The 144179-nt window shown below is 46.0% G+C and overlaps 4 protein-coding genes across 6 annotated transcripts in view; all 4 read right to left on the reverse strand.

Moving 5' to 3' along the window:
- Window positions 1–27580: 27580 nt before the first annotated feature.
- LOC119388311 (zinc finger protein 771) lies at window positions 27581–48644 on the reverse strand. Its single transcript, XM_037656013.2, has 2 exons — window positions 48273–48644; window positions 27581–27995 (listed from the first exon to the last, which is right to left on the reverse strand). The coding sequence occupies exons 1-2, from the start codon at window positions 48598–48600 to the stop codon at window positions 27685–27687; spliced, it is 639 nt and encodes a 212-aa protein (XP_037511941.1). The 5' UTR covers window positions 48601–48644; the 3' UTR covers window positions 27581–27684.
- A 9260-nt stretch (window positions 48645–57904) lies between these two features.
- LOC125757499 (uncharacterized) lies at window positions 57905–61938 on the reverse strand. The gene is made up of 3 exons (XM_049413092.1): window positions 61858–61938; window positions 59500–60516; window positions 57905–58146 (listed from the first exon to the last, which is right to left on the reverse strand). Exons 1-3 carry the CDS (start codon window positions 61936–61938, stop codon window positions 57937–57939), a joined length of 1308 nt encoding a protein of 435 aa, XP_049269049.1. The 3' UTR covers window positions 57905–57936.
- A 1-nt stretch (window position 61939) lies between these two features.
- Window positions 61940–72710, reverse strand: LOC119379309 (uncharacterized). Its single transcript, XM_049411932.1, has 3 exons — window positions 72551–72710; window positions 63480–63785; window positions 61940–62074 (listed from the first exon to the last, which is right to left on the reverse strand). Exons 1-3 carry the CDS (start codon window positions 72557–72559, stop codon window positions 61973–61975), a joined length of 417 nt encoding a protein of 138 aa, XP_049267889.1. The 5' UTR covers window positions 72560–72710; the 3' UTR covers window positions 61940–61972.
- A 33069-nt stretch (window positions 72711–105779) lies between these two features.
- Window positions 105780–144179, reverse strand: part of LOC119379310 (rhotekin-2) — a 184249-nt gene continuing 145849 nt past the window's right edge. For all 3 annotated transcript variants that reach the window (XM_037648584.2, XM_037648586.2, XM_037648585.2), the window contains exons 2-11: window positions 132745–132935; window positions 130929–130978; window positions 126384–126558; window positions 124294–124447; window positions 122616–122641; window positions 120794–120998; window positions 117251–117376; window positions 114189–114351; window positions 111231–111347; window positions 105780–106353 (exon numbers count right to left, since the gene is read on the reverse strand). In XM_037648584.2, coding sequence (XP_037504512.1) covers window positions 106187–106353; window positions 111231–111347; window positions 114189–114351; window positions 117251–117376; window positions 120794–120998; window positions 122616–122641; window positions 124294–124447; window positions 126384–126558; window positions 130929–130978; window positions 132745–132935 — 1374 coding nt within the window. In that variant the 3' untranslated portion in view covers window positions 105780–106186. The remainder of the gene's footprint in view (window positions 106354–111230; window positions 111348–114188; window positions 114352–117250; window positions 117377–120793; window positions 120999–122615; window positions 122642–124293; window positions 124448–126383; window positions 126559–130928; window positions 130979–132744; window positions 132936–144179) is intronic.

Raw genomic sequence — 144179 nt, forward strand, 5'->3', positions numbered from 1 at the left:
GTGAACAAATGCTGCCAGATCGAAGAAAAGAATCGCCCAGCTTGTGCTTTACAGGCCTTAGAGATGTGCAACCGCGACTTTTTTCCGAACATCCACAGCCTACTTTCTATCCTGGCGACTTTACCCGTGTCGACGTCGACCCCGGAACGGACTTTTTCCACACTGAGAAGGCTGAAGAGCTACCTTCGAAATCATATGAACAACGACAGATTGACCGGACTAGCACTGCTCAGCATCCATCGAGAACTTCAAGTGACCCCAGAACAAGTCCTCACAGAATTTTGCAAGTTGCCGAGAAGGAAAAACTTCCTCGTTTAAACTTCCCTCTATGTTTCAAGAGTCGATTAAAAGCTAAACCCAGCTAGCCCAAGCTTCAACCCTTCTATTCTTTCGCAATTACGAGGAAACTATCCAGCAAGCAGAATGTGCGAACGGTAACAAGAAGATCGGAATGTCGGGCGACTTGTTTGTTTGCTTGCATACATACTGTCACGGACTGCCATTTTTGCGACCCGGCGTAACGGCAAATTAACGGGCGCCGCACTCCCCCGCTGACCGGTGGAACCGTTCGCTCATGAAAAGACTGGTCTTTAGTGCAGGGAAGTACTGAATGGGGTGTTCTTCTTCAAACGTTAGTCGCCGATGTTTGATCCTTTGTACCTACGGCGGCGTCGGCAGGGTCGTCAAAGGCCGCGATGCACCCCGAACCAGCTGTAGACTGCAAGACGCACCGGCTGAAACCAAGGAAACTGACCATTCCCACGGGCAAAACTGCTTGTGGACAAGCCGTATGAGAGAACCCCAACAGGTTGTCACTCTCGCTCAGTTGAGGACCCTCTCCTAATTAAAAAGGGACGCGGTCAATATATTTTTAGGGTGGAGTTTCTAACAATGAAACGTGCATGATTGGACCCATGTAGAGGTCTCTTTTCCCCCAGGACGAGAATGAGGGGACACGGAGGTCGATTTAAGCGCAGGATTTCGCCTTGCTAAGCAGTCTAGTTGCTGACCAACATGGTGTAGAAGGAGATCAAGAAGTATCCCTTAAGTGGTTGTGGCTCCGTATCGGCTGGCCACCTAAACTTAGCCATTCGTCTAGTTGTGACGCGAAATTAACGTCTGTAACGTAGGCATCGGTACTTGAATCTCGAGTAAGTTCAACCTGCCCGAGATCGGCTTCAAGCACTAGCCTACCGGAAACACCAGCGCTGCAACACCGCCGACATCGCAGTTGTGCCAGAACTCTCTCTGACTTCTTGCATCCGATCGTCGTGGACTCAACGCTGCCGGTCATCACAGGTATCCCTTCACCTGTTTATACCTTCGGACTTTCTCATCTGTAGTTTTATTGTTGGTTAGTTTTGTGTAGTTTGTAATACTTCTCTCTTGTAAGCTGATTTATTGATTTTATATGTATTTTGTTAGTTGGTATTAAGTGTTGTACTAGATTCCTCGTGCTGCAATATCACTAGAGTTTTGTTTTTCCCCACACACGTCTCTGATCTCTTCACTGTCTCTGCTTACGTACGGAACGACCTAACCTGCTGCCATTCCCGTCGCCGACTTCGCGCTGGCGACGCTAGAGTGGCAGCTTGTAACACATACATACCGTTTTTGTACCGTGGTTACATTGTGTTACTTCATCAGGAGCCGTTGGTCGCGGTGTCCCCGGCTTTGGTGGTGCTATTGTCCAAACTTATTTCTTGCTTTAACCAGAATTTGAGGTTGACATACCAATTTCTTTATTTGGGTACAAATAATTGAAAAGTACCATCGAATTATTACAAGTAAGCGATGTACTTGATTTATCCACAAAAATAAGCCAGTATAAATCTTAAAAAATGGCAGCCGTTCTACACGCAAACCCCCCCCGAAAAAAATTCCTGGGTACGGCCCTGACAAGCGTAACCTCAACCGCGAGCCTGGTAATTAGATTGGGAGCTAGAGGTGCATATAAGTGATCTAAACCCGAGTTGTCATAACATTGGCTCTGAAACGTCATGTGCCATCACACTGGCGTATATAGCCATGAGGAGGGAGGGGGGGGGGTGCTTGCTAAGCCTCCCAGTTAAATTTGGGTCGATGGAGGTGATCCCGATGGTTCGGATGATCGTGGCGACACGTTGAAGGACTGGACAGGCCCGGTTGTCAGATCCTGGCAAACTTGAGTTTATTTACACACTTGATGACAAAACAAAGGCCGGGGCGGCCACTGAACAGCACTCGCGACAACAACTGGGCTGGGCCCGCACCGAGCGTTCAAGCCCTTAAGAGAATATCTCTAAGTCCTTCGTCCCTGGATCAGAGTCGGCGCCAAGCACGACCTCTGTCCCCTCCGCAATCTCTCCGTCGAGCACCAAGCTCTCCCCTCTCCTCTCCTATTTCTTCCTTTAAATCCACCCTGTCTCGTCTGAGACCGCCTTACGGGACCAACCCTTTTCGGTACTCCACCAATGAAGCAGAGAACTTTGTTTCTCTCAGAGACGTGTCTCCGCCTCCGCGTTCCCACGCTTTGCTGCCCTCACTATGCGGCAAGCCAACTAAAAACGCCATCAATCACATACAAAGTCAACGTACACTGAAATGAACCACACCAACGTGCCCAGTTTACTATGCCGTCTCGGACCTTGTCTGCGACAAGATGCCGCCGCCTGTTGCAATTACTGCAAAACCACGTCGGTGCTCCTTCAGTGAGGACCGTCGCGACGGCGACACATTGTTCACGTTGTCAGTCTCCGTGAGATCGCTTCCGCCGTACGGGTGACTCCGCCGCGAAAGGAGCGGTCGACAAAAGGTCGCGGGGTTCGGCTACAAAGGCGCGGGTAGAGGCGAACGGCCTAATGGCCCTTCCGAGCGCCCCTTTTCCGTCACGCGCCATCCGCGATTAGTCACCGTTGATCCGTACTGGGGAAATCGTCCCCCGAACATAACTCTCCCCCTCCTCCATCCTGAAATGTTTCAATTTTGCACTTGTAATACACAGGCACACACACAAAAACGAACATACATAAATTACGGTTGAACCCTCCCCACCCTAAAAAATATTCTCGCTGCGCCTACGCCCCTGTCTAAAGAGCACTGCTTTTTTGGCTCAGTTGCGATTTGTTACATGCCGTATTTTGGTCTCTCTCTCTATGTGCTTGCTCGTGCGCGTACTCGTGTGTATTGTATGTGCATCTGCCTGCGTGTGAGTGTGTGCGTATGTGAGTGCGCCTGCGTGCGTAATTGTGTGTTAACTTGCGACAAAATGTGTCCTGTAATTTGTAATCATATGTGACACAGTCGCCTGCAATTGAACAGAGTAATTTTTATTGGGTCATGAAGATGTTTTTTTTGCTGGCGATAGCATAATTGCTATCTCAAGATAACAAACTTGCTGCTTGAAATGACATTACTAGTGTGAATAAAGTGTTTCAGCCCATGACTTCCACGTGAGAGCGGGTTTACAGCATACGCAGTAACGAGCATCTGGATTGTCTAGTTCAAACTAATTGCCCACGAGGATAACACATCCCACATTATTTCGGCGGAATAGGTGAGCATTTCGGTTTCAATGGACACGATTATGTCGATACTGGTGTGTGGAGATATTTTTCGAGGCAAGTGTTGTTCTTTTTCTTTCAGCACCCGTGCACCGGCTGTTCCCCGGTAGCTTGGAGTTTGCTGAAGAAAACAGGCAAATCGACCTTCACTGCTAACGTGTCTTCGCCGTCGAGCGAAGTTGTTTCGAGATGAAGGCCTGTTTTCTCGCTGCATAAACATATTACCCACTGCTGCGGCAAAACAGAGAGATATATGTAGTAGTACGCGTGTATTATTTTATTGCGCTCTTTTAAGAGCACGCAGCCAATAATAGCCGACATTAGCCAGGCTGTGTGTCATGCAAATAAACGGGTTACAGAAAGATCACAGGACGAAATATAGCAGCTTTTTATAGCTGCTATATTTATACGTCAGTTCGAGAAATCGCGTCCTTTGATGATAATTTGTATGTGCAAAAGAAATGCATATGCATTGGGTCCGATGTCATGCCAGTCGTTTGCGAAATTTTCATGCCACTTTTGACCGTGCGTTAAAGCTTAAGCTGACTCATTCTTTCATATTGAGAATTTTTAGGTGTGTAGTCAATTTCGTTTCTCATACTAAAACTTTCACGGGCAAAGATTTTGCAGAAGAGGCTCCTGAGATTTCGTCAGTCTTTTCCATCTGCTCAAGACAGCTTAAAATTCACTTACGAGCTTTAAAGCTAGTAGAGATTTAAAGCTAGTTTTTGTTCCGCGGACTATGCTTTCTGAGCCTTCAAACCCCGGTCGAATAAAGCACTACTGCCTTTCCATTCATCCCATTCAAAGCTAATAAAACGGGACTTAGCTTCATCATGTTTCAGATCAGTGCTGTTACAATCATGTCAAGACAAGCAGCTTTCCAGTTTTCAACTATAAGTGGACGAGTCTGAAAAACGCGGGTTTTCGGAGCTCGCTCTTGCTTTCAGTTGCAGAATCGCTGCTTGTTAAGCTACAGAAAAATGACAAATACTTCTGAATGTCTAACGAACAAGTAAGTAGGAGGATAATTGGGGTGCTTCCTTACATTCATAAGGTTTCTCATAATCTTAAAAATGTTTCTGGCAAACATGGGGTTGATGTTGTCTTTTCAGGACATTGTAAACTTTTTCAGTTGTGCAGAATGGCGTCATAATAAACCACAAGGACGGCTCCCTGCGAAATGAAGCACGCAAATTTGTATGCGCCTTTCACAACGCGAGTCATTAACAAGATTTCCCTTAGCTGCAGCAGATCGTACAAACCGGGAGGTGCATGAACATTCGCTTGCGTAAGCATGCGCGTTTTCTGGGGGCTGCTGGAAGGTTTAACTTGACAATTGACTGCCGTAGCTGTAGAGGCTGCTCTCCTAGGTTATCTCAGACTGAGATTATTGGCAGGAAAAATTATCAGCTAGAGAGAGAGAGAGATTGTAGAGAGGCCGTGGCTATGCGTTCAATAAAGGATTGCGACTGCGTCAGTTCGCCGTCAGTTTCAGTTAGTTTCAGTTACCAAGAATGGAATTATGTTTCTTTCGACGTCATGCCAAATTTCCGGCTCCTGTGTGGTCTTCAGGCGTTTTGCACCTGTTGTTCATGTCTCCTTCATCGTCTTATTTTGTTGTTCGTTTACGATCCACACGTGTTCCTGATCTGCATAAGCTCGGCGTTGTTACAATAAAATATCAGTTGTAAGTACCACTTCGTGCTGTCTCTTCCTGTGTCCCGTGTGTTCTTGCGGTTACCTTTGCTAATAATATATAGGTTATGCTTCACAGAATCTATGCGTATAAAAAAACTAAGGTTGTAGTCTCTCTTTCTTTTTGATCACAGCTTTACGTGCCCCTTTAATCAGGTACGTAGGCAAGGAAGGGGGGGGGGGAGGAGCAGAGTGGCCCGGGCCCCCCACCCCCGAAATTCGTCCAGCCTTCTATATTCCCGGGCAACTGTTTTTCTTTTCGACACGTAAACACTCTTTCGAACAACTAGGCCTCCCCCCCCCCCCCCCCGAAAAAAAATCCTGGCTACGGGCCTGCCTTTTACGCTCTCTACTTTACATCAGTATAGATATTTCTCTTTTTAACAGCGGAGCTGTTTAAACCGACCGTTAGTTCGTGCATAGTGAACAGAAAATTATCATCATCATGAACTAGCACGCGCTCTCTTCGTCCTCTTCTTCCTCTTCGCCCGCTTCATCATCTTCTGCTTTGCTCCCAGAACACGTGCGCCGATTTTTCCGACGTGAGATGCAGCAACTCTGGTGGGCGAGAGAACGAGTACACGGAAAGAGAGAGAGAGAGAGAGCAAGAAAGATATAGAAAGAAAGAGAAAGAAATAAATAGAGAGAAAGAAAGGAGACAGAAAAAGATAGAAGGACATAGAGAAGGAAACAGACACGAAAAATAGATAGAAAAAAGAGGGCAATAGAGAAAAAGAAAGAAAGAGAAAAAAACAGAGAGAGAGAGAAAGACAAGAATAGAAATACACAGAGTCCGAAAACACATTGAAAAAGTGGACAGAGCGAGAAAAATACAAAGCAACAGATAAAGAAAGAAAGACAAAAAAATTACGCCATCTCCCGCTAAAGGGGACCATGAGGCGATGCGAAAAGTTGCGCCTTTTCCTTTCCTCAACCTCTCCTCCTCCTCCTCTCGGAGCACTTGCACGATCGCGTTCCGTTGGCGTTCGTTGGGCATGCTACTGACCTCGTGTCGTGGAACGCGAAGAGGGACGCTACGCGCGTCGCGTCTTCCATCTAGCCTGGCCGTTAATTCTCACAGGGCGAGCGGGGAACGCGGTCGACAGGCGGGCGAGAGGGGGGGGGGCAGCGTAGGAAAGGAGAGAGAAGGGGAGGGGACGCGCATGCGCTCGAGCTCATCGCGGCGTTGTGCAGGAGAGAATTTCGGCATGTCTAGCCCGCGTTTCAGAGGAAGAGTGGAAAGGGGGATGGGAGAGGGAAAGTGGAGAGGGAAAGTGGAAAGGGAAAGTGGAAAGGGAAAGTGGAGAGGGCAATGGGAGAGGGTGAGTGGAGAGGGGAAAGGGGAGAGGGGTGGAGGGGAAGGCGAATGGTGAGGGGAAGTGGAGAGGAGGTATGTGGAGAGGGTATGCGCATGCGCAGTGAGGGTGGTCACGCCGCACACCACCACCACCACCACCGCCGGATTGAGCTCGACCTTAAGATACTTCGCATCTAAAAAATAAAGAGAAACGAGGCAGGCCACCTAGCTCCGCACTTCCTTAAGGCTTGGCAGGCTTTTTCAGACTTCTAAGGCTCTTGAAGCTGACGCAAGCCTGCTTGCGTCAGCTTCAAGATGCTTCAAGATGCCAAAACAAAACATGCTTCGCTTTTGTAGTTTATATTTAATAGAACTTTTTGTTGGGCTAGTTGGTACATGCTTACTGAAAAACCAAAAAGACGTGTACCATCAAGGAAAAAGTTCTGTCCTGTCCTTACTTTTTCCTTGATGGTATGCGTCTTTTTGGTTTTTTCAGTATGTAGTTTATATGTTACGCTTAATGGCGCCTAATGGCGCTTAATGGTGAAAAATTCCGCGTAAAAAGAGAAAGTGCCTAACCGAATCAATTCATGCCGCTTGGTTCGCAGGTTCGACTCCCTAAGCGGACTCACCTTCGGCGGCGACCACGGCGGCCTGCACAAGCGCGGATACGGTCACGGCGAGTTCGACGAGATCGACCACGCCGGGTGGCCGGGCTTCTACAAGCGAAACTTCGACGAGATCGACAGGACCGGCTTCGAGGGCTTCTACAAGCGCTCAGCCCGGGAAGAATGAGCGCCACGGTAACACGAGCGCTGTTCCACCTGCCTCACCACAGGTCTCCCCTCAGTCGCTGTCACCTGTCAATCACTTTAGGTGCGTACAAAGAACGTTTGGTAAGAGTGAATCTATATATATATATGTGCTCCCAGTATATGGACGAAAGAAAAACCCACAGGGTCCCTTACGCATTCGCCTAGGACGACTCGAAGGCGAAAGCCATTATTATTTTTGTTCTGAGGCGAAGTATTGATGCTTTCCCGCCCCCATACGAAAGCTTTCTGCGCCTAACGTGGTTTTGCACTGTCTTCACGATCGGCGGCATTGCAAGTTTTTTGCACGCCACCTGGTTTTGCACTGCCTCCGTGATCGGCTCATCTTTCACCAGGCGACGATGTCATGTGATGACGTCACAGATTTTGGTGATCTGTGACGTCATACGGTGACGTCATCATATGATTTTTTTTTCGTCACTCTTGTTGACACCGACGGTCAATTTCCGCGTTTGACGAGGCATCTAAGGCTTCCGCCGTAATAAAACTGTCAGGGTAAAACTCACATTCACCTGAGACTCGAAGGCGAAAGCCGTCCGGTGTGGCTACTTTACCGCGAACTACCTCGAACGCCGTTTTGTTTATTTTATTAGTCACGTGAACGCCGCAAAGACCAAGTTAACGCGGAGCCCAGCGAGAATCGAATGCTACGCGCCTGACGTAAGCGTGACGCAAGCGCAGTGAAGCGTACGCAGATGCTGCCGGCCCCAACCAGCGCCGTCATGAAATAGGAGGAAGCGGTGCACGCTACACGCGGGTGCAGACAGTGACGTCACTCTTTCCCTTGCCCTTAACCGAGACTAAGGGTACAGTACACTACTGTAGTCTTCATGTGGGAGTCGACTGTTGTACGAGTGTCTACATCCCAAGCCCCATCTTCTTGGCTCTATTTGCAATGAAGCTATATGCATGCCACGGTCTAAAATAACCCTTAACTAATCCTAAGTATTACGCGTGGTGAGAATACTCCTTACTATCCCAACAACTGGGTACTACGCACCCGCCAAACGTCACTTTTCTATATTCACTTGCGGCGGACCTGAAGACAGTTCATTCAGAGTGTAAGTGGCGTTATTAATTAGGTTTTAATTATCTATCGACGGGGTTAACTGAACCTTTTATTCACTCATCTTAGTCATAATTAACCTATATATCCTATACAACCATTAAGTAGATCCATTACTACGTTTTTATAAGCTTTTTCTTTTCTTTAATTATCAGACTTTCATTACACGCTTTATGGTATAAATTTGGGTCATGAGAGGTCGACCTCTCCGCTATACCCTTAAGTCGCTAGGAACTAGCGCAATAATAACTCAATGCATCCTCTGTTAAAATTCACCCATAGTCCCCTGCTGAGCCCGAGTCACTTATTCTAATATTGGCGGAGCACCGAAATTGAACCGGAATGAACAAACCCCCAAGATTTACACGCCCTTAAAAAAAGAGGTAAGGATTATTCCGGGGGCCTCCATTATAGTGTTTCTCATAGCCACTGTGCTGTAGAAACATTGTATAACTGTCGATGAATCCACCAAGACAAGGGCATGGGTGCAGTGTCATATTTTTCATTGATACTGACTTTTCTTTTTTCTTTTTGCTAACTGTGTTGACTGAGGGACTTTTTACGACGCGTACGCTCTAGGTAAGTGACAAAAATCTGACGCTTGAAGCCCGTCACTTTAGCCTACAAAATCAGGGAACGAAAACTTTCGCATGTTTCTGTGGTAAGCGATTGATTCTACAGCTTCGATGATGTTGCTTATAGGGATATATCTAGATTGCGTGTAACCACAGTTACTCATTATTTGGAAATGGATTTCGTGACTACTAGCCCGTGCACGAATTCAAGTTAATTTCGTAGCTGCTGCTGGAACGCCGATAAGGCTACCAATAAACCCGTAAGCAATACGACGTTCAAGGTCAATAATAAAAACAGATCAGACGCGAGCCTGTTGTACCTTTTCTGAAGGTTGGGCAACTACACAAGGTTAACCCTTGCCGCCATGAAGAACGGAAGTAAAAAGAAGTGAGGAGGAGACAGGAAAGGCTAAAAGTGGGAGAGAAAGACGAAGACGTGGGAGAGAGAGATATAGGAAGAGGCGACTGCCGATTTCCCCTGGGTGGGTCAGCCCAGGGGTGCCGTCTACGTGAAGCCGGGGCCAAAGGGGTGTGTTGCCTCAGCCGGGGGGCTTTAAAGGTCCAATCACCCGGCGTCGGCTCAACCCCCAGGATCTTCTTTTTCCCGGACACGGCAATGCCACGCACGGCTAGGCGTGGGAGGGCTGAAAATCCCCGTTAGCTCGGGTCCGTGGTGTCGCTACACACCAAACGCCTGCTTGCGCAGACGCCCCTGCGGGGTAATGGGCAATGGGAGACAGAAGAAGAAGGGCCTGATCGAGGTAATTCGCCACATTGTTTTGAGAGAGATTTCTTTGATCAGGCACTAGTATCACCAAGCCTAAAACCGGGCACGTAGGGAAGGGTGTTTCAGCTCTACTAACGTCGTCGGAAAACTGCGTCGGAATGCAGCTTACCGTAAGGTGCTTATTTTCTACATGCCTCGTTTTAGTTCCCTACGGTATGTAGGGCAGGGTGTTTCAGCTCCACTAACGTCGTCGGCTATTTGTTGGGCTAACTGTTGCCTTCATTTTCAGTGGACCGGTGGCGAGTAAAGCACCATGACTTTGCAGATATATTTAAAGAAATGGGGTTTCAAATAAATGACTTTACCGTAGAGATCCACGTTTGTGTTTCTGGTTTTAAATAAGAAACTTGAGCGCCTAAGTAAATTTCGTCGGAGATTCTGACACCGCTGCTAAGCCAAACATATTGTTTTAGGCAGTAACGACGAACCTTTAACTCATAATATGCATAGTGTGGACCGGTGGACCGGACCGATGACACACCGACAAACCTCTCCCCTAAGGTACCTTGCCCCTAAAACAAAAGAAAGCAGCGAGACGCAACGAATCACAAGGCAATTACAGTCAAACTGTCAAAACTACGGTGCAAAGTGCAGAACGTGCTCACATGTTACGGAACCTTTTTACCAAAAGTCACTGATACCGCACAATAGCGTAGTCAGCTTTTGGTACGGGACACTGAAACGAGGCGTAAAGTATAAGCTGATAAGCACGGTTCCTGAAAGAAATTAATCTTATCTTTCCTGGCAGAAGGCAGCTCTGTGACAGCCGTCTTGCTTTCGGTCCTCTTCCGTGCGCATGCATGATAGTAGAAAGCGTAGGTCGAGTTCGACAATGCATCCGTACATTCTGCTTGCTGTGCATTGCTGTTAACCTTTCCAGTTGAAATGAATAACAGCCATTCACCTCGGCAACCGACATTGCTCACCGAGGCGTGAAAGACGAGAAATCTATCTATCTATCTATCTATCTATCTATCTATCTATCTATCTATCTATCTATCTATCTATCTATCTATCTATCTATCTATCTATCTATCTATCTATCTATCTATCTATCTATCTATCTATCCCAAAATAGGCATGGCATGGCATGAGTGCATGAGTGCTATAGGCGCGCGCAGGGTCCCGTTCATGGTGGGCGAAGGTTCATATATATATATTTCGTTTGTGTTATCAACTCTTAGCTCTCACCCTGTCTTTGGACCACAACCGGCGTTCGTTGGCGCACCAAAAGGACCTACTCTAAATTGTCCACGCTTTCGTTGTGCTCTTCGGGAGGCCGATACGCCATCCCTTGGAATCTGCCCGGCGATTGCATCCCCATTAACGGGACAAGTGACAGTGAGGTGTTTCAAATCTTCTTGAAATGGCGATGTCAAAAATCATCGCTGCAGAGGGGCGACGAACGCACTGCTGTGGTTTTTAACGACTACAGACCTGCACAGACGGCGGTAGCGGAAGTTGTTGTTCGCTGCGTTGCACGTGACCAGGTGTTGTGATATGCGTGGTGATTATTTGCATGGCCAACTGTGATCGTGTTTCTCTCAACTCACCGTCCCTATGCTATAGTGTAAGGTAGTGAACTGGATTTCTACATTCTGATCGACCTCCCTGCCTTTCTTTCTCCTTTCCTTCGTCGCTCTCCCACTCCTCTCTCTGTATGGGCCCACGAGTGTCACACCGTTAATATTGGATCTGTTCATGAATGCAAAGGCACACGCTGACAGTCCGCTTGTGAACTACGTACGTCACGATCACGAGGACAACTTATCCCGATTGCTAAACAGAAGGGAACCAAGCAAGCAATCTCCTGACGCCGCCAAACATCATCGTCTGCTATTACGCGCCACCATTTCGGAGAATGACGCAGCTTTCTGTCCTTTATTTATGCATGCGGCATGTCAAGCTGTGCTGACGTGCCGTATATGAAAAAAAAAACATCCACGCATATCCACGAAGTGGATGATGAAGAGTGGGGCGAAGCTCGGATTTAATGACATTTTTTAGCCGCGAAAGAGCACATACACAGAGCAAAGAAACACACAACGACTGTGTATGTGTTGCCCCGCCACGGTGGTCTAGTGGTTATGGCGCTCGGCTGCTGACCCGAAGGTCGCGGGATCGAATCCCGGCCGCGGCGGCTGCATTTTCGGTGGAGGCGAAAATGTTTGAGGCCCGTGTACTTAGATTTAGGTGCACGTTAAAGAACCCCAGGTGGTCGAAATTTCCGGAGCCCTCCACTACGGCGTCTCTCATAATCATATGGTGGTTTCGGGACGTTAAACCCCAGATATTATTATTATTAACGACTGTGTATGTGCTCTTTCGCGGCTAAAAAATGTCATTAAGCAAGTACCAACTAGGCCAACAAACAGTCTTGTAAGAAGCTCGGATTGTTCGGTAAACGTGAATCTCCCGTGACATTGCCCACTCTTCATCATGTAAATGAGTGACAACACGTGTGTATAGTATATACATTTTCACGATGACTGAGGAGCGCGAGAAAATGGCACACAACGAAAAGAAGTACACGGAATGACGCGCTACTAGCAATTGGAATATTTTTATTAAGGAAAGACACATCAGCTCTTTAATAGGAAGGCCGTTCACGCATCTGGCGATGCATCATCAGGGTAGCTGCAAGCCTGCATTTGAGCAGACAACTGTAATCTACAGGCACAGGGGCTCCGCGGAGAGGGAGATTATAGAAGCCCTCTTTATTCACAGGGAGTGGCCGGATTGCATCAGTCACCCCTCTATCAGTCTGCAGGAAGGGGAGATGGCATATCTACAGCGTTACTTCACGTAGGCATGCTGAGCATATGGTTTTATTTTTTGGTCGACTCGTTGGGTAAGATTTGATTTCACTGCGGTATGAATATGTCTTTCCTGAATAAAAATATTCCAGTTGCTAGTAGCGCATCGTCCCGTGTACTTTTTTTTGGTTGTGTGCCGTTTTCTCTCGCCTCTCAGTCATCATGAACAAATACCAACTCGCCCAACTTTTTACTTTACTGTATATACATTTTATTGGTCATAATTCGTATGTCGTGTTGAGTTCTGGATTCCGTTTTCCTTTCATTATCACCGCTTTATGATCCATGAAATGTAGAGCCAATGGTTCTTTGATCTGATCTAACCTGAAGTTGGCATACAAGGTCTATGCACGTCCCCCTAATGGTTGTTGGCTGTTTACAGTCATACGAAATGCATCGTAGAGCGTATCGAGACGTGAATACTGCACAAGCCAGTCGTTGTCGGTGATGTCAGCGTTAAAGTCACCGACTAGCACGACTTGTACTTGTACTTTGATTCATAATCGCTTATAGCTAGATCGATGTACTTTTCTATGTTGCCTCGGGAGACATTTAAAACTACTGTCATGACGGTTCCGTTGAATAGTTTTATTGCAGCGTGTTCTCCGTTGTGAGAGGACGTGCACGCACGGTCTCTCGTGTATCTTTTTTTTTTATAGATGTTTTATTTTTTTTATTCAGTTTCGATTTTTGTTCGGTTTTCGGTGCACCCTCTCGTGTATTTTTTTTTCCACAGATGTGTTTTTTTTTTCGATGTTTAATGCGCCCTTTCATGTAGTTATTTTTTTCACAATTTTTTTTTCAGTTTTGGTTTCGGTTTCGTGTACCGTGACGGACGTGGACGGCGGACTAGGCCAGGTCTTAAGGAGCTTCGCCCCTAAAACGCAACCAAGCGTCTCTTAAACCTGCACATAAATACACGTTAAAGTGGACGAGAGGACGACCGCCGTCGTAGCTCTATTGATATAGAGCACGGGGCGCGTTATCCGAAGGTTGCAGGTTCGGTCCCTGCCGGTGACAAGTTGTCTTTTCGTCCACTTTACTTTCTTCACATCTATATCATAATTACTACAATACACTTAAAACAGTACAATTAACGTCCCTTATACCTTCCTGGGCTTTATTATCTGTTCGTTTTCATTAAGGTTGTAAGAAACAAAGAAACGAGCCCTCAAAATTCCCTTGTTTCATACACCTGCATAAGTACTTTTTTTAGCAGGGGTCATGGTCTCAGGTATTACACCCAAATTTACGGAGGTACCGTCGATACGTGATTAGCCAGCAGTGAGATGATCGTGCCGTTACTATGCCGGTCACTCTCATGCATGACAAGCGCTCGAACGTCGGCCAAAGACGAAATGCTCCCATGAAAAGTAAATCTGTAAATATAGGGGCTGAATTGACGGAGCTTCGCGTTCATACGACCTTTTGGTCGTTGACAGGTGGCCAAGAAATGATGACTGGCCAACACAAACAATTTTAGCCTAAGAACTTCTTTGAGAACACGGGCCCAGCATGGTAGGTTCTCGATTATACACGCGTTATCATCGACATTCGCAGGAATCGGGGGAAAAAAAAAGTTGAGTGGTGAATTGGGGGAGAGAAAATTCTGCCAGCTGATATTCGAGCCCTTAGTAGTCCAATAGAAGACGACCAATCGCATTGTTTACTTTATGCAGACCAGCAGGGGCGTAGCCAGGGGGGGGGGGGGGTTGGGGGGTTCAAACCCCCCCCCGAAAATTTTCAGTTTTGCTTGCGTATATATACCCGCGCACATACAAACGCACTCACGAACACACATAAAGTGTGGTTGAACCCCCCCCCCCCGAAAAAAATTTCTGGCTACGCCCCTGCAGACCAGGACTGCTGCCGTCTTTATGCTTACGTTATAAATTCAGCGTGCCAGTGAGCTGTTTACGAGAGGTTTAACTGCGCCCACGTAGCGAAGAACCCGACAGTGCAGGGGTCTAATGTATACATTTTGCGTTCTGCCTCGGGCATATACTGCTGGTGCAAGCAATTGAAAATAATTAGCTGAAGCGGCCGTGACAGTAATTGTTTGAAGGATGCTCAAATTACGAGCATTGTGTGCTATTGTCGAATCGATTGATTGTATATATGATCTTGTGACAAATCAAATTTTCCGTGTGGGAGTTCCAATGCTTTATTACCACTGTAAGCGATATAGGATCTCACGTAACTACACAGCAAAATATAACTATAAACTTATTATGTTCTATTTACAGATATCACACAATGTGAGTAGAATGAACGAAGAAACGGCAATTTTAAGGGCTCGTCTTTCTTTGCTAGACACAACATTATTAGAACTAACAGACAAGAAAGCCAAGGAAAATGTAGCCCTATACTTTCCTTGGCATTCGATCATTCATAGCGCCTTTCCTCGTTCATTCATAGAGAGGGTCTCGTTCTGGCAGACTGAATGTCTTAAGGTAGTATACGAGGGGTTATTGATCAGCTGCCAGCTCGTAATAAAGATCATATGCTTCGTGACGCCAGCATGCAGAAAAACAGTGTTTCACACTCGCCGTCATGGCTACTAGTGGCGCTGACTAACACTCCCAAGTTTAAAATGCACATATATACCCCATAAAATGGACGGGAGGGGGGGGGGGGGGATGACCGCCGCTGTATCTCAGTTGGTATAGCATCGGACGCGTTATTCTAAGGTCGCAGGTTCGGTCCCTGCCGGTGGACCGAACCTGCGACCTTAGAATCTTTTCGTCCACTTTACTTTCTTCATATTTACATCATAATTACTACAAAATAACATCCCCTATACTTTCCTTGGCTTTCTTGTTTGTTAGTTCTAATTAATGTGAGTAGAATGTGGCATAAGAAGAGCTGCTCAATGTCCGTTGCGAGTGTTTGCAGCAGAAATCCGCAATGCACGTGGTGGACACTGAACCGATTGAACGCTGCGCATCCCTATCAAAGCAATGCATACAACGTCTCGTATTTCGTACAGAACAACAGATACGCCGTGTGCACTCAAGTGAACGGGCGCCTGCACGGAGGTTCGCCAGTTCCCTTATTTAAGACCACCGGCCACCTGACACAGGTGGGATTCATGCCATGCGGGCAGTGGAAATGACTAACGCAAAGTGACATGACGGGCGCTAAACTTTAACCACATTTTATTGACGAAAAGCGCTCGTTTAAACAGGAGCAACAGCAGCACAAAGAAATCCTGCTATCACACGACACGAAATGTTACAGCAAAAAAAAAAAAAAAGTGGAATATTCAACTAGCCTAAGTTTTCAAAGTCAGTGCTATTAGAAAAAAAAACGGAAACTATGGTTTATGCACGAGCTTGAGAAATTCTGGTTTTGGGTTATACTTTCAGCTTTTCAGGGAATAGGCTTCTCTTTCAAGGAGACTGAAGTACCGAATGTCTAGGAGCCCGACTATTAATATGTGGGCCTATATAGAAATGTCCGGGTGTGATGCACTTGTGATGTCTTAATTTGAATGTGGGACGTGTTGTTTATTGCTATAGATGTCCATGGGATCTTTCATGTTACCTCCACTACCCATGGGCATAAATTGGCGTACCTGTGCCTCTAAACTTTATTTTAACCACATGAGCTGTGTGTGGACTATTGAAGCCTGCCTATTAGCAGTGTAATATATTACGTTGTATTTTCTTTCTCGCGTCAGGAACTGTCGCCGGCCCCGTACTCTGGCGCCAACGCCCTCTTCCAAACGCACGTCACTATACAGAAGCAAGAAAGTGTCGCCCCGCTGAGCCATAGGAGCTATAGAAGACACTACGTCTTTTTTCGGTGCTCGTCTGTGGTAACGTAGGGGCCCATGATCAGTGTACTCTACATGGGCTACGGCGCCGAGCTTGAAGATGAAAAAAAAATGTAGTAAAGCTGAGTTGATCGGTGCCCACCTTCGTCGTGTGAAGGACACCTGCTGCTGCACCATGGACGCCCGTATGTCGGCCTTACCAGGCAGCAGCAGTGGTTTTTCACGACCCCGGCGAACGGGTGCATCACTCACGCGGAAATACAGAACCCCTCAGACGTAATTTGGACTGCGCTCTCATCTTCCCCGGCGGTAGACTGAAAGGGGAAACTCTGCATTCGATGGACGCAGCTTCGGAGCGGTGGCCCTGACGGGGGACTTCTTCCCGTCTCCGTGCGCTGTTTATTTCCGCTCAGAAAGAGAGAGCAGCGGCCTTCCTTGAAAAGAAGTGTAGAAGAGATTCGTCCGGCTCCCGGCCACCTCTATAACTAAAACTGTACATATTTAATTGTATTAATGAGGCCGGAAAAAGCCGTTTCGGTAGTACCGTCTTCCTCTCTCTTTCTTGCTGTGTTAAGTATTTGCTAAGCAAGCAACGCGATTAGCCCTTGCTGCAGTCACGTCAGGGATGCGAACAGGTAGGTTCTATGATCTAAAACGAACAAACAACAAAAAACAGTGCACATATGAAAGACAATATAACCTGCTTTCTTTTCACCCATGGCAGCTAAGACAACTTGTAGTAAAAAAAAAAGCGAACTTCAGCAATTTGCCTAGTAGCACCAAATGTTGACAAAACGTTGCTGCAACATCGAGGAAGTTGCTTCAACGTTGTGCCAACATTGCGTGCTACTAAGGAAGTAATACATTTATTTAGGTTGTTTATGTGGCGGCAGTGTATATGCTTTGTCATGTTATCTAAAGAGAAAGGTTGTTCCACAAAATATCACGCGCACTGCATTGTCGTTTTTCTTATATGCAAACTTTGGACATCACTCCAACACAGAGCACATATACTCCGGGAGCGCAAGTGTCCCAAACTCCCATCGCCGGGTGGCTGACTCAAGCCTCAAAGACGGAAAATGAAAGATTCCGTGGTAGAGGTGTGCGAATAGTAAATTTTAGAACCGAATCGAATAGGAATCAAAAAGTGATAAAATCGAATGGAATACGAATACGATTCAAATACTATACGAATAGTTTTCGGACAGTAGGGACACCATTTTCAGTTCAGCCCTACAATTCCACAACATTTCAAATGCGAAGCATTTCTTAGCGAACCTTTGGCACTTTGAGTCTATCTATCTATCTATCTATCTATCTATCTATCTATCTATCTATCTATCTATCTATCTATCTATCTATCTATCTATCTATCTATCTATCTATCTATCTATCTATCTATCTATCTATCTATCTATCTATCTATCTATCTATCTGTCTGTCTGTCTGTCTGTCTGTCTGTCTGTCTGTCTGTCTGTCTGTCTAGCCGCCTACGTCTGGGTGCTCTCATGATCGCTTCCTGCACTTGGTGTAGACCAAAACTATCTATCTATCTATCTATCTATCTATCTATCTATCTATCTATCTATCTATCTATCTATCTATCTATCTATCTATCTATCTATCTATCTATCTATCTATCTATCTATCTATCTATCTATCTATCTATCTATCTATCTATCTAGCCGCCTACGTCTGGGTGCTCTCATGATCGCTTCCTGCACTTGGTGTAGACCAAAAATTGGCGTGGAAGGGTAAGCGGATTTGACGAATATGAATGTCTGGTCATGACATGAAAAAATTCGGCAGATCCCACGCACTGTGGGAATCGATGTAATGCGAAGCAGCCAGCAAAGAGCTGCATATGGCATCGCCTTGTTTGTCTTTGAGCCAAATGAAATCATTCATGCCATGGCATCTAGTCCACCATATATCGCATGTTTGCCATGCACGCATGCATGTACAATCTAGTATACACCATGCCAATGAAACGCATATTCTGGGTATATCACGCAAGCGAAACGGCCACGAATGCGCCATGACCATGACATGTAAATCATGTCGCACATGTCATGCATGTCATGATTTTCATGTTACCATGTCTCATTTACGTTCGTCATACAGTCGCTGCGCGCAAAACCAATTTTGGTGTACATCAAGCTAGCGAAGCGGCCGCGAATGCATCATGAGCGTGGCATGTAAATCATGACATACATGACATGCATGTCATTGTTTTCATCTTACCAACTGTTATTCATGTTCTTCATACAGTCACTTAGCGCAATTCCAATTTTGGTGTATATCAATCTACTGAAACGGCCGCTAGCGCACCATGAGCGTGGCATGTAAATCAAGTTGTACATGACTTGCACGTCATGATTTTCATGTTACCTCCTCTCACTTACGTTCGTCATACGGTCGTGTCGCGCATTACCAATTTTGGTGCATATCATGCAAGCGAAACGGCCGCAAATGCACCATGAGCGTGGCATGTAAATCATGACATACATGTCATGGATGTCATGGTTTTCATGCTACGACCTGTTATTCATGTTCTTCATACAGTCACATAGCACAATACCAATTTTGGTGTATATCAATCTAGCGAAACGACCGCGAGTGCGCCATGAGCGTGGCATGTAAATCATGTCATACATGACATGCATGTCATGATTTTCATGTTACCACGAGTCAGTTATGTTCTTCATACAGAAATGTCTCGTCAAACCAGTTTTCGTATATATCCCTTCATTTAAACGGCCGCGAGCGCCCAGAGACCATGTCATGTAAATCATGCTGCAAATGACATGCGCGTCATGATTTGCATGTTAGGACCAGTCATTATGTTCGGCATGAATTCTTGTCACGTCGTACCAATTTTGGTGTATATGAAATTAACGGAACGGCCACAAGAGCCTAAGGTCGTGGAATGTAAATCACGCTGTTCATGACATGCGTGTCATGATTTTCATGATATGACCTGTCATTTATGTTCGTAATAAGGCCATGTTATGACACACCAATTTTGGTATACATCCGATTAACGAAACGGCCAGGAGAGCACAAAGTCGTAGGCGGCTAGATAGATAGATAGATAGATAGATAGATAGATAGATAGATAGATAGATAGATAGATAGATAGATAGATAGATAGATAGATAGATAGATAGATAGATAGATAGATAGATAGATAGATAGATACGCTCAAAGTAGCAGAAGTTCGCTAAGAAATGCTTCGAATTTAAAACGTGAAAATCCTGTCGCGTACGTCGTCAAACTCTTTTCTCCAGACACGTGTGGCATATACCCGTTTACCACGGGCCACGGTGTACGAGTATGCGCCACAGGTGACTGACCGTTTATATCTGCCCAGGTACGGCGAGAACAGACATTGATAATAGTGAGTAATAGCTAAGCGGCTCAGCGGACCAGCGGGCCCAGCGGAAGAGCGGAGAGATCAGCGGAGCGCGAGAAGAAAGGAAGAGTAATAGCAGAGTCATTCAATGCTTCTTATGGTCACGAAACTGCCGCGTCAGTTTCATATGGAGCCAGCGGCCGCCGCCAGAAGCGCAGCTGTGCTTGAGAGGCGATGCAAACGCTGCTATCGCTGAGGTTGTGTGTGGGAAGCCTCGGTGTTTAAGCTTTCTAAACTTCCGCAACGGTCGCTTTGCTGTCACGATTTTACTTCTAGCACTCAGCATGCATAAATACATTTCTGAACGCGTTTTCTGTTTTAAAATGAGCACCCGGGAGGAAAAAAACCAGCTCAATTAAAACATGCAGCTCGCGGTGGTATCAGCAGAAAAAATACAAAAATTCGGGGATTAACGACAGAATACCAAGATATATAATTACGAACACCGTAGCAGGGGACTTCTGTATGACTTTTGGCACCTTCAGGCACAGCTGTTTCACCATGCTCGTAAGTCGCTCGCTGTACGCCGCCGGCCTCAAGTTGATTCGTCTCGCCTTCACGCTAGATGTTTGACAACAGTTGTGGCATGTAGAGAAAGACAGTTTGACCTGTACTTTATTCCAGAAGACATTATTTTCTGTGAAGCATATTCTACGCAACGTTTCTTTCACCTGCACCGGCAACGCACTCACACCGGCCGCCGGCCGGCTTGGTGCCGACGACGTAGCGAAGCCTACTTCGTATCGCTTCGTAGTTGTGGCAGGTAACTCTGCGGGAATACAACCGCTGACGAACAGCTTACTTTTGTTAAAGCTGGCAGTGTTCTTCGTAGTTCTTCCTCATTCGGCACATTGAAGCGAGTTATCCGTGGCGTCCGGGCTCGAAGGCTTGCACTTGTTTGGGTCCGGAAGCTCGATAGGGAAGAAACGTGGGTGAGCGCGCTCGCTGCGTGCGCCGGCGAGAGTTGCACTTGACTCTCATAACAGCTTCTATTCGTTGTAATAGTGCTTCGCTTTCACTCTGGCGTACAACCGATATGACTTGTTTTCGTCTAGCCGACAGGGCCGAGCAGTGCAGCACTTAGCAGGTGATCGGCGCGCAGTTACACTCCCCGTTGGTCCCTTTCTTGCCAGGCGTTTCCGCACGACACGCACTACGGTGCGGTCTAAACAGGGCGTCGGCGACGCTCGTAGCTCTTCTCAGGGTGACTCACGTGGTCGTTTGCATGGTGGTCGCACTGTAGATGAGCGAGATCGAGGTTTGCGATTTGTGAGATACGAAGGAAGTCCTCAAAAATCCTTGGAACGGTGTCAGCCTTCAGCGTTGGTTTGTCGCGTTTCTGCGACACGGAGTCGCCGTTGATGTTAAAATCATACGCAGTGATAATCTCCGAGGCGTTGAAATGGTTCGCACACACACGTGTATACTTCGACTCAAAGTTAATTATCACCGCTTTCTTGCAGCGGTATGGCCCGCTTCCATTTCCCGCGCTGCTGCTTGTCTAACGGCAAACAAAACAACGACACCGTTTTGCTTCCCTTGTACCCGGAACGGCACCCCGGCACGCAACATCTGTTAGGCATCCTAGTCCTGCGACAGCGTTTCCTCAAACTTGAACATATGATATCCAGCAGCTTGTCTCGCACTGCGCGAGTATTTCAATACGCGGACGGCGCAGACGATCGCCTCTGTGGCGCAGCGGCGGCGCGTTGCGGCATTTTCGAGCAGCGTATGAAGCTCGCCCATAGCGTGACGGTGCAGTTTCGTGACCATAAAGAGAATTGAATGACTCTGGTAATAGCTAAGCGGCCTAGCGTCGCCCCGCTCGTTGAACGTAGAACGCACCTTGCGTTCCGCTGTGGAGTCAGTTGAGCGTAGCGTGAAGGTGCGTCCACTTGGTTTCGCCGTCGTTTTGCAGCCAAGCTGACCGCGTCTCGACAAGACGCGCTTGCGAAAAACGCGAAATGTATGCAGTTCTCTGCACGTCTGTGAACACGCGATCAAATGTAATCTGTACGGAAAAGATGTCAAAGTAGCACATATACTTTCTCAAGTTTCTTGTGTCTTCTTGTCTCCAATTTCGAAATAAAAGATCAACACGAGCTTTCGATGATTTGAATCCACTTTAGGTCATCTCCAAATGCCCTCGTCTTCAGAGGTCTTCTTATGTTGAAAATCAGCGCCGGGACTTTTTCGCCTGGAGCAGAGCGAGCGCTATGTTGGCGGGTATCGCCGACAACATGCCGCTGCCGCTTGTGTTGGGGGTAGGCCTCTTGTCTCGCGAAAACGCTGGTCCGCTGGTCCGCTGGCCACGCTCCGCTGAGCAGAGGATACCAGCGGCTGAGCGGTCCGCTCCGTAAAAACGCTGATGGCCCCAGCGTGCCGCGCATGCGCAGTTGGCATCTCCGCTCGTCCGCTGGGCCCGCTGGCCCGCTGAGGCGCTTAGCTATTACTCTCTAATGTAAATGGGAGAGCGTTAAGAAAAACAGACATCGGCAGCATTGACCCGACGAACGGAAAGTATAAAAATTACGACTCCAGCAGGAATCGAACCCAAGCATTCTGGGTGGTAATCAGGTACTCTACTACAGAGCCACGCCAGGTCTATAAAATGGTTTCGAAAAACAGCCTATGCAGGCGTAATGCGGTGCAACGTCAATTGTGGTTGTGGTGCTGGCTATCTAATTTTGCAAGAAAGCAATAAACACTGTGTTAGCAACAACTTGTAGGTTTGGGCGAGTCGGTTCATGATGCGAAAACTAGAAGCAGCGCGAAAAAAACGACGACAAAAATAGGAACACACACAACAGGACTAGCGCTGTACTGCCAACTGAATGTTTATTGAAAAATCACCACTTATAGCTATGCCACTAAAAACGCCTTGTCACACAAAAAACGCCACAACAAAATTCAACGATTGCGGACATGCGTATTGCTAAACTAACAGGTGTTTATCGAGAAAAGATCTCTCATGAGTAGTTAAACTAAGTGACGCCGCGCTGACACACTTATCTCCAGCTTTATTGATAAAATAAGCTTGCACGATTTCTCTTTCTTTTTTGGATTTTCCAAACGTCAAAAAACTAGTTTGCCCGAACTTGGGTGTGCATGCGCATTTTTTACAGTGCGAGGCTAGATGGCTGCCATAGCCATTTTTGACATTGTTCTTATGTTGCCTGGCCCTATCATTAAAGCATTGCCCAGTTTGTCCAATGTACACTCTCCCACAACTTAATGGTATCTCATAAACAACATCAGAGGTGCACTTGGTGAACTTCGTTTCATGGTTAGTAGTGCATATCAATTGTTTTCGACCTTTCATAGCATTACACAGCGAACCTGAAGAAAGTGGCCAACAGGCACCAAGTCAACCTCGTATTTTCTGCTCCTCGTAAACTTTCAACGCTGTGTAATGCTATGAAAGGTCGAAAACAATTGATATGCGCTACTAACCATGAAACGAAGTTCACCAAGTGCACCTCTGATGTTGTTTATGAGATACCATTAAGTTGTGGGAGAGTGTACATTGGACAAACTGGGCAATGCTTTAATGATAGGGCCAGGCAACATAAGAACAATGTCAAAAATGGCTATGGCAGCCATCTAGCCTCGCACTGTAAAAAATGCGCATGCACACCCAAGTTCGGGCAAACTAGTTTTTTGACGTTTGGAAAATCTAAAAAAGAAAGAAATCGTGGAAGCTTATTTTATCAATAAAGCTGGAGATAAGTGTGTCAGCGCGGCGTCACTTAGTTTAACTACTCATGAGAGATCTTTTCTCGATAAACACCTGTTAGTTTAGCAATACGCATGTCCGCAATCGTTGAATGTTTTTGTGGCGTTTTTTTGTGTGACAAGGCGTTTTTAGTGGCATAGCTATAAGTGGTGATTTTTCAATAAACATTCAGTTGGCAGTACAGCGCTAGTCCTGTTGTGTGTGTTCCTATTTTTGTCGTCGTTTTTTTCGCGCTGCTTCTAGTTTTCGCAATAAACACTGCATATGTACTCCTACGATACAGGCGTCATATCAGATTAACGTCTGTGGTTCCAGTGCTGGCTCCGCTTTTATAGCAGTCTAATAAACATTACATTTGTATTCCTATGATTCAGCAAGCTATATTGAAGCATTGCTCGACCTCGGAGGAATACATTAACGAAAGTTAAGTATGATATTCACATGATTGCACCATAAAGTGCACCTAAGTTTCGATAATACTGACGTGTGTACTCTAACGTGAGGGCTGACGTTACGTCGCACCATAAGTTATCCTTTAAACGCCAGTGTTGTCGACGTGCCTGGTAAGCCCACGATGTGCACACAGCTACTACACTTACAATAACACGTCGATCCACCTCGTAACGCTTGGCTCAAAGCCATAAAATACAGCATAGAAGTACTTGCTGACTGCTTCGCATGAAACCGATTCCAACAACGCGTGGGATCTGCCGAACTTTTATTTGAAACAAACCTTCACAAACTTTAACAAAGGAACATCACGATTACCTTTAACCGAAAAAGAAATACCACATATATGTAACCTGAGGCAAGCTCGTGTACAGCAGCGCCTCACGCCTTCGAGACACTATGTAACTGTGAGTTACAATAACATTCAAGATTCAATCAAAAACGCCTTCAAGCAGTGATCTATATAGTCCCATTAAAGCTTGGGCTGCATGCGTCATGGTAATTCAATGACTAAAATAGCAAAAATGGCCCATCGCTATCCGGACGTGAGGTTCCTTGGGGTCTTCCCGCCAGTGCTAATTATTCGAAAAATAAACGAAAAATACTCGGTATTTCGAATATGCTTTATTGGACTAAATTACCGAGCAGAATAGAAAGCTATCTGATTCGTTAGTCGAAGTTCTCGAATTTTCGCGTACCCTTATTCCTTGCTGATTTCATTGAATAGGCACTGGTGAACGCACCAAGAGAAACTCTGTACTGATGGTTTCCTATTAATCCCCCAAAATCTAAGTAATTTTTAAAATTTGATTGGCTTATGTCTGAGGGAAGTCACGTGATTCGCAGAATCGTGTTCTGAAACTGGAAGACGAAAACTTAACATCGAAGTAGATGATGACAGTAATATAGTTGTAACTCATTGCTTCAATTGTTTGGTAACAAGCACACGAGTACAAATAAATATTCAAGAGAAGCTTACCTGGGGGCACATAATTTGAGATCGACATTTTGCAGGACAAGTGACTTCAAGTTGGAATTGTATGCATATTTCCATTATTCTATGTGATAAGATAAGTGACTATATAAAAAAAGAAACAGAAAGATTGTATAACAAATATACAACAAATAGCTGGTACAACAAATAGTCGATACAACAAATAGCTGGGGACATTTGAATAACCAAAAGCAGACAGTGAAGCTGAATACGCACTTCAGTTGCCAGTGTCGTTCTCTACAGATGCAGTCACCTGCACCGAAATTAGTTTGATGCGTTCCGGGCACAGTTGTACAATTTGATTAAGTACCTGAGAACACTTTAAAAAACCAGACCCATGTTGGATCGGACCCGTTTAGCTTTGTGCCTTAGCTTTGATGTTGCTGTGCACAAGAATCATGTATCTATTGCAGCCCATCCAGCTTGACGCACACGAATAAAGCTGCGTCATGTTCTTGCAGGGGGTTCTTGCTGCTTTATAAAAAGCCCTTCCGTAATGCATTCGGTATGTGAATTTTATCTTTTTCCGTAATCACCTAGTTACGGTGGGTACTGAATGAAATGACAGCCACGGTGATTCAATAACACGCAGTCTAAGGCGGTCTGTAGGTCATCGCGTAGGGCGTAAAGGAACCGAATCAATCGCAGTTTCCGCGGACAATCTGTACGGAACCTGCCCCCTGCTTGTGTTGTCGCATAGCTATGGTGGTCCCCTCGAGACACCGCATATAGCACGACTGCACTGAATTACCGCGGTGAAATGTTTCCGCGTCATGACAATGTTCGAGGGGGATAAAGCTTTAAACATAACTATGCCCATAAATATTGCACGAACGAACATGAGGTGATATGCGTGCGCATTTGGAATGAGGAGTCCTCCCTTTGCGTGGAGATCACAGTCATCAACAGGTAGAACATGCTCGGCCAAAGGCTGTCGAGATTTCGATGGTGTCCCTTTGTGAAAAACAGAGACGTATACCCCTCATGCGAAGACGAACAGGAACCGGAATTAGCAGCGCGCACAAGAAAGAAAGGCACAAAAAGAAAGAATGCACAAGACAGATAGGACTCGATTACATAAGCGATATGCTGCTTCAGTATACGCCTCATCGAATAGTGTAGTATACGCCTCATAGCACGGAATAGGAACGAAAGGGCATATCCAATGGCGCGACGACTCCCCCCCCCCCCCTTCCCACCTACATACCGATGGCATACACGCACACACACGCGTATCTCTTTTGGGAGAAATTCATCGTTTGGTTCAGCATGCATGTATAACGACACGCAGTTCGACGAGTGTTGCAAATGTTGCACATAAGGTGCATTTCTGGAGGGAGTACCGTAGTGCAACTAAATTCCTTTCAACATAAATAACAACGTGTTTCGGTGACTTTGGCGAATCTTAAACGAACTGCAAAACGACAGTTTTGGAGGGGAATATGCTCCGGCAAGCTTTGCGTGAGATGAAATGAACTTTGAGATTACTATAGCCAGAAATCCTTAAGAGGGGGGCACATTTTTCAGCAAAACCTTGTCTCACTGAAAATAATATCGCCACATTGCACGTTTACACGGATTGCTTACGCTTGCATGTAGCCGCGAGAAAAAGCTTAAATACCAGTGGTATCGCGAAAACATTATTTTTTTTTTTCGCACACTCGGCACTTCAGCTCAGATCAAGTGGCACAGCTTACAAGCACGTGTTCGACCAATGAAGTGAATGGAAGCATTTCGAAATTGCGACATTTCGGCCATTGTCTCCGGAAGCACAAGGCTCGAAACACCTTTACAAATTCTTGTATGGGTGTTCTAAATTCATGATCGGATACGCTCACGACTGCGTGCTCAGTTGAGGTTAATCCGCACCCACTCTCTCCACAGCCAAGAAAACGCCGATCAGTTAGTGCACGGTGAACAATTTTCCGAAGTGAATTGGGCCGGCGCAAAATGTTCAGTGTAGTGGATTATATGATGTTCATATGAAGTAAAACGAGCGGGTATCAAAACAAGAACAGCTGCCCCCGTGATGCATCCTTTGGCACTGTTCCAGCTCCTAGAGTCTGGGCGTTCATTCTGCCCGAGTCACCAGCTGTCTTCCAGGCAGACTGCCCGACCTTCATCGCTGGCGCCACAGTCCTCCACAGCGGCCCTTCCTAGACTTACTTCAATTTGTTAGTGCCTTCAGGCACACTGAAACAATAAAGATAAGCAAACAAAAATATATAGCTAAGTGGTAGACAAGATTCCATGTTTGCCTCTTTTCCTCCCTTTCAAATATTAAGTGCTCGTTTTACTTCACAAGAATATGCCCATCAACTGGCCAGTAGTTCTCTTTGTAAGGTCAGGCTGGTGAACTGGTGATTAGGGCAACCATGGCGTATTTCAGCTGCCTCTAGGTAACTGCCACTACGTGCAGCAAGGAGGACGTGCTTACTAAAACCAGAGAGACAAACGGCGAAATTATATAGGACTGCGCAGTATACATGTAAAACCTACCACTTCCTGTCGGTGTGTACGCCAAAGATTATTTTTCATCAGTTCAAAATAGTTTTAAAAAATAAAGAAAAATGGACAAGACAAACGTGTCAGAACAGAGAGACGTTAATGACATATCACATCGGAGGATGACGGAAAGGTTGAGCATCCCCTCGCATTTCGGTCTGCGCACCAAAGGTCACAGAGAGTGCATTCAGATCAGGGGTTTTCGGGTGGTTGCCAGCGGTTGCAGCGGCGAATGGCGTGCGCCGTCCACTGATGGCGGGTGAGTGCGTCGGTGCGCGTGTAGCGATGGCCGCATCCGGGCTGACTGCACACGTGCACGCGCTTGTGTGTCTCGTCCAGGTGCGTCTTCCGATGCTTGCTGAGGTGGTCCTTGCGGGCAAACCGCTTGGCGCACAAATCGCACGTGTGCGGCTTGTCGCCGCTGTGGATGCGTCGGTGACGCGTCAGCTCCTCGTTGCGCGCAAACGCTCGCTCGCACGCCTCGCACTTGTACGGCCGGTCGCCTGCGCACAGGAGAGAGAAGGGCTGTGTGACCCGATTTTCACGCACCAAGAAACGCCAACACTTGGATCGCAACACTTCGTTTCTTTTTTTATTGTTTTACACGTGCTCTCGGTGGCGGCACAGCTGCAAAGCCCGTGTATTGAGCGTCCGATCCTCGTTCAAGAACTGAAGCTCGCCATAATAATCTGACCGTCATACTATCTCTGAGAAGCAACCCGCCACGGTGGTCTAGTGGTTATGGAGCTCGACTGCTGACCCGTAGGTCGCGGGATCGAATCCCGGCCGCATTTTCGGTGGAGGCGAAAATGTTTGAGGCCCGTGTAGTTAGATTTAGGTGCACGTTAAAGAACCTCAGGTGGTTGAAATTTCCAGAGTCCTCCACTATACGGCGTCCTCCATAACTGCAGCCAAGTCTTCCTTGAGCAACTGGGCTGCTGCTTTTGCAAAGTTTAGCTACCTTATTTGAGGCCGTGAACACAACGCCAACGTTTGCTCGAGCACCCACCTTTTTATGTTGTGGGATATCCTGTGCAGATACGGCATAGCGGCAAACTTTTTTCGGTCACCAAAATTAGCTGTCCTTCCGACCTGGCGATTGAAGGCGGTTTTTTGAACAGCCATTCTGCGAGCGATACCACAAGGTGATCGGGATATCCTGCTTGCGTCAGGCGAGTTCTCTGCCAATTAAGGCTCGTCCCCAAGAGATGGGAGCAGAGACGAGGCAGATAACGCATTATATAAGATAACAGCATTATACAAGCAAGTTAACAAATGTTTTGGGTAGTAATAACAAAGAATAAAGAATATCAAGTGAGCCTTCTAGGTAACAAGAGTACAAACGGTTCCGATGGTACATTACAGGTCGAAGGTATCAATAACGAGATGCACGTCCGATTACCAAGCTCATCGGGAGACTTAATTTTTGTTTAGCTGTCCACGTGGGAACATCGTCGTGGCAAAATGACAAAACAACGAAGCGAAGCCAGGTGACGTGAATAACATCCAAGTGATATCACTGTGCGAGGTATACTGAGACATGTTCACTGCCTCATGTTATAGGCGCGCGCATCGCTTATATACCGGGTGTTTCACGTAACTAGAACCAAAGATTTTTTAAAAAGTGGTTAACCGCAACTGAATGAAACCAACGACATATGGTATGCTGTCATATATATGGCACTTTTTATGACAATTTTTATATTGCGCTTAATTAGTCAATTAACTAAGATCAATTACGCGGATTTTTTAATATTCAGTTTCGGGGCAAATACATTTCCTTACGTTACAGAGGGCATTACAAAACGACCGATCCAATTTTTTTGGTAACGTACATGCTGCGTGGTGATCTTTACAGCAGAGCTGTTATGGTCGAGGTTTGGCGTGTGTCGTAGATAGAAAATTATCATCATCACGAACCGGCACGCGCTCTTTTCGTCCTCTTCTTCATCGCCTTCCTCTTCTGCTTCGCTCCCAGACCAAGTGCGCCGATTTGTCCGGCGTGGGATTCGATAAAACTGATGGGCGAGAGAACGAGTACAGAGAGAGAGAGAGAGATAGAGAAAGAGAAATTCTTGGTGAGGCGAGAGTCGAACCCGCGTGCCCACGATCCTAAGGCGAGCGTCTCAGCCACTCAGCTATCCAGGCACGCTAGCAGAGCCTAGCATAGCCTTGTATAGCATAGCAGTATAGCAAGGAGGTGAGAAAGGGAAGTGAGAGTGAGGAGGAGGGAAAGGTGAAGGGGAGACCGAGCAGGGAGAGAGATATAAAGAGATAGAAAGAGAAAGAGGGAAATGTGTGGGATCTAGTGTGTGGGAATCGTGAGCGCCCTCCCCTCCGGCGCCTCGTTCCCCAGCTAGAGCGTGTGCAGGCCCCGCGCGGCTCGAGCATCGGGAACCGCCGTTAAACGGCAACATGGCGACCGTGGCTACGACGCTAGGCCTTTTTGTCTGGTGCAAGCGCGACGGCTGCATTTTCGATGGAGGCGAAAATGTTTGAGGACCGTGACTTAGATTTAGGTGCACGTTAAAGAACCCTAGGTGGTCGAAATTTCCGGAGCCTTCCACTACGGAGTCTCTCATAATCATGTCGTGGTTTTGGGACGTTAAACCCCATATATTATTATTATTATTATTATTATTATTATTATTATTATTATTATTATTATTATTATTATTATTATTATTATTATTATTATTATTATGGGTGGGTGCAAGTCATCACGAAGGGTTCACGCGCTGCTTTGGCAAGCGGCTTCTCGTCCGTGCGCTCGACTGCTCCCTTTTGCGTGATACTTTTAGCGCCGCCGGCAAGCTTGCTCGCGATCGGTCTTGCGGAGTTACCCCGCACAGCCCGCAATCCAGTGATTGTCGTACTGTGTTGCATCTTGGGTTAACCCGTGTTTGTTGACAGCCTGCCTCGAGTGCCTTTTCTGCGCCATGTCAAAGAGCTGACGAACCCGACCGTAACGTCTTTGTGCGCTACCGCGGTGGAGAACGTCGTGTCCCTTCCCGGTCGCGCTCGCAGGGTAAACTTCTCGCAAACCTATCTCCACAAATGAAAGGGAAGAAATAGAAAAAAGATAAGAGGCGAGAGAACGACTATAGAGAGGGAAGAGAAAGACAAAAAAAGAAAGAGAGAAAGAAAGGGAAGAAAAGATAGGACAAAGACAGAGACATAGAGAAAAAAGATAGAAACACATAGACACAAAAAAGATAGACAAGAGAGCAAGAATAGCCATGTATAGTCACGGCCGCTCTATGAAAACGCACCGCACGGGGTGCGGCCTGCTACGTCGCCCGAAACCGGCGTGAATAGCCTCGTTCTCTGCGCCGCCGCAGCGGCGCTGCTGCTGCGGGAAAAGTCCACGCGGATGAGAACGTTCCTTTGGCTGTGTCCGCATGCTTCGTGCAGCGCTTCGCGTTTAGATTTTATAGTCCCGAGAGTTGTGCAAATCTCACCGCTGCCCGCAATGCCACTAATGGGCTCACATGAGGCCCAATGACGTACATTTGCAAGCGAACTCATCTAGGGCCATACGACCACCGTTGAAAAAAAAATAGCGAGTTATTTATCGAGCGGCCGCCTTGATTGAGTGGGCTTATTTGCCGTGGAAAAGAAAATTCGTAAAATTAAAGATCTTATGAATGCTTGCGTAATGTTGGATAAATATTTTCTGGTTGATTTCACCCGTTGATTTCACCCGTTGATTTCACTCGTTGATTTCACCCGTTGATTTCACCCGTTGATTTCACTCGTTGATTTCACCCATTGATTGACCAACATAGTTTTGCTGTGTGACCCGGCACGGCAAATTGAAAAGGTTTCTCGTCATCACGTGCTCGTAGCCTTTACTTGAACATGCCTTCCAAAGCACACACTCTCATAATAATATTTCGTCATATTTAGGCTTCTTGCTGCCGAAATTGCAGACTTGGTTGATGATGAAAAAAGCTTTTTTGCCCCCTTCGTCGGCTGATTTGAGCAACTCCACAAAGTCCTGGATTTCTTTACTCTCATCGTAATCTTGAAGTTGCTGCCTCATTATGTCATGCACTTCCTGTAGTTTCTGAAGCGCGCCTTGTGGACGTTCAGTTTTCATTTTGAGCCGGTGCTCTGTCATTTTCGCATCATTCAACACGTTCACAATGTTCAGCGTTGTTTCACATGCTTTGTCGACAAGCAAAACATTTCCAGGATGCATTTCTGCTGTTCTTGTCGAGTTCTTGTCGCTCATCGCTCTCAGAAGAAAATGAGGCAAGTTCACTTACTCTTGTATGCTCCAATTCCTCACGGTCAGGCGTTGCTCCTTCCACTGCATCAAAAACACGGCCACAGGTGCTTCGACGTCGTTTCCGCCCCTGTGTTTCTCCATTTTCTTTTCGCATATACTCTGGGTAGTTCGGGAAGACAGTGGGAACAGCTGTTGGAAGCAACATCTTCAGGTTCGTTGACTTCTTATAGTCCTTGTCTGTGAAGTGTATACATAGTGAACACACCAAAGACCTGTCACTTGGCTTCCAAAGGCTTCCTTTTCCTTTTGATCCCTGGCAAGAAATGTTATTTAGCCATGATTTACGGCGCTCTGCGTCGCACGGGAACTCGTGGTATCGGATTAAAGGGCCCTTTCTTGCATTCGTATTACACAGCGGCACGCCGCAACAGTTGCGCGGCATAGCGCTACGTGTAACACGACGTGTGTGCACAAAAAAAAAAAAGAAGCGTGCAGGCGAGAAGCGACGTCTCTCCAACCCGTACAGAGAATGTCGTCCGCCACTGATTAGTGCCGGCTTCCCGGGGGAGAGCAATCCCTAGCAATCCCAGCAATCCCGTACTATTAGCGCCCCCACCAAAAAAGCGGCAGCAACTTACAACTTTTTTTTCACAGCTGCGCCCATACAAGTCCCCGCGACGTGACAGGCCGCACTCCGTGCGTGCGTTCCATGAAGCGGCCGTGGTATAGTATAGTATAGTATAGTATAGTATAGTATAGTATAGTATAGTATAGTATAGTATAGTATAGTATAGTATAGTATAGTATAGTATAGTATAGTAAGGGTTGGGCAAGGGAGAGGTGAGACGGTAAAAGCCAAACCAAGCCAGGATCAGCTAGGTGCCCACCAGCTCTGCTGTGACCCAGCCTTGCACGACTTAGCGCAAGCTGCACTATTTTTTTTTCGCCATTTAAAGAAAGCGCGCGAAATGTGAAAGAAAACCACGCGACTACTCATGCGCTATCAAGGTCCCTGCACTGTAAACGAAAATATACCCAGCTGGGAGATCTTGGGGAATGATGCTCCCGCTACACTCCGGTGGCCTCACTCAAACTCGAACACATCGGAAGTGCCAGAGTATATACATTCATTCGGTGCTGTTTTACTTCTGTGCGCGACGGACGGAGGAAAACGGCGCTCATTTCCTGATTATACTCCGGTGGATGCTCCTCAAGTACTCCGGCGCATCGCTCAGCGGCTTTCATTGGCTGCTGGAGCAGTGACGTAGGCAGTGATCGCCGGGCGGCCGGTCCCCAGAAACCATTGTTAAAGATCTTCCCTTTCGTTCGAACCATCGCGGGGTCTCTGACCGACACTTGCCTTCGCAAGGTAGAGGTTGGGTGATTGGGACCCCTGCTTATATGTTCTGGGAACGGGATGATGACCAGGCTTGTACCCCTCTTTGCTGGACCGGACGGTGCAGCTAACAAAAAGGAAAGGAAGTGGCCTGCGCGGGGTGAGTCGGCGGCCGAGGAGTGAAGAGAGACGTCAAGCAACGATAGATGAAGGATCCTTGTCTAGCTCTTTAACAGTTGTAAATATGTAAATAAACTTTTTGTATCATTTGCAAACCTAGTGTCGTCGAGCTATCGAAATCGAACCCTTTTATAACAACCAACATTGCACAGGCCAAGCCACCCGAATCGAAGTGCAGTGAGGATTGGGCGAAGCCTTCGGCCGCGCTTGGAAAAAGCAAATCGTTCCGTGCACCTTGTGGACATTACAAGCGACTAAAAGCGTCAACGAAGGTTGTCATCGACAGCAGAAAGTTGCGGAAACCTTCATCGTGTGATGGTGCCGTGCGGCAAAGGACACACTGCGATCTCGCGAATGCGAACATGCAAGCGGACGGTCGGCGCAAAACTGGTGAGTGAGCTATTTTTTAATTATCTGCGTCATTTTTGTCGAAAAGTGCTAAAATTGGTTGATAACCAAACAGGTTACCAAGACCAGGCTAGCATTACAGGATGGCAGTAAAAAATCCAGCGGAAATTTCGAAAACACGTTGCTTGGACCCAGGCCCGTAGCCAGGGGGGGGGTGCCCCCCCCCCTTCCGAAATTTTTATGATACATGGTGTTTTACCGAAAATAAATAATGAAAATAGGCGTTTTTCGTCATCTGGCTTGCTCATGTTCCTTTTCTTAAAAACCCGGCTCTCGTCACTTTCCTATGAAGAATGCTATGTCACGCTGATAACGCGCGCGCATTTCGTGAACGGGAAGTGCCGGGACCGCGGTGATAACGCGAGGAAAGTACGCGAGGTGGATGACGATCATTGTTGTGTGGCAGAAATACTCTCCAAACACTCCGTTTTTTCTTAGAGTGTAGCGCCAGATTTCCCTCTAGGTATTATAGTAAGAAACTCTATGTATTTCACGGGCTTTCTTTAAACGCCGGAAAAAAATCACCACACAGCATGTACGTATACTATCGGCGTCAAATGAAACCCGAACAGCGGCAAGCATTCGCAATGGCGTAGTGCGCGCCCTCCAGTAATCACCATTGACAGGCGCGAGCACCATGTTTGACAGCACTGCGCATATGCGCTCCTGTCCATGGTGATTACAGGACGGCGAATGCTTGCCGCTGTTGGGGTTTCATTTGACGCCGATAGTGCGTTGCCACAAATAATTGAATCGGTCGCTTTGTGATGGCCTCTACAGCGTAACGAAACGCAGTTGGAACTAAAGTGAATATTAAAATTATTAACGCGATAGCGTTAAAGAGCTCGTATCGCAGAAATTGCGCTGTCGGCGTCGGGGCCGTTGGTTGTGAGCGAAAAATCATCATCATGTCCGTGACCGAAAAATCGAAAAAGCTGCAAATAAAATAAATAATAAAAATGTTGGGTCCGAATGAGAATCGAACCCAGGCCGTCTGCGTGGCAAGCAGGTGTTCTACCACACAGCCACACCTCTGCTTGGAGCTGCACTGAAAGTAACTTTCATGCTTCCCGAAAATACGCGTCCTGTATACAGGTGTCACAGTACGAGATGTAATATCGCAGTAATGTTGCGTGGTACAAGCGTACATTGCCATCGGGCGTCACACCATGCCAATATCATAACGACTTGGTGGTTTAAAGACAGCCACCCATTACAAAAGGCGCACACATTAGTGCGCGTATTCCCTTAAGACCACGTAGTGGGTGCATCGCAGCTTCGAAAAAGTTTCTCGCGCATAATTGCTCCTGGTTTAAAGCATGCTACCCATTACATAAGGCACACGCCTTAGTGGGCGCATTCTGTTAAACCCTCGTAGTGTTCGAACTGCGCAGTAGGAACAGAATATCGCTATCGCGTTCAGCTCTTAAAGGCGAAGCTTAAGCGTCCCCCAATTTTTGCATAATTGATCTTAGTTAATTAACTACTTAAGCGCAATACAAAAAATAACCTAAAGAGCGCCACATGACGGCAAACCATATGTCGTTGATTATATATGTATACATTCAGTTGCAGTCATCACCATCATCAGCCTGTCTACGCCCACTGCAGGGCAAAGGCCTCTCCCATGTTCCGCCAATCAACCCGGTCCTGTGCTTTCTGTTGCCACGTTATACCTACAAACTCCTTAATCTCATCTACCCACCTAATTTTCTGTCTTCCCCTCACGCGTTTGCCCTCTCTTGGAATCCAGTCAGTTACCCTTAATGACCACCGGTTATCCTGCCGACGTGCTACGTGCCCGGCCCATATCCATTTCTTCTTAATTTCAACTATGATATCCTTAACCCCCGTTTGTTCCCTGACCCACTCTGCTCTCTTCCTGTCTCTTAAGGTTACACCTATCATTTTCCTTTCCATCGCTCGCTGCGTCGTCCTCAATTTAAGTTGAACCCTCTTTGTAAGTCTCCAGGTTTCTGCTCCGTAGGTAAGTACCGGTAAGATGCAGCTGTTATATACCTTCCTCTTGAGAGATAGTGGTAGACTACCATTCATGATTTGATAATGCTTGCCGAATGAGCCCCATCCCATCCTTATTCTTCTAGTTATTTCACTCTCATGGTTCGGCTCCGCGGTTACTACCTGTCCTAAGTAGACGTACTCCTTTACAACTTCCAGTGTCTCGCCACCTATCGCCAAGCGCTGTTCTCTGCCAAGATTGTTCCACATTACTTTAGTTTTATGCATATTAATTTTCAGACCTACTCTTCTACTTTCCGTATCCAGTTCAGTAATCATGAGCTGTAATTCGTCTCCCGCGTTACTCATCAATGCAATGTCATCAGCGAATCGCAGGTTACTGAGATACTCTCCATTAACTCTTATCCCTAATTCTTCCCAATCTAGGGCCCTGAAAACCTGAACTTGGCTACATATAACGCTAGAACTTTATCTAGTGAGGCGAGTCTAGCTGTACTATTCGAGGAATTAGAGGGTGTTAAATGGGATGTAATAGGGCTCAGTGAGGTTAGGAGGCCACAGGAGGCTTATACAGTGCTGAAGAACGGACACGTCCTATGCTATCGTGGATTAGCTGACAGAAGAGAACTAGGAGTGGGGTTCCTTATTCATAAAAATATAGCTGGCAATATAGAGGAATACTATAGCATTAATGAGAGGGTGTTATGTATCGTGATTAAGTTTAATAAGAGGTACAGGATGAAGGTGATACAGGCCTACGCGCCTACATCAAGCCATGATGATCAACTGGTTGAACGCTTCTACGAAGACGTAGAATCAGCAATGAGTAAGGTAAAGGCACAGTATACTGTACTGATGGGCGACTTTAATGCAAAAGTATAGGCAAGAAGCAGGCTGGAGATCATGCAGTTGGGGAATATGGCATCGGCTCTAGAAATGCCAGAGGGGAGTTACTAGTAGAGTTCGCAGAACGCAATAATTTACGGATCTTGAATACCTTCTACAGAAAACGGACTACTCGTAAGTGGACGTGGAGGAGTCCTAATGGCGAAACTAAAAATGCAATAGACTTCATAATGTGCGACCACCCGGGCATTATACAGGATGTGGAAGTAGTTAACAAGATCCGATGCAGTGACCATAGAATGGTAAGATCTAGAATTCAACTAGACGTGAGGAAGGAACGGCAGAAACTGATACGCAAGAAGCCGATTAATGAACTAGCTCTGCGAGGGAAAGTTCAGGAATTCGGAATTTCACTTCAGAATAGGTACGCGGCTTTAACCGAGGAAACCGACCTTAGCGTTGACGCAATGAATGATAATCTGACTAGTATCATTAAGGAGTGTGCAGTGGAAGTCGGGGGTACAGTCGTTAGACAGGACACTGGTAAGCTATCCCAAGAGACGAAAAACCTCATTAAGAAACGTCAAGCTATGAAAGCCTCAAATGCAACAGACAAAATAGAGCTGGCGGAGCTTTCCAAGTTGATCAATAGGCGTAAAGTAGCCGACATAAGAAAGTATAATATGGAGAGAATTGAGCATGCTCTAAAGAACGGAAGAAGCCTCAAAGCTACGAAGACAAAACTGTGCATAGGCAAAAATCAGATGTATGCATTAAGGGACAAGGAAGGCAAGGTCACAACCAATATGGATAGAATAGTTGAGGTAGCGGAAGAGTTCTGCAGAGATCTGTACAGCAGCCGAGACAGTCAGGGTGATAACATAAGAAGCAGTAATATCCCAGAGGAATATGACATCAGTTGCAGTGAACCACTTTTATTTTTTAAATGCGAAGCATTTCTTAGCGAACCTTTGGCACTTTACGCGTTTCTATCTACGTATCTATCTATCTAGCCGCCTACGTCTGGGTGCTCTCATGATCGCCTCCTTAACTTAATGTAGACCAAAATTGGCATGGTAGGGTAAGAAGATTTGACGAATATGACTGTCGGGCCATGACATGAATAACGTGAAAATCCTGTCGCGTACGTCGTCAAACCATTTCCTCCAGGCATGTGTGGCACATACCCGTTTACCACGGGTCTCGGTGTACGGGTATACGCCACAGGTGATTGACAGTTTACATCTGCCCAGGAACGGACGGGGAGAACAGACATTGGTAATGTAAATGCGATAGCTTTAAGAAAAACTGACATCGGAAGCGTTGACACGACGAATGGAAAGAATAAAAATTGGAACCCAGAAGGAATCGAACCCAAGCATTCTGCGTGGCAATCGGGTATTCTACCACAGAGCCACGCCAGGTCTATAAAGTGGTTTGGAAAAGCAGCCTATGCAGGCGTAATGTCGGTGCAATGTCACTTGTGTTTGTGGTGCTGGCTATCTAATTTCACGAGAAAGCAATAAACACTACAAATGTACCCCTACGATACAGGCGTCATACTAGATTAACGTCTGTGGTTCCAGTGCTGGCTCCGTTTTTATAACAGTCTAATAAATATTACCAGGCACGTAGGCAAAGGAAGAGGGGGGGCGCCCCCCCCCCCCCCCCCCGCAATTCGTCCAACCTTCTATATTCCCGGGCAACTTTTTCTTCTTTTTGCCATGGAAAGACTTTCTTTCGAACAATTAGGCCTTGCCCCCCCCCCCCCCGAAAAAAAAATCCTGGCTACGTGCCTGAACATTACATTTGTACTCCTATGATTCAGCAAGCTATATTGAAGCATTGCTAGACCCCGGAGTAAATTAACGAAAGTTGCGTACGATATTCACCTGACTACACCATAAAGTGCACTTAGTTTCGATAATACTGACGTATGTGCTCTAACGTGAGGGCTAACATTACGTCGCACCATAAGTTACCCTTTAAACGCCAGTTTTGTCGACGGGCCCTGTGAGCCCACGATGTGCACAGAGCCACTACACTTAACAAAAACACGTCGATCCACCTCGTAACGCTTGGCTCAAAGCCATAAAATACAGCATAGAAGTACTCGCTGATTGCTTCGCATGAAACCGATTCCCAGAACGCGTGGGATCTGCCTAATTTTTTAATAATTAGTTCTAGTTACGTGAAAACACCCGGTATAGCTGTTATGCGCGAGTGGGCTATATTAACGTTGCTCGCGAATTTGGGAGTGTCAAATAGCTCTCCTGTGGTTTCTCATATAATGTGAGACCCCCCCCCTTTTTTTTTTTAACTTGAAACAGGTGCTATTGAGCGTAAAGACATGTTCCTCTGCAATATGCGTCGCACTCGACAAGCGCTTCCAAACCAGCTATGGTTGACACGAAGGACGCAGTGAAAGCGTTGTAATCGCTATACGGTAAAGATAGGCGAAGAGGACTCGCATGAAAATAAGAAAGACCGAAGGAGAGGTTTCACATCACCGCTGTGGGCTCCCGCTTTGTTGCCGTTGATAAGGAAGCAAAGGTGCACAATATTATCGCTCGCTGCCACGATGAGTGTTCGGGAGTTTCCGCGTATGCAACCGCATATACACCTTCTCTCCCAACTTTTCTGTTTTTTTTTTTCCTTCTTGCATGAACGACCTCGAAGCTCGGGGAAAGCGCGCCGCCGATTGCCGAACCCATCTTCGCCGTGGCTGCCTCCCATTTTCGATTTCAACAATCGATGAGATTAGATTAATAAAACTTGCAGGGTTGCTCCCCGTCGCCGAGTTAACGAAGATAAATGAGCGTTGGAAAGCGAGGCACGAAGGCTGCGTCCTCTCCGAGTCCGCAGCGCACTCACTGCTCATAGTTGGTAGCGGCTCTTGTTGACGCCAACTCAACTATCAGATCCCGTCGTTGACATAGCGAGGTCACTACATACTGAGCCAAGCCATCATTGTCCAAGTTGGTGCCGCTGCTGCTAAAATATCACAGGAATCTCACCAAAGTGCGCCTAAATACTTTTATAGGCCAATCAGGGCTGCAGTGTGTATAAGTAAATAAATAAAAAAAGATTGTGGCACTACTTAAAATCCCACGATCAACAATCATAAAAGGTGTCAGACACGTAAACGTAAACTCTGCCGAAGCATCGCTAACATGTGCCTAAATAATGCACTTAAGAAATCATGCCCTCATCTTCTACAGCAATGTTTTTTAGAACAAGTAGGTCGCCTGCAGGCGTCAAGCTACCCTGACCACGCGTTAGTGTCGGTATCTGATGGGTTAGTAAAAAGAATAGGGAAGCAATCTTGTTGTCAACAGAACAACGATAAGAGTAGCAGGAACGTGAAGGTTGCAGTCATTCCATACATTCATCGCATTCCACACAACCTTAAGAAAGCTGCTCGAAAGGCCGGTGTGAACGTCGTATTTTCCGCCCCGCAAAAATTATCCAGACTGTGCAAATTGACAGAGCCGTGCTCCAGTAAGCCACCCGTCTGTGACATGAGCCATAAAATTAGATTCGTTCAGTACCAAAATGACATAGTGTACAACATTCCGCTTTCTTGTGGAAAGGTATACATAGGGCGTTGCATAAACGAACGCCTAAGAGAACGCGATAATAATGTCAAGAATGGTTCCTACGGTCATCTAGCAACTCACTACCAAAGGTGCTCATGCACCGCGAAATTTGATCAGTGCACCGTCATATCCCGCAACCGTAATCAATCCGCCAGACTCATAGTAGAGTGCACTAGAAGAGAAACTTGGGCTAGTTGGTGATTCATCATTGTGAAGGAAAAAACAGTGCTACAAATGGACGAGGACTAAGGAAGAAAACACGACACGGATGTTCTTACAAATGTATAGATTCGTCATGAGTTGTTAGTTGTGTAGTTCTTGTTTGCTCTGCTGCGCAGACGATATGGAGGGTCATGTGACCGAGTCAGCTGCTGTATATATGTGTGCGTGTGTTTTCCAATAAAGTTCAGTTGCGAGTTCAGCGCCTGTGTCGTGTTTTCTTCCTTAGTCCTCGTCCATTTGTAGCGCTGTTTTTTCCTTCACAATCATAGTAGAGGCCAAATAAATTTTTGAACGCACAGAATCATATGTAAGCATAGCTTCATTGTCATTATCAGAGAAAGAGTTGCAGTTTTTGAATGCTCAGTGATTTGTAATGCTCATGCCCTTGGTCACGTGCTTCAGTGTATATATGTGACGCTTCTCTCTTTCTAATAAACAAGTTGAAAGTTGCGCAGTGTGTGTCCTGTCTCTTCCCTAGCCGCGTCTTCAAAGCGCACCCGCATCGTCGACACGTAAACGTACGGTCTGTCCACCGGCTCCAAGTTGACAGACGCGGCCTCCTCTTCTTTGGGTGTCTTTACATATTTTGAGACACGCAAGCTCCACTCAAACACTGTCGTATTTTAGTCCGCGCACCTACATGTCAGCAATGTTGAAGTTTAGCGTGACAGTCGCGGTTGGTAAACGAACGTTCGTTCACGAGAGTAGGTATAGAGGTGCACGATTGTAAATTTAAGCTTATATGCTTTCGACCTTCGTTTAGATCCCAGCGAACAGCAAAATGACATTGCATTGGAATATGTGCAAAGACGCTATGACACTGCGCACCAGGTCTCAAGGCTCCTACATGCGCATACTAGCAGGTGAAATCCCCCGTCATTGCATCATTGAGGTAACAAGAAAAATAAAGAAAGGCACAGCGATGGGGAAAGGGGCACACACACACACAAAAAGAGCTCCCCCCTTTTTGAAAGCGTCTTGACAATCAGTAAATCATGTATCCCTTATACGCCTGATCAAGGCAAACAATGACGCACGGCCGGCAGGCTCTCTCGCCGCCGCGAAGGCCGCCTTTATCAGACTGGAAGTATAATAAAGCCTATCGCCTTATTGATCGGCTCGATGCGTGTTCACAATACATTCGCAGAACGTGTGTCGAATGCGTAACCACTGCGCAGAGAATGCCAACAAACCTTGCTGCCAACCCCGTTGTCATTACCGCTTCCTGCGGTGTACGCGGTGTCTCCAAGGGGATACATGACGTCAACAAGAGAAAAGATCCATGGAAGATGACACCTCGACAAGGCACGACAGCAGCTGTCGATGATAGAGGCCAGCTCGCAAACATTGGTAGTCACCAGTTACGAAATGTAACGGGTGAGTTCGCAAGGCGTATTCACTTGGAATGAAATCCATGTGGATTTCATTCCAAGCGCCATCAAACACTGTAGTTCTAGTTACATTTTTTTTTCTTAACAAAACGTCGTTTTTGCGCAGTGAAGCAGAAAAGTACCTGGTATGCCTACGTATTTCGTCGCACACTGTGCAAATTAGTATCTACATAGTGGTGTGATCCTGAAAATTTCGTCAAAGTGGGTACATTTTGCCACTTCATCTGTTACAATTCGTAAATTGCACAGTGTACCATAACGTAAATCATAAAGAAGATAATTAGTAGATTTTTGTTAATTAATCTAATCTTATTTCTGTTTTAACGCAAGTAATGTCCGCTGCATGTAGTCATGGAGTGATCGCGCTCGACGACATATGATTATACTGTCTGTCACAAGTGATTTTTTTAAAATTCTGTATTATTTCTAAATTATTACACCCGACATATTAACGAAGTAGGCCTAAAACCACGACCGGTATAATCTACGGCTTCCTTTCGTTCGATTCCATTCATGCGCGTTCATGCGCTATAGAATACGCTCCGCTTAGACAACTGACGCAGCGCGAAAATTGCGAGCACGCAGTATAACAGAACCGTTAGTTTGTCCCGGCCCAGAGGCCATATTATGATTCCTTTATCATTCGTTTTTCCCTTCAACATTGGTTGACGTAGAGGCGCCCTCACTGTCAAAGAGATTGGCTACGAGGACAATAAGAAATAATGAAATCTCAAAAAAAAAAATTCTTGCGTATGTAATGTAGCTTCATGAACTCCAAAATATTGATATGTCGATATTGCACTAACATATACTCCAGTCGCAAAGGTTCTCTTTATGGAAGTTATGACAATTTCCGCGGGAAAACTCCGCAGCTGAAATCAGCCAAGAGCGTGGATAAAAAAACTTGCTCTCAAAGTATATACCGCGAGGTACTACACTTTCGAATTAAGCCATGTTGCCCGACTCGCCATCTTGACGGCTCTGATTGGGCTGCTAAGGCTTCATTGATTGACTTAAATTGCTGCCATTGCAGAATTTGTCAATACGGTGGAATTCCAGTGTCCAGAATAGCATCCCCACTGACAGACTGATGTCCGGCCAGGCGTGTAACGAGTATATAATTGGTTTGCCAACTCGTAGAAAGACGGCGCTTTTATGCAGAGTGCTGAGGCCGTTTGAGACGCTGGGATCCCTGCCCATGGAGCTGAACAGAGGCCGTCAATGTCCGACCACAGTGCCGAAGCTTTTGTTTGCGCTAGTCTGTCGCAGCAGCTGTTTTCCGTTGAGGTAAAATGCAAAAATGCTCGTGCTTTAGTCTAAACGTGCGCTACAGTATCGTGGATCATAATATTAATTCAGAGTGCTTCCCTACGACATATCTCACCGCTCAACTATTGCAATGTAAACAAATCTTCACCAGAAATTCAAATGGAAGAGCAAGGAATCTTTTCAGCAAAGTAAAAGAAATCACAGGAGTTTTCCAACCAATTCTCGATATACAGTGAAACCTCGGTGATACGATCACAGCTCATACGAATTTCGGGGTGATACGAATTTTTCGTTGGTCCCGGCCAAGGCCCATTGGCCTGCAATGTAATGGAGTGCGGTTGTTGCGAACCGATTTTCACCCAGCGACGTTTGATACGAACCTACGCTACCACCCAGGTATGAAGAGGTGCTGTCCGCGCTGTCGCGGAAGACGCGCCAAGCACGTGCGAGCGCGGGAACGCAAGAGTGGGCATGCGCTCCGCCCCGCCAAATTGTCAGAATCACGGTGTAAGAAAAACACTTTTCTAAGGGTCAGAATAAACCTCCAGAGACGCGTCACGGCCTCCGAGATTGTGTGCGCGAATCTTTGAGGCTCTTATGTGCCTCCGTGTGCCTTCGCATTTAGATTACAGAGGACATTAGCGCCATGCTTTTTTTTTCTAACGCGTCAACGCGGGCTGCTGTCGTTGTACTGTGTTCACACGTGCCTGCCTCGTGCATGAGACATCCTATGGACGAGGACCGAAAGAAGGCGAGGACGGTCTTGGCGAAGGAGTCGGGCCTCAGAACGTCAACATGTGCGACCGTTGAGATCGCACTTGTGCGGGCACGGCCGTAAATCTCCCCAAAAACATCCCCAACACTTCCGCGATAACAAAATCATAACACAGGACCGTGGTTTTGTAATTTTGTCGCCTTGAACCATCGCGTCAGAGCGCTTCTTTTGTTACTTTTGCTACAGTACTCTTGTGTCAAGCAAAAAAGCATACTAAAATTTGTAAGGGGCTACTGCTGTCGCGGGTCACAACGCACCTGGTTCATTAATTAAATACGCGCGAACAGGCCGTATATTTATGAGTGCTGGTATGATTGCCGACATCTAAAAACTTAACTGACAATCATTCAGGGTTCTTCCTGACGTTGCTGCGGCCCTGAAAAACAATAAATGAAAATGTATGCCAGCTTTCTTTTGTCGCATGCTAATTTTCTATGCTTTCTGGTGATACGAATTTCGGATGATACGAATATTTTTGGTGGTCCCGCGAGATTCGTATCACCGAGGTTTCACTGTAATCCCTAACACGAAAGGAAAGCATTTTGCGATGGCGGAAGGCATAAAGAAAAGATGAAAGAAATGCGCTGGAATTGTCTTTCTCAAATGAAACTGAGGAAGAGCCTCGCGTAGACTTCGAGTATGAACTAACGAACAGTCTCAGACAATGAATTAACGTGGGCCATACAGTGACTACGTATACTTCCCAGCACAGCAAGTGGACTACAGCATCCCTACAGAGATCCAAAATCAATCAAGGCAATTACAAAACTATGCCAACAAATTTGCAAAATAGTAGAATGGGCAGCAGACTGGAAGGGACCTCCCTTTATCCCATTGTATAAAAAAAAGGTCATGAAATAGAACGCTAAAACTATAAAAAGCGTCACCTTAATATCTCACTTTAGCAGACAACTACTCCAATTATTAAATGAAAGGCTAGAGCATTACATGGAGAGAGAGAGATGACGACCGAGCAAGTAGGTTTCTGAATAGGGCGCGGTACGAGAGACCACATGCAAGTATGAGATGATTAATGAAAACCTGTTAGGAATAGCAAAAGCCTTTGTATTTTTGTTTCATCTGTTACAGCAAGTCTTTATAGTATATCCTAGCAAAATAAGTGTTCCCGAAAGCCTTATAACTCTATATATTTAGGAACTCATACACCTGACAAGACGAGATTGACGAGTGTTTGTAACACAGATTAGTTCTAGATAAATAAAAAAAAAGGAAGTCAGGCAAGGCTGTATTCTTTCTACATGATTATTTAACTTATACACAGAACATGTTCTCAGAAACTGCGACATCGAAAGCTGAAATATTGGAGTAAAAATTATTGGAACAAAGGTAACCGATTTACGATATCCAGACGACACTACATTAGCAGCAGGAAGCACACAAGACTTAAAACTTTTCATTCTCTTGGCAAAAAAACGAAGCGTGATGGTTGGCCTTTCCTTTAAACATAGAAAAAAGAACTGAAGTTATGAAAACAGGTAAAGAATGGAGTATTCAGATCTATTTAATGACGACGTATGGATATCGTAGAACACTACGTCTTCCTAAGGATCCAGAATAGGCGCGGATGGAAGCTCTACAAAAGAAAGCGACGAAGAATAGTATTAGAAGAAAGAGCAGACTTTCAGAGACTATGAAAGACAAAGACGTCAGGCTGAAAACTAAATTTCGTCAAGTAAACGCCTTGGTCTTTCCTGTGTGGGTGCGAGTGGTGAACCTGGCAGAATAATGAAAGAAAAAAGCTAGCTGCTTTTTAGCTATGGTGCTGGCGCATGGCTTTGAGAATCCCACGGACTCCCAAACGAACGAATACAACGGTCACAGGAGAGATCAATACTTAATAATATTTCGAAGCAAAGATAGTGAAACAAAACATTTCTTATTTTCGTCCTGTCGTGCGAACTACCTGTCGTCGATTGATGCTCGTACTTTGAGGAACGTACAGTTCGATGGGGTATAGCGTAACTTCATTTTACATTATTTTCAGTAGTACACAAAGCACTTCCACTAGCATCGTAAGCACTCGTCAGAGCGGCCGTCGTCCAGCGTTCGATCACCCACTCCTCGAAACGCCCCGGTCTCCAAGACCGGAGTTCAAGGAAGCGGAGGAGAAAAAAAAAGTGTAAATCTTGATGTCTGCTTTCTTTAACCATTACAGAAAGAAAACGAAATAGAGATTTAATAATTGATGGAGTTTTACGTGCCAAAAACATGATATGATTATGACGGTGTCCCCACTACGCCGCAATGGGGACACCGGATTGATTTCGACCACGTGGGGTACTTTAACGTGCACCTATATCTAAGCACACGGGCGTTCATTGCATTTCGCCCCCATCTAAATGCGGCCACCGTGGCTGGGAATCGAACCGGCGAACCCCGGGCTTAGCAGCGCGATGCCTTACGTGCAAAGCTACCACGGCAGGTAACAGGAAAGAGAGTATGCGTACAGTTCACCAGTTCAATGGGACCAAAATTAATGCTGTAGTCAAGGTGGAAAGATAAAACCAGGCCACACATGCTATTCTGGAGGCTATACAGGAAAACGTCGTGAGCGTAAAGAGCTTGTATTAAATAGGTCTCACTGGAGGTCATATATATTACTCTTAATCAGGTCCCGCTCAAAGTGCTAGATACAGCCAGGAAACCGGACATTTCATCTGGTTTCCTGGATATAGCCAGCATTTAACCATGACCTGATTAAGTGTGCACTCATGAAGGGTGTCTCCAGAAATCGCCAACAACTCGACAGGTATACTAAACAACATTCTGCAGCTTTTTATTTCGTGATTCAGACCTGTTGTATGTGATCTGCCGCGATAATTATACTACAAGCAGTTCATTATTTTCACGGTTGCCTCCTGACCAGGCCCTTTAGAGTAGCGCATAATAGATATTGTTGTGGCTTGCTTATGCCTTTAACGGCTTGTTGCAAGTCATCTCGCGATTACCGTAACAATGCAGTGTTATATAAAAACCGCAGATTGCTGATGTATTGCCCGAAAACCTGGAGCAAGGGCTTTGTTTGTAAGTGCTCTGTGCCACTAGTCGACTGCCCTTGCTGTACTACGATGTACGTGCAAGATCGGGATTGGCAGAAATTTGCTCTTAGGAACGTATATATGATACAAGATGTTTCACGAGCCCTGACGTTCGAAGACTTGCGGGCGATCTCTGAATGACAACAGAGGCCGTCTGCTGATGGTACGAAATCAATGACAGAATAATGATGATCAGACGCATGCGAGCGCTATTTATGTTTATTATCCTTATCCATTTTCATTGCACATACTGACATACTATTTCGTGTACATATATCTTTATCTTTTCCTAGGTTCTGCGCGTGAATAAAGCATTGGCTTCCCCGGTCTCACACGAGGTGGAGGTGCAGTAACTGATGTAAATGCATCGTTGAGCTACAACTGGTCTTTCTGCTATAACAACAATACTACACTTCTGAGATATACAATAGGTGCGGCTCGCTGAGAATGAGTGCATGAATCATGGAACACTGGAATGCGCAGCTTCAAAACGGTGGAAGAAGAAACGCTGAACACAGGGCAAATGTACACCCCAGAAAGCGATCTTAATGCGAAATACCGGGTAATATGATGAGAAAAAGCCTATTTTTTTTATGGCTGGTATTTGAGACAGTAAGCGTAGGTGCGCCGCTGCTCTGCTCTCTAAGGTGTTCTATTTCAAAGCTGCTTCTTAGTGAATCTATCTGCATAGAAGCAGCGGCATCCTCCGGTCTCCGACTCGCGAACGTGCCAAGTGTGAACTCTTAAAATATTGTGTATTTAGACTAGACTCGTTGTTACCCGATAATACGTGAATTTTGCGTCGTAGCAAAAGGCGTACGTTTCGCATCCTGTACTTGCACACGCAGAATAACATATTTGCATGGCTCAATATTACACGGCGTAAACAAATGACGTCACTATCCATTCGTCGTCGCACAATATGCTGCATGCTACCATGCCTATAAGGTAACGCAAGCGCAGCGTCTTCTCCGATATCCGAGCAGAGCGCGAAATAATATCGTAGTCCTTTTGTGCTAATGGCACTCTTCGAGGTAAATTCATGAGACGACATTATCGTGACGATTTCTCCCCTTAGTCCGCTTAAAAACTGAGTGATATTTCCGGGATACACGTTTACGCTTAAGGACGTAACTACAAGACGGGAAAGCCACGCACCCGTTTTGAGGCTCCTTCGTATACAGTGGCAGTAATGGAGCGCACATGCCGGAAAGTGCGTGGTCGCCGAGCGTGTGCGCGACCGACGCAGCAGGAGCGCGTCCTGGCGCTTTGTCAAAGCTAAGAAAACGTTTAGAGACCGTCATCGACAAAAACAGCGTGTTCATGACATAAGCGCATATCTTGCCGCTTGGTCATGATGAGGCTACTGCTGCATGCGGCACAATGAAGGCTTTAGCAGAACCAGTTCTGTAGGACATGCAAACACCTCGACAGCTTAGTCCAGCACGCGCGAGGCGCCGTGAAAAGGTAGGTGGGTATACCTGTGTGCACTCGGAGGTGGCCCACGAGCTCTCCGTTGTTGAGGAAGGGGATGCCATAAGAGCACTGGAGGCGCTTGACCCTGACCGGACGGAACGCCGAATTGGGAGACGGAGCCAGGCCCGCGGTCGGACGGCAGCAAGCGTCAGGTGGCCGCGGCGCCTCGTCAACGGTGCTTCTGTGGAGACGCGAATCCGAGTAGCCGTGCAGGTCGACGGCTGGCGCGAAGGGCCTCCAGAAGACCACGTCCTCCGCAGAGGCGCACTGCCCGAGGGCAGTCGAGCCGTGCGGGAGGCCCCCTCCTTCCATGGACAGTACGCACCGTCCCATCGACGCCGCGGCCTGAGTGATGTGCCGCGAGCGACAACCCCTTCCCAGATTATGCTTTATGAAGGCTTATTTCGGGGCGTGTAGCCAAGCCCACCAGCGCCGATAGAGTCTTTTTTTAACGAGTGCTTCCAGACTCGATAAGAGAACAATAAGCGCTACCTCGCGGCTCGAGTGGCATCCCCACGTAAAACAAGAGGCCTCGCTCCCCCACTGACGTTCTCTTTCTTTCATCCGCGCTCATATCGGCGTCGAATTGATTGACAGCAGTCCCTCGCGCGGGGAGGTCGTGGTCACATGCGGAGTGATTGCACGTCAAATGTCGACCGCTTCCTGGTGGCATGTCTGGGCAAAATTATCACTGAGGCAAAGTACGCACACCTTTCACGTGTACGCCTCCGATTCGCCAATTTGCTGCATGTATGTGGTACGCTTAGCGAGCTGCGGTTGCAAGAGTCGTTACCATGAAACTATAGGTGGCGGGTGTTGACGGCGTCGACAATGCTAGCATTGTTGTTAACTGTCGAGACGGTTTTTTGAGTGGCTACGGACTATATTCACAACAGGGGCGTAGGCAGAAATTTTTTTCGGGGGGGGGGCACCTCCTTGATCTGTAGTGGGGACGAGCAGGCAGATGTGGTCGAGTGTCATTTTCTGCTCTGTATGCTATGGCAAAAAAAAAAATTTCGGGGGGGGCACGGGCCCGGGTGTGCCCTGACGTGGCTACGCCCCTGATTCACAATAATTGCAAGTTAGGACTGTTATGCAGCGTGATAAATGTGATAAGTGTACACACCGTAAAAAATACGGACGCAGAAAGTGAACTGCCGGTATGGAAGAGCGCCAGTGTTGTTGGCTTTTCTTTTTTTTTCGTCACGTTTTCTGCGGTAATTGCGTTACATTAAACGACAAACCGACATGCGAAGTGCATGCGTTGTACGGTGTCTTCAAAGTTGATGAAAGGCATGTAGCCACGCATCTCCTAAAACCGCAGAAATGAAGAATTAAAGCGAGAACAACCATCGGGAGCGCACCATCGAGGAATGTTGCCATATAGTGCTGGTCTCGATATCGTGGTTCGCGGATACATCTAAAAGTATTTCGAATCGTGTCGGCCCTTTTCGGCACGCATTCGCCAACCAGTTTTCCCGGCAGCTTTCCGAGATGTGCATGTGTCCAACTTAGCATTTATCACAGTATGACTTGTAACAGCGCGCATCGCATTTGTTGACTGGGCGTGATTAGCGGAATCCACACGGTATACCTGCAAAACTTAAGTGCCGGCAGTAATTGGGGCATGCGTATCACACGTACCCATTTTCTGACCCTCTGTGTGAGTTCAACCAGTTTTGGTAACTTTGTATGCTCTAAATCTGCAAAAAAAAAAAAAAGCTAGCGTTCCCGTCTATCTGCTAATGTATAGCGCTCCAGAGTCGTGCAGTACAAAAGATCTGATTTTGCCAACTTCACCTTTGGAGCGCTGGAAACGAAGCGCACTACATGGAGGCAAGTTGAGTGAGCTCTGATGTTTTGATAAAACGAATGTCAACGGAATGTGTGAATGCAGGAAACAACCCCGATGAGATAGTTTTCTTCCGAATGAAATAGTCACTTGATTGGCAGCAGTGAGAGCTGTTTCAACCATTTTTCACGGGCGAGCTTTGTGTGATCAATACGCATTAAACTCTCTTGCGAGATGGTCACACAGGATATGTTTCCTTTCCTCTGAGTCGTGATAGTAGGTAAAAAGTTTTAGATTAGCGATACAAACGAGCCAATTGAACGCCTTCGTATACCTATGTTGTGTCCGTTGATCGTATAAAGAGACACAATTTAGCGGTTATCTTAATTTTATGTGCCAACGGTTTTTACCGGTGGACCGGTCTTCGTCGGGGTTTATGAACAAATGCGGCGCTATGTGAACATACGTGAAACCCGTAGTCGTATTTTCCTTTATCCATGCATGCTCCTCGAACATTCCCGATGGCGGACGCAGATGTTTATCGGCATGAGTACGACCACACCAGGCTATTCGTTCTATCAAAATAAATATTTCATGCTTCCGCTGGTTTCGTCATACTTCTGCATTCACACACGAACTAAAATAGACGTACTCCACGATAAAAAAAAAAAAGAAAAGAAACGCCACCAAAGGAAACATTAACAAAATATATCTTTATGACGAGGACCAATTGCCCAGAATATACGTACTGCGTGGAATGATCGAAATGTAACTTTGGCGCGAACTTCTTGGACTTCATCCGGACAGGAAGCGATAAAAATTGCGAAGCTCTGCTATCGCACAACGCGGCCTCTCCTTCTTATCTGCAAGGTCTGCCAGCTAAGACGTGAAGCGTGGAGGAGTTTCGCCTGGGCGCGCTATTTATATCGCCATACAGACGCAACTCGGAAAAAGGGGTTAATTGTTCGCCTTCTTCCGAAGATAATGTACTGCTGAATAGACAGTGAGCATTCTTCTGGAGCAGCCGAGACGCGTCGTATGTGCGCGGTGCTCAAAGCTATAACGCGAAACGCGAATACTGCATTAGAGAGAACCAGTGAACTCCATATATGATTTAGGACGTCGGCTGTGCTGACAAGACCCCGTCTGTCGTTCTGGAGTGCGTACATCAAAAAATGAACACGCATTTGCATGCAAGAATAATCGATAAGCGGCGTCGCCGTTATATCGAAAGCAATGCTTTCGGTACACAGAAGTGATGGTTGTTGTCACGCACACATGATCTAGTGACTTCACGATTTTAATATACGGCTGAGAGCGCAGGATCCAAAATAAGACAGCCCGAAAGTATTGAAATCAAACAAGAAAGCAATAGAAGCCCAAATATATTTCCGTAAAAGTATTTCTCTCGTGACAGCGTACGCTTTGTCCCGCCAGAAGATCGGAAACAAGAACCCTTGTTCTTGTTGAACTTTCTAAAACATCTGTAATATTATTGAAACAAAAAAAAGTGCTTATCTGCTCTAACAAGCAATGTATAACTATCAAGGCAAGGCAAGAGGATCCGTGGGAGCGTTCCTGCAGTTTTCCGCAATATCTTACAAACTGTGCGTCCCAATAAACATGGAACCACGGGCCATCTACCACGTCAGGCAGCGGTGTCGTGGGTTCATGTAGGAGTCCCGGGAGCATCGGAAGGCGCTGGCGAACGCCGGGAAGTTTCGGAGAGGCACGTTGCACAGAAGCCGACTGCGAAGAGAGTCTTCACGCGAGCACTGCGAGTAGCAGAAACTCGCGAAGAACAGTTGTTCTGCGTCGAGCCTGCGCTCTCGGCTCAGAGTGGTGAGCGGGGAGTGCGCCGCGGCAGCGCGGTACGCACGGTGCAGCGGTGCCAGGCTCCAAGAGGCGGCGAACAGTGCCGACTCGTCCACGCCGTCCACAGAGCGGGAACGCCCTGCATAGAGCAGGAAAATGTTCGCACTATATAAATGTAAGATAAATTTTTAGCGAATTGTTATATTCATAGGCGTGCGCACGGGGGGCGGGAGGGGGCAGGGGAGTGGGGCGCCCCCCTAATCATCTAAAAGGGGGCACAAGTTCTGCCCCATACCATGACGGACCTTTCACGTCATTTTTTAATCTGAAGGCTTATGACTACGCATGTTTCTTGACGACAGCGACCAAGGGCCCCTGATGTTGCATTCAAAGAACCATTTACTTCCCATTTTCACCCCGGAAAGCCGGGGACCAGTGGCAGGTCTTTGTTAGAAGCACGTCATCGCTTCATTTCCTTTTTTTTTTTTCATCCACTGCGGAGCTCGTTCTCTTCTGGACTCGACCAACTGGGAGAGGGGGGGGGGGGGGGGGGGGGCGGGCTGTGGTGACACATGCCCCTCCCCACTCCCTAATGAAGAACCCTCCGCACGCATATGGTTGTACTGGACATATAATTAGCGTCGCGATTTTCCTTGGAAGCGTGGACGCACACGACAGAAAACAGCAAAAAGACACAATTGCAGGCGCATGTGCACTGTTGTCATGAATCTATGTATAACTAGTCCGCCTACCTACTCTCCTGCAATTTAATTAGCGAAGCCGGAAGGCCATATAGGCAAAAAGCACTTGCGAAACAAATATGTCGTGATTATGTTACGGAGCACTGACACAAAATTTCGAAGGCGAGATAACCTGTGGGATGGATTTGTGTGGACACACACGCATCATCTACAAAATATCAACGGATAATATAGCCTAGAACATATTTAAAATCACGTCTAAAGTGCGCGTTGCGCCACTCCACGCGAAACGCACCTTTGGTGTTCTTGTAAACAACCAACCGCCACCTGCGTCATGCGTTGGCTGCCACGATTGTTGCGGGCGCTCTCTCCCGCTCTCTCCTAGCAGACCTTTTCAACGGAAAGAAGGGGAGACTTGCACGGGAGTACAAAGGCTGGTGTCCTCGCTTCGGCAGTGCATCTTGGGGGGGGGGGGGGAGGGGTCACGCATATTTACAACGTCTCAGAGGGCATTGTAGCAGCACCCAGGAAGTCTTCGTTGAAAAGAGTTGACGCGGTGCTCATGTGCACGCGGTTTTGCGTGCTCACGCAGCCAGCTATGTTTACATAGCCACCACTCTGGGTCCCGCCTCCCTCGGCGCTCTCTGAAACCGAAACTGCGACTGGGCGCTATAAAACCGTCTCCCAATAATTAACCGTCGCGCGCTCGAGCAAACGAGCTTTCCAGCCGTGATAAGTGGGTCGTTGACTGCTTATCGCAACAGAAAAAACAAGATGCAAAATTTTGATGTCAGTGCTCCTTTAAACCGCACTGATTCCTCGCGTTCGTGTAGAACTGGCGACGTCGGCAACAGTGCAGCTGCAAAGATTCGCATTCATGCTTCTTGTCTTTGACGGCCATTAATTGAAAGGCAAGTGACACGGTTATCGCGGACGACTTTGCGTGGCAACGAAGAGAAAGCTATGGAGGAAAAGCGCGCGCAGCTCATATCTCATCCGCGTTAGCTGGGCAAGAGAAAGCAAACGCGTTATTTAACATCTTGTTTACAAAAGCGGAATGAGACAAAATATACCACTGCTGATAAATTAGGACTTATCTTTCTCCTTTGATGTTTCGCTTTTGGGCAAACCTTCGTTCATCGTTTGACCCTGGAAACCAAGAGGGCTGAGACAGCACGCAGGAAAAAAAAATATATATATATATATATATATATATATATATATATATATATATATATCGTGTGATAACGTTCAGGCCTATAGCAATGAAAAAATATAAACGAAATGTAAGCCCTCGATGGTCACGTGATACGCGCGCGGTCCTACTAGTCGCCTCGCTTTGATTGCAGCTGTTGCGAACCATTCATCTTCTGCACGGTGTCAAAGCAGCGGAACGAAAATTGGCAAGGAAATAATGATTGCTAGACCTTACGACGAGGCATCGCGGTGTAGTCGCGTGGTGCGTTGTCCTAGTTTTCTTTTTCCCCCTTGATGGTCTGACGGGCAACTCCAGCGGTCTCGTCGTACCACTACTCTGATTTATATCATAGTATCGCCCATTTACACGTGAGCACGTTGCCTGGCGTAATGCGTTCATGCCTGACACACTTTTTTTGCTACTCGTTGTGCAGCGCCGTGTTCGAGGGGGCGCCGGACAACCAACTCCAAGCAAACCTGGTTGAGTATCTAAAGAAGTCTTGGCTTTAATACGCAGTGAAGTTCAAGGTGCACTGCGGTTGATACGCTTAAGTAGTGCGTGGAGAAATTATACAACGTTCGGGCCGTTCTGCACGGTCTTCCAGGCGAGAGCGTTGGTAACTCCAGAACCGTGGTGGTAAACGCGAGTGACACCTTATAAATTATATATACGAGGATCGAGATGGCATTGTATAGCCTTCTTCAATTCTTCCAAAATGTACGTTTGAAGCGAAGTGCGATGCTCACGGCGATTGATGGCAGGCGCAACTTAATGTTATGACGAATAAACAATCCGCTGAAGAGTTCGGAAACCATGGAGGAACAAGTTCCCAAGCGCCATGCGCAGGCATGCGTCCCGAAAGTGAGTGGCGGCATCGGAGGAAAGTGGCTTGCCGCGGCTAGCTGAGTGACGTCATGCTCCCTCCTAGTATTGTTTTTTTATTGCGATAGCAATTATATGGACAGTCTCGGCTGGTTTTTGCCGTCGCCGTCGCCGCCTTCATGCACCGTATATATAAGTATGTATATAAATATTTATAAAAGTCCCAGAGAAAAATAATTCAGAAAAATGCTTCCGAGTCGCGGAATCGAACCAGCGACCTCCCGCTCCGCAGCGCGTGGCGCTAACCACCACGCCACAAAACGCAGATACTTCAGCTAGCTAACGGCGAGCGTTATATACACACCCTTTACCGCTGGCAGGACTCGGAGACGGCAGGCGCTTATAAGTGTTTCTTTATTACCAGCGAGATGGCGCGAGGAGCGCAACGGGCGCATTTAAAGAACGTCGGCCAGCTCGCTCACGTCTTCTAATATTTGCGCAGGGAGAACCTTGCCCTTCCGCTGTCTGCTCGCGCGGTAGTTCCTGCCGGGTGGCAGATGTTTCTGCAGCGTAGCAGCGCGTCCATCACGGGCCGCTTTTCTTGCTATCGCATTCATTGCTTCGCCCTTGCGGCGAAACTGTGACTTTTTTTTTATCCCTCCAAGTTTCAGACGCTACCGAAACACTTCGCGCAGTAACGTACGTGCTGCGTGCAGGCGCTCCGCCACCGCTGACGTCCCTTCGTTGCTACAGCAAGCTGTGCGCGAGGTCCTGGCAAACTCGTCGTGAAGCCGGACAGGAAGTTCAAGAAGATCACACAGCATAGCGCATTGCGCATTTACAACGCAGGTGAAAAAATACGACATCCCATAAAAACCACCCCGGTATGGCAGCTGACAGAGCGTAGAAGTTTTTTGTCGTTTGTAAGCGACCCGTAAGAAAGAGCACTTGGAACATTATCATGCTTATAAGACGGGAGCTGGCGAGTCGCTATTGGAAGCAATAAGGCGAACATTTGGTGTCTTGCCTTGTGCTGTCGTGGGTTCGCGTCCCTGGTACGTGTTGTACATGGTCACGAGGCAGTTAAGCCGGCGCCGGTACAGCGACAGCGCAGCGCCCCGCACCCACTGGTGGCGCTCCCAGAAGAGGGCACCGACCAGCGCGGCGGACAGAGTACGCGCCAGGCCACCGAAGTTGGCGGCCGGCACGAGCGCTGGTGAGTACAAGGGAAAAACGGTGGCGCCCACTGGAACCGCGAGGACGTTGTTGCCGCTGTCGTAAAGCGGCAAGGTGCTCAGCAATGGGAAGTGGTACACCTGCGGGTCGTCATGCGTATGACCACGTATGACCGCATCTATACGGGTGCATACATTGCCGCTCTAGAGCTTGTCCACGAGTCCCACGCCGTGCGTGCAAACGAAAAAGAATGACAATCACTTGAAATAATTATGTGTAATAAAATAAGTATGTTATAGGCGATATTCAGGGGAGAAGATAAGAATAGCGACACAATACAACGGTGCCGTGTCCTGTCCAGCCATGCGGCACTCGTGTCTTTTGCGCTATTCTGTTATAATGAGAGCTTGTCGAGTCGTTCAAACTTTTTAAGAAGTAGCGCCAACTTCAAGAGGATGTTTTTTTTTTTTTTTTTTTTTGCCTCGAGGCCAAATTTGCTTCCCCTAAAACCATAGGTCGGCAAAAAGTTGGAGCTCGCTCAGACTCACTCAACAAATATATTCTGCTCTGAGGGCTCACTCGGACTCAGACTCGCCAAAATTTTCCTCAACCGGACTCACTCGGACTGAGAATCACTAAACGTTTTCTCAGCTGGACTCACTCGGACTCACACTCATCAAAATATTACTCACCCGGACTCACTCAGACTCAGACTCACGGGCCAATCTGAGTCGGAGTGAGTCTGCGTGAGTCGACTCATGAGTGAGTTTGCCGACCTATTCCTAAAACTGCAAAACCGATTAAAATGTGATTTCTTGAATTCAAGAGAATATGCTTAGTTCAACCGGCAGTATAGGAAGCAGCATTTTGATTTAGGGATTGTTTTCTTTTTATAAAAAGAATGCCAAGAAACATTTTTAAAGTGCACACTGAAGTTTAGAAATCGATAACTCAGTGCCAGAAATAGTATATTGAATTCTGAAAACTGTATCTATTAAATGAAGTCGACAATTGCGACGTACAGCCCCACAGCTTATTTGAAATTTTTACCATTTTTACGAGTATTTTTTTAGAAAGCTCTGCTCACTAGTCAGTAGTATATATTACGTAGGGGTAAAGAACAAAATCAATCTTTCGCGTTTTTAAATGTTCATGTGCACTTTAGATGCTGCTTTATTAATGTTTAGTTGAAAACTGCTACTAAGATTTCCTTCATTCTTGTTTTAAGGCTACTTCGTTAACAATGATGTCCTAAATCAATGTGCTCTAAATTAGCAATCAACTGCCCAGCTCGCAAGGCCAAGTGCCGTGGACCAGCTACAGCTGGTGAACAGGGCTAGGCTATCAACTCAAGTACATGGCTGCCTATAGAATATGAGGTGGCCGCCCACCTCCGGGCGTAAACAGCCAAGTTCCTCTGAATTCCTTGTTTTCAATGCAACTTATTCAATTAATTTCAATGTAGTGGATGCCAAGCCACACAATTCCTCCATTCCCGCGTATTTAAATAGCAGCTACTGGAGCAAGAAGCAATGATAGAACACTAGAAAAAAAAATTAATGCTCGAAGCAGCGCATGAGTACCTTCGTTATTCGTTGTATCTGACGAAATGGAATAGATACGCTTGTGCTGTCGTGCCACCGTCCAGATAAAGTCGCTGAAGATGTCGCAATGCATGTGGCATGCGCCTAAGAATGGGTGACTGTTACAGGGACCGAAGCACGACGAGCTTCATGTCAGTTCTTGCGAATGTATCTCACTTCGCAGGCAGATCCCGGAGATGGTGCAGTCTAAACTTGTGTACCACTGGGTGTACGATATATTATACCGGGGTGACTTATTTTTCTTAAGTGCACCATAATGTCCAAATTAGATCTAGATTAATCATTGTGACAATATGGTTGTCATTTGTATATCCCGGTTGCCAACTTCTACATCTAGAGTAAACTTCGCAGTTTTGTGCGTATTAACGATATTCGTTTAATTATCTTTTTAATTATCAATCTTATGCGATTACAACAAATGAATAGTTCGTAGCCCACATTCGAAATGATCTGGCTGAGCGAAGTAATTTTCATATATTATTTTAAGAGCTAAGCGAACGAATATTTCAAGCTGGAAATCTTCTCGCGTTCCACATCTTCACTTCTACTATCAAGCGGCCCCTAAACATCTCTGTCGCGAACATGGCGCAGCCTTAGAGCTTTCGGTGGAAAGATGCACACCTCCGCCATGGCGGAGAAGCTGAAGTTCCGCGTCGCTTGTCGAGCAAGGAACCAGTTGTCCAGAAAAACAGGCATCCGCAAATCGGGCACGTCTCCAAAAAGCCTGTTCACGTCACGTTCGCCTCTCACGCCTTCGGGCCAGAAGAGCACCTGCAGTTGGTGAAGCAACAGCGACCAGAATGGTGCCCGCCTCTCTTGAACTATACCCACACTCAACAACCACTCTTTGCAATCCACGTTTACGGTATTATGTATTTGGTATTTTTTACAGCAGAGCTGTTATGCCCGCCGTTTGTCCGGTTCGCGATGTAGACAAGAAACAATCACCATCATGCCGGCGCGCTTCGTCATCGTCTGCTTCGCTCCCCGCACATGTCCGCCCGGCGCGCGCCCTCCCGCTGCGCCGATTTGTCTGGCGTGGGATGCAATAACTCGGATAGGCGAGGGAACGAGTACAGAGAGAGATAGAGGGAGAAATAGACAGAAAGAAAGAGAAATAGAGAGAGAGAAAGAAAGGGAATAAAGAAAGAAAACAGAAAGACAGAGAAAGAAACTCACAAAGAGAAAGTGCTAGAAAGAAACAGACAAAAGAGAGATAGAAAAAAAAACAGAGAGCACGACAGAAAGAGAAAGAAAGAGCGAGAAACCAATAAATAGAAAGAAAGAAATAGAGGGAGAGAGGGGACAGAAACAGCGAGAAAGAGAGAGAAAGAAATAAATAAATCGACTGAAACTGAGATACCCAATCGAACCCAATCGATACCTAGCCAATAATCGTGATTTACAATGTGATCACGTGAACACTTCGTGCATTGAGGTGTGAATGCACGTGTGCCTACTCAAGCCAGGACCAGCCGAGTGCTGACCAGCTCTCTGCTGTGCTGCCTTGCACGACTCAGTGCAAGCTGGACATCTTTTTTTCTATTCTGCTCTAGACCAAAGTATTGAAACTGTGTTGTTGGCCGAACGTTTGACATTTTTTATGCTTAATCTCATGCTGCTCCCACATTGAATAGTATCTTTCCTGCGCATCTGTGCTTGCCTGTAACGAATATTTCACCAAATTAGGCCGCTTCAAGTGTCGAAAGTACCCCCCCCCCTCACCCCCCTTTCGCACTTTTGGTAGCGGGCACTGTCGGCAGCACACTGGCAAATTCAACAAATGTGGCGAAGTAAAGTAATTGATGAATTTCTGTTACGCATTCTCTGCTTCTGCAGTGAAGAATGTGCTTCGTACCCCACCAGGTTCGCTACGATGCGAGCCGCTGGCGCGACAGCATTGCGGAGGACGCTACCGTTGAGCAGATCTCCTCAAAGCAAATTCGAGTTTGCGCCTCTGCATAGGCACCAAAGGTCTCTCTAATGTCTGCTTGGGTGTACGCATGACGACCACATTGCTTACGTGCATGCGTACTGTAGACTGTAGATTGACTCAAAGAATTAAATGCAGACGTTGCAGTTCTGAAAAACGGCAGAAAGGTAAGAATTCCAAAAGGGGCGTACCGTTTTCATGCTATGCAGGCGAAAACTGGCGCTCTCCTGGTGGTCACGCGTCAGCACGGAACTCTCTCGGACGCTGCTCTCGAGGCTGTCCCGAATGTGCCTGATGAGGGAGGCTACACTTTGACGAAGTTCCGTAGAAGCCATGTGTGCCACGTAAGGTGTGCCCACACTGAGAGACATGAAAGACCATACGAAATCAAAGCAGTCCTGCTGCAGGCTCTCCTCAGCCGCCTCGAATGCAAAGTACTGTACCATGGCCAGGTCGCGAGACACGTACTGGCCCAGCTGTCGGGCCACGCTCCATCCGGAACTCAGAGAGAGCAAGTCCGCCGGTGTCATCGTCGTGAGCCGCAATATCTCCGATAGCAGTTGAATGTTATGCACACGGAGAACATCGCCTACTGTGTAGTTCTCTTTGACCCAGTAGGCTAGTCGGTTCAAAGCGTCCGTCAGGTTTGAGCCGCCAGTCAAGGCGCCCATGTGTATGAGGTCGTCGCCGGCTTCGCCGCCCAGAAATGGAACCAGGTTTTCTTCGACCAAGCTGTCGGCAAACTTGATAGCTGCTATGGTGTCGTTCGTGCGGTCGGCAGGCAGGCCAAAGAGGCGCAAGTAGGAAGACAAGTACAGTTCGTACTGCGCGGTTTGTAGCATGGCATGCTTCCGCTCGAGCCACTCGTCGAACTCCCGCGCCTCGCCGAAGACGAGGAGTGGCCTGTGACGGATGTCTCGGTTGAAAGTGTCGACGCGAAAGGCGCCCCATACAGGAATGCCCCAGTAGAGGGACATTTCGACCACAAGGTCGAGCACGACCACAGGGGATGGAAGAGGCCACAGGAGACCGACGTGACGCAGGAACCGAATGAGCGGCTCGACCGGACTCCGGCTGATCTGAGCTACGGCCAGGCATGTTTGCAGCAGCTTTGCAGCTTTGTGCGATGCCCGTTGGTTGGTGGCAGGAACGTCTAGCTTCAACAACAGCGAGAACGCCTCGCGCGTGACTTCTGCCTGAAGAACGTGCTGCGCCAGAAGGAAGGGTACTTATTAAGGCAAAAGCCTTAGATGCCTCATCAAAAGCGAAAATTGACCGGTGTCTCCCGTCGGTGGCGTCAACACGAGTGATACAAAATAAATCATCGTCACGCGATGACGTCACTATATAACGCCATCATGACACACAGATCACCAAAATGTCATCATGACATCCCTGTGACGTCATCACATGATATCGTTGCTTGATCAAAGGTGGGCCGATCCCGGAGGCAGTGCAAAACCAGGTGAGGTGCAGAAAGCTTACAAGGCCTCCGATCCTGGTGGCATTTAGTTGCAGAAAGCTTTCGGAGGTGGGCGCGGGAGGTTCAAAACATCGACTTAGAAGAAGAACATAATGGCTTTCGCCTTCGAGTCGACTGAGGCGCATGCATAAGGGACCCTGTGAGTTTTGTGCATTGTCTATATTATGAAGCGATTCGAGCGACATCCTGCATATTGTTGCTTTAAAACCAATGCTTCAGACAGTCCTGGAACAAGAAAAGATGTGAGATCGGGTTCAATCCTTTCATTCTGTGTTATGGATTAATATGGGCCATAAAGAGCGTCGTGTCCCCCCCCTCCTCCCCCGCTCCCCCGAAGTTAAATTTTACATTTCCTCTGTCGTCGGACCCTTCCACCCAAATTTAGAGCCCTAGCCCTAATTGTCTGGAAATCAGCACTATTATGCACAGATACATGCCCCCAACCCCCCTTCATATACATGCAGGGTCTGTCCCAAAAGTTCCAGATATTTTTTTTTTTGTAGTCGGCAATGCCGCCTGGTGGGGCGGCGCTTCGGGCAGAGAAGTTAGTGGAGGATATAAGCTTGAACACGAGTCCGGTTTCGTTTGCCTGCGGGCAGTTGTTGAGGCACGTCACGCTTTGCGCAGAGGTATCTACTGCACCCTCGTCGAGAAAAAAAAAAAAAGGACCAGTTTTTTGGAGCAGCGTTATGCAACCAAGCTTTCTGTGAAACTGGGTAAAAACGGGGCGGAGACGCTCGAAATGCCTCAGAAAGCCTACGGTGACGACGCGATGAAACAAAGCAAAACTTTCATTTGGCACAAGAGGTTCCGGGAATGCCAGGAGTCTGTCAACGACGACGACCGCTCGGAACGCCCGTCGAAATCACAAATGTATGACTCGGTGCAAAAAGTGCGTCAAATTTTGGACGAGTACCGGCGATTAAGTGTTCGGACGATCGCAGAGGACTGTGGAATACCCAAAACAATCGTTCAACGTGTTTTGACACAGGATGTTCAAATGAGGAAAGTCTGCGCTAAAAAGGTGCCAAAAGTCATGACAAATTAGATAAAGGAGGAGTCACACCGCATTCACTGTCTCCTTGTCTCCGAGATGCTGGGCAAAATGGGCGTGGCAAAGCTGTCCCATCCACCGTACAACCTCCATCTGGCACTGCCGGACTTCCTTTTTGTCCCAATGATCAAAAGAACCCTGAGAGGAACTCGGCATGAATAATAGAGATGGTAAAAGCATCTGCGACGACCTCAATGAAGGAGGTTCTCGTTGTCGGCTTCCAAGGCGTCTGAAATGATTGGGTGAAGCATTGGCAACGGTGCATCAAACCAGGGGGAGAGTTACATTGAAAAGGTTGTAAACTAATATTGAATAAATTATGTCCAAAACAAAAATTCCGGGAACTTTTGAGACAGACCCTGTACATGCGCGTACAAGTAAAGAAGAGAAACGGAAAAAGGTGATCTTAAAGGACCACTGGCCACAAAAATTTAGAAACTACTGCCATGGAAAATAAAAACGGAATGGGGAGGGGTTAGCCGAGGATGACACCGAAGTTACCGGGAAAAAAAACGGTCTTTTCAATTTCTCTTTCTTTTTCAGGAAGCGAATAAGGAATTATTTCGCTAATTTCATTACTTATATACAAACTATATTCATTGACTGAAAGGCTGGATAAGTTAGACGCTGTCCAGGGGCGTAGGAAAGGGGGGGGTTCAACCCCCCCCCCCCCCGAAAATTTTCAGTTTTGCATGTATACATATACACGCATACATACAAACGCACGCACAAACATACATAAAGTATGGTTGAACCCCCCCCCCCCCCCGAAAAATATTTCTGGCTACGCCCCTGACGCTGTCATTCATCAGGTTTTGCAGCATGCATATCTTCGCCGTTCTTTAAATTTGTTACTTCTAATACGGCACTGACAGCGGGGTCACCAGTGCACGAGGTGATAGGGGCTCGATCTTGTGTGCGTTCTTAAAACGAACGGAGGTGGTCCATTCTATCCAGCCGCATGCGAATGGTCAACGTGAACCGTGACAGACGTCGCGGCCATACATTGACAAATGGCGTGCGGCTGGATAGAACGGACCACCTCCGTTCGTTTTAAGAACGCGCACAAGATCTCGTCTTAGATGTAATTCTTCAGGCCGCAGGGTACGTGTGTTAATTGACCGTATACTCATGTTGTCCTCAGGAGCCGCCAGTGACTGGACGGTACACAGCAATATGACAAGCGCACGGCAATGAACACAGTACCTTCATAAACAAATTCTTACAATACTTATTCATCAAAGTTGCTATAAAACACAATTTGAAGTTGAGTGCATTGAATTGAAAAGTGCAAACAAATTATAATAATGCCATCACGTTGCGTAAATGGACTCAGAGGTACCTTGCCTCGTTCCCGCTAAAGATCTCCGTGAAATATCCCGAGGAGATGATCAGATGTGGCATGTTTCCCCTTTATGCGCTAAGACTTGCCACACAATTTGACATATCACACTCGCTACATATTCGACAACATTCAACACTATCACCAGGCGGTCTACGAGGCTATCTATATACTGCTGCGAGAAACTATGCCGCATCTGTACTTCCCATAGTTGAATACATGCCTACTATCAAAGCGTCCAATCACGTTCAACGACGCGAACAGCGCGGCAACGTCAGGCAACGTAGCTTACCTGAACGGAATCGTGAAAGCCCGACCATCGGGCGCACACGTACTCGTAGAAGTCCTCGCACGGATCGGCGGCTGGGGCAGAGCTGTTGTGCAGCATGACTGCATAGCGGTCGCACTCGGATGAGCCGCAGTAGCCGGCATCTGCCTCGGACGCAAGGCGTACGAATAACCACACCAAAATGGCGACGCCACACGAGACTGCGGCCAGCAGAGCGGCGTAGCGCTTCGCAGTCGACGCACTGACGGCCGCCTGGTCGCTCGGGCCACTGCTGACTCCTACGCCGGCGCCGGCGTCGGTCTCGCCAGGCTGCAATAGCGGCAGCCGCAAAGCACCTCAGTCAGTGTGCAGCGTCGAGACTCTCATCTCGGCCTATTGAAGTTTTCAATTAAGGTGTACGTTGCACCCTGTTTTACAGCGAAAGCTGTTATGAGATCATAACAACTGGACCGTTTTTGGCGCCGTAGTTGTCCGCCGCCGCCGTCACCCTCTGCTTGGGCCCTCTGCGCATTCTGCCTAGTATTCTACCTCAGAGCCACGCCAATGCTTGAAACTGCTTTGCAAAAAGACCCTATACAGGCTTCACGTCGGGAAGGAACCATATTAACATATCCAAAAAAAACCAAAAACGGCAGGAAGTGGAAGATGGAAGCTTGCAATGAAAAAATCCGTAAACAGGGGGTGGGGGCTCGAGCCGACGTTTCGAGAAGTTGACTTGTCTTCTTCAAGGCTGGAACTGTTCCAGCCTTGAAGAAGACAAGTCCACTTGCCGAAACGTCGGCTCGAGCACCCACCCATTGTTTACGGATTTTTTCATAACATTAACGTATGTAATGCAGCGCGGTAGAAGAGTAAAATAATAATCAGGCGTCACACAACGCGAATTCGGCAACCAGGCGTCACACAATGCGAATTGCGCAACGAGTGGGTCGTTGAATGCAAAGGGCTCAGCCATAATTCTTCTTCGTCATCAGCCACAGCATCAACAAAGTGCACATAACGCCTTACAGGTGTTTAGCGGCCGGGTACCACGGTTCTCCGCAGAATGACGAAGAATTGCATAGTGGCTACTTACCCACTTCACAAAAATTATGATGATTTATAGCGTAGTGGGTTCCTCGCAAGTGCACTTCTATTAGTTGCCAAGGAAGCCCACGAGGCCTCCATGATTCATTTCCTCATGGTCTCAATAAAGTTCTTTTCTTCTCTCTCTCTCTTTCTCACGTTAACCTATGTTATAAAGCGTGGTGGGAGAGTTAAATAACGACCGGGCGTCACACAATGCGAATTACGTAAACTAGTGGGTCGTTTAAAGCTTCCAACCCATTACAAAGGGCTCAGCCATAATTCTTCATCGTCATCAGCCGTCGCATCAATAAAGTGCACATAATGCCTTACAGATGGTACCTCACTTCTCCGCAGAATGACGTAGTGGGTGCTTCCCAACTTCACAAAAATTATGATTTGTGGCGTAGTGAGTACGTTGCTAATGTACTGGCGTTTTTTTTTTTTTTAGAGTACGGCGTTTAATGCGTACGACACCGTAAAAAGATTAGCACCAGTGACCAATGACGTAGCAACAAAATCGTAACTAGCATTCAAAATGTGATCTTTTTCAGGATGGAATACTTTCTATAGGCCGCCTTCGCTTTAAAACACGGATTGTGCCTGGTGCTTGTTATTGGCATGTTCGGTAACAAGGACACAATGTGTCTGGATTGTGCCGCTCCCGACAATCTGTCACTTGCACTCATTTTTTTCCAGCTGCAGTTCAAGAAATTTGGGAACCTGCAGCAGTGGCTCAGTGGTGGGAACCTGCAGCAGTGGCTCAGAGGCTCTGACCAAACAATTGTTTGGTCAGAGCCTCGGAACGAGAAGGACAATACAAACGCTGACTACTGAGAGGTCTCACATTTGCGGGGAAGAAGACGCAAACCCTACATCGGCGAATGTACGAAGAAAGGCAGTGCCAACCCACCAGTTACGGAAACGCGCGCACACTCTCGAAGAGTGACGGTACATACATTCTTCTTCATGCAAGGCTTAAGTCACGCCTCGACCGTAAGCGCTCTTCTTCGTCCTTATGCCTCAAGAGAACTTCATGAATTGTACGCCTTACGCGGATTCTGGAATGCACTTGTAATCACAACAGTTCATCGAAAGGTTAGAATGCGTTCCACCTATCACCGATCGTTTACGTCCAAGTGATTTCTTATTGATACGAGGACTAGCTTGCTGTACATAAAAGTGGTCGCAGCCTCCTAAATGCCCTAAACGATAATTTTGAAGAGTTGCACAGGATTCTTAAACATATTCTTACGAGAGGAAGGCACGAAAGGGTTTCTTTTGTCTAGGTTGTTGTTACAGAGATGCGCTGAGAACTGGCGTTGTCTAGAGTCACTGTATATGCTACCTTTAAGTAGCAGAGTTGCACATCTGTCTTCCAAGCGCAGCTAGCAACCGTGAATTTTGGAGAAGCTGATGCTCGGCCCAATTTTTGTATTTCCCTACGCCGCCGATGCAGCGAACTGTATTAACACTAGTCATCGCCAGTCAAATTCATCGCCGGTCGGCGGCACGACAGGGATGTCAATCGGCGACACCGGCTGGGCATGTCGCCTGCAAAAACGAAGGGTGGATTCGCCGCGCAGCCGTGGCTGTTAGGCGGACCTACGAGCAACTCTGCTACCTCAAGGCAGCATATATACTAACTCTGGTGTTGCCGAGTTGCGTTGAAGGCCAGCTGATACGGCGGACAAGAGCGCGCTCCCTTTATATATCTTACGCTTGACAGATACGACACTGCAGACGTCGGCGTGCTTACGCAGTGCGCCGGCTATTTCTATGCGAATTCCTTCTCCCCTTAGAGTCGGGACTTCCCTTTCTGTTGTGGAGATTCTCCTCTCCTGCAACGCGGCTGCAGGTTGTTGCTGCACAGGGGCGTAGCCAGAAATTTTTTTCGGGGGAGGTTCAACCATACTTTATGTATGTTCGTGCGTGCGTTTGTATGTGCGCATGTATATATACGCAAGCAAAACTGAAAAATTTCGGGGGGGGGGGGGGGGGGGGGGGTTGAACCCCCCCCCCTGGCTACGCCCCTGTTGCTGCAGCACAGTGGAGCGCACGCTGAGTGTAGCCGCGGCGACGCCAGCTGGGCGTCAGTTCCTGTGGAAGAGGTCACGTGCTCTCTGGGCGCGGCTTTTGCGGACGCCGGCTGAATGCGCGATTTCGCGAACGTATAGTCACGAAACGCCTTCGCGTTAAAATCCAGCAGATCTCACGAACTGTGGGAATCGATGTTGGGCGAAGCAGTCAGCAAGGAGCTGCATACGTCGCAATATTTGGCTTTGAGACAAGTCATGCCACTTGTTATGACATCTCATTCACTATCCCATGTTTGTCATGAATGCGTGGACATTCTGGTAAATAGGATCCTAGTGAAAAGATCGCGAGGGTTTCACAACGTTTGATGTCATTTGTATAATTCATGTTATGATGCGTGCCATGAACATTTATGTCCTGACCTGTCCATGTTCAATAGAACGCGTTGATGGGCGAGTTGGTGCATTGTCTACAAATAAATGCAGAGCGCGAAAAAGACGAGACACAAGAGACAAGAAGACGGGACGGGCGCTCTTCTTGTCTCTTGTGTCCCGTCTTTTTCGCGCTCTGCTTTTATCTGTCCATGTTCGTCATACAGGCACGCAACCTGATGCACATTGTGGTTTTCGCCAGGTGATGGAACGACCACTATGGCACCTTGCCATGCATGTCATGACGTACGTGACTTGCATGTCATGCTATTCCTGTCCCGGCCTATAATTCTTGTTGGTCATGCACTAATGTCGTTTTGGAGAAATCAAGTTAATAAAGCACCCTCGAGTCGAGAACACCAAGACCATGTCATGTGTGTCACGTTGCATGAACAAAAGAAGGCGAATGGATCAAGGGATCGTTTTCTTCTTTAGACACAACCTAATAGACAATGAAGACAAGGTTAGGCAACTAGGATAAATGCGCTTGCACGTGGTGAATGATATTGTGTTGTCATGTCGGTAATGTATTTGCGTAGTTTACAGTTTACAGTTGTGAGAGCTTTGCACACGTGACGATATGACGTCGCGAGAGTGTATATAACAGCGGGATCAGCGAGTAATAAAACAGCTGTTGAAAGTTAGCGCTGTGTGGTGTCCAATGTGTCTTTCTTTTGTCTTTGTACTTAGCCTGCGCTACCATCAATTATCATGCCATACCAACAAGCCCAAATTGCCACTCTCATCGAAGACAAGGAGGCGACATTATTTGTAGTCTTTTAACTATAGTATAGTAATAATTATATAAACTTAAAGAAATTAAGGTGGACGAAAAGGCAACTTGCTGCAGGTAGGGACTGAAGCTACAACCTTCGGATAACGCATCCGATGCTCTACCGATTGAGACACGGCGGCGATCGTCCTCCCGTCCACTTTAGTGGATATTTATGTGCATGTAAACCTGGGCGTGTCGGCCAGAGCCGCTCGTAGCCATGACGGCGAGAATGGAATACTTTTTTTTTTTGCCAGCTGGCGTCACGTAGCACGTGATCTTTTTACGACCTGGCAGCTGACCAATAAGCTCTCGCATATTCGCCGAAGGCATCAAGTCTGCCGGAACGAGATCCTCGCTATGAAATAACGAAATTATGGGAACGGATCAAGGGATCGTTTTCTTTGTTAGAAACAATTAACCTAATGAAACCAATACACAATGAATCCAAGGAAGGTATAGGGGACATTATTTGTAGGCTTGTAACTGTAGTGCATGACAAATGAATTAAAGTGGACGAAAAGACCACTTTTCGCCGGTATAGGGACCGAATATGCAGTCGGATGCATGAAATGATGTTCATGCCATTGACTGTCATTGATATTCGTCATGCACTCATGCCATGCCATGCCTTTTTTTAGATAGATAGATAGATAGATAGATAGATAGATAGATAGATAGATAGATAGATAGATAGATAGATAGATAGATAGATAGATAGATAGATAGATAGATAGATAGATAGATAGATAGATAGATAGATAGATAGATAGATAGATAGATAGATAGATAGATAGATAGATAGATAGATAGATAGATAGATAGATAGATAGATAGATAGATAGATAGATAGATAGATACGCTCAAAGTACCTTTAGTTAATTTCGCAAAGGAATGCTTCGCAGTAAAATTTTACGCTTGCACCGCACTGTTTGCATGTGCCATATAATTGAGACTTCTGTTCCCGTGTCCTAATTTGTCTGTTTGCTCAGTTTATTTAGTCCTTACGTGCGTATATGTTTTTGAAGGAACCAAGCGTCGGAGTATGGATTAAACAATAAGTGTTCGGTGCTAGTGCACTTGCTGAAGGCGGTAAACATTCAAGTTCTAAAAAGTCAATTCGAATGATCAGCATTAGGGCATACAAATGTGAAAAAAGGAACGCCTTTCTAGCAGCTAATACATAGAAACTGTGTAATGCTTTAAAATGTCGTCAACTACATTTCACTAAGATTAAGGTGTGCGCTAAGGAACCCTGGGTGGTCGAAATATAGCCAGGACGTCCAAGTACACAACCATGAGAAAACAGTATGGACAAAAAAATTTTTGACCACTTTAAAAGGAGTTGCGCACCTTGCCCAAAGAAATACATTCCGCCGTATATTCCATGTTTGCGAGCGTTCCTGTCAAACTGAGCTCTTGAGCACAGTTTGAGAGTCTAATAATTGCTGGTTGCCCGAGCAACGTCCTGCGCAGTGTTGCTGAACCTCTATACAATGAAGAACTGCAAAAAAAAAATTCAGGAGCCCTTGCCCTATCGGAAAATGAAGCTTGGCGTGCGCGCCTGACGCACTTCTTTCCTTCTTTCTTCTTCTTTCTTTCTTTCTCTCTTTCTTTCCTTCTTTCTTTCACATTGCGCAATGCTCCCTCCTAAGTATTTCCTTCCTCCATGGCGGGAAGTGAACCTTCATCCATGTGCTTAACAGCGCGCAACATTTCAGTTGCTGCAGGCAACAACGACGGCCATGCGTTCATATCCAGGACACGGAAATGTGGCAGCAGGAAATGACAAGTGACCTCGATAAAATATCAGCTTGCCACACAAGGAACGGCAGATCGCCGACAGCCCACGATCGGGATAGCATATATCAGTTACTGGAAAATGGCGCATAGAAGTACGCATGTGACCAGCACACTTTCGAGGGCTGCATTTCTGCACGCGCATCGGCGCCGGGTTTTTCGCATAGGACGCCGCCACTGAAATTTATGAGTTATAAAAGCTTTGCTTAAAAATAATGAAAGAAATCTTACCGTCACAGCCTTCAATATCTAGGTTTGCTGTTATTCCCTATATATGTTAAAGGGGTGGTGCCATTAAATTTCGAGGCTATAACAAGCCTGTTCTGGGTTTCCTCTGTATGCAAGGACATTCCACACGAAGGGTCGGACAGAGCAAACGTTTAGAATATATTTTAATTCACTTACAAAGTGTACCTAAATGCCCATTCTCCCGATCGAAACCCATCGCTAGCGCGCCAGCACTGACGTAGATCTGTAGGATGGGCAACGAAAGTTGTAGTGACGTCACACCAAATCTGCTGTAGTAACGTGAGTGACCTCCGGACCTCCGCCACTTCCGCAACGTACGTACCGGCTGTAGTGAACTAGAATATATTCTAATTCACTATAGTACCTGCAAAGCATCGGTTGCTACGTCGCTCGCCGAGTTTCGATCACTTCCTGGCTAAGTGCGTCACAGCCTTGTGTGGTCACGTGACCACGCCTCCTATACACATCTACGTCACTGCCCAACCACGGCGCCCAGAAACCGAAACCAAAAGTTGTCCACATCAAAAGGTGATATTAAATTATTTAGCGAGAATACATTAATCTTGGTGCGTCCATCATGCTTCCTGGAGCTATAGGAAACGCTTACAGAAAAGAACGCGCAAGCCACAAATTTGGTGGCACCACCCATTTAAAGGGACTGACAACCGATTTTTCTCGACCCAGTTTTTTACGGCGCAACAGAAAGCTCACCCTTCGTAGTGTTTGTAGCTGCAGCGGTTGATCCAAAAAGCACGAGGTTATTTTACAAGCAGTATTTTTCGATCTGAAAAGCCTCTAGGCATGCACGAAGGCGTCCTCCAGCAACGCTGTGAAGCGATAGCGATGCCGATAGCCCTCCTCGCAAACTGTTCATTACGCTCGTCGGCAGGTGCCGCTAGGCCCTCAGCTAACAACGTTCATGCTGCCGCTCATGAGCATCGGATCGTACCGTACGTCAAGCGAAGGCGGCGCCCCTGTTCGGCTCAGTACAAACAAGGACATATGTGGACGTTTTAAGTTAGAAAAGATTGTATTAAAAAGTGCGCTGCGTTTCAACACTAATATAGAAACAATTAACATTGCAAACAAGTAAAAGGTCACGTGATCACCATCAAATGCATCTTCGCTTTTTTTTGCCGCGTGAGGCGCCAGAAGTAATTTTGAGTGAATAAATAAAAATATAAATTCGCGTTTAACGAGAAAAACAGGGTTAGTTTTAGACAACACAATAGACAATGTTGCCATTAGTGGGGTTATCTCAATTCGTGTTCTGAGCGGTTGTCTGTCTTTAGCGCCCCTAACAAGCTGAGTGGCTTATCCAAACGAGTGAAGAACAAAACAAACAGCCTTGTTATAAGAAGCACGTTGGTTGGTTTGTTGGGTGCTGTAAGCAGGTTGTGTTAGTTTCTGGGGTTTTACGCGCCAAAACCACGATATGATTACATCACACGCCGTAGTGGTGGACTCTTGGTTAATTTTGACCGCCTGGGGTTCTTTAAAGTGCATGCTAGTGTCGCCACCTGTCCGGTTTCAGCCGGCCGGTTGCCGGTCCGCACCGATGACCGGCCGGCATTGGCCGGTTTTTTTTTTTTTTTTTTGTCATAATATCGCACTTATTTTCCGGGCCGTTTTATAAGCGCCAGTTCGACAACTACAACAGTAAATATTTATCGTCAATCACCAAAATTTTTACGCTATAAGTCAACTCCTTTTTAAGATCACTTCGATCATCGGAATAGATCATATATATTATTTCATTTTAACGTTCGTTTGTGCCTGCAATGCCACTGGTTTGGTGGATGCGGACGCACAGAAGAGCGTTTCTATGGACGAAGTATGTGCTGTTTCTTTTCAGTACAGCACACTTAGAGCAATAACCAAAACATCACTTACTTTTAGTACAAGCGTCGTTCCAATCAGGGGTATTTTATACCAGCGATTAGACTAGTTGGTTAGCTTAATTAGTGTTGTGTTCGCTCAAGGAAAGCATTCTTACATTAAAATGGCACTGCATGCCAAAGACTTAACATGGCGTCTATTGTTCAATATTAACTAAATCTCCTCTAAACCTCCCCCCGCGTCCGAAAGGCCTTTTTTTTTTTACCTGGGAAAGGTGGCAACCCTAGTGCTTGCACCTAAATCTAAGTGCGCGGTTGTCCTTGCATTTTACCTCCATCATATAAGCAGATTGTGGATGAAATCCCGCTCACGTGTAATTGTTATTTCAAGCAAACGGGTATGAATGCACAAACTGCCATCACATACGGGAACACACTGCTTCACTGAAAGGCTTCCCCGCGCAGCCACCGTTGTCAGAAGTGTTTTCGCGCCCCGACAGTTCGATACAGCAAGCGAGAAATTTTCGAAACGTTTAGCATCCCGACGCATGTGTCATCTCATTATCGACAAAAGAAATGAATAGTCTAACCCTTCTAACAAACCGTCATGTTAAAACCCAATATCTGTGCGTCTTCCTCGTACCAATATAGGCCACTTTTGCAAATAATAAAGCAATGGGTTGCAAGTCAACGTGCTGTCCTGTGCTTTTGCTGCGTTCGCACTGTTCCAAATTCTGCTGTACGACTGCATAAACTTCAAACCGCTTCAAGGCATCCAACGCCCCTTCCTGAGGCGGGCCACCAGAAACGTTGTGGATACTGCGTTTTGTATCAACGACAGCGGCATACCATTGAAGAATCGCGACAGCCGCTATAGTATACCTCGCTCATGGTCAGCCGGGCCGCGTGAGTGTCCGTGGCCCGTCCCTGTAGCGGTTGCTTCGGCGTGTGGGGACATCAATCGCAGCCTGGGGTTCGACCAGCCAGGGAACGAACAGCTCATCGGTTCATGGACGGTCGCAGAGCATATTCTCACAGCCACGAGCTCCAGAGGCGTACGCAGTGCCGTCGTGGTTCAAAAAGGGCTCGAGCACATTCCGCGGTTACTCTTATTGACAGCAGTGGTGCTAGTAATGCCCAGTGGCTATTGCCCATTACGGTAAGGTTGGTCAAGAAACGGACGGCAAGCGAGAACGAAAAATGGAAAAGCGAAACACTAGAGAAGATAAAACTAATAAAAACATTAAAGTATTAATAACTGCTGGGGTTTAACGTCTCAAAACAAATGAAAGTATTACTCAACGTTGCTCTACCTAAAAACGTTGGTCATGCTTTCGCAGAACAAAAAGATACTGCAGACACTGACAAGACTCTTAGGACACCAATATCTTAGCATTTTCGTGATGTTAACAAGGCAATTTATTGCGTCATGGAGGAAAAGGCAGACGTCGACAGACGTTCCGCAAAAAATAAAATGACGAGCGAACTTTGTTAATTCCAAGTCCGTTCTGAGAAGTAGAATGACTCTTTTTCCTAGAGCTCAATGTGGAAACCACACTTTCTTTAAAACACAGGGAAACAGATATGGCGGAAATTGGTACCAATCACGCGAAAAATATTTGATGTGGGGCGACATGTGGTAACAAAAAAAATGATAAGTAACGAAAGGATCAAATAAACTTCATTTCTAATTAATTATGAAATAAAAGCGTACGGGTATTTCAGGGCATTGTACAGTCCGTGATATATTCCATTCGAGAGTTTCCTATTCGAAGTTGTCAAATTTAAGGTGAAAGCCTTACATGTCTCATGAGTCGAAAAATCCGGCGTCCGGCGTTGACAACACGAACGGAACCAAAACTGCGTCACTTGAAGCCATGTCTTGACGAAGACAAGCCCACTTGTCGAAACGTTGGCTCAAACGACACCCGCCGTTCAAGCATTTTTCGTCTCTTCCTATAGTTTCCATCTTCCCCTGAACTTATGCCGTATCGCACAACAGTAACAAGAAATGAGTGAATTAAGGTGACCAAACAAATTAAGTTGTATGATCTTGATGTTAAAAGGAAAAAAAAATTGGGGGACCTTAAGCTTCGAACGCGACTACGATATCCGCACGCACGCACGCACGCACGCACGCGCGCACACACACACACACACACACACACACACACACACACACACACACACACACACACGACATACAGTAAAGGTTTCCGCCCCCTTCAATAGCGCTTTTATGACAACGGTGTTTTGTGTATCCAAAGTACGAGCGAGTATTGAGCGCTGGTGCATTGTTGACAGCACCCTGCGCCTCTGTTCACTGTGCGTTCGTACGCGTTGAGTTCACGCACTGCACACACACACACGCACACTGCACTGACACTTTCAGTCACTGCAGTCGCATGTGATTGCGAATGCACAAAATCCTTCACAAGCGTGTCAACAGCCCGGTGGCCTGAGGGTTATTGATTGGTTGGTTGTCCCTCAGTAACCTGGCGCAACCCACCGCGGGGGATCGGCCATGACATGGGTGGTCGCTTATTAACGCGATAGCGTTAGAGAGCTCGTTTCGCAGAAATTCCGATGTCGGCGTCGGTGACGGCGTCGCTTGTGAGCGAAAAATCGAGAAAAATGCAAGTAAAATAAACAATAAAAATCTTCGGTCCCATCGAGGATCGAACCCGGCGGGCCGTTTGCGTGGCAAGCAGGTGGCCTACCACAAAGCCACGGTGTTACTTGCAACTACTTCGGGAAAAAAAAAAAAAAAAAACACTACATAAATGCCATGTGGTGGAAGGAGTCTCCTCAACGCATTTTTGTTCGGCAGGTGTTACGACATAAATGAGCCCATTCGGCGATTTGTAGGCGCATTGGCGAGGCCATCAAGCTGCGTTTTTTGCAACGTTGCTTGTTGGGCGAGTTGGAACGAGTCAGTCATAACGTAGTTCAGCGCAAAAAACAGGCAACAGACGAGTGAGAGGACAGTTAGTTGGAAGAATGCGCTGTGTCCTTGTCCTCTTACTCGTCTGTTGCCTGTTTTTTGCGCTGAACTACGTTATGACTGCGTTTTTTGCGCGACGCCATGCATAGAAAAAAGCCGGGATAGTGCACCCATCGCCGCTAAAAACACACACAAACTTGCAAACAGCTCCAAAAATGAACAACTATGTCGATCTAGCGGAAAACATATCAAGCAAACATTAGATAATGTGCTGCCATCTGTGAGGCATTGTGAGAAACGTGCCTCGACTCTGGCACAGGGAAGTGCTTTAGATCGAAAACCTAGCTGTACCATTACTACGGTCCATTACTATAGATACATCGCGCGCGCGCGCGCGTGTGTGTATGTGTGTGCGCGTGCGTGTGTGTGTAACGACACACATTAATAAGTATGCACTTAGCGGTTGAAGTGCGCACTAGGGGCCATATTTCGCGATCGCGTTCAACTCTTAAAGGCGATCGCTTAAGGGTCCCCCAATTTTTTAGAGATAAAATTGTTTCATAGTCTAAATATGTTTAGAAATGGATGTTTACAAAGTAATTCATTGGTATAATCAAGGGAGAAAATAATAACAAGCCAATATGGTTGAAAAATAAAGGAAACGTCTACGCGCGTGACATTTTTTTTTCGAAATGTCGATGGACTTTCTACGTGTGTGTGTAAGAGAATGCGCACACAAATGTGTTCCCTTTGTTATGCACCCACTACGTGTTTGTAAGGGAAGAGAGAGAGAATAAAACGTTTATTTGATGTTCTTGAGAAGATCGGTGAGTGGGATCCTTAGTCCGGGATCCCATTGACGCGGGCCGCTGTCCTCGCACGTTTCACGAGGGCCTCTTGGGACTTCGGATCCGAGCTGGACAGAGCTGCCTCTTTTATGTTTAGTTGTGTCCTGGGCTGCATGGGTGGATTGTGCGGACATTCCCGTACCTGTGGTACAGGGTGGCTGTTTTATTGTCGCAAAACCTGCACTGTGGTTTGTGTAAGGGAACATCTGAATTGTGGCCCTGCCCTTTGTAACGGGTAGGCAGCTCTCAAGCGCCTTAACCAGAAAAGAAAGAGGGTGCGGCGTGGTCTCGCCATCTCTCGGAAACGGCGGTAAAACTGCGGCACACCATCGCAACGCCTCCAAGAGATGGTGCGACCACACCGCGCTCCCGTCTCTCACGGAGGCGGCAACAAGAGTAGAACGCGATAGCGTAATCGGGCCGTCAGGGGCGTAGCCAAGGGGGGGTTGGGGGGGTTCAACCCCCCCCCCCCGAAATTTTTCAATTTTGCTTGCGTATATATACACGCACACATACAAACGCACGCACGAACATACATGAAGATGGTTGAACCCCCCCCCCCCCGAAAAAAATTTCTGGCTACGCCCCTGCGGGCCGTGTTCGTATCGCCTTCCCAATCGCTAGCCTACCTTCGCTTCTCGGTGGAGACCTCAACCGTGCCGCAAGAAAAGAGAAAATGCGGACGCACTCCGGCTCAAATCTTTATTTGCATCTACCTCAAATTTGCGCTCGCCGACAACGCTGCTTTTTTGCTCACAATACCAAAGACGCCGCCGCCGACACCACCGACACCGGAATTTAAGCGAAACGAGCTGTTTAACGCCATCGCGCTAAAAAACACTCTGTACAGGAACACAGACAGACAGAATTTATCAGTCATCAAAAAACCTCTCAACTCTCGATAAATACATTCATGTGCATACGGCAAGTTTCGAGGCCAAATGAGCGGTTCATATGAAACGCCTTTTCTTAGTGTATTGCAGAGCGCGAACTCATGTTGTTACTGCTGCGTGTCATTGAATGTTGTGTTTGTCTCGTCCGTCCTTCTACCTATCTGCATCCCTGTTACTTGCCCGGCGAAGGTGTTATCACGTACGTTCGTGCTTCTGCACGTCTTCTGCTTGCTAGCCTAGAGCCTTATCATCTTACGTGCGGCCAATTAGCCACGTAAGTATGTGCCATTCGTTGAGGACACAGCCCAAAACAACCCGAGTGTCTACGAAGAAGCACTTGAGTTTTATCCCAGCATGAAAGTTGTTGGGCACAGCAATAATATCTTTCCGGCGTTGGCATTCACGAACAAGAACATTACGTGAGTGGCGTAGTATACAAAGTTCGCTGCCCACTGTAAAAAAAAAAAAAGTTCATAGAAAAAAAAGATTGAAGGATATACACATCCATCATATCTTTCCGCATGATTCCGTTCGCGTGGCAGCCAACCTTTCTTTAAAGGGGTCATGAACCACTTTTCCAAGTAATGATCTAATGGCCTCAGTATCGGAGTGTACTGCCTCCCGAATCGATTGCCGCAAAAATTTCTCGAATCCGTCAAGAATCAGCGGAGTTACGGGGGTTTGGCGCACGCTCCCAGCGCTTTCTCTCTTTTCTCGTGCCGGCGAGCGCACTGGAAGCTAGACAGGGAGGGATGGCATGGGGGAAAGAAGTTACGCCAGCGCGCGTCATGAAACGCGATCGCTCTCCCGCTGTGATTCGCTTGCGCGAGTGCGGCTACCGTGTACTGAGGAGTGCGGCGCCGGCAAGTGACGGCGCCCCGCGGCAAGAAGCGCATCTGATCCGAACGCCGCTCTCGATTTACGTCGGCTATCGGCCAATAAGCATGCTATGTCTCTTGCTACGTACAGCGGACAGACGCCCCGCCCACCGACGAGAGTGAGAACCGGCCTCTGTTTGAAAAGAGGGTGCCTGGGGAAACGGCAACTTCGCGCTCCGCTTATGGCCATTACGCGGCGCGCACGACTGTAATATTTGGCAGAGCAGTTGATAGCCGTGTCAGCTTTCCGCAGGATGTGTTTTTTCAATCAGCCCAAGGGGTGCTTCATGACCCCTTTAAAGGAACGCAAGCCCTAATCTTGCGCAGCAATCAAGAGACACACGAAATCATTTAAGGTATTTCACAATAATAATTAAAAAAGAACAATTTACCTACAGCGGTACCTCAGTGGCTATGGCACTGTGCACAATTTCGAGAAAAAAACCTAGACGCCTAAGCGCCGTCAGCAGAACGAAGAAGCGCTCTTTTCTTGCGCTTCTTCTTTCTGCTGGCGGTGCTTAGGCGTCTAGGTTTTTTTTTCCTCGAAGTTGTATACCAACTAGCCCAGCAACAACTTTCGCTAAATTGTGCGCGATGTCGCACGTTTGATTCCTTACCAGGGCGTCAGCATTTCAAATAGGATGTAATCGATAAACGCTCCCTTTAGATAGTTTTAGTGGTGGGACTCCAAGCGCTAGGGGCGCCAAGGTCCTTGCGTTCTTTTGCACTCTCGCTGCATTCTTCTGTTCGCCAGCCGCCCGAATCGACAGTACGAAAGAATGCAAGGGCTTGGGTATATCCAGTGCTAAAACTCTCTATTAAAACACAAATCATCCCGAAGCACTCTAGAACGACGTCTTTTCTGACCGACTGCACCAACTCGGGACGTTAAAGACTACAGTTTAATTAAAACCATGAGTTAAGCATTTCTTGCTCTTTCTATCACTCCGCGATTGACTGCGAAATAGACCCATTCAAAATATTACAAATTTTATTATGAGTGCGCGCGGAGGCAGGCATTTTGTGCTTGTTAATTGCACCACTCCTGTGGTGTCTCGCTTTGCTTACGCCACCGTGTCGTTTGCGTTGTAGTCATAGTGAGGGTGATCCTAACAGAACTTTCAGAACATACCTGTTCACAGAAATACATCTTTTGGAGAAAACAACTGAGGTGCAGTTCGACAAAATGTTTATTACACCAAGAGTGCTGTACGGAGGAGGCATTACACCGCGATCATTTACCTCTGTCAGTGTCAGCGAGGCAGGCAGAAATTTTTTTCAGAGGGGGGGGGGGAGGAAGCACCTCCTTGATCTGAAGTGGGGACTGGGCAGGCAGATGTGGTTGAGTGTCACTTTGTGCTCTGTATGCCGCGGCAAAAAAAAAAGGAAATCGGGTGGGGGGGGGGGGGGGGGGGGGGGGCACGGGTCCGTTGTGCTATTCCCTTGCTACGCCACTGGTCAGTGTTACACAATCGATGCACACTGCACGAAAGACAATCGCATATTACTATATATCCGGTTGCAGGAGGCCATAGCGCGAAATGAGATCCTTTTGGGCACATCTTTACAGAATCGTCTTACTGTTAACACAGTAGAACGTTTTTTCTATTATTTTAAAAGGTAAACATACAAGAAAAAAATTATTTCATGGTGATCACGCAGCCCAGCATTCCTACAACAGCATTTACACATAGCTGCGTGCGTTTAGTAATTAATAATAGTTACTAGTGAATCACTTCACCCACTACAGGGATTCCCGCATTTCATGGGTCCTGCCTTTCGATGACATGACATGACAAGAACTTTATTTGAGCCTTGGGGAACTGAGATCTAGGGTAGCCGAAGTCCCCCCCCCCCCCCCGATCAAGATGGTGGCTCCGCCCAGGAAAGACATTGTGGGGCGGTGCCTTTCGCTGAAGTTGTTTTTTTTTTCTCCCATGAGCACCTTAAAGGCCAACTCCGGCGATTTTTTGGCCATGTCAAAGTAATGGTGCTTTTATGTTCCTGAGACGCTCCAGTTACGGGCCCGATAGCAGAAATACTCGGCAAATTGGAGAATAATTTTAAATAAGCAAAAAAGCGCAACACCGAAACCGAAACCAAACCGAGTGTACTGTCTACGTATGACGTAGACGTTGTTACGAACGAACCGGAAGTCGTGCAAGGCATGCCGGTCACGCCGGCGCGGAGTATGAAAACTGTGACAGCCGGGACGACCAGCGAAGCGCCGGCCAAACCAACGCTGTCTGTCGCCGTGTGCACAGCAGACGCTCGCTGTAGCGGCCTAAGCGCCGAAGTTAGCGGTGCCCTCGGCTGCGTCACTTCCGCCGCCTTGCCAAAACTGACGTCACAGACGCAATGTTGCCAATAATTGTGGGAAGCCAGGAGGGCGTTTGCAGACAATCTTTAAAATTAATTTGCAAACAATCTGCGCATGTCTCAATCCTGTAATTTGGCATAAATGACGGAAACGTGCAAAGGAACGTTCCCAGCGAATTTCACTGAGATCCATCGACCTCGAAAAATCGCCGGAGTTGGCCTTTAAGGCTAGCACGCACGCTAATCGATTGTTAGCAAAAAGAAAAAAAAAGAGAAAATAAAACTTCAAGAAACTACAACAATATGGAACGTAACACCTATATTAGCCATTATAAAAAAGCAAAAAAGCTAGCTTTCTTTTTTTGTATGAGTGAAGGTTAGCTGGCGCGGTTTTACGTCCCCTGTTAATCTGACACGTTCGCATGATCAACGCTGAAGTTTCACATTGAAAATAGGGTAACAACCACAACTTCGACGGCCCAAATTCTATGAATGATGTCGCGTCACGTGTTGTTTCAAACGTGCGTATAATATAGTGTCAGTAGGTTCCGCTGAAATTACGTAATGCATTGCAACCCCCCCCCCCCCCCCATCCCTCATCCCCCCTGACTACGCCAGTGGGTTTGGCTATTTTACCATGCCCTTTATATCACGCGAACGTCGCAAGACGAAGTGAACGCGCAGCTCGCATTCCTCGATCCGCGAGTCGCGCGGGTGGCCATGTGACTAAGCTGAGTCACGCGAACGCTGTTTTTATACTGTTTAATCACGCGAACCCCGAAAGACGAAGTGAACACGCAGTTCGCATTCCTCGATCCACAAGGCGCGTGGTGATTTTTTTGTACTACATCATCATCATCATCATCATCATCATCATCAGCCTGTCTACGCCCACTGCAGGGCAAAGGCCTCTCCCATGTTCCGCCAATCAACCCGGTCCTGTGCTTTCCGCTGCCACGTTATACCTGCAAACTTCTTAATCTCATCTACCCACCTAATTTTCTGTCTCCCCCTCGCGCGTTTGCCATCTCTTGGAATCCAGTCAGTTACCCTTAATGACCACCGGTTATCCTGCCGACGTGCTACGTGCCCGGCCCATATCCATTTCTTCTTCTTGATTTCAACTATGATGTCCTTTACGCCCGTTTGTTCCCTGACCCACTCTGCTCTCTTCCTGTCTCTTAAGGTTACACCTATCATTTTCCTTTCCATCGCTCGCTGCGTCGTCCTCAATTTAAGTTGAACCCTCTTTGTAAGTCTCCAGGTTTCTGCTCCGTAGGTAAGTACCGGTAAGATGCAGCTGTTATATACCTTCCTCTTCAGGGATGGTGGTAGATTACCATTCATGATTTGATAATGGTTGCCGAATGAGCCCCAACCCATCCTTATTCTTCTAGTTATTTCACTCTCATGGTTCGGCTCCGCGGTTACTACCTGTCCTAAGTAGACGTACTCCTTTACAACTTCCAGTGTCTCGCCACCTATCGCAAAGCGCCGTGTACTACACGGCGGTTTTAAATGCGAAGCATTTCTTAGCGAACCTCTGGCACTTTGAGCGTTTCTATCTATCTATCTATCTATCTAGCCGCCTACGTCTGGGTGCTCTCATGATCGCCTCCTTAACTTGGTGTAGACCAAAATTTGCATGGGAGGGTAAGAGGATTTGATGAATATGATTGCCGGTCATGACATGAATAACGTTAAATTCCTGTCGCGTACGTCGTCAAACCGTGCACTAGACACGTGTGGCACATACCCGTTTACCACGGGCCGCGGTGTACGGGTATGCGCCACAGGTGATCGTTTTTATCTACCCAGGAACGGCGAGAACAGACATTGGTAACTTAAATGCTAGAGCGTTAAGGAAAATCAACATCGGCATCGTTGACTCAACGAATGGAAAGAATGAAAAATTAGGATCCCAGGCGGCATCGAACCCAAGCATTCTGCGTGGCAATCAGGTATTCTACCCCTGAGCCACGCCAGGTCTATAAACTGGTTTGGAAAAACAGCCTACGCAGGCGTACTATCGGTGCAACGTCAATTGTGGTTGTGGTGCTGGCTATCTAATTTTACAAGAAAACGATATGTACTCCTACGATACAGGCGTCATATCAGATGAACGTCTGTAGTTCCGGTGTTGGCTCCGCTTTTATAGCAGTCTCAGAAACATTGCAATTGTATTTTTATGATTCAGCAAGCTATACTGAAGCATATTGCTCGACCCCGGAAGAATACATTAACGAAAATTACATATGATATCATCATCAACGCACCGCCGTAAAGTGCACTTCATCCACCTGCCACGCAGTGGGTGTGAGCCAGCAGTACAGGATCTACATCTGCATCTACATCTTCATCCACCAGAACGACGCAGTGTCCTCTTCATATCTTACGAGGCTGGGCGATGGCCTCATGCTGACCGAGGATGATGCCAGAATAATTGACAGCCGCTTTCTAGACTAGGCTACGTTGGTCACATTGGCCAACGTAGCCTACGTTGGCTACGTTGACTAGGCCTTACCTCGCTGCCTCAGCGAGGTAAGGCCTAGTCAGGGGGTTTAAGTCCTCCTTTTGCCTTGCCTCGCGGGCAAGCCCTGTATGTGTTATGCCCAAATAAAGTTTACTTACTTACTACATACGCCCAGGTACTCTACGAATACGACAAACACCATCCACTGATGTTGGTCTACGTAGCACTATCCAGGCCTACCAGCCTACACGGCCTATAGCTCACCAACACGAAGGGTGGCTTCCGGTTCCGACATGTCGCCGGCTCTGTCGACAGACAATTTGTCGACGAAATGACCGAGGCATCCACGAATTCCAACAGCTCTGCTATACACTATAAGCCAAAAATGGAAAAAAATGAGAGTAACTGCGGTTTTTAGTCCTAAAGACCAACTGTTACTCCCCAAAAAGACCAACTGGAACAAGATGGCTGACATGTCTCAAGTTGGAGGAGTAACCGTTTAGGGTTAGGTTAAAAGGGAGCAACAGAAGGACGAACGGCAACAGTTGCTCTCGGCCCGCAACCGTTGCTCTCCTGCAGGACGCACCCTGTATCGGTCGATGCATGGGCCACATTTTCTTGCGGGCTGGCGTAAGGAAACTACTTTTTGTAAACTGAACAGAGAGATACGCACGCTAATAGGGACATTTTGCTTGTACGTATACTTTTTAACGTTACCGTGTTACCCGAACCAACGTTGCCCGAACACATGTTTTAGAAAAGTTTTAGCTCCCCGTACGTAAACGTTTACGTAAGTACGTAAAACGGATACCTTTACGTTTGAATAAATCATGAAATGGTGATGATAACGGCATTTCAATTATATTTGGTTTAGATAATATTGTACCACCACTGCGGCAAAATCACGAGGGGTTTTTAGCGTGTACAGTATCCCGGTTACGCAAAGGGGTGTTGAGTACCGGGTTATCCGACGATGGTGTTGTCATCTTGTGACGCTTCGTGCAACCATAGTATGGGCACGTTTGTTTTCGCCTAGTGGTTTTGAGTAAAAAAATGATTGAAAAGACAACTCATTCGTAATTATGCCGCGGCAAGGCATTTACACCAGAAGTAGAACGCACGATATTTCTGCAATAACAATTTTTTGCTTGCCTGGTTCATCTTTGTTCCCGCTAGATGGCGTCACCTATTCAGCCTGTCGGGGTATTTATGTCAAGGCTTCTCACGTTTTTACGGCTTCGGTATTCGATTTCTAGCTCACTCTAGTGACTTTAGACGCTGAAACAAGGTGATCGCAATTGGCGCTCGCACTTCGGCTTATTTTTACTCGGCGGCTGGAGCCTCGGCAAAGCGGCTATCGCAAGTAGCCGCGAACGAAGGTGGATTTGCGAGATAGGGCCGTAAACGTAAAGCCGATCCGGCGAGTAGTTCACGTTCCGTAAAGGCCTGCGCATGCACAGATTCCTTCTGGCAACTCGTAACACGATAGCGTAAAGCTAAAAGCCCCTAATACAAGCTAAATGTTCCTAATAAAAGGCATGGTTGCACTAGAACGCCAGCACCTGAAGCTGCCGTCGTCGCAAGTTAAATGGTGTGTTTGCATATAACATTTGGCATAAATATATTCGCAATGCCCATAGACTGTCGCGCCGCCAAGCGGAATTCAGGAGCGTCCTCTCGAGGAGGGTTAGTAGACGACAAAATGGCAGCACACGCAGTCGCTCCCTTGTTCGGCTGTGCTAGCCTCAGTGTTAACGCGTTGGAAAGAAAGGAACACTACGACTTTGCATGTTCCCTGCATCAGTGAACAAACCGGGCCCTCCGTGACACGAGAAATCTGATTCGTTCTTGCGAGACGCGAAGTTTTCGTGAAAATACGTGGCAACTCGCGCTTTCAAAGCTAGCCCAGAGCGTACACATACTATCAGCTTCGCGAGGCTTTCTGTAGCCACTTAGGTTAGTTAAATGTTATCGTCTGACATATTCAGTTGAAGCTCACCCTGTTTTACTTGCATATAGCATTGGTCAGTGTTTCTTGTAGTGCATGAGTCCCATAACACTGTACGCGGGCGGTCGCGCGGGCTCGCGATGTGCTCTTGTATAACTGAGCGATCTCAAGTTAAGGACACATTAAAATAGAACCTCTATCCTTTGTCAGCAAAGCGCTGTTACGAATCGTGCGAGCGACGTTTCAATCATTCGAGGACGCGTCTGCTCGACGCCTTTTGTGGAGCGAACGCTTTCCATCCACGCCGTCCTTCGCCAGTGTGTTGGTAGTGTTGGGTTTCATAGCCACCGCTGCGCCGCTTGTTTTTGTACGTTTGTTGATAGGTGGCAGCACACTGCAAGCGATTTGCTTGTTGACCAGTTTGAGAGCAAAATGTTCGCGCCAGATGTCTCTCTAATTGTAAACGTGGTGACGCGGAGTGGTCGAAGTCGTTCGGCGGAGGAAATTCTTCAGATTGCTTTCAGCAGTGATGTTGAAGGAAACAATCTTGACGACGAGGATTTTTCACTGGACGTAGAAGACTGTGAAAGCACCGAGAGTGACAGCGACGATGAACCACAACTGCTAACTCATGAGGAGCGAGTTGCACTTCACGTCCCCTCGTGCATTAATGTTCTTTCACGCTCGTAAGTCACTTTGATTGTACTTAATGTATAATATGCTTGAGCGAGATCAAAATAAAACCACAGTTCCTCTTGTGCATTGCATGTATCACAATTATTGTGGATATTATGGAGCGCCGCATGCCACCAACACGCTCGAGCTCGACCAGCGAAGCGAAATGGTTTGAGCGCTGGAGCGTGCATTCACGGCCACAATCCACGCCTCTCGGCTAACTTCTTCGACGCTGCGAAAAGCATACGTGTGCATTCTTTTCGATATTCATGTTTCGATCGTGCTGATCGAACCTGCAACATGCGAGTGAAGTGAATTGCACACGGCTAGAGCCTCAGCATGGCTGTGACACAAGCGCTACTCAATGGTATGTTAAAGGGGTCATGAACCACTTTTCCAAGTAATGATCTAATGGCCTCAGTATCGGAGTGTACTGCCTCCCGAATCGATTGCCGCAAAAACTTCTCGAATCCGTCAAGAATCAGCGGAGTTACGGGGGTTTGGCGCACGCTCCCAGCGCTTTCTCTCTTTTCTCGTGCCGACGAGCGCACTGGAAGCTAGACAGGGAGGGATGGCATGGTGGAAAGAAGTTACGCCAGCGCGCGTCATGAAACGCGATCGCTCTCCCGCTGTGATTCGCTTGCGCGAGTGCGGCGCCGGCAAGTGGCGGCATTCCGCGGCAAGAAGCGCATCTGATCCGAACGCCGCTCTCGATTTACGTCGGCTATCGGCCAATAAGCATGCTATGTCTTTGCGACGTACAGCGGACAGACGCCCCGCCCACCGACGAGAGTGAGAACCGGCCTCTGTTTGAAAAGAGGGTGCCTGGGGAAACGGCAACTTCGCGCTCCGCTTGTGGCCATTACGCGGCGCGCACGACTGTAATATTTGGCAGAGCAGTTCATAGCCGTGTCAGCTTTCCTCAGGATGTGTTTTTTCAATCAGCCCAAGGGGTGCTTCATGACCCCTTTAAATGCTTGTGTTCCGTTGAAGACGTAACTCCGCGTTCCCGACTGCGCAAGTAATGACGATGGCGTATTATGTTTGCAAACCATCACCACGTTAAACGTGTGGTCCCGTGCAGCAGCGATGGCGCTACTCGCTGGCGGCCTACTACTGCCGCAAATCCGTCAGGTAGGCTCGGTTACCTCGGTACGTACTATACCTCGGAGTGCCGTTCAGCTCATACGTCAATTCTAGATCATGCAGTTTTATCAGGGGCGTAGCCAAGGGGGGGGGTTAAACCCCCCCCCCCCCCGAAATTTTTCTGTTTTGCTTGCGTATATAGGCACGCACACATACAAACGCACGCACGAACATACATAAAGTATGGTTGAACAGCCCCCCCCCCCCCCCCCGGAAAAAAATTTCTGGCTACGCCCCTGAGTTTTATATAGCACGCACAGGATTTCGCGAAGCATCGTTATGCATGGTAACGGAGCTGAAATATAACCTTTCACACCGCAGCAAATAATTAGGTGGCGAGTCCTTGCACTTTCCATGGTTTGGGAAAGTATTTTAGTCTCATATCCATTTCAGCGCAGCTCATGACTTCATCCGGTGAAAGTGGCACGGGCCGTACGTCCGCACGTCCTATCTGCTCCTATGCTAACAAACGGGTTGACCCTCCTCCTGGCGCCATCTTGAAAAGCACGGCGCGCCACCTATAGTTCGTGGGCATTGCGAATAGCCTGAGAATGTGGCAATAAAATGCGAAGCTTCGCGGTAGTTTGGCTTTGCGTTTTATCTCAGAGCAAATGGACGTTATCAGCTCGGGCTGTGTTGTCTTTTCAAAGGGGAGGTGACTCCTCCGCAAAAACATAAAATATAATATTATTAATATTGATATTAATAATAATAATGATAATAAAGAAGAAAACACACCTCAGGGCCAAAAAGAAAAAAAGAAATTACTTGCCTTTTAGCTAGCGCAAAAGGGAGCTCTGGCAAAGCCTGTGTTTTCGCGAGAGACTCATCACCCTGACGTTTTAAGATGTTTACACTGTTACTTTCCATTCTCTTTCGAACATCACCACTGGTTCTGCACGCCTATGCTGATTTCATTAACGTGTCAGAACGCGCAGCGACCCGTCGGTACCTACATAACCCCGTCTGTTCAGACGGGGCCGTAGCGTGTGGTGGCTTAGTGGTTAGCGTACGCGCATGGTGATTAAGTGGTCGCGAGTTCGAATCTTGTGTGTTTGTTGCAAATTTTCTGAAATTTATTTCTGAATGACGTGTCTGTATATCGTTTGTAAATCCAAAGAAATGTCTGTATAAACCTCAATATGCTCTATAAGTCAATAAAAAACGAATTTTTTTGGCCCAAGAAGAAACTAAGGAGTAACGGGAAGGAGCATCCGTTGCTCCCTTGAGGAGCATCAGGAAGGAGTAACAGTTGGTCCTCAAGGAGCAACTGGGGGGACTAACCGTTCATCCCCTGAAGGAGCAGCTGAAAGAAGAGCAACGGTTCATCCCCTTGCCGTTGCTCCTTTTAGGAGAGTAATGGGAGTGGCAATGCACTTGCTCCCTCAAAGGAGGAACCCCTATACCCCCGTTGCTCTCTTTTGGCTTAGAGTGTACCACATACTTCCCTACACATGGACCCCTCGTCACCACGATCACGACCGGATCCTATAACAAGTCGTGACCAGCTGCTGGTGCTCACTGATCACGGTGATGATGCCCTTGTTCATGAACTGTCAAGAACTTCTTGCACACATGCACACGGATTCGTGAAACATGCGTGCGTTCTCGGGACACGTATAAGCACTACTATCAGCTTACCGCTTCTGGTGTTGGTAATACCCACGTTGCCATTGGCAGCGTTACCCAACCGTAAACAACTGGTTATATAACACATATGCGGCTCTTCAACATATATATGTGTGCTTATAAAATTTATACAAATCTTAAGCGTCATTTTGTAACGTGTCGCTCAGTAAAAACAGTTACGCCACAGTCCACTACCCGCCACATGCTTCGCATAACATTGACTCCCATGGTACGTAGGATCTGCCGAATTTTTTTCGCAGAGGGGCCATTCTTGTGAGCCGTTTAAGGCTATCGCCTTAATAAAATATGATTGCGATAGGAGTCCCGCAATGAGACTGAAGCACGCGTAGCCACTACTCATCACAGAGACATCACTGTATATAAGGGAGACGATAATGAGCCCCGCTCTGCATCATGAAGTGAAGAAGAAGACCGACGGCCAGTGCAGCTGGGAGTGGACGCCAGCGTCCGGTCAATGACCAGGTACGGACTGTTGCAGAGGCGTAGCTTTCCAACTTTTCAGGGAGATGCTTGTGGACGTTGAACTAAATGTGCATTGTGTGGGGCACAGAAATAAATTAGTCATTGTTGCGATCATAACTTGGGCGTTCATTGCGCATCGTTCATTTCAGAAGTATACATGTCCAGAACAGAATGCCGATATATAGTTGGAACTTCCCCGTAAGCGACGCATATAAGCGCTCTTACAATAGATAACGCCGTTTTTCTGTTCTAATTTTGCCAAAGAGCTTCATTTTAGGATGTCTCCCAAGTGTCGCCCATTCCTACATTGTGAGATGACTGTTTGGAAACAATGACACAGAAATGTAAGTAGCGTGATTGAGAACTACACAAGTGCATTGTGAAAATGCCACACGTTCTATATACTTGTGAGCCCCGCATTGATGTCGTAATTTCGCGACGTTAGAAGTGTTCAATATAGCATGCAAATAAATGATGTGACACACAGGCAATATGCCTGTATACTTTTTCAACCAAACACCGGCCATGCCCTGCCCTACACGCAGAATTCGGTGACACGCGTTGCTGACCAACGGATGGGGAGGGACACGCTGCTTCTGCTGCTGTTGGCGGCAGGACTGGCAAACGCGCGGCCACAGGAGAACTTGGTCGGCCAGGCTAGCCAGCACCAAGAGCTGGCAGTCATGTCGGGCCGAAACGTGGTTCCCGTGCGCACCGTGGACGGCGACGTGGCCTGGGTAGAGGTGCGCTTCCTAAACGAGACGCACGGGAGACATTTCAAGCACCTGCAGGCCAATTCGTTTGCGATTGCCGAGAAGGTTTCCACCATTCTGCCAGTTTTGACTTTCCTTGTGCCCTTCTTGGTCTGGATGTTCTGCATGGTTATCTGCCTCCACCGATCACACCAGAGGCACGTCTACTACTGAAATTGCACGCAGAAACAGCTGCTCGAGACAAGCCTATGCGACCACAAGCGTCTTCTCCACCACGTGCTGCCGCTGATATTGTGTGAGCGAGAGAGGTACGTGTCACTGTGTCCACTCATGTGGAAGCTCCGCATACTTGAAGACACCGACGTAATGGGCTCATGTCATCGGGGACTCTGCTCCCGAAGAATAAAATCACAATAATATTTGACTCATTTTACTGAAACAACATAACTATTGCTCGTATCACGCGACACAAAATAGGTTTTACACTTTCGCAAGCCTTATACGACGCTCCGGCCACACCCAGACTTCTGGTCTGTCTGCACGTGAGGGGCTGAGGTAGATCACCGAAATAGATCATGAAAGAAAATTGCAAGGCGGCGGCGCACAGCGTCCACGGTACCACAGTTTGGGTCTCAGTAGGCCTCGCGGCCATAAGCACGATAGATACACGCGATCATGCAACAGAACCAGAAGAGGAAGGGTACCAGAAAAAGGCTCACTGCCAGGAGCATTAACGTCCAACCCCGGAAGGGCCGCGCATGACGAACGTGTGGTGGTGGCTGCAGCGATTCATTCACAAACTGGGCCACGATCCAGTCCTTGCCGCTCTCGAACGTCTCCACAGCCACCACCTTGCCACCAGCGGTATCGTCTACGCGCAAATCCTGGAGCACAGGATTCGGCTCACTACCGCTGGCGTTGGACGGCAAGAAGATGAGCCGCATGTTCAGGTACTGCTCGTTGTTGGTGCCATTCGGAAGGTCAGTGGGACCGCCTTCCGGGGGCCGTGCTCGCTTGTGCACCTTGCGCCGGCTTCGTACGGCGGGCAGGGCAGTGCACAGGCACGTCAAAACCAGAACCAAGAGAACAACGACCGCGTGGTTCGCCATGTCTGTCTGCCCGGAGCTGCAGCAGATGCATGCCAAAAACGTACGCCCGAAAGTGGTGAAATGAATTGCTACCCTAAGAATCATCATCATTACGAGGCATATTAGATTGGCATTACAAGAAACAGTACGTCGCACAGTTTTCATCGCCGATTTTGAAGACGGACATTTCAGAATCGGTGAGAGCGACATGGTTTTTCAGCGAGGCTGTATATGGCTGGGCGAAAGCAAAATTCAGCCGTTATATACGCAAAAACTCCTTGCGTGTATGCGCTACGAAAATTGGGCGAATTGGGGGGGAACATACAAGCGGCCAACACAAATCAAGATTTCTAGACAAACGTAACCAATAATTGAGAACAGCGCATGGCGTATAATCGGATAATTCGGACGTGTTCTCTGTTCCTGGCAAGCACATATGTATTGTCTTATGACATCAATCTCTCGCTAATTCGGTCATGTTTGGCCACAACCCGGCTAGAGTTACTGTATATGCTACCTTTAGGTAGCATATACAGTAACTCTATACATTATGCCTATATGGTTAGGTAGCGCACTTTCGACGGGGACAAAAGAAAAAGAAACTATATGGTTATGCCTAACCATATAGGCATAATGATCAGTCACCAACTAGCCCAGCTTTCAACCTTATTGAGTAACTCTAAACCCAGCTATTTCGGCTTATCCTCGGAGCGCGCCAAGCCCGAAGCGCCGCAAATGTGCGACGCAAAGGAGCGAAAACGGCGTTCGCGAACAACCGAAAGGGCCGCGGGCCTTCAGAAAGGCGTGATCGCCATCCACAACCTTACCACAATCGCGTTGTTGGAGAACAAAGCTTCAGCGGCTGCGTCAAACTTGTTTCGTTTTCGATTTTACTCGGTGCACGCGAACTGCATGGGCGCTGCGACAAGCAGAGCTGCGTAGTCGCCATCTATTGACATCTTCGACAATTCGCACCGGTGTGCACCGGGGTACCCAGGCGCTATCATGATTGGACTAAACGGCGTACCAGGGCGCCCCGGTGCGCACTGGTGCGATTTGTCGAAGATGTCATATGATTGTGCATCAGGCTTTACGCGGTGCTCTGTAGTTTCGGTTTCGTTTCGACTCTGTGTGCATAGGTCGCGCGCGTGCCTTCAAAACTGCGTGGACGCTATGATCGTGTCTTTAGCATGGTTTTGTCCACAGCGGGTGCGGCACTCAGTAGCTTCGCTTTGACTTCGGACAATGCGCGTGCAATGTCACAAAACTGAAACATGATGGAAACTCTTGAGGATGCAGAGCTTCAGTCGCGGTCCGCGCATGCTGGCATAAAACTCGCTTGCTACATTGTGAGGGACGAACGATCAGTTGCCGGCAAGTTTTCCGGCGAAAAAATTGTCACGTGCGCGTAGTGGTGTGGGTGGCGGCGGTACGTAATAATCCGGCTTAAGACACGGGGGTCTTGAGCCACGGTCACATTGTGCACGAAGTCGCGAATGACGAAAATTGCGGCTTTTACGCTATTCTTATCCAAATTAAGTTCTGAATTTACGTATATATAAAAAAAAATGAAATTGCATTGACGTTTTCAGCTGGTGGACCAGCCTTCGTCAGAGTAATGCGAGAACATTTGATACATATATAGCTTTAAAAGCACTTTTCAAAAACAAGTCAGCGTCATCTGCACTTATTAGAACAGCAATGCGCGTCACACGTTATCACGTGTTTCTAGTACAGAAAAGAATGCGAATACAGACAGTAAGATATACAGATCAAATCTCTCCGATAATTGTGACGTACGTGGTACTAGACATGTGCGCCGGACCCAATATCACCGGCGGCGGCGCGCCGGTGTTTCCACCTCCGGCGGCGGTGCGTGAACGGCGCGGGGTTCATCGGACCGGCGGCGGCGCGGCGCAGGGGGGGTGGGGGGGGTGGGGGGGCGAAGCAGTAAATGCGACAAGTACACGCCGTAATGTAACATGAACGAGGGCTAGCTGCTAACTCTTTTAGATGCGAAGTATCTTATGGCGGAGTTCAAACCGGTGGTGTGCGGCGTGACCACCTTCACTGCGCATGCGCAAACCCTCTCCACACACCTCCACTGCCTCTCCACTCCCCCTCTATCTCTTACCCCTATCCCCCTCTCTCTCCCTTTCCCCCTCACCACACCCCCTCTGAATCGCGGGCTCGACATGCCAAAACGCTGCTTCGCATCGCCTCACGGTCCCCTTTAGCGGGAGATGGTGTGATTCTTTTGCTCCGATCTCAATTAACTCTACAAAACGCTGGTGTATGGCAATACGGCCGCTCCCGGGAGAGAAGCGGTTTTCGGTCAGTTTGTCGTATATCAGTGGTCCGATCGCGAAGCAGTGAGATCACAGTGCTCACAGCGCGTAGAAGGTATACGAGCCGTTCGCTGGGGGATGTCTGCCGAAATAGCGCACGTGCCAGCGCTCTCGACCGCGCCCTTATAGTCAAAGTTCACAGTTGCTGCTCGAGTTACGCAGTCCCTCTCCCCAGACATGCCTTCCATTTCCTTCGCCCAGCAAATGACGGGCGGGGCGTTTCCTTGTGCTTCAGGAGCAATCGACGGCAGGCCTCGCACGCGGGTTGATGTTATTGTCTGTGACGGAGATGGCCACCTCGTTTCATCTCTGCTTTAGCCATGTTCCTTGCCAACGCTAGCGAGCTTTTACTCGCGGGTAGAACATACAATGCGCGGAGCGATGTTATCGATTAGAGTTTATGCGGAACATGACGGCGACGGTGAAAACCTGTTCTGAGTGTCCATACAATTGCTAACGCAATAAAAAAATTACAAAAAACCGTCGAAGCGGGCTCGCCTTTTTCCTGGAAAGCTGCATCGTCTCCGCTGTAAAGAGTGCGTCGGTTGAAAGAATCATATAATCCGGCGCCTTTTCTATTGGTTTCGTTCTCCCCTTCAATAACCTTCTTACAGGGGACATCTCCTCGCCACTTATTTCTTCATAAAGCACGCGTACATTGTCAGCACTAAGCGTTGAACCTATCATGATTTGGCGCTTGTCGGCTGCAGTCTGTTATCTCTGCATGCGCGGTTGCAAACGCACAAAATGGAGCGAAATCATTCAATCGCGCATGATAGTCGTGCGAGAGAAGCAAGAGCGGTTGGGCGGCTGCATAGCAAAGCAGTATGGGAGACAATTCACAACTGTTATTTCTCGTATATGGACCAGTCGAGAGTATGTACCCTGATCATGTCACGTGAATTACTGTTCTGGCATCACGAAGTGCACCAAAATACAAGAAACGCCAAGGGAGAATAACGCGCGCTCGTTGTTTTTGTTTTTTGTTGTATTTTCAGTGGCTGTTAGGGGCCCTTTATAAAAACAGGGCGTACAAACACGGACACAGGAGAGTAGTCAAGACACCAGAAACGCCGCTAACAATTGAAAAATCACACAGCGGCGGAACCGAAGGTAGACACAAATATTTAACTGCGCATTCCCACGTAAGAGGCCATACCTATCGATCAAGTGCGAGTAGTGGTCTGCGTGAGAGATAGCTGTTCACTCTCTCGACTTTTCTCATATGTCCGTGTTTCCACGTCATGTCTTCTTAACATGAATACCTACGAACTAGCTCAGCTATATTCTAAGTTTGTCATTCTCTTTACTTCAGTATTTATTAATCGATTTACTCGAGTATGAAAGGAAAAAGTGTATATATATATATATATATATATATATATATATATATATATATATATATATATATATATATATATATATATATATATATATATATATATATATATATATATATATATATATATATATATATATATATATATATATATTACTCATCTATTTTATTTATTTATGCACAGTGTACTAGGTCCAAGACACCAATAATATGCTATCCAGCGAGTTGGGTCGTCGCCCTTTAAGGCTGGAGGACGCGGCAGCGTTAAGACCATGCAATACTCGTGATATTTCTGGAGAAGAAAAAGATACTAAAGCTTCTGGGGAGCTATTGTCGATACGTTCATACAAACTAGATGTCCACAGTCCATTTCGGCAGAGCACATTCAGGGATCCGAAAAAGCGGTGAGCCGTGATGTCACCTCGTTCTTGACCACGTCGCCACACCGAACCCGCCAGCACATTCCTAGCGTAAGAAGAGAGTGGACGAAATGCACAGAAACAGGAACTCTTCAAGTCTGAATTTGCATATGACTGTGTCCCAGATGTTCGAGAACGATGCAGGGAATGCGTACCGACCTTACAGCTGCGTTAAACGAGCGGCCGCATTAAACCTAATTCGATGGCTAACACGATCAAAAGACATGTGCACCGAAAATCGAATCTTTGAGGGCTGCGTTCGTTGCATTGAAGCGCATTCCGTCCCTATCATTTGTGTGGAGAGCGTTTGAAAGCTTCGTGATGCCCTGATGGGGCTGCACAACAAGAACCGGAAACAGGGGGCGCACTTCTCGCCGAGCTCCCGCTATTCAGCGGCCGCTGAAATGGACAGTTCATTACATGGACACATCGAGAAGAGCGCCTCCGGCGAAGTGCTGTATTTTAAATATTTCCAGATTCCCCATTCGAATTAAAAGAAAAGACTAACGGCGGCGCGCACACCTCTACGTGGTACCTTGATTATGCGTAGTTAGAAGATGTACATATATGCACAGGTGAATGACAAGGCATGACAGTATGAGTACAATCTCAGCGCAGCGTGGGTGAAAAATGAGCGTACAATTCAAGCCATTGCAATAAATAAATGAAAAATAATTAAAGCGGAAAAAAAAAGACCAAGAAGGCGCGATACAGGCGCTACACTGTGCAATAAGTATTTGTCCCGTCTTTTTCCTGTCCGCCGTGTGTTATTTTCGCGCTACTAGCCCAGTCAGTCACTTTATTATGTGCAATAAGCGCATCTTCATTCTTAATCTAGCGCTAGACAAGTTAGTTTTCCTTTGCTTTCGTTGATTCCAGAGGAGACAGCGTTAAATTTATGAATCAGGTACGATTCACGAAGCTCACGGTCATGCTATAGTGCGGAATACAGATTCTAGTATCGTCACTCTGAGGTTGTTAAATGAGTGACCCGGCATGTTGACATGTTTTGATAGTGGAAGGTTTAGTTGGGATTTGGCATGCGATCTGTGATTGTTGAACTGGATTCTGAATAGGGTTTTCGTCTGCCGTATGCTCATGTGGCAGGTGCCACGCTCAAGGAGGTACACTACGTTAGGTGAATCACAATTGAAACTGCCTCTAAGTGTAAATGTGAATTGGTTTGATGTACTGGTGGCAGTGATTGAAGGTGTTATATGAGGCCAAACTTTACAATGAGGTTTGTTGCAGCGGCTGCAACCGGTGTGATTAGCGGTGGCAATTTCAGACGACGTAAGAATGTCACCTATGTTTTTCGAGCGTCTATACACGACACGAGGAGGCTCAGGAAAAACGGCCTTTCTTAAAGCTCTTTAATTCGGATTTCATGGGACCGGAAAAAATGTCTGAATTATCGAAAGTATCAGGAAAACAAGTGTCTATTCCAGAGAACGAGAGAGAGAGAAAGGGAGGGAAATTTCTTAGCGATAGTGTTGGGCGATCAAGAAGAAAAACGCTGCACACCAGATAGCTTGAGAGGATTTGGCCATCCCACACAACAAAAAATACAGCAACAAGCTAAAAAAAACATGGCTGATCCCTCTGTCATAGGAATCGGTATTAAGTGAAACGTGTCTTCACAGACGTAGTTGAGCGTTTGTTGCGCATTCTTTGGCCCCAAGGGCGAAGGAATGAATGCTACAGCAACAAATTGTAATGTCACGCAAAGAACGGCAAGCAGCTCGAAACTTGCAACGCGCTGCTCAAGCAGAAAGGACGCACGGAACGTACACAGGATGAGAGCGAACTAACTGTCACATTTGTAACTTATTTCTGCGTGAGCACCGCGCTCATTTCGCAAAAGCGGCCACTGCAGTGAGCTAAGTGACCTTCGTGCTCTCAACGCGAGACGTACAAACCACAGCGATCACGAGATAAGCGCACGCACAAGCGACCACGCCCTGTAGACGCGGGCGTTCGTCGCAACGGCGACGACCTTTCAAGCGCGCTCTTCTAACGCTCTAGGTAGCAGAGCTGCGCATCTGTCTTCCAAACGCCGCTAGCAACCATGCATTGCGGAGAAGCTGACGCTCGGGCTAATTTTTTTATTACTCGACGCTGCCGCTGCAGCGAACTTAAGCAACACTAGTCATCGACAGCCAATGCTCATCGCCGGTCTTCGACACGCCAGACGTGTTAATCGGCGACACGGTAGGCATGTCTCCTGCAAAAGCGGAGTGCGACTTCACCGCATAGCTGTAGTTGCTAGCCAGACCTATGCGCAATTCTGCTACCTAAAGGTAGCATATACAGTACTACGCTCTTCGAGCCCTTTGCGCCATCTCGCTAGTGATAACAAAAGCACGCTGTAACACAGATCTCCGAGTACAGCCACCGGCAAATGGTGTATATATACAGCTCGACGTTAGCATCGCGAAAAACGTGCCTTCCGTGGCCGAATCGTTTCGCGCTGTGCGCTGCGGAGCGAGGGGTCGTAAGTTCGATTCCCGGTCCCGGAACTTTTTCATCCGGTTTTTTTCTTTGCCCAATGTTAGTCTTTATATTTTACAACGTCATATCCGTGACGGAAATACGTCAGTGGAGCCGTGGTGGACCCCGGCATAAAACATTTTCGTGTTAAAATTACAATGCCATGTAACAAAACAAACATACAATGTGAGCAATGTATGTGTATAATCACAAAACGAATCGTCTTATTAATTAACTATAAAAAATTATGAAAAGTGGGTGTATACGCATGAATAATTGTAAGCTTACGTTAATAGTGCCTTCCCTAGTAGTACACTCCGTAAATCATTTGTATTAACATTTCATATTAACCGTGTTTAATAATGGACGTAGCGTTTTATTTGCCGGGGTTCAGGTCTGCCTGCACATCCTGACTTGTTTGCTTTTAGTCCACGTACTGTTTCTGGTATGCTTTTATTATTATTATTATTATTATTATTATTATTATTATTATTATTAACTAGCCGAAGATTGTACTTCCTGCACAAATTGTCAGTGAACATGGAAGTAACCTGAACAATACTGTATTTAATAGAAAAAAATTACACATCATCTCCCCCTACGGGCAACCATGGTGGGATGCGAAAGCATCGCGGGGGGTGCGCATCGAGTTTCCGTTTCTCTTATGTGACTTATGAGACGGTGGTTTTCGAATCACCGCTTGCCGACGCTGACGTTCCATTCCTCTGCTCCGCAGCTGTGGCGCTGCCGCTGCAACTAGCGCCGACGTTGACGTTCATGGCGTTTCGCACACCGTTGCATAGAGAGAGAATGACGGAAGCAAAGCGAACGCGCGCTTTCGCAGCATCGAGATTCGCTTGCTGGCGTTGCCGTTTACGTTCAGCTTCGCGAGCCTCCATAGCGGCGTTGCGAAGGAGAGTGCAACGGGAGCGAGCGCACGCCGCATTATATACGAGCGCACAGCTGTGGCAGAGAGAGAGAAACGGGAGAGGAGAAACGAAGCGGAGGCAGCGCTCACGCCACCTCCTCACGCTCACGCGAAGAGAGTTGGTGCATGCGCACTATAGTTGCGGACGCCGCAGAACGGACACTGCTCCGAGCATAAGATGTTTTCGCATCTAAAGATGCCGCACTTTGTACCAGTGGTACAAGGCTACCCTAACAAGCCTGGAACCAACAGCGGAGTTAGTGTTCGGACTCCCGAGGAAGAAGTTGCCCTTCCAAGACGATGTCCCTGCCCCGATTAAGTGACATGGGTTTGGCAACAACATATCACGTGACTAGTGTTACGTGTTTACTTCATTTTACCCTCCTTTATCCCTCTATCTTTCTATTTCTCGCTTTCTCTGTCTTTCTACTTGTTATTTCTTTCTCTTCCTTTGTTTCGCTCTTATTCTGTCTTGATTTCTGCATTGTGTCCGGGGAGTGCAGCAGAAGGTGAAAAAGTCGACGAAGAAGGCGCGCGCTGGCATGATGATGATAGTTTTGGCAAACACTATAAGGGGGTAAGCCGAGCATAAACAGCTCCGCTGTTAGAAAGTCACGGGTAAAAAATTAGCCCAGCTTCACTGACTTAACGGCGTGAAGGCTGATGAAGCGTTCTCCGTCGTTTCATCTTGCCTCATTTTAAACTGAGGGTCCATTGCAAGTCGTTCACGTCTAACCTGCAGCTTCGCTCACCTCTGACCTTCTGCCTTCTGCTTGGCCTTGGCTTTGACATCTCATGCGTGGCCTCTGGATCAGATCGACGTCATCGTTGCCGTTATTGTCCCGACTACCGAAGACGCTCCCGACGTGCAGTGCACGACTTTACCCATAATCAAACATTCGAGAAAGACCGCCGGGCTTCCGGATCAGATGTTTGCCTCCTGCCGGCAAACTAATACAGTTTTCGCTCTTACTGCTGCATTCGGCAGTATGTTCAGGCTATAGACAGCTTCGTTTTTAGTGGAAGGGAGGCGAATAGTGGGCATGGGCGTCGGCAGGGAGGTGTAAGGGGGCACCTGCCTCCCCCTTATGCTACGCTAGCATCAGCGGCGTAGGCAGAAATTTTTTTCGGGGGGGGGGGGGGGGGGGCACCTCCTTGATCTGTAGTGGGGACGAGCAGGCAGATGTGGTCGAGTGTCATTTTCTGCTCTGTATGCTATGGCAAAAAAAAATTTCGGGGGGGAGGCACGGGCCCGGTGTGCCCTAACGTAGCTACGCCCCTGGCTAGCATTGCTCCTGAAGCCCACAAGCGCTCCCTCCCCCACCGCGAGATGCAACATGTTTGCTATTCTCAAGACAAAATCCTGCCGACGCATATGGTAGTGTGGATTGCCGAATTTCTGTGGCACATACCCACTGGGCTATAGTTATAGCTTCATTTTTAGTGGAATGGATACGAATAGTGGGCATGGGCGTCGGCAGGGAGGTGTAGGGGCCATGGTAGGGGGCACCTGCCTCCCCCTTATGCCACGCCAGCACTGCCCCTGAAGTCCCACAAGCGCTCCTTCCCCCTCCCCCACCGCGATGCAACACGTTTGCTCCCCTCAAAACAAAATCTTGCCGACACGCATGTTCGTGGGGCTTGCCCAATTACTGTGGCATACACCTCCTAGGCTAGTTATAGACAACTTCATTTTAGTGGACCAGAGATGAGTAGGGGTTCGCCCAATTCCTGTTGCACATAACCCGCTGCTAGGCTGGTTATAGATAGCTTCATTTTATTGGGATAGCAATTATATAGACACTCTCGGCTGATTTTTGCCGTCGCCGTCATGTCCCGGATATGCATATGTATGTATATGTATATAAAAAGGCACAAAGAAAATAAAGCAGAAGGAAAAAATTCTGAATACCCAACGGGGATTTGAACCAGCCATCCCTCGCTCCCCAGCACGCTGCGTTAGACAACTCAACCACATGCCATGTATGCGCCGGCGAAATAACGGCAAGCTATTTACGTTCACCATTTACCGCTGGCGGTAGGCAGATCTCGGAGGTGCTTGAGCGTGTTTTCTATCATGCAACGCTCCTAAATTTTCTTTCAATTTGAAAACTGCCCCTGAGACATGCATGACAAAGTGGCCCCTTTCTGTACCCACTCGTGAGGTGGAACGGAAAAAAAAAAAACACCGGACACACCTTGCATCAGATGCCCCCGTGCGGCAGGAGACGCAGAGGAGTCACTCCATGCGCCGCAGTTTAAAATAAAAAGAAATATCTAACAGCGTCTGATTTTCCATTGTCGAAACGCAGTCTTGGCCAATCCCCCAGGGTGGGTATGTGCCATAATTTTGAGGAAACAAACAAACAAACACTGTCGACACTTGCAGCACGTTGCTCAAGCACAAAGACGTAACAACTGTGACAGTTTAGTTCACGCTTGTCCTGTGTATACCTGTGCGTTAATTTCAGACGTCCTTCTTTGTGCTTCAGCGGTGCGCTGCAAGTATCGAGCTGCTTGTCATTCTTCATGCGACATTCCACTTTCTTGCTATTGCATTCATTGCTTCGCCCTTGCGGCGAATCTGACTTTTTTTAGTGGACCAGAGGTGAGTAGTGGGGATTGCCCAATTTCTATGGCACATACCTGCTAGTAGCTGCAAGCCGCGTTATGCTGATCGTCCCAGGAAAACCTCGACCATAAACAGCTTCGTTGTTAAAAACGTGAGAGACTTGGCATATTATATGAACCCTGCACTCTTGCAATGGTTTCAGCTCGTCAATATTTTTATTAGTGGGTGTTGCTCAAATGAGCAGCACGAAATTTATCATTGAAAAAAAAGAGTGTTGTAATGGTGACATGTTCACCCCATGTCATGTGTCCTCTAAGGTAGGTTCCTAGTACCTTGATTAATGGCACTAATACTTGTTCTTCGTCATTTAGCTTAATTAGCTTTGAAGTGCTGTTTCGCGGAAGAAAAAATTCGGTGGATCCCACATACTGTGGGAATTGATGTAATGCGAAGAAGTCAGCAAGGAACTGCATACATTGCATTGTTTGTCTTAGAGGCAAATAAAAGCATTCGCGTCATGACATGTAGTTCACTATCGCATGTTTCCCATGCATGTATGCATGTACACTCTGGTATATACCATGCTAATGAGACACATATACTGGTATATGCAATGCAGACTTGTCACTTATGTTTGTCGGGCACTCATGTCATGCCATACCAATGCCCAGCAAGCTAGCAGATTGCAGAGTGACATCGTGTTAATCATTAACTTGAAGCATAGGAAAACAGTATGGCAAATAAGTTCTGCAGAAATTCTCACGGTAGCGGAATAATTAAAAAAAGAAAAATATTGTCATTTAGCCAACAGTAGCGTAAACAACAAATGAAAGAAAAATATGCAAACATCCTGTTCTTCAGAGTATAGCATTGTGCATCATACTCACTGAAGTCAGTTTTCGAAATAGCTAAATAAAGATTACAATGACTCACAATACAATAAAAAAAAAACTGAGAAAAATACTGCATTGTATAGCATACCATGTGCAACGTTACAAGAATGTCAAATATTCCTCAGTAAAGTAACTGTTCAGTTTTCATTTTAGAAGGAAATATGGTTAATTATTAGTGCCCATGTTCTAGCTTTATCTGCACAGAGTCTGGAAAATAAAAAAAAAGGTAAGGACTAAGTTTAGTGCAGCTGGTGCTTCAAAATCTTTGCGAACAGATAGCACTTTAGCGACAGCAGTATCTATAAAGTGCTTATAGCTATGGAGAGTATTACAACAAAACAAATGCACATACAAATGGTACATGAATACATACTTTTATTAACACAAACTGTACCTGCAGCTGCTAAACGAAACTTGTTTTTCCGTGTTAAGCAACTAATCAATACCAAGTCATGTGCCTGTTCTATATACAAGCCATTTATCCTTCCAATGAGGACTTTGGATTAAGCTGTGGTGTACAATGACGAGTATAATTCAGCAATGTGTCTGCACATTAGAAATACATGCAAAAGTGTGCAAGTGGGGATACTGCAATAAATAGCGAAAATCACATTGCTTCATATTGAAATGCACAGAATACTGGAACAACACAGTACAGACCCATGCTAAGTTACTGCAGTCAAACCTGGATACATCAAACTCAAGTGAATCGCGAAATAGTTCGATACATAGATAATTTTAAATACTAAATGCCTACCTTATCTAGGGAAGAAGAGTATAGGCCACTCTTCTTCAATGCACTTAGGCCGATCATTTCAGAATGTCTCTCGAGATAGCGAAAAGTGGAAATTGACCACTTTGTCTCTCGAAGACTATACTGAAGGCATAATTTTTCATCCACACCTTCTTTTGGAGCATGCATATTGGACCTTTTGCTTACTTGAAACAAGCTGGTGGTTCTCTTTCCAACAACAAACGGCCACAGATTTAACTTCTTCACTACACGGCGGTTACTACTTTCTACAGTTATTAAACTTCACCGCACTGCACAGCTGTATTGCATTGAAGCTTATTGATGCAAATCCATTCCTATGAAGCATGAATAAAATTACTCCTGCACGAACCATCCATAATTTTGAGACATGCACCTTGTTCATGTCAACTCCATGACTTGCACTACTCTTCAAATTCAATGCCGTTTCCCCGCATCTGCCGAAACAGTGCCTTTCCGTCAGCATATTTCCAATTGGTGTTTACGCAACCAGAAACTGGTTACTGGTTTTATGAATGTTGTTTGTGATTAATATATATATATATATATATATAATGTTCCCATTAGGAGAAGTGCATTATCAGGGGCACAGCGTTTGACTTGTCAAATATGCAGGTGAATGGTAGTTTGACATGCGCACAGTGCCGTACGCAGCATTTCCAAGAGGATGTTACGACTGTTCCAATATATCCAGGTTAGACTCCGTTTATACTTACGTGCGGAAAAAACAAGGTCTATACAAGTACACAGGATTGCTACTTGTCTCTTGTTTTTTTTCATGGCTTCTGGTTCTTCCACTTCATTTATGAACCAACTTGCTTAAGAAAATATTACTCTAAGTTATACTTATGGTTCGGTACAGAGGCCAGCTTATCACAATGCAGCTTGCAACCAGTGCTCATGCTGCTGCAAGATGCTCTGAGATAGAAAGTATATGTCAAAGCACCCCATGACAATAACTCACTGCACGACCACAGTAGTCTATCTGGCATGGCAGTTAAATGCAGTGACATAACTTTAGCCATGGGAATTTGCAAATACATGAAAAAGAAAAAGCAGATGCACACACTCATGACTTCACCAGCAGCCTCTTCTGCCACACCATATTTTAAGTTGCTCACATTGCCACCAGGAACAATCAACACATGATAAAAAGACTAAAGAGAAGAGAGCTTTAGCATGTCTGTAAATATGTTACCATCTCTGGATTTCCAGCATAAGTTAAGCGCTAGCAGAGCTAGTAGCCACATCTCTTTTTATAATTACAATGCACTTGAAGCAGGGGCGTAGCCAGGGGGGGGGGTTCAACCCCCCACCTTAATTCTTCAGTTTTGCTTGCGTATATATACACGCACACATACAAACGCATGCACGAACATACATAAAGTATGGTTGAACCGTTGAACCCCCCCCCCCCGAAAAAAATTTCTGGCTACGCCCCTGACTTTTGCATTTTTATGTCGTTTGACCATTCTCTAAGGAAAATCGTAAAAAAGTCACAGTTTCACCACAAGGGTGAAGCAATGAATGCAATAGCAACACATAGGAATGCTATACTACCAAGTAAGGCTAGCAGATAACTCCTTTAGTATCCTACCTGGCGCACCTCAACAAAACACAGATGTAGGGAAATACGGCCGCTGCAGTGAGTGAAGCAACCTTCATGCTGTCGCTTCAATGCCAAATGAGCGGTGAGAGTATAGCATGTACAAAGGTATGAGGCATCTGCTGATCCCTGTCAAGATAGGGCGCATGTGACCGCACCCTGCCGATCAAAGCGTTCAGTACCTGCCGGAATCACGCAGCCCCCCTCCGACACCCCCATGGACATTTCGCATGACGGAGGGTTGCCAGAGCATTTCATCTCTGCTTGAGCCACAATTGTTGGCTGCCCTTGCACACAGAACATATGACAAGTGGGGTGATGTTATTGCCTTTGGACTTTACACAAAATCTGACGGTGATGCCGACAAAAATGCACCTGGAGTGTCCTTATAATTGCTATTGCAATAAAAAAGTGCATGTTAGCAATTATGCCCCAACCAATGCTCTACAACAGCATTCAAACATTATATTATCTCTGCAATATTAGCTTGGTCTGCTCTCTCGTTACACTGTTTTTCACAAGATGTCGCTAGCAGCAGCATGTTGCTACGGTGTGTTGGCACTGAGGCACTCTAAATGTCGCCATACACCTTTTCACTAAGCCGATAATCCACAACAGCTAGCAGCACATTTACAGACAAGTTACAACTCTCTACTGCTGGGTTTGTGGCTTTGTCTGAAGTACAAAAAAACACAGAATATAATGTGCACATTCTTGCTTCTTTCACAAGACCTGTACTGTACAGAAAGAATGCTGCTGGGTCAACCCTCATATGTGAACCATATGTTCGCTACATGAACATGTGAACACATGTAGCAGTACAAGAAACAGACAAACTCTGCACATGTAAAACAAACCGATGAAAGTAGCTTTTAAATAATCAATGCTGTTTATTGTGACGAGAGGACTAGGATGAGATTTTACACTTCTCCCATAGAAAATGAACACTGACCAGGAGGTGACACAGCAATTTGAGCATCCTACAAGACTGCTGAAGGCATCCCATGGGGATGCCATGAAAATGGTACAATATATACATAGTAAAAGATGACTCTCTAGCCAAGATTTGTTTTAAAGAAAAGCTAATTCAACATTTTGAGGCTCTTCAGGGGTGACAGAGGAGACCAATTTGGCCTCCTCTTCAGAGTCAACCTCAAAGAAAAAGCCACATTAGCTTCCAAATGTTGTTTTTCTTTAAAAGAATCCTTGGCTGGAGAGTTGTATTTTACTATGTACTGTTTAACCAGACAGAGAAATTTCTGTTTTCTTCACCCACTAGACTGTGTGTTATGGTGCAGCTGTTGGCATACAAAGTTTCAGCATTGGCTTCCTAAACGTTAATAACCACCAGTGGCTACCAGCATTTGGGTAGCCATTCATGAATACTGGATATATATATATATTTTTTTTTGATGGGCAATATGGAGCCTAGGCCGTAGCTTGTATTTTGTGGAGCAGACAGGGGTGTTTGATGCTAAGCTGTATTAGTGGGTCTGTGGTGATGTGATGTAAGAGTACTAAAATTGTGCCAGCATGAGAATATCCAGCAAACATGAGCCATAAATGATTACTGCTGTGACAATGCATCAGGCATGCATGTGAATATCAAAAAGTGAGGAAAAGGCAAGGTAACCAACTTTGCAGCAACTGCTTCACCATCCCAATCCCCGAATGCAGTGAAAATTTATTGTGAATAGGCAGGCTAGGGACGATCTGTAACCTCAGTTTGCCTATGCAAATTAGCACTGGACAGTACTTCGCCTGTTTCAGCAAGTTAGCCAGTGGCAGCTGCTTGAACACCAGTGAATATGAAGTGCCATTCTGAATGACAGTGGACAAGTTTATTTTCCCTATGTGTCCACTGTCGTATCAGCTTCACAATGTTTGAACTCACCCTTATTCTTCTGACAAGTTACTTGTTTTAGCTTGCCATGGTACAGCCTAGGCAAAGTTTAATTCAGGAATGAAGACACTACTGTATTTAATGGCATCTGTGTCCAGTCACTGATAGAATGACTTATCAATTTATTGATTGAATGCGGGCCACATGCGGCTGCACTTTAGGCAGAGCTTGCACACTAATGATGCTTTGTAAGGGATAGCAGGTGGCATCACAAAACTGCAAATACCTTCTGCTGAAAACTTCACTTGTTAAGCCGTGTGTTACGGTGATTCAGTAGAAATCAGAATTTTAAACAGTATCAAAATTTCAAGTACATATTTTTTATGACCTTGACAAAAAAAAAAGGATGTTAATAACAATATGTCGATAAAAAATGTAATAAAAATAATGATGAAGGCAATGTATGAGGAATCAACTTTGACATACATAAACACTATAATTTGGATGATAACATTACTGATGCAGTCACAAAAGAAGCATTCACACACTCACACATACATGTCCGCTACAATTGTAATGAACAGAAGCACACGAAAGGAACCATACTATGTTAAATTGCTTAATGCTCAGCAATTGCAGTAATAAGTGTTATAGTACACATTCAATCTTCAAATGAAAAAAAATAATACACTCAAACCTCATTATAACAAAGTCGCATCTGCCACGAAAATAACTTCGTTATATCCGAAAATTCGTTATAAACGTTTATTTGTAAGACTGTGGCTATGACAAGACTATTGTTCATTTACTTCGTTATAACCGGTAATTCGTTATATCCGTGTTCGTTATAAAGAGGTTTGAGTGTAATGGCAAGTGCCACTAAGTTACGAACTTTAATCCACAAAGCTGCTGAATCCACACACCGTTCACGTTTAAACAGCAGCAGAAGAAAACATTTTCATTGTTAACAGTGTAAGCCAATGCACACCAGGTGCTTCGCAGGCATGAAAACTAGCAGCATCAGTGAAATAGCAGCACAAATGACACAGAACAGTTGAGCCGGCACTGCGACTAGAAGTCAAGATTACTGCAATGTTGAAGTAAAACTCGGGGATGATTTAAACATAAAAGTCACAGTGGGCTAAGATATGCTAAAGAAGCGCACATTCAAGCCAGCAATGCAAGGCTGAATGCGAATTTGTCCCAGTTTGGGACAGAAAGTGAATTAAGTCTCTCTTTTTAACCAGTAAGGAATTGTTGGGCATCACTGTTCAGAAATAACCGAATGTTTTTCTAACAGGCAACAATGGAAAGTTGCGGCTGCCACTGACTGAACTAGAAGCTGAGGAGGTGCTTGAACTTCTTGACCGAACTGAAGTTGGCGAAATGCGCTGGCCACCGTCTTGCACTGCAGATGCAGTCAAACCCTGCGGAGAGTCTGGAACACAATTAATGAATCAGTCAATCAAACAATGAATACATCAATCAATCATTTTGCAAAGCACAATTAAAACAAAAAGGATATGCAAAAGAGGGTCCCAAGGTCAGGAGACCATACCGGTGCCATCTGTACATGATTAATGGATACAAGTTACAAAATCAGTTTGTAGCAATGCAGCTTAGTCAAGCATAATGTCATACGCAACAGAAAACAGTGGGAATCCTTAAGTTACCTCTATGACAAATTTTACTTGACAAAAAAAGAAAAAAAAAGAAAAGTGGAAAGAGAAATACTTTGGGTAAGTTTTTCTAAAAATAAAAAAGAAAAAAAAGAGACATTCGGCCATAAAGCATTTCATATTTAATGCAAGACAAAACGTCAAAGGAATTATTTCTTAGTCGAGAAAGTGGTCTTTCCCTTACACTTTCTTTGTTGCTAATTTAGCTGTCGACCTTTGAACGGTAAAGCTGGCTGTGGTACTTCATTCAGCTTTCTTTTTGCACTCCATGAGAACAAATCCCAAGACCACACATTCAGTGCCTCGGCCATGAGCAAACATTCATCTTCAAACTGGTGTTGAAGATTCAATGTGTATTACTTTGCTAGCAATCTACCATATGCACATGATTATATAATGTAAACATGAAAGGAGAGAACTAACAATTCAGAAAACAACAAAGGAATGGTATTGCAGTTACACTGCAAACTAATTTTGCAAAATGCAACTGAGTACCAACTCCAAAACCTTTACACATAAGATAAACATAAATGTACATTTATACATAAAATACACATAAATGGAAAGAATTTTATAACCAAGCGTTTCACAAATGCATGTTGAAATCGCAACGACGAGTTTTATCATCTGACAAACAAGAAAAGCAGCTAATCATGCACAAAGAACGTCTAACGGTGGTTGATCTCCAAGCAGTTGTGGAGCACCACAGCACCAGTGTCTGTTCGTATTCAGTGCACGAACTGTTAAGAGCGGGCTCATGAAGACTGTGCGGGTGCTCAGGGTGTGGGTTTCAAGCGCTTCGCCTGCAAGAGCTGAACTACAGTAAAACCTCATTAATTCGAACTCGGTTGTTTCGAAATCCCACATAATTCGATGGATTTCTGCGGTCCCGTATTTTGCAATGTAAATATGAGTGGATAATTTGAAGCGGCGGTCAGTACCAGCCCGGTTAATTCGAAAACTTTAGGGGCCATGTGCCAATTCTTGATCCCTATTTAGCTGCAAATCCGCAGAAACGATGGCCCCTAGGAGCCATATGGCAATGCAATGTAGTGATACTAATGATCGAGTGACAAGGTGAGCACCCCAGCCTTGCTGCTGCCAGCGCAAGAAAAAAAAAAAAAGTGGTCTCCTGGTCAGCTGAAATGTGCGTCTGCGGAAAAGAAGGCGTGCTTCACTGCAAGACAGCGGTGACGTGTGCAGCATGACGCATGCTTCTCGCAACGTCAGCGCGTCATGATTTAGCCATTCTTTCTGGGAAAATAAGAGAAATTAATTAAGCATGGTCTGACGTAATTCGCGACGTATGCGAACCTCCTGTTGGTGGTTCCGGCAATTTGCGCACTTGCACTGCTGGCAGAGTACTTGCCTGCAACGCCTACTTCGAAAACTTCAATGGTAATCTTTTCCACCCAGAACACAACGCGAGTTCTGTCAAACTGGCCATTATTAAATTCTTTATTTTACCAGAAAAAATGGGCAAATGGTCTCATCATGACACGCTGACACTGCGAGAAGCAGGTGACATGATGGCCGCGTGTCACCACTGTGTTGCAGTGAAGCACGTCCTCTTTCCGCAGGCGCGCATTTCAGTTCACCGCGAGACCATTTTTTTTCCTTTCTTTTTTTTTTTTCTTGCACTGGCAGCAGCGAGGCCCACCATTTCTCCGGTTTAGCGGCAAAGTTGGGACCGGGTATTGCTGGAAAACATAACCCTTGGAGCCGCAATCTAGCAGGCACAGCAAACTACCACCTCTGATAACCTTCAGTAATTCAAAGTTCCTTGCATCCCGGTTTTTTGTTTCGTTAATTCGAAAACCCGCCTAATTAGAAGATTTTTCACAGTCCCCGTGACTTTGAATTAACGAGGTTTTACTGTACTTAAATTTTTTACACTGTCTCATCTTTCCCCCGATGTCTCTCATTTTGCCCCACAGGTTGGGGCAAAATGAGACATTTGCGAGGTTTCTTATTAATGCGATAGCGTTAAATAGCTCATTTCGCAGACTATCCGGTGTCGGCATTGGTGTCGATGTCAGCGTCGTTGGTGGTGAACAAAAAATCATCTTCTCCGCAACCGAAAAATTGAGAAAGACGCAAATAAAATAAATAATAAAAAATCTTCACTTTAAGTGAGAATTGAACCCAGGCCATCTTGCATGGCACGCAGGTGTTCTACTACAGAGCCACACTATTGCTTGAAACTTCTTCGGAAACAAACACTATATGAATGTCATGAAGGAGTCTCCTTAATGCATGTAATATTGCGTGGCAGAAGCGTAGAATCGTGCCAGGCGTCAAAACATGTGAATTGCGCAACGAGTGGGTGTTCTAAAGGCCCACCCATTACAGAGCTCTCAGACATATTTAAACATCATCACCAGCAAAAGCATCAACAAAGTGATCAGCTACGTAGGTTCGCGTGTTGCCTTACGGATGCGTAGTGGGCCCTTCACTGATTCGCAAAAGGAAGAATTATGGCGTAGTGGGCACTTAACAACTGTACTTGGAGTGGGCATTCTAGGATAGTTTGAAACGGCCATTGTTATGTGCACAGTCGTTCGTTTCCTTACAGCACGGTTGAGGCATGCACCAAGAACCGAAGCCAGGCTCGCAATTATTAAGACGGCAATGCGCACGGGGCCCGATTTCGCTATTGCATTCTATCTTGAAGGCGAAGCTCAAGCGTCCTCCAAGGTTGTGTTTTTTTTTTTTTTTTTAAGGGGCCCTGCAACACTTTTCAGCATGGTCAGAAAATGCTGCCGATCGGTAGTCGAGGCTCCTGAGAACATGCGAGCGAAACATTACAGCGCAGCACGCGGCCTAGAATTTACAATTAATTCTCAAAGTCAGCTACAAATCATTCCCTCTTCTCTCTACAAATGATGCCACAAAACCCAAATGACCGTGCCATAAACCCTAAGTCCACGGCCATTGGCTGATTTGAGCGTTGTGAGCTGCATAGTTACTGCAGCTGTTGCGGGATTCCACCACGTGCCCACGTGCGCTCACGATCACACTGAAAGGAAGCTGTGCGTTCAAAGAAAAAAAAGAAAAGAAAGGGCTCAAGGTCATGGCGCGTGCTGATGAAGGACTGCATCTTCTTGCCCTTTTGCCATCCCCCTCCCTGCATAGCTTTCAGCACGCTTGCTGGCATGAAAGGAGAGAAAAAGCGCTTGAAGCATGCGACAAATCCCTGTAACTCTGCTCGTACTTGACGGATTCTAAAAATTTTTGCGGCAGTTAGTTCGTGAGGCAATAAGCTCTTTTAAGGAAGCCATTCAACGATTACTTGGAAAAGTGTTGCAGGGCCCCTTTAACTTTCAAACGGCCGGAACATGGCAATTTTCATGTACCACATGCCTTGCACTAAAAAAAAAGCACCCCTTCTTTTGTTTTACGGTACTGAACGAAATTTTATAAGTATCCATATTGGCAAATTTTTGTCGCATTTTGCCAAGCCTTACCTTATTACTAAGTGCAGTCCACAGAATTCTGGTAATTTTTTGCTGCAGTTACAGAACTGCAACCTTGATAATATTGTTTCTCAAAATTTTGAAATTCTCAAAAATTTTCATTAAAATAGTATTGAAGGCCCAAATAAAAACCTGCTTCCTACCGTCACTAGCTTTTACCTTTCTCTTGTAAATGTAACAGAACTTCCCAAATTTGTGCATTGGTTGCTCAGAAAAATCATTTAACAGAAAACGTTACAGTCTGGCTGAACAACATGAGAATAGGCCAGTCATCTGGCAACTCTGATGGTGCAGCCATGCTATGCCACTACAGCAACTTGCTGTAAAGTGCAGCCTTTGGTTCCATCTTAGGTACCACAACAAGAGAAAATAGCAAAGGAAAGACACGAAGGTTAGCCAGAGAACTCCAATTGGCTACCATGTACATGGGAAAGGGTGTGTGAAAGAGAATGAAAGAGGAGAAGAGTCTATGGAAGTCTCCAGTTAGGAGCTTCCATGACGTAGGCATATGGTATACATTTTCGGCAAGCCCAGCATGAGATGCCGCAAAAAAATGCAGAGCCCTTCCACTACTGTGAAGATGGAAGCCAGCAAAGCTGTGGTGAAAGCACCAGCAGCGGCTGCACATTCTGCGGAAGTGGCTTCACGTCATTTTCACACCCATTTGTGCTTCTGTGCGCTCCTTCGATTGCTGCACTTCTTCCCTTGAGCAAACGACACGCATCCATTCCATAGCGAGCCTAAACAGCAACTGCTGATAAGAATGCTAGCGTGATCTCTACGTCACGAGACAAAGGGGCACAATGATTGGTGGGAAGTGCCGCCCCTGAGTATCACGACACTTGTGAAAGAGGCATCAGCAGTGATGAGGGGCACCTGTGCTAAGGCACTTTATACATAAACCGATATATATGCACCACCAAAAATTGTTGTATACGGCGCATCGTTTTGTCCGCGGAGGTTAGTTAGCTTCACTGTAAAATAACTGTGCGATCCTTGACAGCACAGTTCAAGATGTGGCTCAGGCTTGGGTGCTCGCTTTCTCTCATGCACAAACACAAAAGGAAATGCATTAAGCTCAGGCAAATGCGGTATGCAGTATGCACTGGCAAAAAAAGTCTGCTTTGTAATGACATATTCCATGTGTGTGAAATGCCTACCTTTTAAGGACGTCTCATCATAGAGAGACATCTGTCGAGCGTGCAGAAACATTGGTGCTCTACGAGGTCCCGGAGAAGGAATTTCCATGTGCTTCGATGCAAGATTGCCCCATAGCTCTGGAAAAAAATTTTTAAATGTTGAAGCCTTACTTTATATGTTGATGGAATCAATAATATGCTAGAAACCTAATCTTTTATTTTAGTTCAATAAAAAGGACATTAACTGGTTCTTTACTTGGTCACTCATTCATACAAACCCGAGACACGCAATATAATCAATAAAAAAGGAGACAGAGCACCTTTACTAAAATGCACAAAATAATCATCAATAGGAAAACATATATCTCAGTAGAACAATACAATCATTGAATGAAGCCCGAAATTATTGAGCCCTAGCTATAGTATCACAAATACCTGTTGTTCGTGATCTCTTTTGTGCTTGTAGACAAGCGGGTGCCAGATATACTATCTATAAAGAATGTTTCAAAAACCAAAAGCTTTTGCATAAAAATATTTCAGGCAGACTTAAAAGAATAATAAAATGTGTCTTCTCAAAAATTTATTTTAGCAGAAGTAATCTACAAAACTCAACAGAGCGTCTCCTTTCACATGCATCCAGGTATCCACAACAAAAAATGAAAAAGCAAATGAGCATTAACACCAAAATGAATGCGTAAAAACAGACATTCATTGGATTGGCATGACACGACATCCTACTTCACACCGTCCTACAAAGCCCAACTGTCATTCCAAATCAAGAAAAATTAAAAGTGTACAACTTTTATTTCTGACTATAAAGAGTACACTTCTACAAAGGGAAAAACAACGTTATAATGTTATTCAAGCGAAAAAAAATTTAGGATGGTAATTAATTAACATAACTGGTTTGCAAAACTGTCAAAAACTGTAACCTCTTTCCAGCTTATCAAAAAACCACTACAAGCTTTGTGTGAAGGCCCCTGCGCTTAAATCAAAATTTGAGGATACCAAACTGCACATCAAAAATAATATGTCAGGAGTTTTTGAGGTTAAGTTATTGAGTACTGAAGCTTGCCAGCACTGTGCTAATCTGTGCCCTGCCACAAAAGCTAGTTATCATTTAAAATTAGCTTGCTCGAAGATTCCGTAGTGTCCTCATGTTTACAAAAACTTAAGCAAAGTACTTGGGAATCAACTAACACCTGTATCACGTGTAAAAGTTGGTTCTCCAGGACAGTGTACAGTATTCATCTAGTTATCAGTCTGCAGCACAAATTGAAGACCACCTTGATTGTTTTTGTGGTTTCAGCTCTATGGGTGTCAACATCTTCATTGACGCTGACATTCATCGAGATTGACTTCACTGACGCTGTTGCATCAGTAGCAACTGCAGAAAGTTTTACTTAACCAAATGTGTAGTTCACATTAAGCATGAACGTTAAGCACGGGATGCAAGGAACTCCTTTCTTGTACCGCTGACCTTCAGTTTCCATTCCAAGGGCTGGTTAGGCCGGCACATATGCGCATACGTGGGTATGTGACAGTAAGCCGATGTCTATCTGGTTCCTTATCTATCAAATGGTTACCGCTTCATAGTAGCCTAATTAATGCCCACAGGAGTGCAATTTCAGCTGTTTGCAGAAGGGCACTGGTATATACAAATGATGCCATCACATACGAATTATGATACCGTGCCTCCACATTTTCTTTTCTGGTGCGCATATTTTCCTAAGCCTGCATACTTCTTTATATCAATATCAGCTCCTTTCTCATTTTTACTTTTATTATATTCACGAATAAGCAATGCATCTATACCCATAAAAAGTATTGTTTGTCTGTTTATAGTTACTCTAAAAAAATTACGGTATTTTTTTTCTAAATGGGTCACTCTGAACATTTTAAATATGCAATAAAAAAATTGACTCCGGGAGTTGGCACATAGCAAAAAAAATGAAACCTTCAAAGGTTTAATAACTTGATATCTCATCCTTGTATATAATATTTCAAAAATAGAAACCACTCTTCTGCATGGAAGGACCACTGAAAGGGCCACTGCAAGTTACTTACGTATTTACTCGATTCTACCGCGCCCTCGATTGTAACGCGCACCCGTTTTCCGCGACCAAAAAAAAAAAAAAAGTAATACATCGATTGTAACGCGCACCCATTTTTAGTGAGAGAAAAGAACAAAAAAAGTCCGTAGGAGTCAAACTTCGCACATTCAGAAGAACAAGTATTTGGGTTTTAAAGAACTAAAGTTTCAAAAAGTAAAACACAAAGTCAAAAAGCGGGCCTCGCCGCTAAAACTGTCACCACTACGGCGGCGATACGAGTCGCGTAATGGATCAGTCCTCGTCGCTGTCAACACTCTTCGATTTCGGGAAACCGGCCCTGCTTTTGCCCACAGAAACTTTTTCGCGAAGCTTTGCTGTAAAAAATCTTCTGCTTCTGTTTGCGCCAGTCTCGCACGCACGTTTCGGGAACTCCGAACGACCGCGATGCGGCCCGATTTCCGTCCGTCTCTTTGCACATGTAATAACTATTCTTTTAAATGCGGCATCGTGGTACACTAGTCGAGTATTTGGAATCGGCACTTCCATGCCGTCGATGCGAACGCAGAACGGGATGACAATCTCCTCAGCACACGTACGAACTGAAAAAATGGCAGAAATGGCCAAGGTGCGTAGGAGGCGGCCATTTTGAAATGTCGATGGCAATACGATAACCGAGTTTCTTTTTTTTTTTTTCGGTACTCGATTCTAACGCGCATGCAATTTTTGGACTCGTTTTCCCGGAAAAAAGGTGCGCGTTAGATTAGAGTAAATACGGTATTTTTACCCTCGGAGCTTTTCAGCATTAGAGAGGGGGTAACATTATTATGTTTATGTGCCTGGCATCCACCAAACTACAGCTATTTTGCACTGCCTTATCTCAAAAGTGAATGTGTAGTGAATTGTCTCACTTTTGCGCCAAGCTTACCGTGATCCTTAATGTGCTGCCGTAAGTGAAGCAACCACTTTGTGAAGTCCTGTTCGCCATCAGCAACAATGAGATGTTCTTGCACTTTGTCAGCAACAGCACTGATTATGCGAACAGCATGCATGTACTTTGAAGAGCAGTTGTCAGTGCGTAGACGCGTGTCCTGCAGAGAGCATGAGCATGTGCACAAGCAGATGAAATGAAGCTGGTCAGGCAGAACAAAATGTGTTCTTTGCAAACATTATAACAACCAAAGTAATGACTTCCTTACTTGTGAAACCACCCATATACTCTGCATGCCAAGAAGCCTTCTGTACCGCTTACTTTTGCTGCAGTCAAAAGCTACACAAACTTCTGCTGCCATGTTCACTATGCAGTGCCTTATGGTAATACATAGATGCTCAAGAACAGAAAGTATAACCAATAAGTTTTAGTATTTACATACTGAAGCAGCAATTTTCAGTTCAGAACTCACAGTGAAAGTCAAAGATTCATTTTCGTGTGAAATGATTAAACATTGAAGCAGTGGAGAGTTATTGTCAAAAAGCTTCCTGCTTTAAAAAACTCTCCAAGAAAGTCGCTGTCATCCCCAGAGTCCTGAGCGATGTTGCTAACAGAGATAATACAATAAATTTCATCATTCGACAAGCAATCACTCGCAATTTATAACTAGACCATAAAATTAGATCAATTATTGCAGAGCTTGTTGCTATCTGGGAGGTACTAGTGCAATTTCTTCACGGAGCGCCTCCTCGTACACGAGCACTATTCTATGATGTGAAACCTGCTCTTCAAACCATTGATTGTGCCATGAGACAAGACCTGTACTATAATTCAGCTCTAGAAATTACGGAGCTTCTTGATGTTGGCACAGAAATATGGCCACTATGTCAGCTTCCAATGGATACCTGCATGCTGTGGGATGATAGGAAATGAACAAGCAGATTCTAAAGATAAAATAGCTTTATATAAGTAATGCCCCAGAAACACACAATGCATTCTCACAAACAGATGCAAATGCCCTGCTTCAGCTCGTAGTCACGTAGTTACTTTAAGGATACTGTAAGAACCTGTATTGATTGCTTTGTACCACACAAAACAAGACTCTAGACCTGCCCTGGATAACCCACAATAATCCCAACTACAAAGAGAAGTGGTGAGTCTAATCCATATACCCCAGAAACTTCAATCTCTCAAGGAGGAACTTAAGTTAAAACCAATGTACTTCAGTACTATCAATATATATGTCATCTGACAAACTTAATTAAAAATAATCCAAGAAAGTCATGGTCTTCAGTACTGCATCCCAGTGCTTTTTCTGATTTATTTACATTTAAAGATTTAACTCTTAGTGATCCACCTGAAACCTCAAAGGTGTTTAACAGTTATTTTAAATCAGTTTTCACCGCAGATAATCTCACGGTCCCCCCTTTTGGTATTGAATAAGACTTTTGCTAGATGATATCGCAGTAAATGAGGAACGTGTCCCAAATCTAATTCTAAATATAGACGCAAAAAAGATCACAGGCTCTGATGACATTCCAAAATCATTTCTGTTACATTATTTCTTATGGACCTGCAAATGTCTCACTATTATATCTTTAAAAAATCCCTGTCCACGTGTGTGATACCAATTTCATGAAAGGTTGCCAAGGTTCTCCTGTTATACAAATCTACTGGTAAGCATACTTTAACAAATTGGAGACCTCTCAGTGTGACAAGTAGCTACAGCATGCCATCTGCACAGTATCCAGAGTTTAAGAGCATTCCATCTGTTTCCCAACATGTTCAGAAGAGGCCTCAGCACTGGCTCCCAGCTCGTTGAATTTGTCCATGATATAAGTCAGTTTCTTGATGCCGGTGCATTATTTATCAATTTTGACAAAGCTTATGATACAGTACTGCATGAACACTCTGAACACATGATACAGTACTGCATGATGCTCTTACATGTACGTCGAGTTCTATTAAAGAACCCTACTAGTGCAACCTTGTTATCTAGCTTTTTTTTACAACATTCTCAGCATGCGCTTTTTAACTCTAGTAAATCTCCAGCTGTACATGTGTCATCCGCTGCACCAAAAGGCTCCGTGCTTGGCCCACTCCTTTTTTTGTTTTATATAAACGACCTTCCTTCTATCATTTTGTCAAAAATCCAGTTATATGCCAACCACTGCGTTATATATCACATCATTAGATATCACTTTTAACATATAGCCCTTAATAGATGTTTTGAACAGTTTTGTAACTGGTGGCAACAGTGGCAGATGACCATCAACTTCAGTAAAGCTGCTGCTTAGTCATTTTCAAGGTGTTATTCGATATCTGATTTCACATACTCTTTTAACAATAACTCTTTAAAATAGAGTCCATAAGTATAAATATTTGTGTGCTGTCCTTACGCATGGTATGTTTTGGTCTTTGCATATAAAACGAACAAGCAAAAAGAATGAAACAAGGGGAATTGTTTGAGGGGCTCGTCTTTTTGTTAGACGCAACCTAAAGAATCCAACAGACAATTAAGCCAAAGAAAGCATCGGGGACATTATTTGTTGTTTTTAACTGTAGTGTAGTAATTGTGATATGAACGGAAATTAATTAAACTGGACAAAAAAACATCTTTGCCGTTGGTGGGTACCGAACCCACAACCTACGAATTATGCGTAATTAGAAGGTTGTATGATAAACATTCACAATTGAAATTCCAGCTTGACATCAACACACTTACAACATCCATTTTTTGTTCTATTGTGTACAGTTCTCATTCTAGATTACTCTGATATGCTAATTTACTTTTGCAACTTTCTCAGCTCAGGAGAAAATCTTGCTCTCAAAATGAGCATAAAATGTTTGATATTATAAAAACTACATAATGTATTAGCAGTATAATTGCCTAGTTCAAATCAGCGCACAAATATACACAATCTCAGCAAGTTTCATCAAAATCGATCAAAAAATGTTTTTTTAATTTTGAAAAGAAGTGTCCCACTTAAATCCAGAGGTGTGAACCAGCCCATGAAGGTTAGTTAAAGCACGTTGTAAAGTTATCTGACCATACACACCATGTTGATTGGGATGCTCAGAACAGGAGGTAAATGCCTGGCATCTTCTGGACTTGTCCAGAGGCAGAGCTGAAAGTTCTTGAGTACACACCATAGACGTCGACGGCCACTCACACCATTGGCCAACTGGAGCACAAAAAAAAAGCAATTATGCAGAGATTATGTAAAGATGAATCAGTATGGTTTTCTCCTGGATGCACATGTTAGAGACAATCAAAATCTGAAGGTACACCTTATGTCAATCACTATAGCAGCTCCCATAAATACTGTCCTTCCCATACCAAAGAAAGTGCAAGCGGTGGGTACTGTGAGCAATGCATGAGGATCACATTAGGAGATATCCTTGCTCATATCCTGCATGGTTGCATAACTTGGGCTGCCTCCAGTGTTTAATTCCCTGTGCAACCTTACTTCGGCACCTGCACACCTCCACTCAATTGCTTTGCTAAGAAAAAACCTACACGATTCACGATTTTGTGGCCTCGGTGAAGTAACCGTACAATGATCAATGCCAACACGATTCTAATTTGGATCAGTTGGTACATACATAGGTAACAAAACAGCACTTTTGAATGGAACAAGAGTGTATAGCATACATAAATGCTCACTAGCAACCACAATGTTTATGTTTAGTGAAAGGCTACATATACAGTAATGCTACCGAGGACTTCTGATTTGGAGCAATTTTTGGAGCAGCGAAATTTCCGTTTGGGAGCACTTTGGAGCAGCAAAATTTTCATCTTGGAGCACTTTGGAGCAGATAATTTTGCACCTGGGAGCACTTTGGAGCAGCAAATCTTACATCCTGGAGTGCACTATAGAAGCATATTGCATTAACATTCAAGCCCCTGAATATTATTACAGGGCTCTTATGAAGGCTAGAAATATTTTGATTCATTGCAAATCTCATGGAAAAAATCATCTCAGGAGAACTCCATACTTCACTCGCCAATGAAAAAATAAGGGCTCATGCAGTTGAGTGTTCTTGATTAACCTCTTCGGCGATTACTTTCGACACTAACAAATAAACAGAAATCCGGATCAATAAAATTGCATTTTATGAAATAACACTAAATACACCTATGTGGTTATCATCAGACGTGGTAGACAAACGCCGTGATGTACAGCAGTGCCTCAATACCAAAGAGCCACACTGTCCCTAATGCATTCTCCTAAGAAAACTCCAAGGCGAAAGCCAGGTTCTTTTTCTTCCTTGATCGACAGGCAGATCCTCCCCCTCCCTCCCTGCAAGCTTTGTGCACCTCACCTGGTTTTGCACTAGCTCCATGATCGGCGCACCGATCACGGAAGCAGTGTAAAGCGACGATGTCCTGCGATGACGTCATCACGTGACATCACGATATATGATGCCATGATGAAGTCACAAGTTTTGACGATCTATGACGTGATGATAACGCCATCACATGGTTATTTTTTGCATCAATCGATTGACGCCGCCGATGGTCAATTTTCGTGTTTGATAAAGCATCTAAGGCTTTCACATTAATATTGCGTATTGAAAGTTAACAGCTTGGCCGTTAACAACCTGGCCTCCACCATGTCACCTCTGTGCCATGCGCGAAACAGCTTCGCTTATCATCCACTTCAGAGAGTGAAATGGCTCCTCAATTGTTTTTTAATTTTTACTGTGATAGCAATTATATGGACACTCTCGGCGGATTTTTGCCGTCGCCGTTGCCGTAATTTTCCGTATAAAGTCCAAATTAATAACATCACCACGCGCATTCTAGCCGCGGGTAAAAGCTCGCGAGCGCTGGCGACGAACGCGGCTGAAGCGGAGATTAAACTAGCCGGCCGTCTGTCTCCGCCGCACGGAGTGCGCATGAGATAACATCTTCCCGCGTGCGGGCCTGCCGTCGATTGCTCAACAAACAGAGAGGAAACGCCCAGCCCGTCTTTCGTAAGGAGCACGGGGCGCCAGGGGAGCGGAGGGGACCGCATCGTTCGAAGGGCGCAGTCGCTGGCGCTATCTCTAGGCATCAGGAGACGGTTCGTAAACTTGCTGCGCTCTCAACGCTTACTTCTCGTTTAGAAAACTCAGAGCACAAAAAAACTTCGGTTCTGGGGTGGCCATATTCCCTTAAACCAGCGTTTTGTTGAATTACGCGAGATCGGATCCAAAAGAGTTAGCTGCTAGCCTTACTTCGTTTAACCATACAATTTGTTGGTATCGCATTCATTGCTTCGCCCTTCAGCGAAACTGAGTTTTTTAACCGTCAGCTATTGACCCTCGAAAGTGAGGGGCGGACGTGTAACATGGCGTAGCCGCTTCAGTGTGGGCCGTCAGCGATGGGCCCGCTACTGACAGCTGCGCATTTGCAGCTGCTCCGACCAGGAGATATGCTTTAATAATGAGATTACATTGTTAAAAAAGCAAGCAAAAATTCGAATTGGAACCCTAGCACGTGAGCTCGAAAGGGCAGGGCCTTTTAGGGGGTATTTACCGCAGAGTGATTACGAACTCTGATGGGCCGGTGGAAGGAATTACGAAAAAGCACTTCTGGATGAAGATCCATGGATAAAGTATATCTGAGGAAAAGTGTCAACGCGTCCCCACCGTTCGCGTGCTTTTCCATAAACGCGAAGCAAGGAAAATTCGATATTGTTCCATATCCCTGGTTTCATTCCGCGATGTGCAGAAACAGAAGTGACAGGCATTTTAGCGACACGCATGTAGGTATTACTGAACATTGCTTTCCTTGCGTGCCGTGCGACGCTTGAAACGAGCTATCAGCAGCGCTTCTGGAACAGACGACGTCCACCGATGAATCGCCGTCACACTTTCTCGCTACCGATAGGCCTAGACGTCACGAGCCTCTGCGGAGAGCGCGTTTTGCTGTCGAGCCGACTTGCAGAACAGAAGCTGCGTCGGCACTATGCATGGCATCGTGGCTTACTCGGGACGCACGCGCGAGCGCTATTTATTCAGCGGAATAATTATCGGTCCATGGTTGCGACTTTGGCAGCCCCAAGATCAAGCTGCACATGTTCTGACGCGCCGGCGGTCCGATTGCTGGTGATAGACGCCCCCAAACCCGAGACTTTGGTGCAGTTTGGTGCTATTTTCGTCGATATTATCAGGATGGCGCAGTAAATGCCATTTGGCGCACTTTGGCGCAGTTGGCACAGGAGTGGAATCACTGCATATATGTAGTCACCACCAAATGCGCAATACTAAGACACTGTTCACGCATAATATTCAAGATATAACAACTCTTTCTTGAGCAATAATTACTGCATTCACTGATGCAGGGTGAATAGCAAATGCTTCAAATATCTTGCACAGTCTTTGTTCCTACTGTCTATTTCTTTGTTCAAGAAACAGCTGCACTGTCTTGAAAGTTACTGACAAACCTCTTCTGCTCTCATGATTGCATGTGATGGTTGCGCATGCATACACGCGTGTGTATGTGTATGCACGCACGCGCTGTAAGCATGCGGACACACACAAGTAGTCGAGAATCAACTTTACTGTGGTGAAAGTGGTGATGACACCTGCAAGAACAAGTGAAACGTTGTTACCTGCACAACACCAAGGTATCCTGACAGCTGCTCTTCATGGGTGCAATCTGGCACGACAGCCAGTTTGCAACAGAAGTGTCCAAATAGAGGTAGTTGATGCTGTGGATTCTCCTGGTTCTCAATGGTGAGATCATAGGTGTGGGCCTTGTCGTCGGCATCACTCAGTCGCAGTGTAGCATGAGCCTCTAGCTGAAACTTTGGCCCTCTGCAAGTCAAACAATAAAGGGCAAAAATCCATGACCCATGCTCACTATGTTCTTTTACTGTTCAAATTCAAACACTGCTGCATTCAGACATCTTTTCGTCTAGCTCCTGCATGTGTTGCACTTTAACAAAAGTCAAGCAATGATTGCAGAATTCATGTGAAAATATCATTGCAAAATGGCAAATTTAAACACCAAGAGCCAGCACATAACATGACTGGCAACCCATATTTTAAAACGATAAAAATGTGTTTGAATGCCACAGTAGGAGGCTGGGATGACAAAAAATTCTAGTTAGAATACATTCAGTGTCTTCTTTAAGCCAATACAGGTTTCTTTATTGAAAGGTTACGACCGTAAGGCACCTGTCATTCTTACAGATGGGTGTAAATACTTCGCTGCAGTTAGTTACACTGAAAAGAAAAATTAACGAAGACTTATTAATTCCCCTTTTAATTATCAAGTTGAGGGCAGTTTATATGGAAACGTTACAGGACATCAAAATTTATGGCATCCCCATTTCCTAGAAATCCCAAATGTCATACGTTAATTTGAGATTACATAATCGAATTTCCAGGCCCCAATCATGGCAGTATCAAAACTGAGCATGCATGGTGTGCAGAAAAGGTAGCTGCTCTGTTACATGTGATGGAAATGCCCCGTGACGACAAAGTGACGACAAAGTTTGAATGATGGCAAATTGCAGCACAATCTACTCAGGGAAAACAGCAAGACATCTGACATACACAAGTGGATCGCTTATACTTTGCATGCGATGTGTGATGCTTATCTGTTTGTTTATTTATGTATAAGTTAGCACAAAACATTCTGTCGCCTTTCACATGGTCTGCAAGAAAAGCCACAGCAATGGCTGCTCCTGAGTTTTACACTGTATGCAGTGAAAGAAAAAATGAAAATGGCTTTTCTTTTTTTTTTTTTTTGCGCACAGTGCAAGAAAGCCACCCGCAGTCCCCACAAGGTTATAAATGAACGTGTGGTCAGCTGATATGTACACATTCCTTCTGAGCAAAAAGAATTGTGTAAACTGCGCTAAAATTGCATTACTTCTAAACTTTCCGATAATGCTGGTTGCCTTTAAAAATGTGGACAAGATCCAGCACACATTTACTTTATGCTTTCATGTTCTATGTTGTTATTATACCTTTGTTGATCATATGCAGCGAGAACTACACCAACAAACTTTTTTTTCAGACATATAAGTGTACGGGGTTCATCTTACGCAGATCTGCCACAGGTTTATATCGCATTTAAACTGAGAAAAGTGAATATTTTGGGAAAGATAACATAGTAATTATGAACATGTAAGTGTAAGTTTGCCATAAAAAATTCTTAGCATTGAAATTTGCTACATGCTGATGTTTTTCCAGTGGAAGTGCAATAAATTCAATTGGAATATAGTTGTACTGCAAACGATCTGATGAATGCCCTGTCATCTGAAGTTAGTTCATGTGATGCTTGTTAAAGTGGTATGTCATTGTAATATTATGGAAAGCAACCTTAAAATACATGAAACTACAACAATAAAGACGTGAATGCAAGTATACAGAATGCATGCTTAGAAAACACAAAAAACACAGTAGCACAGAAAAATTTCTTACATTTCAAAGGAGTTCAGCTCTTCTTTCTGTAAAGGATAAGAGAAGCAATTAGGCTATTAAATACTTGTAAGCTAAATGTATCCATTAGGGCACACAGTGTGCAATAACATCAGTCAGTGCACCAGTACTGGAAGCACGTTGCTTTCTTGACAGCATGCACAATCCACAAGGGCTACATCATAACTTAAATTCACTGGAGTTGCATGCAAGTTATTTCAGATGCTTTAAATGTTCAATGCCACTGAGACAGCCAGACCCTTGCTGCATGAAGGCTAAATCGAGCTTAGTGACACCACGAATGCAGGCATAAGTCAACAAATACTACGATACATGTTTTAGCGCAAATGGTGAATTGAGCACTAAACGTGACTTCCTGATTGAGAAGAAATTGTGCTACACTCAGTCATTTGTGTCCAGAAATGTACAGCGTGCTACCAGTTCAAAAACAAAGCTGACCTCCTGGCAGGACACCTGCAGTCATGTGCTGCTGAGCACCAAACCACTTTTACTATACATATTTACATTCCAGCCAATAGGTAGAAATGCTTCAAAGGGGGCTCTCAAACCCATCTGATATGCTAAATACACAACAAAAACCAGTGAGACTTAAGCCTTTTTTCTAAGAATTTTCTAACCGTCCTGATCACCGCAAAATCGTCCTTTTTAGGTGGTGCTTATTTTTGACAACCATGATTCAGCAAAATACACCCCCCCTCCCTTTCTACCCTTTGGACATACACTACCCCCCATTGCTTCAATTTTTTTGTTTACTGATGAGCTTACTCTTTTCTTTTACTCACCCAATCTGGCACACCAGCTTATGTCAATATCCCCACTTGTCTTTTCATTCTTTCTCCCCCACCCCAGCTGCGTTTTTGCACATGCCCTCTTCTCTCCTGTGTTGCTACAAATCTGGCCACTAAAGGTAATGTTGACTCTGATTTAAATGTTCGAATTGAAATTACGTCAATATGACATGAACTGAAGACAGTGGAAACAAAGGTATGTGCGTTAATTAGCTCTCAATTGTCGTGTTTCAATCCGTCAGTACTGTACACCAGCACACCCTGCCATACATGTCCATCTGTGGGGCCATGTTTTGCTGACTTAATGGCCACTCTCGTTCCTTTTGGTTAAAGGAACATTTGCCAACTCTCAACTCTAGGAGAGATACCAATACCTGCTTTCAAAGCTGAGTAACGTACAATACAGGCAGGAGCATATGACTGTGTTCTTCTAGAGTAGCCACAGCAATGCCCCACTTGGTGACCTCATAGTAAGGTGAGTAAAATTGTGGAAGGCTCTTAAAGGTCGCTGCAAATGCTTGTAGCATGTATGATAGCGCTAAAAGATCAACACATGGTGAAGTCAAAGCTTAATGCAAGATCACTACTTGAAGTCATCGTTAACCGAAGGTATGCCAATGCTTCAAGCGTCGCAATGTTCGAGCTTCTGACAGAGACAGAAAAAAATATTTAAACTGCATTTTTCTTAACCCTCATGACTCATACTGCTGTAGCTACTGCACTATTAAAGAAGAAGTGGTTAAGTTCATTGTCTATAAGCAGTTTTATTTTTGTCATGAGAACAGTGATACTATATTGCCTTCATTTCAAACTCTACTTTAGGGCTCAAAGCAAGCAATAAACATGCTTAAGAAATGGGCAGCGTAACTGACCAGTGATGCAGCCAACTTGCGTCCTATAGCTCGGCTGACTGAATTGGTGATTTTCGTTTTTATTTTTCGTGGTGTGCTTGCCATGCTGAGGTCATCTTGTAGGATATGGCTGTACACTTCCAGCTTGAACTCAAAGTCAGGTGGAATGTTGTTGCTGTAATCAAAGGCAGGGGATCACAATTTATTACTGCTCAACATTCACAGGCTTGAGCAGGTGCAGAAGACAATGATAACAGTTGTTGTTTGTAGGCTTGTATTTATACTGTGATGAAAGTAATACATCACGAAAAACATACAGAAAAGTAGAACTTCGTTTTCACAACAAGAAATTGACAGTCACCGATGTACATAAGCACCAAATAATTATAAATTATGGCTAACAATATAAGGACTTGTTTACATAGAAAGTATGGACTCAAACGATCTACATAGGTGCCAAATAATAATAAATTATGACTGACTATATAACGAGCTTGTTTGCATAGGAAGTATGAACTCGAAAATTTTCACTGTAACAATATTAAGACCACATACCGAGTACATCTCTGCTTGGTTCAAGATTTTTAGATGCTAATATTTATTTGCTTTAGTAAATCAAATAGAAAATTGTTCCCCACACACACTCACCCAATCATGGGCACGTTACCAGTGAAAAGTAACAGTGTTACAGTTACAGTTACCTAAGCCAAAAAAGTAACTCTGTTACAGTTACAGTTACAGAGTTTCCAAAAGTAATCTGTTACAGTTACAGTTACTCAGAAAAAGTAACGTCGTTACTTTTCCGTTACTGTATAGAATATGTAATAGATCACAAACCAAATGATAGGATTTATTTAATGAAAAAATACGACGGCATGCGCGGGTAGTCATAATTGCGCGTTGTAAAACCATAGACGAAGGAAACCAAAAAGATGGCCCAACACCAACCTTCTTTGTGTAAGCCTCATTTTGTTGCATCAATTTATTTGTTCATGCACCGCTGGTGAAAATGGACTTTATTTGCAAATAATAAACGTCCTTGGACACTATAGAAGTAGAAAGCATAGTTGATGCACTGGAACGACAGCATTATCCTAGGACGTTTATAGCGATACCCAGAAGCGCATGCGAAAAAGAGCGGGGAGTGCGTCACGAGTCAAGACAACGCCCATTGTGTCTATTGCCTACGTTCAAGGTGTATCAGACCCTGGTCGGGGGGCTCTGCGTCCGCTGAGCGCAAGCTCTCCTTAGAACAAGCGTTCGTGAAAATTACAAGCGCGATGCGGGGATTGCGACGCGACTTAACATCAGCGAAACGGGCAGGAAAGAATCGACAAACGGGATATTGCTAAAGCAACTGATGCAACGCGTTCTAAAACGGGGCTTGTTGGACACTGCTGGACAAGTGGACATAGCTTTGACCTAAACAGTGCGATGACGCTGGCTCGCGAACGAAGTTGAGTGGCGAGAAAAAACTCCAAAGATGTTTTAAAAATGATTCGCTAGTTCACGGTATTTCTGACTCTCAACCGATTTACGCTCTGCTGCTGTCTAGCCGCCTATCAAACACGATTAGCTCGGAGCTTCGGACCAAGGAGACTCTAATGATTCACCGGTACACCAAGAGCAGAGCTAGCAGCTCAAGTGACCAAAAGGATATGTATGTCGAAAAAAAAACGGACCTGAACTTAGCGACCTCCCCTCCCAAACTTCGAGGGGAGCGGTGCTGTGGAAAGGTGAAAGGTGGAGAGGATATGGGAAAGTAACTGTAACGCTATTTCCCGTTACAGTTACTACGTAAAAAAGTAACACTGTTACAGTTACAAGTTCCTCTAACTTAAAAGTAACTAGTTACAGTTACAAGTTACTGAAAAAAGTAACTAGTTACCGATAACGCGTTACTAGTAACTAGTTACTGCCCAAGACTGCACTCACCTAAGTTAAGGGCAGTGGTGTACTGAAGGAAGCAGAACAGAAATTTCAAAGTTCAACTGTTTGAAATTGGTTCCGGCTGTCTTAGAACACATCACATTCATTTGGAGCCCCTTTACCAATAAGGGAGAAACAAAGAGCCAGTGACACATGCTTGGCAAACAAACAGTTCAACTTACAAAACAATTGTGTCGTCAAAGGAGACATCAGTCATACTACGGTCCACGTTGCTGACCATAGCAGTGTCGTAGATCTCAGTGCCAATCTTCAGCAGGCAGAAAACAGCAAACCGGCGGTAGTCGCCTTTGTTCTTGAAGTGGTCTGTGTCTTTCCAGATCAGCGGCATTCGGATCTCTGCACAAAAATGGCACCAGCACTCAGCGATTGAGCCCCTGCTCAGGCTCAGACGCATTCACCAACACTGGGCACCTTTTGTCATTCGCTACAAGCTGCAACTGTATACTGCAGAAGAATTGCTGTCTGGGCAAGTTCAAATTGGTTATGCATGTACCTTTCTTTTGTCCTTGTTTTTGCGCCGTCCGCTTCAAGGATGCAACTATATAACTCGGTATTAGAGCACTGCACGGGCTCGAGCCTACCCGAAAACCCGGGCCGTGCTCGGGCCCGAAATAGCAGGCTCGGGTAGGGCCGGGCTTGGACTTTGCTCAAGTGTTAAGATTGCTTCACATACGTTGTGCATACATATATGTTCCACATAGTGAATCTTGAAAAAACACTTTATTTTATGTGGGGCAAACAATTTGGAGAAGTTTTATGAGAGACAAATACTGAACTTCTTTTGCGTCTTGCATATGGGGCTACTTGATAGACTAAGCACTTATATAGTTAATATCTCACTATTCTGTGTAATAAAGCTTTTCCAAACCAAACTGTTCAGTGCTTCATTAATTGCATTGGTTTTTATTTATTATCCGAAGTGTTATTTTGTAATCGCAGCCATAAGTGTACTATCATACATTTATATACTAATGTCATGTCTATAATTTATTATTGAAAGAGCGATCAGGGAGCTCCAAAGCAGTACAACGTTCTTGAAAGTTCCTGCATTCCACTAAAATGGAAGGTCTGTGCAGAGTCTCGTTACGTAGAATCACTATAAAGACACATTATTTTTCAGTGGCTGCATCACGGCTCACAGTGGTCATGTGACACGACATGGACATGCAGCCTGGTTTGTTTGCCCCCATTGTTAACATTTGAGCTTTCATCGTGTTCCTCTACATGGTGCGATAGCTACATGATACTGCCGCAACAGCATTGGAATGTGCAGGAATAGCATAGGTCCAATAAACAAGGTGTGGGGCAGACCATATTCACTTGACGATATATCTGGCTTGAAAAAAGACAGTTATGAATTCCGTGCCGGGTGATGTTCCCTTAGCTCGAACCATATGCATACAATGAGTAAGCTTTGAGAAGCTTATTAGCGCCTTTATTACCAAACTGGAACAAACCCCGGAAATGGATCGAAATCTCTTTGTCCACCTCCTACCAGTCCTATCCGCGTAGTCCAATTGCTACCTTCTGCCTGTACAACATCGTTAGCAAGGCACACACCATAATATAATGAAAAAAAAAAACACAGTACAAACCCTGCATAACATGCATTGCTGAAACCTGCAAGGAGAAACCCTCAACGAGGAGTTTTATAGATAATATTGAAGAGTGGCACCACGTTCTGAAACAAGAGAAATGAAGCGGTGAGCTGGACAACTATGTTCATTCTGCGGAAGCCCGCAGAGATGTCCGAAATTTGCTCCAGTGGTGGAAGTCTGACAACTATGACTGCCAATGCCTTCACAATTCGCAAGGCAGATTTCGTGCTCCCCTGCGACTAGCGCAAGTAGTTCAACAAACTGTAGCGCGGCAGGATATCTTCTGCAACAGAGCATGGCGTGCTTACAGCCGGAATCTCTTGATAATTTGACTTTTTGCATAATAAGATGTGAAGAAACGAACTGTAAACTATGCCACAAAAACTTGTTTCATTTCATTTTTATTTATTGATACCCTCAAGGCCAAAGGCATTACAGAGGGGACTGAGTAAAAAACTAGAAGTAAAAGCGAACAGAAATGCAGCAAACAATCAATAAAGATTAGGGATGGGCGAATATTCTGGTGTTTCGAATATTCGAACGAATATTACAGTATTAGAATTCGCTTCGATACGAATTTAGATTATTTGAAATTTCGGAAGTATTCGAAATGAACGAATATATGTATACATTTGACCTCACATAACCCCCTGTAAAGGTGGTTTCACTGCAGCGTCTGATTGCTGTGACGTGAAACGACCCATCCAGGGGAAATATTTACTGCAGCGAAGCCACACTTCAAGGTAGAGTAATTAAGTAGAGTAATTTTTAAATTGTAACGTATTGTACCCCTTATAACTTGCACTCTACTGCTATTCAAATCTTGATAATATTCAAGCTTGCTTCCACTTCATTTAAAAGCAAAAAAAGTGGCATTCACTCATACCTAGTTCCAACCCTTAAAAATATTGTGCAAGGATCATGACAAAAATGTTCATTTTTCATAATAATATGGGGTACATGCTATTCGAACTATTCAATTTGCTGCATGGTGGCCTAGTCTGTGCGCCGTGCGCAGCTGGTTGGGAGAGGATATAGAGAAGGAAAGCGCGGGAGTGCAGGAGAGTCGCTACTTTCTATATTAAGGGACTTTACTTGAAATAGTATTAGCCTCATTCACCTTGCATGTCTGCTGATTATGAGTGTGTCCCAAGATGAACACATCTATTAAATGCTGGTGTGAATCCACAGGTCTTACAATGCATAGCAACAAGACCACTAGAAGAAATTGTTTTTTACATTGTAAGAATGCTCGCACAAGTGATAGGGGCTATTCGATGGGGGCTAGCTGGTATGGCATCGTTCCTTTGTTGCACTCTACTGAACAAAAACACAAACAAAAAGACTAGACACATATGCATCTAGTCTTATTGTTTTGTTCTGGTGTATCAGTATAGCGCAGCAAAAGAACAAGATTTTCAAAGCTTACCCAGCTTATCCGGAGCGGAGAACGAGAATCATACATTTGCTCTATGCCCAATCTTCTTCGAATGGTGGGAAACTCTGTGAGCATATGGTATCACGCTTGTTTTCCTGCCACACGTCGTCTTGTCTGGCTTGCTGCATGCGCTTGGTGTTTCGTGCACAATCCTAATTGGTTTTCGCCACCCATGTGTACCCTTCTTCATTTTTATTGCACCAGTAGTGAGTAGTGGGGTTTGCCCAATTAGTGCAGCACATACGTTTTTGCAGTCGCACAGAAAAGATATGCGGAACCCTAGCCATATACAGCTTCCCTATAAAAACCCTGGTTTCTAGAACCCTGAAAAGAGTATCATGGTGCATTGGAATGCATTGAATATATTTTTAATACCATTACCTTAAAAAAAAAAAATCACAGCATATCCACGGAGTGAATGATGATGAGTGGGCGAAGCTGCGGAGGTTCATCGGTAAACCGTGAATCTTCCGTGAATTCTGCCCAGTACATCATCACCGACGTGAGATCGGGCGCGTTTATACTAAAGGTTCGATGAGTTATGACGACTTGCAGCTCACTTTAATTTTACATGTACGCTGTGAATTTTCATTGTTTAGAAAACCATTGCTTTAGAAAAATCTGGCGTCTTTCGTTAAGCAGCTGGCGTCTTTTCGTTTTGCTTTAGAAACATCTGGCGTTCTTTCGTTCTGCTTTTACAAAACATCTGGTGTCTTTCGTTGGTTTATTTCATCAATCAACGGCGTTTTGAACAAAATTTTTATTGTTTAATCACGCACAGGAGAAATCTCACCAGGCACTACCTTGGAGGTAAACAATGGCTGCTAATGGGAATGAGAGACAGAAGAAGTCGGCTATTAGCTAACACTTACACTTCTACTTCTACTAACGTTTCCTACTGGAACATGCCAATGGCTGCTAACGGGGAATGAGAGACAGAAGAATTCGGCTTTTAGTTAACGCGCGAATTTTTTATTGTTCAACAACGCACAGGAAAAATCTCCCACCGGCACCACCTTGGAGGTCAAAGCGTAAGACTTGTTACGGACTACGACTACTACTACTACCTACTACTACGACGACGACGACTACGAGGGACGAACGGGTGCCGCCTTAAGGAGCTTCGCCCCTAAAAACTTTCAGTTTCAATATCAAGGGGGTGGTTTCACAGTGATATGTAACACAATCTAATGTAGGTCTAAGTCATGTGGGGAGAGCAACTCATGATGTACTAGGAGTAGCTCTGTTGTCTGTTGTCAGTTGCGCGTGGTGAATGGAAACGAGTGAATCGTAGTTTATAGTTTAGTGACTCCAGCAGCGATTTCGGCTGCATGCAGGACAAAAATTTAGCAAACCCAGCAAAGTACGTAGACTCGTCATGGTAATGTTCATCGTGGTGGGGCTGGCTTGCAGATGCTGGGCGACAAGAACTTACAAATGAAACTAAAATATCTTGTCCATGTTTGCTGGCTCCAGTGTGTGGAGACCATTCACACTGCATCTCATGGAAAAGAAAGATGTCCCTTTTGTGATGTCTCAAAACTGTGTTAGTACACCCTTGAAAGTAAGTTAAAGATGGTTGTGATAATGTCAAACTGAGGCCAAGCACCCCGAAAGACTCATGATGGTGGCTAGATGAGTATGAAATTCAAGGAAAAGTACTGCCTTACCTGACACTGCCACACGGGAACGTGACAACTCCAGAGGGAATCCACCAATTCTGCAAAAAAGAAGAGAACGACTAGCATAAACCTACTGAAGGAGCACTTAAAAGGATATTTGCTGTTTAGCAGATTTTCTCAAAACACAAAACAACACCAAGCAAGGTCTTTTACTTGCTCAAACTGTACACCAAGATAGCATACTTAGTCTTGGTATCCTTCATTGATAAAATAACTAAGAGTGTCTAAGCATAATGCTGAATTTTTGTATCTAAATTTATCTTCGTTTTTAGTTGTTTTTACTATTCTTTATTTTTTAATTTGTTTCTTTTAGTTTTTCTCAGCTGTGTTTTATTTCTTAATCATTTATTTTTTTATTTTTTCATAAAGCAGCGCTGATATCGCAGATGGACTAGGGTGCTTCAATGTGCACGCTTGACCTCGCTCTGTTTTGCACTAACAGTTCACTTTATGTCCGCCTAAAACTGTGCACAGTGCTCATGGATTGAAATGCGACATCAAAACTTGAGTATAACAAGTGGTATGCACAATTTTTTTAGATAACCATGTCATGAATCTGGCCACTAAAGGTAATGTAAGTGTATGAGCCAATATTATGCCAATCTGTGACATGGATTTGCTTTAAAAAAAAAAGGGAGGCAGGGCTTGGCATGTCAACATGACATGCTTTTTATCTTCTGGCACTTAAGAGAAGGGAACTTTTGTGTATGCTAGCAGCAGCAAAGGAGGATAGTGTTGGCTTGGGAAATGAAGCTCATTTCCTGTAGGTATGGTAAGGGACAGTTCAGTTTTTTGTAACATGTGCCAATTTGAAAAATTCGATGAAATGCTGCATCATGCGTCTCCTTTCCTAGTGTTTTTCTGTTGCAAATATTTTTATGCAATATGCATTCCATGTGCATTCCCTTATGTGCAAATGATATAAGCATTCAGTATATTTCTTACTTCTAGTTAACAGAAATGAAGGAGAGCAAAGCATCTACACAAACCAAGCACCTTCGTTTTTCAGCATAGGTGCTTGCTCAAGGTCCTGCAGTGCTAACTCTCCTTCCTCCCTTCCCCCCAAAACCTCACACCCACCTCTGGCTCTCCTCAAAAACTCTTTTGCACAGGCTGCATGATTTATTTATAGTGAAATGTGACTTCAAGCTCACATATTTTAGTGTAAATAAGGCAGCTAGACATTTAGGGAAAGATAGGGAAAGTCTTCTTCAAGGCAGCTGCCTTGAAGAAGACAAGACCACTTGTCAGAACTTTGGCTCCAGCGACACTCCGTGTTCAAGGATTCTGCATATTTTACTGCAGTTACAGTTACTATGGTGGAGGGGTTACGTTGGGGAGGAGGGGGGGCTAAAACACAACCCCCGAAATTTCTACATTTCATATGGGTATACACACACACACACACACACACACACACACACACACACACACACACACACACACACACACACACACACACACACACACACACACACACGCACGCACACACGCACACACACACATACATAAATAAGGGACAAACCACCTCCCCCCCTCCAAAAAAGATTTCTTTCTGTGCCCCTGGTTACGTAACGCAGTTCGACAGTCAGTCTCACGACATTTGGTTTAGTACGTTTCTGAGATTTTCATGATTATTCAGACTGAGATATGAGCTTCTGCATGCTGCTTGCAAAATAATAAAAGGCCAACTTTGCCTGCCCCCTCCAACTTACAACTTATTAGTGGTGGGCCATGCACCCACCTCTGGCCCCACTGTGCACGCTTTCCGGCCAGGTGTGCATTAGCTGCTCACTCCACTTACGTCTGCTTAGGACGATCGGCCGTCTTGCGGCGCTGCAGCTCGGCAACATAGGCAGCCATGCGCTCGTTCGAGGTAAGCAGAGACTTCGCTGCTTCGAGGCTCTGTGGTCGGTGTTGACACACGGCGAGCAGCTTCGTTGTGCCCTCGCGCATCTTGATCTCAAGGTCAATCTTCTGCTCAAGGTCATACTCCTGCAGAAAGCCAGAATGACAGCTAAGATTAACTACCAGCCTGAACCGACAGCATCTACATGTGCATGATGTGCAAACTTCAGACCGTTGAAGGGACCATAAAGAGAAAAACGAGTTTTTGCGCATTCGTAAATTAAGATTTCAGAATACTGAAAGCACCACTCTTACGACGAGACGACCCTTGGCAAGTGAGAAAGCGCACAAAAAGAAAATACAGATGGCGAAGCCACCAGCAGCCTCACCAGCGTGCCGTGACGTCATAGATTTTGACTCCGTCTGCTAGGGTCTATGCAGATGTTTACCACTAGAAATTATTTACATTGTGTTCCAAGGGACACAATGTCTTAACAGAGTAAGTTTCAGAAAATTTCATTGAATCAATGTGTCCGAAATATGCGAGGAGACTTGGAAGTTTGTGACATCACACTGACGTGAACGCGCTAAAGTCTCAGTGTCAAATTCAAGCGTGATACTTTGACCTTCATTTGCTGTTCTAACACATTAACCTGTGATGGCGAAATTAATGACAATACAGTTATGGCAGAATAATTTATCTGTATAAACTGCATTAATGTTTCACTTTGGTGTACCTTTAAGCCGGCTTGGCCTGCTGCTGTCGTGTTCACACCTGTACGAAACGAACATGCCTACAAAGCTCACACACTGTAGGACCCGAGAGAACATTTATGGACCTATGGTGCTAGCTGGAACATCAGACTGCATGTCCATAATGTGAAAAAAGCTTTCTTTCAGGCGCCACACTTTACTCAAACACTTCACTTGACACCGGCTGTATCTCATATAAGAGCACGTGTCTGTTGAAGTGATTTCACATAAGCAGATTCCATAATGTTTACTTCTGTTAAAGCCTAGTGAACACGAAGCAATTTCATGTAAGCTGTAACGTCACATATGCCAGCCTGAGATGTTCTACTGAAAGAAGCACATTCCACAAGTGCATGCAAAGTTCAATATTTGAAAACTTTTATAACTTGAAATTTTACTCATTTTTCTGCAATATCAGACAAAACTATGAGCTCCAAAATTAAAATTGTGGTTTACGCATATTGGAGCGCCCAAGCTTCGCAATCAGGTAGGGTTTAAGTGCATAATTACCACTTGGGTATAAATACTCTTCAAGGTCAATTCAGTTTAGTGAATGGTTACAAAGTGCACTTGTGTTTTGCTACATGATTAAGTTTTTCATATGGTGCGCTAACTTCCATTCAGAGGAAGGAGTGTCAACACAAAAACGAACAACAATTTTTGAAGCGCCGAATCAAATGCTCTTCCTGTTTATTGGAAATCCCTTTTGCGATCTCAGAAAACGAATAGCATTGCCTGCTATGACAGACTTTTTTATCTACCCAGCAGACATGAGCCGATAAATGAGCAGAAGTGGAACGGGTTTAATTGGGCTCAGCTCGCAGAGCTAAAGAATGGGATAAGAGCCTGTGTCTCCGATATTGGTTCGCTTCCCATTGCTTATCATGCGGTAGCTAGCAATGATCACGGCAGCATGCAGTAATGCGTTAAAATCCATAATCAGGAAAAAAATAATGAATGAAAAAAATGTGCTCGCAGAGAGATGTAAAAAAAGACAGCTCAATGGAGTCATAATGCCGTTCAAAATATTAGTTACACAGAACAACCTTGGAGGGTGCTGGAGCGTCGCATTCAGGAGTGGAAAATGATAGCATAATTGGGTGCCGTTGACATCACCTCAGAGCATAGGCTTGGGCATGTTGGTAACCCATTTTACTATTTTAGCGCACTGTTAAACGAGACAGAGTACAGAAGAACGACACGGACTCAGTGCTAACTTCCAATATTTGATTTACTTCTGAAGGTGTGACACCAATGAATTGGCTGAAAAGCAGCGCACGCAGGCCCATTTGTAAGCAATAAATTGTGAAAACAGCAAGGATTTGCAAACATGCGTACATGTTGGGCTACAGATTATTGACAATGGATTTTACATAACATGACAGCCTGCAAGACGATGAGGTCTGAAGATATGTCATCACCATCGGGTCACTGTCTTCAGTGCACTAAAATAGTAAAATAACCTTGTCATTCACTTGCCAAGCTTCACTGCTCAATAGACACCTCAGTCAGGAAAGGAATGTTTGCACGCGTAACATTGGTCGTTTCAAACTCTCCCAGAATGTCTACTGCAAGTACAGTTGTACAACTGTACATAAGGCACAGGGGGCCAGTTTGGGGGATTTAACCCACCCCCTCTTGTGCCCCCTATGCCCCTGGTGCCCATTACACCATAATTCATCATTTTGTGAATTAGGTAGCAAAGTGCCCACTACGTGTCCATAAGACAATATGTGCATGTTGATGCTGTGGCTGATGATGATGATTTGTAACGGGTGGGCCTTTAAACCACACACTCATAGCCCAACTCACATGGTGTGACGTCTAACCCGATTCTAGGCTTCTGCCAAGCAATATTACATGTGTTAACGTGAATCCTTGCCCTACATAACACCTGTATATGGCTTTTTGCAGAAGCATTTTCAAGCACTGACGTGGCTCTGATTCATGCACATCACGCATGAAGCAGTGCGTTTTCTGGCGGTCAGATTTTTAAACGATTATCTATTCTTGAGATAAAGAAAAGATCTCCACAACGATATATTAGATATGCTATTTCCACCCCCACTGTACACTGGATGACTACCTGGACATGACGTGCTTGTGCGTGTACAGAAATTGCCTATTTCACCTAGCTGCACAACATTTTTCTCTAAAGTGCATACAGAAACACTACCTGGTTAAATCAAAAAAAGCATCTGTGTATTTTCAATTAATTGTCACCTTTGCGACATTCCAGAATCTATATAAGATTGCTTTATTAGCTGCAAGGACACCATCTTAGTTCAGGATATTTTTCAAAAGGCTTAAAAAAACAAATTATCATACCATAGGTTATCTCATGCCACCCAAAAGCAACGTTATGCCTGTTGACACGCTCATACTAATGACTATGCACAGCTTATAGAAAACTCGCATGTCAGACAGGCATGCAGAGCCAAATGTATCACAGCGGTCACGTTTTATGCAAATGGAATTCCAGCTAAAGGACTTTAAAACCAACCACAGTTCCAGCTGGATTGGTATCCACAGTTTGTAAAATATACTGCTTTAGTACCCTTTTAGAGAACAGTGTTCTTTAAAATTTGTTTCTTTGTATCATTTGTTGTGTGCTTGTAGAGCTGGCATTGACTATTTTTTTCGATTTTTATATACATTAAGCATGTTTGTAATAAATACCATAAAAAAGAAGAAAAAAACACTGGCGCGCTTCTGTGGGAACGCCCGACTGTCATGCAGAATATTTGGGCTCGATTCTGGCTCAAAGTCCACTATTTCTTCCTTGCATCCATCGAGATTTTTTGCTCATAGATATACCAATCTTTCACTGACAACTAATGCCACTGGCACTGGAATTTCTGTGACACGGACTCTTTAACCCTTTCAGCCCTGGATTTTTTATTTTTGCCAGAGACATTTTTGTGCGTGTTTCCCTAATAGTTAGGACCTCAGAAGGCCACAAACAAAAAATTGAGCATGTGGAGCAAGTAATAAAGGATTTACAGACATGGCCTCAAATTAGGTCACCAGGGTTCAGTAGTTTTGGAATGAGAAAAATGGCTTCTTTTTTCCTGTTACTCACTAGACTACACAAAATGTGAACCACGTCTTCTTTATGAGTGTGATACTCATCGAAACAGCTTTGGTACGTCGACCCAAGAATGGCGCTTACCCGCCTCAGCTTACCCGCCTCGGCGTCAGCCATGACTTCGGTCAAGCTTCTTCTTTGTGGCTTCCAGCTCCGCAAGCATGCCGCAATTTTGTTGTCAATCGCAGTGGGAATCATTGAAGAAGTATTCCCCAAAGAATGGACAGTATTGGTTTCATTTCTGAGGTGCTATGGGAAATGTTGCGTGGTGGAGTCAATTGACACCGCCAGGGCCGAAAGGGTTAATGCTATTGCACTAATAAATCAAATTTTGCCAGCAGCTACGAGTGACTTCTGCCAAAATGATAGGCAGGCTGCCAACTTCTATTCCATTTTGAAAAGAGGATTGTCCGGCTACTCTGCAAAAGAGCAAATTTCATTCAGCATATAAATAGGTTCTTTAGTGCGTACACACATTCTGACATCGTGAGTTTTCCTGGTTTTATGGATGTCGCATGACAGGCAGGTGATTTTAGAGCAGACTAGGATTTCTGAACAGTGGCCAAGGACAAATGGCCAGGACAATGCAGTATCACAATTATTACCTTGTGTTCTACCTAACTCTATATAAGCATCCATTATGCAATGGCGCATTTTTGTGGCTATTTTTGCATTGTTTGACACACAAGCGCTACAGGCATAACCAACGAGGGCTATTTTTTGTTTGTTTGTTCAAAGTCCAATCAGTCACGAAATAAAAACCAGAGTGAATATTATAACTGCTTTATTCTGAACATTTAAGTACACATACCAGCTACTTCCCTAGACAGTTGCCGTTTCGATTGACCAATTTGTCGTAGCGTGGCACCAACTTTCCTATTGGGCGCGAGGACATACTGTGGCGCCGCCATGCGGAGGCATCCCTGTGACGTGCAAGGTTGGATTGCTCCGCTGGCCCTCTCCCGCTCAGCCCGCAGCCGCTTTCGCGTCTCCTTTTGTTTATTATTATTGTTGTACTTCAACGAAATCAGTAAAATGCTGCTGCGGCTTCGTGACTGGCTGTTACATTCCTCATAATGCTACATTCCTCATAATGCTTTAAAGGGCCAGTAAACAGGCTCCATCTTTTTTTTTTTTTTTTTACACCTCCTAAACAAGCTCGCCAATTCGTACCGTAGACGGCGGCGATCGCATTTTCCGAATACACTCTAAGACAAAATCGAGTATTTTGGGAGTGTTTCTGCCACACAACAACAATCGTCATCCACCTCGCGTACTTTCCTCGCGTTATCACCGCGGTCGCGGCACTTCCCGGTCACGAACGGCACGCGCGTTATCAGCGTGACACAGCATTCTTGACAGGAAAGTGACGAGAGCTGAGTTTTCAAGAAAGGAAACGCGAGCAAGCCAGATGACGATTATCGTTGTGTGGCAGAAATACTCCCCAAATACTCGATTTTGTCTTAGAGTGTATTACAGCGCTGCGCAGACCCTCCATTTCAAAAAACAATTCCCGCGCTTCTTTCCTTCGTCGGACCAATCCCCCTCGTACGCGCAGTGACGCGAACTTGCCCATGGGTATAGTGTACTAGAATAATTTCTAGTACACTATACCCATGGGCATAGAGTTTCTCAAAATAATTGCTAGAGGGAACTCTGGCGCCACCGTCTCTGCGAATTTCTTAAGGGATGCCGTTGCCGCAATGGGAATGACGGCATATTATCTAGTACACTCTAGGTATATGTGTCTGCGAGGCTTGTGTGAGCGAGGCTGTGAGCGAGGCTAAAAAGCGGATACGACTGCGCAAACAAAGCTTCTCTAAAACAAAACTGTTATAAATGAATCTCATTCACGCGTATTATATTCTAGAATAAAAACACATCCACCTGTACGGCATAACCAAAGACAGAAACAGACGACGTTCTTGTCGTCTGCCTTCCAAGTTTAGCGGCCGTTCGTTACTTTTTACGCTTCGTAAAATTGTACATCAACGCATAAGTATCCAAAGTTAAAGAAAACTCGTTTCTGTGCAATGACAAAAAAGAAATAGCTCACTACGTGCTCCTTCAGTACGAAATCAACCATTCTGACGCAAGTAACGCGTTGAAGCCAGACGCGTCTTTGAGGGGTCCGGGCTCTTTGTGAACGATACCAATCCAAGCCAAGCCTGAAGCTCACATATCCCAACATTTCCATGCATACAACAACAGTTCACTAGCGCCAGACGCGCTACAATTAGTCTAGGTAATTGTAGGAAACTCTATGCTTGCGGTATGCCACCATACTTGCGGGCCCCCGTTGAGTGACGGTAGCGGGCGACCACAACGAACGCTATCTTAGCCTGTAAAACTGCCTAATGAACTTTCGTGGTCGCTTACCGTTTTTAATTGTCCTCATAACGAGGAAAGGCGCATCGGTGGAAAGAGAGGGTGTGGGTTATTTTGTGCCAAACCAAGAATGTTTGGGCCAGAAACGCTCCGCTGTCGTGCAGGTGCAACGCACTTAAATGGGCGCAGTAAGGTGTAGAGAAGTAGAATTGTAGCAAAATGGTGCGAATGGTGCAGTTGAACCATTGTATGTATGTAGCAAGGTAATGAAACGACCACCATGGCATCACGATAACATAATGAGAACAGACAATAATGTCAAAGAAAGTAGAGGGGATGTTCTTTGTAGTAATTAAGATATAGATGTGAAGAATGTAAAGCGGACGAAAAGACAACTTGCCATCGGCATGGACCGAACCTGCAATCTTCGAACCACCTAACTCTACCACTGAGCGAGTCAGTCATAACGTAGTTCAGCGCAAAAAACAGGCAACAGACGAGTGAGAGGACAAGGACACAGCGCATTCTTCCAACTAAAGTTTATTGGATTGGGACGCATGTATATATACACACAGGGAAAGCAAGAAAAGAAAAAAACAGGAAGTAAAAACCGAAAGGTGAAAAGAAGAAAAGTGCCGATAAGTCACACACGTGTGCCAACACCGCCCCCCCTTCCCATGTCTCGCCAAAAACAAAAGCTCTTTGTCAGAAAGATGCAAGGAAGGCATGCTTACGCATGCGTCCCCAGACCGTTTAATTTCCTCAGCCTCGATGATTTCCCTCACCCTTTGGTCCCGACTGCGTGCAAGGATCTGTTTTTTTCTTTTCTTGCTTTCCCTGTGTGTATATATACATGCGTCCCAATCCAATAAACTTTCGTTGGAAGAATGCGCTGTGTCCTTGTCCTCTCACTCGTCTGTTGCCTGTTTTTTGCGCTGAACTACGTTATGACTGACTCGTTCCAACTCGCCCAACAAGCAACGTCACTGAGCGAGGGTCTCGTTCTGGCAGACTTGATGCCTTCAGGTAGTATGCGAGGGATTATTGGTCAGCTGCCAGCTCGCAAAAAGATCACGTGCTACGTGACGCCAACAGGCAGAAAAAGCGTTCCACACTCGCCACCATGGCTGCGATCGGCGCTGACTAACACTCCTAGGTTTAAATGCACATATATACATAGGCGTGCGCACAGGGGGGCAGGGGGGGGGGCGGCCGCCGCCCCTAATCGCCCAAGAGGGGGGGGGGGGGCGCAAAATCTGCCCCGTACATTGACCCTTCTATTCCTCTAAGAAGGGGGGGGGGGCGCCAAATCTGCCCCATACATTGACTTAGTAGGGTGGGGGGGTGCTGCGGCGAACCTTTGCCCCCCCTAATGGGGAACCCTGCGCACGCCTATGCATATATACCCCATAAAGTGTACGGGAGGATGACCGCCACCGTAGCTCAGAGGTAGAGCGTCGGACGCGTTATTCGAAGGTCGCAGGTTCGGTCCCTGCCGGTGGCAAGTTCTTTTCGTCCACTTTACTTTCTTCACATCTATATCTTAATTACTACAAATAACATCCCCTCTACTTTCCTTGGCATTACTGTCTGTTAGTTCTCATATATTTTGTCTAACAAAGAAAAACGAGCCCTTGAAAATTATCTTCTTTCCATCACGATAACATGTTGCTTATGACATGATGAACATAGCCTGTCATTCATGTTCCTCACACCAGAGTCCGTCCCCCTCTGGTCATACACGCATGCCATGCCATGTGAAACTACCCCGAAAGCACCATGCAAGACGCAAGCAGGCAGACAGACAAAAGAGATGCGGTCAAAATGCCTCACACTTGAAAACTGGTCATCATCGAAACTCATTCAGTACACACGCAATTTTATCAGAAGGAACGATTCCTCGTCAGCATCCTTATGCTGCCACCCGATTCATGGACAATGCCCCGTAGTGGGTTGAGCGCCAGGATCTAACCAATCTGGAAACAATCAAACGTATATAGTCTACAGCCGGACCCATGGCCATCACGAGACACGCGCATCCGTTCATTCGGACTGCATGATGCTGCGCCGAGGCGGCCCCGCAGAACCGTGATGCGGCGGCCTGCGCTGGCCGCTTTGTTGCTGTGTCTGCTGGTGCGCGCACAAGATAAGCCGCCAGGAAAGGAGCCAGGAAAGCAGCCAGGAGGTGAAGGTGCGGGTGGCGCCAAGGCCACAGCGGCACCCGCTGGCGATGGCGGCGGGGGCGGTGGTGGCAGTTTTGCATTGCAGCCTTCGGGCGCCACGGTGCCCGTGTGGTGTGACATCGGCCGCGCGTTGATCACCCTATTCGCCGGCGACCCTGGAGATGGGATCAAGTTTGGCCAAGACGCACTCGACGCGCCCGGACTGGGTGGCATCTGGACAGCGCTCTCATCACAGCAGGGTATGCTGGGCATAATGGTGTGGATAAGCTGGTTTTTCTTTCTGGCCGTGACCGCCGGAGGTCTGGGAATCGTGGGGGCGCGCTTCGCCAAGAAGTGCGGCGGCGAGCGCTTGCAGGTCATAACACCGGATTACGACGACTACTACCAATACTACTGCATGTCGGTCTCGCTGACCGGTGTGGCACTCATCATCACCTCCGTGGCGCTTTTTCTCAGCAAGTCAGACATGGGCTCGGCCGTGAGCGACGCCTACGACAACTACCAGTCCGCCGTCGACCTCCTCAAGCAACTGTCAGCTGGCGGCGGCGGCGGCGGTGATAAGAGCAAGGATAAGAAGGCAGACGACGGTGCACCAACCAAGCTTCGACACATCGTGGACACGCTCAACACGCGGTTTCGAGACCACTTTGGCGAGTATGTCAAGAGGCGCGTGGCCATGGACTCTGGCTTGCCATCGCGCAGCGTGCTTTCCGAGTGCAGACATGACGCGCGCTCCTTGGTACGTTCACTGTCGTCCGAAGGACAACGCAACCTGGCTGCGCTGTTCAAAGCTGTGGGCCGTCGCTGTGGCCAGTTGGAGCGCTCGCGCCAGGTCGCCTACGGCAGCCTGGCCCGCGCAGTCGAGGACGCCACGGTGGCGCAGCGTAAGCAACTCCTACGAAAGGTGCGGCAAGCGCTGGAGCGAGCCGAAGAGCGAGTGCGCATGATGGCGCAAAGTGGGGGAGGCGTGGATACGCCGATCAACAAGCTGGCCAGCTACGAGAGCGACGGCGGCGCGGTAGGCTGGATGAGCTTCCTGACGGGACTGCCCATGCTGCTGGTGGTGGTGATCACGCTGGTGGCGCCCATCGTTGCCATCGCCGGGATGGGCATCGCGGCACAAGACAACGACCTGCGGCCCACCGTACGTTCTGCCCAGTCAAACACTGGCGGCCTGATGCTCGTGTACAGCGCCGCTGCCGGCCTGGTCGCTCTCATCATCTCCTCGTACATCGCCACCCAACTGTACGTGGTGGCCGCTGCCGCCGAGGTGTACGTCTGCGAACCATACCACTCGAAGAACTTTAAGCCGTTGGACCAGATGTCGTACGCGCTGTGGACCCCTGACCAGCGGGGTGCCGCATGGGCCGGCTTCGTACCCAGCGAGATCTTGTCCAAGTGTCAAGGAGGCTCGGTATCGGATCTACAGGCGCCAAGTTGGGCCGCAACGCCCAAGGACGGGGGCAACGAAACCAAGAAGGAGGCCCCCGCATCGACCGATAAAAAGGACGACAAAAAGCCCCAAGTTTTCCGGCTCAGCGCCGACCTGCTGCGCAACGCGAGCACCGTGCGCGACTCGGGCGCCGCAGTCCGCGCGCTCGTGGACGCACTCGGCGAGCTCCCCAAGCAGCGGTCGCTGCGTGACGCCGCCGACCAGCTGACGCGCAAGTGGCGACCCCTGGTGCAGGGCAACATGAGCGGGGAAGACCCACTGACCGCATCGGTAGGTCGCTACTACAGCGAGTACATGAGCGACGCCGCGAAGAGGCTGCGCTGGGCAAGCGCCGAGCTGGCCGAGCAGGGCGGCGGCAGCAGCTGCGAATCGGCCTTCAAGACACTGAACGCAGCGCTGCTGCTGTTCTGTGACACCTTCGTGGCAGGCGCCGAGGGCTACTGGCTTGCGCACGTGCTCGCCTTCGTGCTCCTGCTGTGCTTTGGTCCCATCTGTCTGGGCATGGCCAACCACTTCCTTGTCATGGAGAACTACGTCTACCAAGGTTTCGACGCGAAGAAAATTGCGCGACGGGAAGAGCGCGAGCGCCTGGGCCTCGTAAAGAAGAAGAAGAAGAAAAAGAAGAGGAGGAGAGAAGAGGACGATGATGACTCTTCAATGAGCGACGACAGCAGCGAAGATGACAGCAGCAGCGACGATGACAGCACAACAGACTCCTCCAACACCTCCAACTGAGCGCTCCATTACCTGTCCACTCATGTCACAACGGCGTGCTCCGGTGCATAAACTTGTTAACCACATCCAGTTTTCCCCTGCACGCTTCGCCTCAAGCTTCATCAGCAACCAGCGCAGATTGCACGCCTTGTACCAAGGCGCGCGACCCTGTTTCGCGCAGGATGCGCTACCGTGGAGAAGCGTCTCCGCGCCACAAAACAGTGTCCCTGCGGTTCAGTGATCACGAGCAGATAGAGGGCTGCACAGCGGGACATCTATCTATTGGTGATGCAAAGAAGCCTGGATCTGAGCGTGGCTGCGCGCTAGCTGTTCATCACTGATGCACAAAACATGTGTGTGACTTAAGTTCTCACAGGGCTTTATACTAAAACTTGTATACGTACCGAGTGTCACTAAAATGCAGCATTTTGTAGACCCACTCGTAGCCGTCCTTGTAGAATGCGCGCAGCCGTGAGTCGAGCACGAGCGCCATAAAATCAGCACGAGCTAGCATTCTGTGAATGCCTTTAGATGAAAGTGTGGGCATGAAATGTCATAGCGTAACACTTTGAAAACAAGGCAGAGCAAGACGGCCCTGCGTTCGAAGTATTCCAATGCACAACGATAGTAGGTAACATATGCAGTTTCAGCACCCACCATGATGGTCTAGTGGTTATGGTGTTCGAATGTTGACCCGAAGGTCGCGGGATCGAATCCCGGCCGCGGGCCGCATTTCGATGGAGGGAAAATGCTCGAGGTCCGTGTACCTAGATTTAGGTGAACGTTAAAGAACACCAGGTGGTCAAAATTTCGGTGGCGGCCGCATTTCGCCGCCACCGAAATGCGGCCGGGACCGAACCCGCGACTTTCGG

This window comes from Rhipicephalus sanguineus, chromosome 1, assembly GCF_013339695.2.
Source record: "Rhipicephalus sanguineus isolate Rsan-2018 chromosome 1, BIME_Rsan_1.4, whole genome shotgun sequence".
Classification (NCBI taxonomy): domain Eukaryota; kingdom Metazoa; phylum Arthropoda; class Arachnida; order Ixodida; family Ixodidae; genus Rhipicephalus; species Rhipicephalus sanguineus.

Excerpts from the sequence above, each read along its gene's own strand:
- LOC119388311 (XM_037656013.2), bottom strand. The coding sequence starts at position 48,600 with ATGGGACGGTGCGTACTGTCCATGGAAGGAGGGGGCCTCCCGCACGGC. Across the intron at positions 27,996-48,272 it reads CCACCTCCGAGTGCACACAG|GCGACCGGCCGTACAAGTGC; the intron begins GTATACCCACCT and ends TCCTGTGCGCAG.
- LOC125757499 (XM_049413092.1), bottom strand. The coding sequence starts at position 61,938 with ATGGAGGTTGTACGGTGGATGGGACAGCTTTGCCACGCCCATTTTGCC. Across the intron at positions 60,517-61,857 it reads ACAAGGAGACAGTGAATGCG|CACGTTCTTCAGGCAGAAGT; the intron begins GTGTGACTCCTC and ends CTTCTGGCGCAG. Across the intron at positions 58,147-59,499 it reads GCCTGCATAGCATGAAAACG|GTGCTCTTCTGGCCCGAAGG; the intron begins GTACGCCCCTTT and ends CACCAACTGCAG.
- LOC119379309 (XM_049411932.1), bottom strand. Across the intron at positions 62,075-63,479 it reads GCTTTCACGATTCCGTTCAG|ACGCCTTGGAAGCCGACAAC; the intron begins GTAAGCTACGTT and ends CAATCATTTCAG.